Here is a 144,179-nt window from a genome sequence, read left to right as displayed (position 1 = left end):
TGCAAATCTACATTACCATATGGTACCAGAGTATACACATGCAGTTCAACAGTTAGAACTTTATTGCCAGACGATTACGCTTTATTTACATACAAACTAAATGAGACTCTTCGTGCCATATTCTCCAGTGTATGCAGTACGTGCCTTGAACAATAAGGTTTTATACAGGCAATTAATTTACTAATACTTTTAATTTTATTTCCTATGACAGTAACTGCATGAGTATTACTGACCTGCCTTGCATCTCAACCTTGCCAGACGACTGACATGGGCGTCCTGGTTCACAGTCCACTCCATTGCAGCTGTGGGGGACATAAGAGGAATATTTAGCCATACCTATCCATGATATACATGAGCTGGCAAATATTACACACATAGTGGGGTGATACTTATACACAGCTGGGACATCCCCTTCCGCTCTAGACTCTTGGATCCACTGGTCCAAGAGGTCCCCCTTAGGTCACTTCAGGTCGGCATAGTGATGGCTGACATGCTCTCAAGCTCGGTGAATGCCAGTGGCAATGGTGAGGCCACGGGTGAGATGGTCCCAGGTCTCTGCCTTATATTGGGAGCCCTGGTACTGGCCCTGCAGCAGTATCTGATCATGGTCTTTGACAAGGAGTCCTGCCATTACTCGAAAGTGCACACCTTCTCCTCTTCCTGACATAGTGCCTGCAAGGGGAAGCTACAACTAGTTATGAGATGTATTTGCGCCTCTTGGTTTTAAGTAGGGCTGATTTCCCGCACTTTCCCGTAATTGGCCAGTTTTGAAAAGGATAAGCTATGGGCAAACCTACTTACCAAGACATTGTTTAAAGGGGCATACCTCTGGGAACACTGAGTTAGGTAGCCTATACATTGCTTACACCTCCTAAGCTGGCCTGTGCAATGCTTAGTGTTGCTTACATTAGACTTTACATTATATTTCCTTTTTGGCATTGATTTATTATTCATTATATCTTACATGTATGTCTGGTATCCGTGATTCATGTGTACGTACACTGTATGGGGTCCTTGTGTTTGATTGGGGACTTCAACACTCTATTACAATTACACCTGACTTATGGCCTTACTGCTGTTCACATATTTATGTTATGTAGTGGGTTAAGGCACATATGTCTTTATACTGATTCCTTTCACAGGTTCAGTTTGATTTTACTATGGTGAAGACTTGCTTGCTGATACCTCATTCTTCTGTTCTTCTGTGATGGCTTGGTGGTTAACTACTGTGATGATAGTTTATAGGGTCCTGGGTTCAAGACCAGCAACACTGTTTATTTTCTTGAGGGGCAGAACAAGGGCCATTGGATACAGAGTGATTAGGGCACTTTTGAGCATTTGTAAACAGGTTTGCATGGGTTTGCATGAAGTTAAGCAATGCTGACCTCTGGTTACATATGTTTAAAGAGAGATAGCATCATAATTGCTTAACCTGTGTGCGCATTGCTTACCCCCCATGAAAACAGGCTTAAACCCACTTACTAGTGTTTAAATATGCTTACTACTACGTATTGGTGCTTAAACCTGCTTACTAGTGCTTTATTCATTATGACACAGACACCTCACATGTGCATTTACTGCAGTACTCCAGTTCATAACTATATGTTTTTTAGTGGGTTATGCAACATAAATATTAGTCATAACATACTTTGCCATGGAAAATGGAATGTGCTGCAGTGGGACTCGAACCAGGAATGCCTGCTTGTAAGGTGAATGCTCTGCCCACTACACAATTGCTATGCTGCTTCAGTTGCATATATCTTCCTTGTTATCCTCTTCAGCCATTTAAGCTGCATTGACCGTAGCTAAGCGATTGGCACACCCGCGCACCTACGGTTAGGTTTAATCGGATTTAAAAAAAAAAAGGGTTTGTTCATTTTATTTCTGTATATTTGCTATTGTACATGAGGGGGATTGTTGGTGGGGATATGCGGACAACTATGATCAGTCTCGCTCATTTCTTAGCCCTTTCTTCTGTTCTTTATTGCAGGGGCGTATATATTCTGAGAGCTCTGCTCTCAGACACACCCCCTGCACTCTTACATGTTCCGTGTAAGATTAGGAGCTCAGGCAGTGCACCTCATTAATATGCATGGCAGGCTGCCATCCTGTTCCTAAACGGTCACCCCCGTGCAGGACTAAGCTAGTCTTGCACGGAGGAATAGTAAATCCAGGGGTATGCTTTTTAAAAGCTTTCTGTTTTGTAGTAGGCATGCAGCCTTGTTCTCACACAGTGAAATGCTTCTTGATAGAAGTATACCTGCTGAACCACTTTCCACTTTTTTGTTAACCAAGTAGGTGAACTGGATGCCGGGCAGTCCATTTTCAGCCATGATGTAGGCCAAAAGGACAAGAATAACATTCTGTATATATGGACAGCTTAGAGCAGTCAATCAGCCTGTATGTTTTTGGGAGGAAACTCTGGTATCTAGACCAAACCTTCTTAGAAGCAGAGAGAACACAAGATTCCATCACGACAGTGACCAGAACCTAGGATGGAATGCTTAACATTAGAGCTGAGATGTGAAGATTTACTAAAACACCATGTTCATTATCCAAGGTGAGTGTTGTGTGTCAAATAAGCATACCTGTGGGTGACTGTAACATGATGCTGAAGATAAACCAAACCAGATGGAAAATTAATCTTTCCCTAATGTTATCACAGAGCCACAATACCGAAAGTAATTTAAGTGTGATAGAAGCATGCAACCTTCCTCACTTTCCAACATACTTGGAATGCTCAGTGTATGCTAATATTTTACACTTTCAGATTTCATACCTGGTGTCAAACTCATCTGATTTCTAAGTGCTCTCTAAGAGGATACTTTTTAACAGAAAGGCTAATTAACATGTGTTACTTAGCGTTCTGCTAATTGGCCTTTCTGAAATCAGACTTTATTATGAATTCTGAAAGAAAAGAGCAAATCAACAGACAGTCATGTAGGGCTTTGCATCCATTTTATAAAAGCATTTACATTAGATGATTGCCATCATGAACTCTTTATCCAAGCATAAAGCATGCATACTAATAACATTTCTCTCATACAAACATGCATTTACGAGTTATATACCCAGTTCTATGATAATGCTATGGCTCTCATTTATAGAAAGATTAATGAAAATCTTCAAACTTTATTTTAAATAATTAGGTAGGATTCACAAAAAAGTAGTAGTTCTACTAAGTGCAAATGACATGGGATCTAAGTCCTGCTATGCAAATCATAGTGAGTTGTTCAAAAGAAATGACACACACTATTAAACAAAACTGCACCACTGGTTAAGCATTTAAAAAAACTATGGTGAATAGTAAAAAATATGCTCACAGGGAATGTTTCATACAAGAAACTTTAATGAACTCTTAAGCAATTTTGTCTCTTTAAAAAAATTTGCAGTAAGATTTCATCAGAACAAGGCTAGACATTAAATACCAAAAAAATGAAGAATTACAAATAGCCAAATGAATTAACCAAGTGTAATCTGTATAATAAAAGGTGAGAATAGTGCAAAATTCTTACTGGCTGAAAATTATTCGTATGAAAGCTTAACTTTAATTATCTATTTCATCAATTGCTTTTCAGTACTGGTAGTTGTTGTCCTGTGAAGAAATCCAGTACTTCTCTCATTCAAACGATGGCTGTTTCTGCATTTGCAAGCAAGACATTAGTGACATGGTGATTAAGTCATCTAAGACCTGAAGGTACAATTTGTTAGCCCACAGATGGTCCATTCTGAGGCATTTCCATAGTAACAGATATAGTGAGGTTTGGGAAGGCTGATAAATTGGTAGGGTTTCTTATCGCAAATTCATCAGGTAGAATAGCAAAATGTTGGCATTGCTTTCTGATGAACTCACATACAAAGTGGCTTTGAACAGCATAATTCTCAAGTTGTGAGCATTAAAAATCATAACACTGGCCTTTAAAAATCGTTAAAGATATGTCCTCCTGTTTATCTGACACATAACAACCTAAAGCTGACATGCCACAGAGATGGTAGTGGCAGCTGTAGTGTTTACGTGACCATTCAAAATGTGATCATAATGGTAATGCAAATTGGTTCTGTATTATTTGACACATATATTATTTGACACATATATATTTTACTGTATTTCTCTATTCATCTCTTGCTACACATCATAAGGTTGATTCTGTGCTGGCTCTGAACTCCTACAGAAAAACAGAGAACAAAAAGGGACAGAAAAGATCACACAATATACATCCTAGCTATATTCTTACACACATACCGGAATGCCTTAGCATGTTTCTGCTTTAGGTATTGATGACACATAGAACTTGGTGGAACACGTACAATTCATTTCTTCAGGCATGCTTTAACTGACTTTTCCTAAGGGATATCATTGTAGACACATGCAGTTTATGGACAGATTACAGTTATCTGAAAGACTAGACACAATTTAGGATAGGAAAGCTTACTGGCGGTGGGTTACCAGATGTATATTATTGACATTGTTTTATTTTGTAGTGTACTTTTATTATCACATAGGGAAAATACATCTTTACTTGCACACATATGAAGTTTGTGCATTATCATGAAAATTGTCTGACGTATTTCAGGGTTATAGTACAAATAGCACATGTGGCTTGAGCTGTACTTGCTGTTACATACCACTGAGAGTATACTGATGCACTGTTCTGACGTATTTCAGAGTTATAGTACAAATAGTGCATATAGCGTGAGCTGCACCTGCTGCTACATACCACTGAGAGTATACTGATGCACTGTTCTGACCTATTTCAGGGTTATAGTACAAATAGTGCATATAGCGTGAGCTGCACCTGCTGCTACATACCACTGAGAGTATACTGATGCACTGTTCTGACCTATTTCAGGGTTATAGTACAAATAGCGCATGTGGCTTGAGCTGCACCTGCTGCTACATACCACTGAGAACTGAAAGTATACTAATGCACTGTTCTGATGTATTTCAGGGATATAGTACAAACAGTGTATGTAGCTGGAGCTGCAGCTGTTGCTAAATAGCACTGAAAGTATACTGATGCCCTGACTGCTGCCTGCATCCAAATGTTCTGGCCTGTATAAGGACAGAAATGCAGAATCATGAATAATTTCACATAAATCTAACCATGTAATGATGTGAGTAAAGAGACATGTATGAATATGCTACAGGTATGCGGACAGCCCAACACCGAAATTCAGGTATGATGCAGTCAGTGCTTTCACCATCATACTGATGAGGATAACACTCCATCAGTCTTGAGAAAACAAATGTCATGTTTAAAGTAGGACATCAAAACTACACAGATGTGCTGCACTTTGCCCGTGGTGCAGTGGTAGGCTAAAAGTGAAGCCTTTCCATGATTTAGTTACATGTAGTCTATTGTATCTCCGTGGTGTTTTAGTAAATAAATAAATAAAACATATAAAAAACTTAAATTCATGAAAATTTTTTTATGTATAGTTAGATTTATTTTATCTTGGTGTAAGGTGTCACACACCGAACATTTTGACATCTACCCGTAAGCATCACTAATATTCCAACTACATTGCTTCTTGCAGCTGTTAATGTCTGTATGCTGTTCAAGCAATGAGTAAACATCATCAAAAAGGCATTTCAGTTATCCAAACACAGTTTCAAAAAAAGATAGTCCAAAGCCCTGAGGGGTAAAAAACAATGACTTAGATCAACATAGTGCTGTTTCAGGCTTCACTTCTGCATTATTTTATTTGGCTACCATACTACTTTAATATTTACTGAAATCCCAAAAATACAGGTTATGGAAAGCATATGTGTACATGTGTGTGTGATATATACAATTAGGATTGAACAGAGAGTCACTTAATTTAAAAAAAAATCCAGTTTTCAACCACCTTATTATGGGACTGTTAGGATTTTTGAACAACAGGTATTACAAGAGTTACATGTGAACCAGGTACATATTTTAAAGAATTTTCCTCACAATTTAACAACTAGTGAGAAGGTTGCTATGTGAGATCTAAGAACTAATGACAGTTTGGTAATTTCTGGTGCAGACAAGGGAGGTGCCATAGTGGTTTGGGATACACAGGAGTATAGACATGAAATTACTAGGCAATTAATGGATCCTATATTTTATTGGTATTGAAAATTCATAAGTCAGATACTAAACCTCTTGGTCGCCCTATTGTTGCAGGTAAGGATTCACTAATAGCCAATTTTTATTTATCTTGAATCTAAACTTAAACCACTCGGCATTTGTACAAGCCAGAATTAAAGATACCAGCCGATTTGTGTTACTTATGAATGATCTACAGGTTCCATGTAATTTGGGTACCCTTGATGTACAGGTGTTATGTACCAGTATTCCACATCAAGGTGGCATCATAGCAGCAAAACATTGATTACAGTATTCAGATATGTACAATGAAGCTGAAGTGGAATTTTTATTGACACTATTGGGATTGGTGTTGGAACACAATGCCTTTTTGTTTGGTCAGGAATGGTATCTGCAGATTAAAGGTACCGCTATAGGCGCTACATTTGCAACCATTTATGCGGACCTTTTTATGCAGTATTTTGAGTTACAGTATATATATCATAAAGATAACCAGTTTCTATGCCAGTTAACTATGTGGTGCAGATACTTGGATGATTATTGGGCAGTTTGGAATGGCAGTCAAGAAAGTTGGAGTATCTTCGTAGCCTACTTGAACAACAATAAATATGGCCTATATTTCAGTGGGTAAATTGATTTATTCAATGTAGAGTTCTTGGATGTAAATGTAACCAAAATCATAGATGGTACTACAGTCACTAGTCTTTACAATAAATCTTTTCCCAAGAATTCTTTATTACATGCTTGTAGCTGCCATCCCAGACATATAATTGATAATATTCCAAAACCCCAATTTTTGAGAATCAGACATATCTGCCCCACTGACAGGGATTTTATTGCTGAAGCTCAAAACCTCAGTAACAGATTTAAATCTAGGGAATATAGCTATATGCTGATCAATAAGGTTCACCATCAATCCAGTCAGATATCACAGTCTGATTTGTTGCAGAATACAAAAATTAAGCAAGTAGACAAAGGTGGGAAACTTAGGATAATTACTACTTTTGGCACAACCACCTTTAAGATTCAGTCAGTTATAGCTAAACATTGGCATATATTAAAGTCGGATCATTTTTTTAGACCACTGTTGGATGATAGTTGCAAGTTTGGTTATTAGAGGGGTAAAACACTGGGAGAGTATTTTTCGGGCTATAAGAAAGGAAATACTTACGGTTCTGGTTCTGTAGTTAAAACATTAGTAGGAAGCACTTTTTGTGGTCATTGTAACTTTTGCAAGTTACTATCCAGGACTAAATATTTTACCTCAGTAAATACCCCCAAAGTATATAACATAAGGCATTTGATTACATGTATGAGTGAATGGGTTTTATACATGGCTGTATGCCAATGTGGGTCAGTTTATATTGGACAAACATTATGCTCATTCAAACAGCGGATAGCACTTCATGTGAGTGACATTAAATGTAAATGTACATGTAGTGCATTATATAAATATATATTACAGCATAACTCAGCCCATTTTGTATTTTTGGGGATAGATAAAGTGGAGAGGGATTATTTTACGGTTTCTAAAACTTGGGAGCATTATTTAAACCGGGTCTCAATGATTATATAGGCATGATGAGAGGTGTATAAATATATATATATATATATATATATATATATATATATATATATATATATATATGTATATTTATGCATATATTACATTTTTTATATGTATTGAGTTATGTGTTGACAAAATTGTTTTTTATGTGTGATATTGCATGTGATTTCTGGGTATTGATTATTATATCAGGATCTATATTAGAATATCAAATTTTCACAACTTCGAATGTTCTAATATCGACCCCTATTCAGCGAACGCTGACAACATCAAACATGCAGAACAGCAAATTTTTTCCTAGGGAAAATATTTGCTGTTCTGAAACGCATACACACAGCACAAGCACACCAAACAAACAACAATCCACACACAAACACCTAAAATCTTACATCTAACTCTACACTAAACTGTACATACACCACTAACTATCCACTTTCCTTAACCCAAACCCTAACCCTAAGGGCCGTCACTATCGCACACTCACCTTACCTCACCCGCGCCCTAACCCTAACTCACCTATCCCGCCTTAACCCTCACATCCACACAATCGCACACTTACCTGAACCCGACCCGTACCTTTCCACCACAGTGCTGAAAATAGTGAAGTGACAGAAATGGACAACTGACTTCTTTCTCTAGGAGAAAATTCTATTTTCTGCAGCTTTGCTATTTTCAGCATTCACTGAATAGGGGTCGATATTAGAACATTCGAAGTTGTGAAACTTCGATGTTCTAGTATAGACCCTTATATTATATATACTGTGGCTTTAAACACTTTTTTTCTCTGTATACATATATATATATATATATATATATATATATATATATATATATATATATTTGGGATATGCTGCTTCTTATACACACTGATGACGCCATGCAGCGAAACCGGGCTGTGAAGCAGACTATCTCCCATTAAAGTTGAGTATGCACAACTGCTTCATTTGCTTGAGTTATCATTTTTCTAATGCTGGAGTTTTTGTTGCATTTCATATATATATATATATATATATATATATATATATATATAGATATATATGTATGTATCTATATATAGATATATATATATATATATATATATATATATATATATATATATATATATATATATATATATATATATATATATATATATATATATTCACTTCAGAATCTCAAACGTCTGAAATCTCGAAATTCATATGGTCAAGACGTAGCTTATTAGTGGGAGTGGTAAGTACTAGGTCGCCTGTTTACCATAAGAGGAGTGGTTCTTGGCCCAGGAATTGTAGTTTATTGATCATTCGGGAAGTTATCCGTCTCTTTCAACTTTCTGGTTTAAAAGACCACATCTGCACTTTTTTCTCATCTTTCCTGTAACTAACCTGCTGGAAAGCACTAGAAAGCCTTAAACTGATACAAGCCTTCTATCTTAAAAGAGAGACTTTGGAGTGATTGAGTATCAGTTTTCTGCATTTTCTTGCTGTACTTAACTGTTTTCCACCTAAACACTGGTTTTCCAGCACTTATTATGATTTAAATGTTTGTTTTTTTTCACATATTGCACTTATTTGACTGCCTGCACTTTTAAAAAGTTGTTTTTTGTTTAAATAAATTGTTTAACTATTGTAGGCAACACACTAAAGTGTGATAGCCTTTTCTGATCACTTGTAGTTATTTAAAGCTGTTTTAAGTGTACTTTTTACTGTTTTTGTTTTATCTTTTCAAAAAAACAAAAATCAAACAAACAAAAACAATTATTGTTTCCTACCTTTCTAAGCTAGTATAGTCCAGTTTTCAGGCTAGTGCTGAATTCAGGGCAATGTTACAAGTTTCTGAGTTGCCCATACCTTACTTGATAGAGGGAAGTTTCTCTGTTCACCTTTGAGAGAGGGGAACTTTGAGCAGCTATCTGTCCCTGGAGGAGTGGTTCCAGCCCAGAAGTTAGCAGTTTAAAAACTGCATTTGCACGATTTTGTGCACCGAGCAGCACCGGTTAGCTAGGGTTAAATTATTTCCGGCTCCACTAAGTCTCATCTTCAGTTTTTCACTTGAAACTAGTCTAACTCTCAACCTAAGCACTCAAGAAGCATCCTACAGTCTAGCACTTGCTCAGACCTTATAGCAAGCACTACTATACCCCGACACGTGATTGCCCAGCAGGGAAAGGCTCTTTATCCACTCCTCACCAACCAAGCGACTAAGCAGCTCTCCCTACTATTCAGGCATGCCCAAAGAGCAACTTCAGGTGTACTCTCCAGTCCAGCTGGGGAACCTGGGTATCCTGAGGCAATGTTACAACTGCCTCATGTACACAGACAGCCCTCTCCTCCTACCACAAAACACTAACATATGCGAGAGATGCAATTATACAGCCAAACTGGAGGCTAAGGTCTCCCCACCCAAGACTGGAACAGACAGTCATGAGGAGAAGGTCAACACTTGCACCACACCTCCAGCCTCACATAGACATACTAAACCAACAATGGCAAGAAATACATATAAATACGTGAAATCATACTCGGAGGCTCTAAATAAAAACCTGCAAAAGCATCAGAGAACTCCAAAGCAGACACCCAAAAATCCTGCACCTCCCGTCACAAACCAGACAGCACATAAAACACAAAATCAATGTGCCACACAATCACAGCCCTTAAGGCAAAATAACATACCTAACACACTAGTAATAGGTGACTTTATAGTCAGGCACACTGACGCCCCACTCTCTAGGCTGGACAAGGAGAAGGTTACAGTTAGGTGCCTGTCGGGAGCCAGAATCCACCACATAACACAAGCACTCAGGTCACTCCAGAACAGGTACAAATATGATTCTGTCATTGTTCATGTTGATGTAAATGACCTCAGATGTACCTCCCTGGACTACATGAAAAAAGACATGGAAGAACTCTCTGATCATGTAGCCCAGGTGGGTATGACCCTGACCTTGAGTAGCATCCTGCCCTCACCAAGAATGATACCTCAGTATAAAGAAAAAAATATCAATTTTAACAATTGGCTAAGCTTCTGGTGTCATTCAAAGGGGTCCAGTGTCTGTCAGCCTGGGATGACATGCTCGACAAGCCTCGTTGCTTCGCAAGAGACAGCTTGCACCTGTCACCCCTTGGCTTTCAAATACTGGCCAAGGCTCTTGCTGCCCCCCTTAGTGCCTTTTATAGGCAAGGCTCAAAATTCAAACCCACCCCTGTAAACAGCACAAGTAAAAAAATGAGGGTTATGTTACTCAATGCCAGGAGTTTAAATCTCAAAATGCATGCGCTCGAAGCACTGCTAAGTATGGATAAGTGGTTCAAGGCTCCAGAGAGCACTCCAGCACTACTGGGCTACAACTCATAATACCACACATTTCGGCCACAGAACACGGACCAAAATACAAACGGAGGGAGTGTATCCATATTCATCAAGGATACCCATACCTCCAGGTTAGTGGGCAACATGATACCTTACCTCTGAGATCATCCATGTGCAACTAACATCAGACAAATCTGCAATGCAAATTGTGGCCTGCTATAGATCACCCTCCATGACCCAGGACCACCACTCCACGTTTCTGGCGTCACTGGAAAACATGAAGGTCCTACTGAACACCCTGATATTGGGCAATTTCAATTACCCTACCATTAACGGGGAAAACTACTTGAGTACAAATTCCCAGGCTCAGTGCTTCCTGGAATTTATCAACTCAAATGCCCTGGATCAGCTGGTAAACTCCCCTACCAAAGGCCACAACATATTGGACCTGGTCATCACCAACATGGGCGACAGGTGTTCCGTACCTGAGGTCAACCCGTCACTGGTTAGATCAGACCATAACCTAATCACTCTGGATGTCCACACCCCCACCACCCCCAACCAAGGAAACCACAGTGAAAAACTTTTCTAAAGCAAACTTCACCTTACTTAAGGCAGAGGTGGTAAGTTTCACAGCCTCCACGCTAAAGGATAACACTGCCCAAGATGCAGAATCCTTTACAATTGCACTCTATGAGCACCTACAAGGATGCATGGATCATGCCATCCCTAGCAAAACCAAGACTCACTCCCCTAAGAAAAGGAAACCAATCTGGTGGACCCCTACCATAAACAGGTTATACAACAAAAGGAGGAAACTAGTTCAGAAAAAAGCAAATCCCAAGAAGGAAAGACATCCCTGATCAATATTGGTAAGAAACTAAGGTCCTTCATAAAATCATCCAAGGCTAACTTTGAAAGAAAAATAGCCAAGGATTCGAAAGATAACCACAAAGCCTTTTTTAGCTATGTCAAGAATCTAAGTGGCAACTCGCAGGTATGCTCTGAGCTAGTGCAAAATATCTCAAAATATACTGAACCTACTGATATTGCCAACATCCTGGCAGATAGATTCAGTGCAAACTTCACCTCTCTCTCACCTTCAAAAGGGCCCACAACAATAACAGAAAAGTGTAGTGTCCCGGAAATCACAGAAGCACAGCTGAAAACAACCCTTTCAAAAGCCAAAAACACAGCATCAATGGGGCCAGATGGTGTCCCAGGCTGCATCCTGCATGAACTACAGAACAAACTAACCACCCATCTAAGCACACTGTTCAACCTCAGCCTCTCCACAGGCTACGTGCCCATAGAATGGTGCACAGCAATGGTTATTCCACTCCACAAAGGAGGGGCCACAACTGACCCTGGTAACTATCACCCCATAAGCCTGACTAGCCTGGTCTGCAAGGCTATGCAGCGCATCATCATGGAACTCATTAACAAAGACATTGGGAACCTCCAAACACTTGACCTGACCTAGTTCGGCTTTGTTAAGGGCAGATCATGCCTACTAAACCTGGTTTGACTTCTTCAAGACAGTCACCAAAGCCATAGATGAGGGAAAGGTGGTTCACACAGCCTACCTTGATCTCGCCAAGGTGTTCTAAACCATTCCTAACTCGGGTATTATAGAAAAATACACCAGCCTGAACATAAACCCCTACGTCACAAGATGGGTTGCCAACTGGCTTACAGACAGAACTCACATGGTAAGAATAGGCTCCAGGTCTGACTCTAAACCAGTCACAAGTGGTGTCCCACAAGGCTCGGTCCTGGGACCCCTATTGTTCAGCATATACTTCTCAGAAGTACAGGCAAACACAGGAGGACTATGGCTAACCAAGTTTGCCGATGACTGCAAACTGGGAGCCATAATTGACTCTCCAGCTGACATGGACATCCTTCAAAAAGGCCTTACTGAGACAGACACCTGGTGTCAAAGTCATGGCCTCAAGCTAAATCCCAAAAAATGCATAGTCATCTCATTTGGGAAAAACAAAACACCCACAAATCACCACATAGGCGGCAGCCCCCTTAATACAGAAGAGGTAATAAGAGATCTGGGGACCCAGGTACATAGGAATCTCTCCTTTGACAATCATATTGCCAAAGTAGTTAGGAAATCCTTCTATGTGGCCCATCTAATTACTAAGGGATTCGCATCTAGAAATAAAGAGGTTATAGTGCCTCTCTACTCGTCATTCATCAGACCCATCATAGAGTACAATGCCCCATTTGGGATGTATCTCACAAGACACTTCCAACAGCTGGAAAGACCACAAAAGCACCTCACCAAGAGGATTACTATAAAATATTTATATTTATATTTTATTTATTTTTTTATTTTAACATTTGTTTACTGGGAAAGCCCGACTTGGAATGGAGCCAATTTTCAGCGGAGGCCAGGAGAGAAATTCTCCAGACGGTGTGTGTGTGTGTGTGTGTGTGTGTGTGTGTGTGTGTGTGTGTGTGTGTGTGTGTGTGTGTGCGCGTGTGTGTGTGCGTGTGTGTGTGTGTGTGTGTGTGTGTGTGTGTGTGTGTGTGTGTGAGTGTGCGTGTGTGTGTGGTGTGTGTGTGTGTGTGTGTGTGTGTGTGTGTGTGTGTGTGTGTGTGTGTGTGTGTGTGTGTGTGTGTGTGTGTGTGTGTGTGTGTGTGTGTACATATATATATATATATAAATATAATATAAAATGAATGAAAAAGTAAAATATAAAAATAGAAAATATTGTGAGTATATTGAAAAATAAAAAAAAAAAAAAATGTAAAGAAAAATGTAAAAAAAAATTAAAGAAAAAAAAAAAAAAAGTTATAAAAAAAAGAAAAAAAAAAAAATAAATAAAAAAAAAAGGATATAAAAGTTAAAAAAAAGAAATAAAAAATATAGATATATTCATAAATAAATATATAGTTAAATGAATATAGAATAAATATATTGATATAATCATAAAGATATTAATTTATATAATGTATAACAAAAAGAAGCAAAGAATATGAGTTTAAAGGATATGATTATTTTTTTGAATCAGTATAGAGGAAGAACAGGGCGCATGTGGGCGACCCTCCTCCAGGCAAGGAGCTAGCTCTGGCAATATGTCTCCCATTTGCAGTGCGTCCCATGTGCAGATAGGCATACCAGTGCGCAGGAAGCTTGAAACCAGCCATGCAGGACAGGATGCAGCCATGAATCTGAAAAATGAGGGATGCCATTTCCACAGAATCCAGGAACGCCAGTAACGGAATCATGCAGGTAGCTTTCAAGCAATGAAATGATGAGTAATGGAGTATGGAAGCATATCAATAATAAAATATAAAGCAATGAATCAAATAAAAATATAAAAAAAAAACAATTGCAAAATAAAATAATTAAATTTAAATTTGGCAGTGCAAATAAAAAAGCAAAAATAAAAATTCATTGGCAAATTTTAATTGAGAAAATAAATAAGAAAATAGCATAGGCAAAAAAAGAAACAAACTAAATAAAAAAAAGCAAAATAGCCAGTAAATAGTCAGTGGTAAGGGGATGGCTAGTCTGCCATTAGAGTCAGAGGCAGTCAGGTGCAAAAAATTATGAATGTGAGGGGATGGAGTGTGGGGAGGGAATGTGAATGAGAAGCAGTACAGTTGCAGCTAGCAGTAGTGTGGTAGCAGCAGGAATAGCTTGAATTTAGCATGTTAGGAGCATGCAACAGGAGTAGAACAGGAATAGCTGAAACCAAGGGGAGTGAGTCAGGTGAGTTTGCCAGTGCTTTAAGGGAGCGTGTCCAGTCAGGTAGTGTGAAAGCTCATGGAGAGGGTTGTGTCACGTGTTTGAGGCACTGGAGCATCAGCATTGAAAGGTGTGTCCAAAAAAAAGTCCTAGCAGAAATAGCAGCTCAGGATGCAGTGGCTCACAGCACATTAGAGCACTAAAAGAAAAAAAGAGGGAAACACAAAAAGGCAGGAAAGGAAAAGAAAGGCAGTAGAGAGGGAATCCCAGAGAACCAGGTGAATGGCAGGACAAGGCAGGTAATGGGAGACAGCAGACACCAAGAACACTACTACTAATGAAAACAGGTGTAAAACACCTTCAGGCAAACATTTTTCCAAACACCTTCACCACCGTGTTATCATAAACAAAGTTTTAAAAAATTAACAAACAAAGCAACAAAATGTTGAGGCCTGCAATAGCTATCATACAACAACTTGTGGAAGAGGCTAAGGGTGGTGAGGATGTGAATGCTGTCAACCAACCCACAGTAAGGAGATGGAGAAGTGTGTACAGACCCAGGGTAACTTACAGTGAACAAATTTATAAAGGTGAAAAATTAAATAACGAAGAGCTGAAGATAGTGGAGCACTATAGGGTGGACAGGGACCTCCTACAGCAAATTGTTGAGCTGTGCCGGCCACGCCTGACACACAGAACTAACAGAGGGGATCCCATCCCAGTGGATATTAAGGTATGTGTAGGCCTAAGGATATTAGCTACAGGTACCTTCCAAAGGCCAACTGCAGATTTGATGGGGATCTCACAGGTATCAGCATCCAGGGTACTCCACCAATTCCTGGATGCCATGTCAGCATATGCTGATAAGCACGTATATTACCCCAACACCCATGGGGTGTTTGCCAGCAATATGCAACTGTTCCACCAAATAGCAGAATACCCTAAGGTAGTGGGTGCTATAGGCTGCATGCACATATGCATCAAAGCACCACCTGGTGAGCAGGGTAGGGTCTACATCAACTGCAAGTGCTTCGCCTCCATCAACTGTCAGGTTGTGTGTGTGATGCCCAGGACATAATAATGAATGTGTGTGCTGGCTGCCCTGGAAGCTATCACGATTCCTACATCTGGCATCTGATGCAGCTGTACCACAGATTTACCAATGGGGAAACCCCTTACGGTCACCCAGTGGGGGATGCTGGATACACACTAGAGCCGTGGCTGATGACATCCATCAGAAATGCACACACACCCGAACAAGAACTCCATAATGAGGCACACGCACAGACCAGAATTATAATAGAGCATTGCTTGGGATGCTCAAATCTTGGTTCAGGTGCCTGGACACATCTGATGGAGCTTTGCAGTACTCGCCAGCTACATGTACCCAAATTGTCATCGTATGTGTCATGCTACACAATATGATCCTGTGGAAACAGCTGCAGCAGGAACAGCATGGGGCAGGCCCACACAGACCCCCCACCATTGCCAAGGCCTGCACAGGCACAGAGTGACTCAGAGGAGGAATAACCTGATACTGCCCCAGGAGGCAGAAGGAGGCATGCTCAGTATGCCCTGGCCTTGGCAAAGAGGCAATGCATAGTACATACACTGACACAGGTGGGACCTGGGGAATAACACCTCCATCTGACTCTCACACACAGTAAAAGGGATGCCAAACATGATACTACCTGTGGTCAACCATTTGTAGGGAGTGTACTATGTGCATCCGACATAGGCAGACCTGCAGCACCACCCTCAATACTAGGACATCCACAAGGTAAGTCACTCAATGTACCAATTGCCGAATGGAGTAGAATGTGTTGTTACCTGTATCTATGGTGTGGATGTAAGCATGCAAGGGAATCGGGTGGCTGAATGGCATGCCAGCAGATAGTAGACACCTATAGTGGTACCATGTGATCTGTAACACATACTGGTGTCACCATAGTAGCCAGTACTACACAGGGCAACAGAACCCACTGCAGAAAATGTGCTGAGCTACATGTGTGTCCATATGACTCACACAGGCCAGTTAGGGAGGTTCACATACCCAACAACAGTCTCAGCCAGCAGAACAGGTGTAGACAAATACAAATAAAGGCTCTGCTATGGCCTCTGAATGATGCCTATGGGTAACCCCCCCTCCCAAGGCCTACACAGACAGATTACAGCAGGTCAAGCAGTGGGATGTTAATTTTGAAGGTTAGGAAGTCAGAAACTAATATGTAGGGCAATCAAAGCTAAGACCTGTAGTACACTGATATGCCTCCAGTCAGCATGACAGGTTATAATACAGAATGAAATGGAGTACCTGACATACCAGCACAGTCATAGCAAATGCGTTCAAGTGCCAGGTGTGCCCCCCATCCTACATAGAAATATAAAAACAGTCAGGTGTGCCCCTCCCAATCCTGTGTAGAAATGTATTAACAGTCAGGTGTGCCCCCCAAACCTGTGTAGAAATGTAGAAACAGTCAGGTGTGCCCCCAAATCCTGTGAAGAAATGTAGTAACAGTCAGGTGCCCCCCCACTCTTATGTAGATATGTAAGAACAGTCAGGTGTACCCCTTCCCCCAACCCAGCGTAGAAATGTAGTAACAGTCAGGTGTACCCCCAATCCTGTGAAGAAATGTAGTAGCAGTCAGGTGTGCCCCCCAGTCCTATGTAGAAAGATTCAGGAGTGCCCCTTTTCCCAATCCACCATAGAAATGTAGTAACAATCAGGTGTGCCCCCCAATCCTGTGTAGAAAAGTAGAAACAGTCAAGTGTGTCCCCCCAATCCTGTGTAGAAATGTAGTAACAGTCAACTGTGCCCCCCAGTCCTGTGTAGAGATGTAGTAACATGTATGAGAAGGTATAATACCAGTGAAGCACAGATTGCCCATAGGTGGCCAAGGTAGCAGGATAGGTTGTAGCATTTGCACAATATGCAGGTCTGTATGTGTTAGGTTGGTGTGTGTTTCATATTGTGTGAGAATGGTCTGTATGTATGCATGTTGAGGTAAACCCTGGTGGCCATTGCCTACTACTGCTGATGACAGGGACAAGCCCTCACAACTGCAGTGCCAAAGACAATTCCAACCAGTATAACACATGCTAGCAGTAAGCCATTGTAAATGTATGGTGGTAATATGTGTCACCATCTGAAAGACTGACATGGCATGGCTGCTGGGCTAGATATACAAGGTGTACACAGGGGAAAGTACCCCAGGCATACAGTATATATTGTGTCACTGTGAAATGGAGACACCCTTGGAGTTGTACATACAGGTATGCATCAGATTAACTGGTCCTGTAGTAGGGAATACCGGTGATGTCTGCCCGAATACTTGCAGATCAGAGAGAAGGTAGGACTGATGTATTGGGGAACAGCTGATGTACCTGCACATGCCAGCATAACTGGAATGCCCCATGCATATCTGTGTGTCAGATGCAAGTAGTGTCCATAGCACACATGCACCCAGCTCACGCAAACACCACTCACAGGTACCTCTCTGGTCATATCCCTGTTGTGGGGATTGGGTACAATATGATCCCACCTGTATATGGCAATAGTGGAAGAATGCAGCATGCATTGCAGTTGTGTCCCTAGCTGTACGTAGCACCCTGCTAGCATCCACACCACCTGATCAAGACTGATAGAAGGTATTGGCATGAACACCTATCACACTTGCCCTTTCACCCCAGGAGAATATATTGTATGGTGGTCTGAGGCTGTAGGACTGACATAATGCAATGGTCTGCCACATCTGGCCTGCAGCAACACCTAATGGTCCACAGGCCTCTGCCAAAGACACCCAAATAACAACATAGCACACTCCACATAAGCTATATGCAAGGCCATGTGGACAAACCACAGTATCATTTCAATAATGTTACCACTGCATGAACTGTGGACCAAAACTAACACACACCTGTGATGGGGTGATACCCTTAGGGAACATATCAGAGAATGTATGCATAATGTATGGAAGAGGTTAGAATAACAGAGGGGGGTGTGAGCATGGGCAGCATGGAATGTGCAGGGTCCAGCACCAAGCTGTGTGCACACACTATCCCTGGCTGCAAACACATAAATGAGTGGCTACACACCTGCCCGTACACCACAATAGGGGTAATGTCCTGACCAATGGCCCCTACCTCTGGATAACCTGTGCGAATCAGTACAGCTGTGAGGCATTGCTACAGCAAGATAAGGCCATACTGTCATGTCGATGAGTGTACAAGTATGGGATCCTCCTCCAGCACTCTACCAAGGTGCTGAACTGGATACACAGACCCAGCAGCACATGTCTGCATCTCCCCCTCTAGAATGGCATAACTTACCATGAATACGTAGGTGTCTGCCCACAATACCAGACACAGCTGCAGTCACCCTTGTCCCCCAAGACATCACTGTGAGCAATAATGTCCACCTGACAGTACATGAGGACAGTAACATCACATTGTATAACAGTACACATGTCTGAATATCTCTGTTGACAGCAGTACTTTGCAGCTGAAGCAGCACAGACACAATCACCTACAGTACACAACATCCACTGCACACTTTGTCCCCATATTGCCAAATGATCGATGGATACCCTGCAGAAACAGCTTGCTACCTGCAGGTGTACAACACAAAGGTCTACACTGGAGTACAAACTACTTGGAATCGATCCACACATTCAATACAGAAGGGCATACTGGGCATGCTCACACACTTAGAGAAATGAAGGCAATGTCAGACAACAACATACTGAAAGGTCATACTGGGCATGCTCACACACTTAAATAAATGAAGCCCATGTCTGCAAACAACAGTGGACCAGACATATGTCAGTTTCAGATGTTAGTGCAGACACTCCTCAGTATGCATCACTCATGCTTTACACACACAGTGGATAGGAATATATACATATATCCAAGAACAACACACTATAATAAGCCAAATGTAGACGTACATAGATGTGTGGAAGAGAGTGACTGTGACAAGGAGCCATCCATTATGAGGCCTGTCCCACCCAGCACAGAGCCAAATGGTTACAACCACATGAGATACTAGCTACCAGTATCTGTCAGCATTACAGACTATGTGGTGCAAATGCTAGCTGTGCAACATGACTATACAAGGAAGTAGTCATCTCGCAGCTGTTTATTATGTACCTGTGGAATATAACCCTGTGTGTGCCCACATGCGGTGTGTCAACCTCTAGATGAATGGGTTATGGCCCATGCACACACACTGCCCTCCCCATAGCCCTACTATGAAAAGGCTGCTGAGGTCATCCAATTTGAAATACACCTTTCGGAATGCTGCAGCCCAGCAATCTCTGTGGCATGTCCTATAACTGTGTGCTGCTGTAGTGTGATAAACTAGTTAGGTAGGAGTTCTAATCCCAGAGATGGCAACTGTGTGTGTGTGTGTGTGTGTCTGTCTCTGTCTGTGTAGAACACAATGTTTTTTAGGCTAGTCACACTCCCTACAATTCAAATGCCCTACTTTGCAAGGCTGCTGATGTCATCTACTTTGAAATACACCTTTGGGAAAGTTGTAACCCAGTAATCTCCGTGGTCTGTCCTATAACTGTGCGTGTGAGTGTGTGTGTGTGTGTGTGTGTGTGTGTGTGTGTGTGTGTGTGTGTGTGTGTGTGTGTGTGTGTGTGTGTATGTCTGTGACTAGTCACACTCAGTGCAATTCAAATGCCCTGTTTTGGCAAGGCTGCTGATGTCATTCACTGTGAAATACACCTTTCAGAGAGCTGTAGCCCAGTAATCTCTGTGGTGCATCCTATAACTGTGTACTACTGTAGTGTGATAAAATAGTTAGACAAGAGTTCTAATCCCAAGCTTGGTGTGTGTGTGTGTGTGTATGTGTGTGTGTGTGTGTGTGTGTGTGTGTGTGTGTGTGTGTGTGTGTGTGTGTGTGTGTGTGTGTGTGTGTGTGTGTTTCTGTCTGTGTAGAGATCAATGCTTTTTTGGCTAGTCACACTCACAACACTTCAAATGCCCTACTCTGGCAAGGCTGCTGATGTCATTCACTGTGAAATACACCTTTGGGGAAAGCATTCTCCAGTAATCCCCGTGGTGTGTCCTATAACTGCTTCATGCTGTTGTGTGATATAGAACTCTGGTAGGGGTTTCTATTCTTACAAATGGCAGTTGTGAATGTTTTGTGTGTTTTTCTATGTCTGTGTAAGGAGCAATGCATTTTAGGCTAGTCACACTCACTACAATTCAAAGGCCCTACTTTGGCAATCCTGCTGATGTCATTCACTGTGAAATACACCTTTGGGGGAAGAGTACTCCAGTTATCCCTGCGGTTCATCTTATAACTGCTTCATGTTGTAGTGTGATATAGAACTCTGGTAAGGGTTATATTCCCACACATGGCAGTTGTGGATGTTTTTTGTGTGTTTCTATGTCTGTGTAGGGAGCAACGCATTTTAGGCTAGTCACACTCACTACAATTCAAATGCCCAACTTGGCAATGCTGCTGAGGTCATTCACTGTGAAATACACCTTTGGCGAAGGAGTACTCCAATAATCTCCATGGCGTGTCCTATGACTGCAGAGTGCTGTAGTGTAATAAACTAGTTAGGTAGGAGTTATAATCCCAGACATGACAGGTGAGTGTGTGTGTGTGTGTGTGTGTGTGTGTGTGTGTGTGTGTGTGTGTGTGTGTGTGTGTGTGTGTGTGTGTGTGTGTGTGTGTGTGTGTGTGTGTGTGTGTGTGTGTGTGTGTGTGTGTGTGTGTGTGTGTGTGTATGTGTGTGTGTATGTCTGTGTTTGTAATTTGTATCCTGTGTAGAGGTGACTGTGAGTGTGTAACAACTAGACTCAATGTGGAGTGGGTTTTGCTAATTTCTTATACGGTGGCCCTAGTATATATCACAATGTCCACCATACAGGGATAACATATGTGAAATAGTCAAGAGGCTGGGGTGCAAATCCATACCCCTACATGTGACATCAAGGCCAGGCGAACAACGTGAACAACCCTAGTATTGCCCAGAGAACACTCTCAGCCCATGTCTCATACACACACACACACACACACACACACACACACACACTTGCCTAGGCAACAGCCGCTATGTTGGCAGTACCCTGCATACTGCCCACTGATAGTAACCATGGTGTGATTGCAGTGAGCTACAGTGGGCATGGCACCCCATCCATCAGTCCAAAAGGCACATACAAGCCAACAGTGCAATTTCCCCATGTTCCCATACTGGACACCTGCCACACCGGTGGTGTTATCAAATGTGACCCACAAAGGACATACCATGCCTGATAAACATGCCCTGTATGGACAGATGGCACTGATACTAGGGAATACCAATATCATGCTATCAATGTAGGTGCAGGGTAAACCTGCTGTCCATTAACAGTTTCCACCACATGAGGCCAGAACTGGCACATCTGATGATAATCTGTGTACACAACATGGGTCGGACACCACAGGTACAGTTCCACATGTCACTGTACATGCATGTGGGAGGTGTGCACATCCCAGACACCATCCATGTCATAGACTAAGGAACACATACATGGTAAGCAATGCACAGCATTGGCCACATGCAATAGTCACCCAGGTGACTGGATGGTGAATACAATACCCACCTGTGTGGGCAAATCCAGAAACTACACCCCTGAGCCACAATGCAGACCATTGTCATGTGACCTGATGCCAAGGTCTACCCATAACCTAGCCTTGTATAGCCATCTGGCACAGTCAACCACTACACACCCGTGAAACAATACACCCATGCATGTCAGTACTGGCACCCTGTGTATGTATGTGTGTGTTGTATGATGTGTATGATCACATTCACACTCACTACAACCCCCATTGGCATACTAAAGCATGCTGTCTGATGTCAGACACCTCCACATACCCTTGCCCATATAACCTCTGTATGACCCCTTTGGTACATGTGATACCTGCACAGTAATGTGTTGTGGCAATCTCACTAGTGATAAGTTGCATTCCTGGCCCTGATAAGTGTGTCAATGTGTGTGCATCCTTGTGAGAGCATGGCTGTCTTGACGCTGGCACCTATTCATGTGGACAGGCACATGTACTACACCTACCATATAGCTACCATATCTCTGTTGCACATGTCACTCACAATCACATTTACATTTTGAGGGCTCCACAGCATGTAACCTAAGTGCATAGACATGTGTTAGCACTACATAGTCATCAGAGGTTTGATACCCTGTGCTGGCAGGTGTGTGACACAAACATGCTTAGGTATTACTTTTCCACCCCTCCCTGACTTTTCTTTGCCTCTGTCTGCCTTTCTCACTCCCTCTCTGGTGGATGTGGAGACCTATACCTGCTTTGCTTAGGCAGCAGCATGTGTATTTTAAGTGATGCTCATGATCAGCTGATGGCCTCTGCATGAATTGCAGCCCTCCTCTAGCTGATTGCATATGGAACAGGTGTGGTAGCATTCCCATAGCCAGTTGCATGAAAACACACTCCAATATCTAGGAACATCATGTTGGTGTTGGGCCTTTTCATTCACTGTGAGCAGGAACTCGATCTGTTGTTTGGCAAACAGCATCTCAGATGGATTGGGGATTTACCTCTAACAACATACACTGTGGAAACAGGCCAACACACAGGAGGGGGATGTGCCTGACCTGACTACAGACTGTAAGTGCTGCTATACTCCATTTGGAGTAATGTTGGTTTAACAGGGTGTGTGTGGATATGGCTGTCCTACATGTTTTAATACCCGCCATGTCAGTGCTATGTTTACGAGGAAATCCCCATTTGTAGGGTCATCTGCAGGGTGGGCAGTGTGTGGTGCCTTTTGTTTCATGTGTTACCCACAGGGCACCTATCTGTGAACTGCAGAAGGTAGTGTGAGGATTGCAGTCTGTAGATGGTGACAGCCGTGAGAGTTACTGACTTCATATCCCTCCTAGGACATATGTTGCAACAAACCCTGTTACAGCAGTAAATGTATGAGGTTATTACAGCAACATGTCAATATTGGCCATGTGTATGTGCCTCCAGCCCCAACTCTGCCAGCCTTTGTACATATGTTATGCAGTAAGAGGTGCATATGTGATGTATGTCATAATTAGTGACATCATATCTGATAACAAGCCAGTCAGATATCAGACTGCTACATATGTTATGTATAGTAGGGGTTATATTTGATAACATAACCTGGACATTCTGTGGTTGTGTGTACAGTACTGAGGTATGTGTGCTTATGGTGAATGTTGACAGTGTGTGTATTGTTAACATGTACTTTGGCCTGTGTACAGACTGTGGTAGATGTCATTGTTCTTGGTCCCATTCTATCTGATGTCACATGCTGCTCCACTGTATGTTAGCCTATCAGCTTAAATGTTTGTAGGGCCATACACACACATGTCCCATACCACAGACAGGCATCGGACCATACTGTGTAGTGGCCCAGTATATGCAAGGTTAGTGTGTGAGAGTGGCACATATGATGATGGTGTTGAACAGATAGCCCATATACTGTAATATTATGCTAGCTTACCGTATGTGGCTGTGGCTGTGTTCACATTGGTTGTGGTTATGCACTTACACACAGATGTATCATACTCTGTGCTGTGACATGCCTGTAGAGCCTGCTTTATATGCAGGTACATGTGCATTCCCCCATAGGAAATGTAGGCCATTGTTGAGCTAGTCTGCCTGTAGCCTGCACAGTGCTTTGTTACATGCCTAGCAGCTTAGTGTACTTACCCAGTGAGATGTCATGTCCAGATACTTGCCAGATGTACTGCTGCAGGGACTCCCTTAAATGTCATGCATGTCAGACAGAGCAGTGGGATGCTGTACAGATGTATGTCAATATCTAGTGGGTAGTATGTGGCCATGGCACCTCTGTACCAGTGGTTATTATGTGTCAGGACAGACAGAGGTGCTTGAATGCATAACCTATGGTGGCACATGTATACCAGTCATTACATGTTATACCCATCTACATGGCTGTTAACATCCACATTGACAGGCTTGGTCCACATGTCTTGCACTAAGGGGTTCTGTGTATACCTCTGGACTGTCCAGAGTTTGTCAGAATGTCCACATATATTAGCCAATATCTTTGCTGTAGTCCATAGGAGCATTACATGCTAGCAGCGGTACTGTACTATGATGTCCTTAGAATGTCTGTCAGTAGCCAATGGCGCACATGTTAAAAGCAGATGTGACCTCCCACACACACCATGTCTGTGAAGACAATTCCTATTAAAGTAGCAATAATCTACAAATATACCTGCTATACATACCTGACATCCTCTTGCACTACGAAGTTGGGACTATAGGGGCTGAGGTAGGGCTACACCCCATGTTCAAGACATATGGTGAAAATATATTTATATATAATTAAATACAGATATCTATATAGATATATACTTACATACATATCGACATATATAGATGGATATGTATATGTACATAGATACAGATATAAACACCCAGATATATACATATACAGAGCAATATATGTCTACACATATACATATACAGATAGAGATGCATATGCACATATACATATGGATATCTACATATATATTGACAGTAGTAGGTATATCAGAATAGATATGTATGCACATATAGTTATAGATATCTACATATATACCAACATAACTAGGCATATCTGTACACATAGGATGTGTATAGATATATAGCTATATATACATATATCTATATATATACATATACATATATCTATATATACATATGTTTATATATACATATACATATATGTATATACATATATCTACATATGAAGAGATGTACACATGGCCATATATATGTAGCACTATACAGATGTGTATACAGACATATGTATGAGTATACATGTGTATGTACAAGTAGACATATATTGACCTATTACATGTATACAACCATATTCCTGTCATGAGTAAACCTCACGGTTGTGTATACCCTCCCAGATGTATCTCACCATATGTATCTGCGATGTGTACATTATGATAACATATGTGATGCAACAGCCATATTAATCAGTGTCCTCCACTTGGTAACTGCATGCAGCTTGCTGTGTAGTACTTCCAATTGCCACTGTCATGTCAACCACCTACTATAAATCCCTACATGATGTGGGCATGTTCCCTTTACCTTTCCTGTGTGATGGACATCCTTCCTGTGTGTGGGCATCAGTGTTACATACAGCAGATAGCAATGCCTCTTACAGGAGAACCTGCACACTCAGGCCAGCTACATATTTGTAGGAGGTTCCAGAACTACAGACAGAGTGTGAGTAGAGTTGTATGCATTGTATAGCACTGGTGTTGCAGGGTTTGTGTGTACATACTAGTTTACCTTGGAATGCAGTCTGTCTGCATAGCTCTCAACTGTGGGCCTATCCTCTTGATGGCCAGAGGTGTGCCTATTATGTTTTGTCTGTCCACCACAAGGTCTTGTGTCAGATATTTCACTGGCAGTGTGTGTGTTTAGTGCTATCAGTACATGGCTACATCCATTTCTGTTTCTACCTTCAAATTCCTGACTAAGGGTATGTTGCAGACTATCCTGTAACACCAGCGACTTGCTTAGTGTATGACCACAGTTTTCCACGTATGGGCCTGTGTTCCAGCCTCTGAGCTCTACCTACATGCTAGGCTTTGCACATATGACATGCTGTCAGGGGATGTTCTGTAGTGGGCTGTGAGTATGTCATGCTGCCATTCCTGCCATCAGTCCACTGCTGTTGTGTCCCTCACACATATGGTGGGGTTGGGGCCATATATGTGGAGGCTTCACCTACACAATACATGTGTTTCCTTATGCACTCCAGAGGCCAGTGTATGTAACAGTGGTATATTGTCCTGTATTATTGAGTATTGGTGGGGGGGATGCACCATAACTAACCTAGGCTTTTACAACATGTGGGGTATCAGGAGTGAGCTGTCTTAAGGTATCTGGATGTACATTACCATACAATTCACCTTGGGTAAATGCAGGCCTACTGCCACCTGCCATAGAGACTGTTCTGTTTGTCAGTGTGCTTGTGATGGTGTCAGTTATGCCTTGTTATGTAAGAGTTACATCCCATTGTGTCAGCTAAGGTCTTTACCCCCTAGGGATTGTGTACAGAGTATAGATAGAGGCTGCTGAAGTATACATCTACATTACTTACTGTTGATTATTTGGTATCCTGTGGCCCAGTCTGTCTTTACTATTGTACTACTTGAAGGCCTTGACCTGGACAGCAACATTTCTAGGCCTTTCCAGACTACTGCATTAGTATAACTGTTTAACAGTTGCATTACTCAGTTTATATGGATGTCTGTGTCTAAACAGCTATATGACATGGCATATACAACTGTAATAGTACACAAATAAAGCTTTCCCATTTATGCAAACCTGTGTGTGGTGTTATATCCTTTGTCCTTTCTGTGGGTATATGTTGCAGGCAATGATTGTCATTTGTATGGGTGGCTCATACAGTGTCCAGTTGGTAAGGTGGTAACTGTAAGCATAGTGGCTGTTCCATATTGTTTGCACCTTCTACATATGTATCTTACTATACATATCTCTGTGTGTGTATGTGTAGTTACATATATATATATATATATATATATATATATATATATATATATATATATGTATATCTGTATCTGCATATATGTGTCTGTGTATATGAATCCTAGGGATGTTGATTGCTTCCACATTGTACATTCCCAATGGGAGCCAGACTGTACTGCATGATATGTTACTGATAAGAGCCTGACATCATATAGGTGAGGTGTAGTACTGTTAACATCTTGTGTCCATGTCGTGTCAGGTCCTGGGTATGGGATCTGCAACATTTGGTAGTGTATTGCAGATGTGTTTGGATGGGGGAGGGATACTGTTTATTTTTTCCCCATGTTGTTTGGGGCCTCTCAACCCCATTAACGGTAAATGTGGACATATGTGTTTTTGTTATGTTCCCATTGTTTTCTGCAGATGTATGCCCGTATATAACTATATATATATCTATATATATATATATATATATATATATATATATATATATATATACTCATAGATGTAGACATATATATCTATAGATGTATGCATTTGTTTGTGTATATATATGTATATATATATTTATATATATATATATATATATATATATATATATATATGTGTGTGTGTGTGTGTGTGTGTGTGTGTTGATTTCTATATTATATCTATATCTTCCCAGTCTAATTCAATATTACCTTTTGATTATGGCTAATAAAATCCTCTATTATCCAGATAACACACCAGCTCCTAAAAATATTATCACCCCCTACAACAATCCAAGACTGTTCCAATCTTCAAACAGACTACAAATTAAGACAATTAAAATTAACAACGTAGTCGGTGAATCCCTCTTTGCAAACTCTGCAGGCAGAGCATGGAACCTCCTTCCAGCTAACATTACTTTGCTCTCCTCCCTATCACAATTCAAAGCTAAACTCAAACAACATCTGGCACTAAACTGGCTTTGCCACTGTAACAAGCCTGGCTAACTCTCACCATGAATGTTTGTAATCTATAAATCAAATTACTGTTTATTTTTCCCCTGACTGTTACCAGGGGTAACTCAAACTTGTGATATTGTCTATTTCATGTCTGCTTATGTCATTTGTAAATATCTCATCTGTAATATGTCTTATTTGTTATTACTTGTCTGTCTACCTTGGTAATATGTCTTCTTTGTCTATTTAGATATTAATATATATATATATATATATATATATATATATATATATATATATATATATATATATATACATACACCCACACGTACATATACATGTTGAAATATATTTCCTGTACTGTTAAATAACTGGGTGGGATGATATGTTTGTGAAAATATCAAGGTTATGTATATCTGACATGGCTTAGTGGTAAATCACTTTGGCTATGGTGTGCAGGGTCCTGGATTTGATCCTTACAAAGGCTGTTTATTTTGTTGCTGGGCAGAACAAGGGCTGTTGGATACAGAGTGATTAAGGCACTTTTAAGCAGTTGTAAGTGGGTTTGTGTGGGTTTGCACAGAGGTAAGCACTGCTAACTGCCGGTTACCATTTCTTATACCCAGTTAGCTTCTAAATTGCTTAACCTGTGTAGGCATTGCTTACTCCCATGCAAACAGGCTTAAACCCACTTACTGCTGCTTAAAAGTGCTTAATCCTGCTATCCTCCGCACTAATTTTTTTAAAAGAAAAGAAAAAAGGATTGATAGGAAAGTGGTGAAAAAGGGGCATGAAGAGGGGAAGACAGTAGGGAAAATAGCTAGGGATGTGTAGGAGGGAGTAGGAAAGGTCCATAGCTGCCCATTTCTTCTACAGCAACAGCTGTGCATATACATTGAATTTGGAGGTAGATTTGGACACTCAAACCCATGGGTGAGGGGTGAGGACAATAATAAGCTGTAATGCCAATTAGACCAGATTACATGTGTCCAGTGGACATGTGTGCGAAATGGACAGCTATGTATGGGGCGAGAATTTTTTGGGGGAACAGATTGCCCTTTTTTTTTTTTTTTCAGGTGAGAGTGGGATGTTGTGGAGGAATAATAGGTATATTTGGGGAGAGTAGGTTAACAGACAAGACAAACAAGATGCATACAGGGGCGGTATATGACACATGTGGGGGGTAAACACCTTGGTGGGGAGGGTGGTTGGGAAATTGTAAGCCCATGAGCCCCCTAGTAGAAACAATGAGACTGAGGTCCCCATCCATAGGCAGTCACCACTGCACCTTCACAGCCCTGAAGGTGCCTGTGCTGGGGGCTGAGTCACCGAGCCAGGCTGACCCTCTAGTCGAGACACATGGCCCTTGAGCTGGTGTAGCAGATCATCAAACTGCTGTTTGAGCTCACTACACACCATGACCCGGACGTTGTGACAGATGACAGGTTCCTGTCCATGCCCACTCCCAGGGGAGGGCACAGGCCCCATCCTCTGAGGCAGTTCCATCTGAAGGTGGTGCAGGACCAATGGATAGGGTGGTCCCGGTTTGGGTCCCAGACATGCTGATGCCCAGTGCCACGGCCAGCTGAGGTGGGACAGGTGGGTTCGCTGGGACTGGCCTTCCCAAACATGCTATAGTGTTTAGATTTTATCATCATATGTGGGTTAGTAATAGTCAACACATTCCAGGGTTAGGTGTAATAGCATGCATAGATATTCCCATTTACCCAGACACCAGATATGGACAGTTGCATAGCAAACAGAACACATGCATATATGGGACCACAGTGGTAATAAGAACAGCATGCAGGTACATTGATGTCACCATGCCATCACTGTTGGAATAATTCAATATAGCACATGCATGTGAACAAATAAATATATTTATCAACCAATAGGACATAAGCAGAACATTGGAGTAATTACATACTGGTTGAGGTGGGTATGTAGTTTATTGTTGGAGAAATGGTGGGGGGAGAGAAAGATGTCAATTAACAACTAGTATGTTCCTGTAGTCCACATTAATTTCCTAGTCAGTGCTGTTATATGTACCTTACAGGTATTACTACACTACCTTATAGCCTTAGTTTGGACAGTGATATGGCTGTCATCATCATTATACATGAACTGGTTTTCCCTGCAGTATACACCTCTTACCTGGTTTGTTAACTCTCACTAACTGTTTCTACACATACTCCCAGATTCTGGGTTGATGTTGTGCACATAGCTATCAAACTCTTTCTGCACAGACTCTGGCCATATCTTGACCACATGCAGGTGTACCCGGACATATCTTGACTATTGCCCTCTTCAACCTTTAGTGACTTGACACACACATATACATGCTTTCCCACACAGTTATATTATGTAGCACAGTGTGGGTGACAGTGATCAGTGATACTTTATTATTCGGAGAAACTGCAACACTCACAATTCCCTACAATACCAGAGAAAACAGTACCAGTGAAGGCTATCAAGGTTTTTATTTCTCAGCACATTGTTCGTATCCGACGTACCTGTGGGAGCAATGTTTGTTAGCACTACCTGAATGTTGCCAAACAAAGTTTCAGATTACACATTACTATTATGCACATACATCTCCCTCTGTTACTGCACACACTCTAGTCACAGCTTGATAACATGGGGGTGTAGATAGGACATATTTGGCTTATTACTCTCCTAACAGTTTTGGCAGATGCTACAGTGACAGGTTTGTTCTCATAGATGTTTGTCAATCACTTGTGTTCTCTGTTTGGTGGCTAAACATCTGGGATCATCCCACAGACTTCCCAGGTGGACAGGGGTACAGGCAGCATATATGGGTCCATATACTGGACATTCTGGTCTTATCTGTACAGTTGTGGGGTATGATTCTGTATGCGGCCTACTTCCCTTACAAGATTCAAACCATGGCTGTGTATGTTATAACTTAAACACTGTCCATTAGAGTTGTGTGTGGTATATAGATATTGCTGTATATCTCCTATCTGCTTTCTGTCTTATAATTCTCCTGTGCTTTTGCATTCTGACCTTGCATTACAACACTCTTATACAGATTTCCTAGACAGTTATATTTTGTAGGACAGTGTGGGTGACAGTGAGGAGTAATACCTCATTATTCAGAGCAACTGCATCAGTCACATTGTCATACAATACCAATGTAAACAGTACCAGTACAGGGTATCATTCTTGTATTTCTGGACACAGTGTTGGTATCTGACAGACCTGTGGTAGAAATGTTTGTTAGCACTACCTGAATGTTGCCACACACAGTGCCAGATTCCACATTACTAATATGCACATACATCTCACGCTGTTACTGTACACTCTCTGGCCACAGCTTGACAACATGGGGGTGTAAATGGGACATACGTGGCTTCTTACTCTCATAAGGTTTTGGGGAGTTGCTAGTGTGCCAGCTTTGTTCTAATAGATGTGTGTCAATCAGTTGTATTTCCTGTTTGCTGCCTATACATCTGGGATAATCCCACTGATTTCACAGGTGGACAGATTGACAGGCAACAGATATGGGTCACTTTACTGGAGATATGTGTACAGTTGTGGGGTATGAATCTGTATGCAGACTACTACCACTGGCAGGATTCGAACCATGGCTGTGTGTGTGCTAAAAATGCAACAGTTCACATTTCAGTTGCATGTGCTATTCCAGTTTTGTTGTTTGCCTTTTCCCTGTTTTCTGTCTATGGGTCTCTCAGTTGTACTAAATGGCTTCTGGGGATTACACCAGTCATATACAGGCATTCCTACACATTCTATTTATGGTGCACGGTGTGGGTAACAGTGCTTAATACAATAGTATTTATTTATTTATTTATTTATTTAAATTTGTTGACCGGGAGTGTCCGACTGGACGTAGGTCCATTTTCAGCAGAGGCCCGGGGAGAAAAGCTCCACAGTAAAATAAACAGACAGTAGTTACATTGGATTACATAGCGATTAACAATTTAGCATAGCAATTACTTATAACATATTTACAGATGAAGAACATAGTACATCAGTAGACAACTAGAATCTTTATCTGTGAAGTACATAACAGACATTAACAAATGTTACAATGAGAAGTTCCTGCTGTATAATAAGTACTAGGTTTAGAGCATCTGAGCTTGCTATAATCAAGGTAGTTAGTGGAGTGGAAAAAAAGGTAGTGGTTGAATGGGGTGGATGATATTAGAGTGGGAGTTGCAAGGGCATAGATAGCATGTTTTAGGTGCGCTTTTAGTAAAGTTTTGAAGTGGGTGCATGATGGTACAGAGGTAATTTTGGGTGGGAGTGAGTTCCATAATTTGGCTATGGCGCAAGAGAATAGTGCTTCACCTGCAGAGTTATTGGCTTTAGTGATCTGCAAGTGATTTTTGTTGCTGGATCTTAGTGGTCTGGTGGTGCAATAGGGTTGGAGTAGATTCTGGAGGGATGGGACATTTAGTGGATGGTTTACTAGTTTGTGGGCAAGTGAGAGTTGATACTACTGAAGGAGGTGAGGGAGTTCAAGCCATCCCAGTTCAGCAAGTGAGAGGCAGTGGTGACTACGGTAGGATGCCCCTGTGGCGAATTTGGCGATTTTGTTGTAGCAGGTCTCTAGCTTGTTTAGATCACATTAACTTAGGTTGGCATATATTGGAGAGGCATAAAGTAGGGTGGAGATAAGGTGGGAATTTGCTATTGAAATCTTTGCTGCTTTGGTGAGAAATTGCTTATTTCTGTATAACGCTCCTAGTTTTTTGTGGACTTTTTTATGGTCATGGATATGTGAATGTCAAATTTTAGTTTATTGTCTATTTCCACTCCTAGCAATTTGGTGTGTTCAGTTGGGTATATAGCGTTGTTGTCTTTTGCTGTGATGTTAAAGTGAGAGTTGTTTTGAGCATGTTTGGTGGGTTGGAAGATGAGTAGTTTAGTTTTGTTTGGGTTGAGTATTAATTGGGCATTGGATAACCATGTTTCAACAGAGGAAAAGGCTTCCTGTGTGACTTTTTGCAGTTTTGGTAGGGACTGGGCTGAGCAGATGATGGTCGAGTCATCTGTGTATTGTATGAGTGTGCCATGTTTGGTGGCAGATGCTAGAGTATTGGTGTAAACAGAGAAGAGTAGGGGTCCAAGGATGGATCCTTGGGGAACCCCTATGGAGACAGGTAGTTGGGGAGATATGTCATTCTGCCATACAATGGATTGTTGGCGGTCAGACAAGTAACTCTGAAACCAGTTGGTGACTGATTGTGAGAAGGATAGGTTATTGAGGACAGAGATAAGTTGTTTGTGTGGGACCATATCAAATGCTTTAGATAGGTCTAGGAAAGTAGCAGAGGAGAGATAGCCATTGTTTTTATGCTGAAGGATAGTGTTAGTAAAGGAGAGTAAGGCAGTGGTGGTGCTATGGTTTGGTCGGAAACCATGCTGAGTACTGGAAAGGAGGTTGTTAGTAAGGAGGTAGTCTGAGACCTGAGAGTGTATGCATCTCTCTAGTATTTTGGAGAGTGGAGAGAGAATAGCTATGGGGTGGTAATTGGTTAGTTCTGCGGAGGGTCTGCCTTTGTGGAGGGGAGTTATATGTGATACTTTCCACAGTGTGAGAACGTAACTTTCTGACAGAGATTGGTTAATCAAGATGGATACTGGGTAGGCCAGAGTATCAGCTGTGATTTGTAGGTATTCACTTGGGAGGTTGTCTGCTGCTAATTTGGTGGGTTTAAGTTTAGTTAAGAGTTTTTTTTATGTTGGAGGTAGGTACAGGAGAAAAAGAGACGGCAGTGAGGAGATTACTAGTTGAAGGTGTGGGTTGGACGGGAGGGGGGTTGTGTTGTTTAGCTAGTGATAGTATGGTTTGGGTGAAGTGTGTGTTGAATGAGGTAGCAATATTTTCTGAGGAGTGAGGGATGTTAGGAGGAGGGGTACTGACTTTACCTGGGTGGAGGATGCAGTTTATGGAGGATCAGAACTGTTTGGGGCTGTGTTGTGAGGAGTCTAGGGCAGACTGGTAGTATTGGAATTTGTCCTGTTTTATTAGCTTTTTGACTCTATTGCATAGTTCTAGGAATTTCTGTCTAGCTGAGGGGATTTTGGTTTTGTGCCAGTGCTCCCAGGCTTTATCCCTGTTTTTCATTTCTGACTTAGTGGTTTTCTGTAGCCATGGGGAGGGTTGTGCTTTGGTTCTGGAAAATCTTATGGGGGCATGGTAATTAAGGATGTTCAGGAAGGTAGTATTAAATAATTCAACTGCGTCATCTAGACTGAGGTACTTTAGAGGATGCCAGTTACATTCTTTGAGGGATGAGATGAATGTGAGTGGGTTAAAGTTTAGTTTTTTACGTATTTGACGGCAGATGACAGGTTTAGCTTAGTATAGTTATTTTTTGAGTAGGAATGTTGGGGAGTGATCACTGAGGCTATCTGATAAGCAGCCTGTTATATATGACTGGGGGCTCTTACTTACTAGTATCCAGTCCAGGGTAGTGTACTTGCTGGAGTTTTTATTTATCCTGGTTGGTGACTGGACTAGTTGGGTGAAGCCATGAAGGTGTACATGATGGGTTGGATTGTTGCCAGAACAGGATTGCCAGTCAATATTGAAATCACCTAAGATGATAGTTTCTTGGGGGAGATGGTGGGTAGACCAGCTGAGGAGGTTTTCTAGTGGAGGGATGTTTTGGCCAGGTGGGAAGTAGCATCTAATTATGTTGATGGTCTTGTTTTGGTTAATTTTGAGGTTGGTATATGTTATTTCTTCATTGCCTATTTGTGGAGCTGATGATTTTAAGATCTGGATGTTTAGATGCTGTTTAAATATTATAGCTACACCACCTCCTTTTTTGTTTAGCCGGTCTACTCTTAGTATGCTGTAACCTGTAGGGACTATTTGCTCATTGGTAATGTGAGGTTTTAGCCAGGTTTCTGTCAGGATGACTATATCTGGGGAGTACAAGTCTATGGTGGCATGGAGTTCATGGACTTTGTTGGATATACTTCTAATATTTAGGCTTAGTAGAAGGAAGTCACTTGGCTTTCTATTGGCTGTAATATGGGAGAAGTTGTGGTTTCTAGTCTGATTATGAGGATTGGGTTTGGAGATGGTAGGGCCAGGGTTGAGGTGGATGTCTCTACTTAGGGCTAGTTTTGATATGCATGAGATTATTGGTTTTCTCAGTTTTTGAATGTGTTTGTTTATAAGGGAAACTGTATGATTGTGCTCTGTGGGTAATAGGTATGGTGGGAGGGTTACTATGTTAAGTTGTAGGGATGCTTTATGTTTGAGTAATATAGTTGGTAGAATATGTGGGGGGGGTGCATAGGGATGGTTCTTGAGCTGGTGGGAGGGGAGCTGAGTGTGAGTGAGACATGAGTGGTGGTGTGAGTAGTAATACAGTGGTAGTGGTTGAGTGGGGGAATGATGGAGCTTTGGTAGGATGTAAGATATGCAAGGAGAGTGCATGCAGTGAGCATAGGAAAGGTATGCTTGTACATGTTAGTTGAGGAGGTGTGATAGTAGTGGGAAGATGGAGGAGGTAGTGTTGGGTTAGTGCTGTGGTTGGCTATTGGAAAGATGGGAGGGGTTTGAGTGCAATAAAGGTGGGACCACTGGGGGCGGGAGAGAATAGGGATAGGAATAGCAATGTTAGTTGCTCATATGAGGGGGCTGGAAACAATCGCAAAGCAAAGACAAGTATGTGTTAAGAAACAATCACAATTGACCAAGGACTGCTCAGAAACTGTAAGTCATTTCTTAATTTCTCAGGTGGAAAAACAGGATAACCTTGTATCAGTAGGCTACTGTGGTCATAGTTTAAATTAACAAACACACAGTATTGATCAGTTATGGATACTATTTGCTAACAGAAGGGAATAAGAGAAAGTGGAAGATGTGTGTGTGTGTGTGTGTGTGTGTGTGTGTGTGTGTGTGTGTGTGTGTGTGTGTGTGTGTGTGTGTGTGTGTGTGTGTGTGTGTGTGTGTGTGTGGTGGAGGGGGGGGCTGCTTACAAGCCAAAGCAGAGTGCTCTCCAGGGGAAATGAATATTGGCTCAAACAGGTAGACACATACTCAAAGTTAGCTGTAGCTGTTTGCAGACAGTTCAGACCCAGAATGCACTTTTCTTACAAGAATGTTAAAGGTGGTACTGCAGTTCAATACTTAAGAGTGGTGTTAGGTCTAGAAAAGAAGAGTACAGAGAGGAGTAAGCACTTTTGAGATGGTAAATATATATTATAAAGATTATAAAAAACACACTAAGCAAATAGCTACCGCATGCAGGACAATGTCTTGAACCAACTACTTAGTATATGCAGATACTGAGCCAATTGGAAGAACATTAGAAAAAAAACCCCAGACAGTTATGCAGTCACAGATAAAAATATAGCAAGCAGCAATCTGTCATGGTTCTCTAATGTGATTCTATCCACCAGTAACAGCACAATTATATAGAAATAATTAGACACTAGTATGAGCTGTCTACACACAACACAATTACATGAATAACATTAGTGAACAAGGTGCAGCTATGCAAATAGACCATACATACTATTATACTAAAAACAACTTGGTGCATACAATGCTAGCATGCCATAGTAACATCCAATAATAAAGCATAAATCATATTAGATGTCTAACACAATTCAACATAAACATATACAGTTGTAAAATGTCTAATACAATTCAACATAACTAGGCATTTACAGTACTACTAATTTACAATAGTACTATTATGTGATTGCAATTCTATATTACCACATGATACCAAAGTATACACATGCAGTCCAGCAGTTAGACCTTTATTGTCAGACTATTACTCTTTTATTTACATACATACTATAAGAGACTCTTCCTGCCAAATTCTCTGGTATATGCAGTAATTGCCTAAAACAATACAGGTTATATACAGGCAATTAATTTACTAATACTTTTAGATTTAATTCCTATGACAGTACATGCAATAGTATTACTGACCTGCCTCACATCACAACCTCTCCAGGCAACTTCCATGGGCCTCCTGGTTCGCAGTCTGCTCCATTGCAGCTGCGGAGGACATAAGAGGAATATTTTGCCATACCTATCCATGATATACATGAGCTGGCAATTACATCCATAGTGGGGTGATACTTTTACACAGCTGGGACATCCCCTGCCGTTCTAGCCTCTTGGATCCACTGCTCCAAGAGGTCCCACTTACACCACTTCAGGTCGGCATAGTGTTGCCTGACCTGCTCACTAGTTTCGGGTATGCCAGTGGCAATGGTGAGGTCACGGGCGAGATGGTCCCAGGCTTTGTCCTTATACTGGGAACCCTGGTACTGGCCCTGCAGCAGTCTTTGCTCATGGTCTTTGACAAGGAGTCCTGCCATGACACTTGACTCCTGGATGCACCAGCACTGCACCTGAAAGTGCACTCCCTCTCCCCTTCCTGACATGGTGCCTGCAAGGGGAAGCTACAATCAGTTATGAGATGTATTCCCACCTGTTGGGTTTAAGTAGGGCCAATTTCCTGCACTTTTCCATGATTGGCCAGTTTTGAAAAGGCTAAGCTATGGGCAAACCTGCTTACTTAAGGTTGGCATTGTTTAAAGGGGTATGCCACTGAGCACAATGAGTTAACTGGCCTACACATTGCTTCCATCTCCTACGCTGGCCTGTGCAATGCGTAATGTTGCTTACATTAGACTTTGCATTATATTTTCTTTTTGTTATTGATTTCTTATTCATTACATCTTATATATCTGCCTGGTATCCATGATTAATGTGTACGTACACTCTATGTGGTCCTTGTGTTTTATTGGAGACTTCAACACTCAATCACAATTACACCTCACGTCTGGGCTTACTGCTGTACTCCACTTCACATGTTTATGTTATGTAGTGGCTATGGAACATATGACTGTATACTGATTCCTTTCACAGGTTCAATTTGATTTCACTATAGTGAGGACTTGTTTGGTGATACCTCATTCTTCTTTACTGCTGTGATGGCTTGGTGGTTAACTGCTGTGACTATAGTGTATAGGGTCCTGGGTTCAAGACCTGCAAGGCTGTTTATTTTGTTGATGGGCAGAACAAGGGCCATTGGATACAGAGTGATTAAGACACTCTTGAGCATTTGCAAATGGGTGTGTGTGGGTTTGCGTGGGTTTGCACGAGGGTAAGCACTGCTAACCTCCAGTTACATATGCTTACAGAGAGTTAGCTTCAAAATTGCTTAACCTGTGTGCGCATTGGTTACCCCCATGCAAACGGGCGTAAACTCCCTTACTAGTGCTTAAATATGCTTACTACTGCTTATTGGTATTTAAACTTGATTACTATTGCTTTATTCATTATGACACTGACACCTTACATGTGCATTTATTACAGTATTCCAGTTCACATATATATGTTATTTAGTGGGTTATGCAGCAAAAATATTTGTCATAATGTGCTTTGCCATGGAAAATGGAATGTGCTGCAGTGGGACTCGAACCACAAATGCCTGCTCGTAAGGCAAATGCTTTGCCCACTACACTATTCCTATGCTGCTTCATTTGCATATATCTTCTATGTTATCCTCTTCAGCCATTTAATCTGCAGTAAGCGTAGCTAAGCAATGGGCACACCCGCGTACCTACGGTTAGCTTTAATCGGATTTTAAAAAAAAAAGGGTTTGTTCATTTTATTTGTATTTACTTGCTGTTGTACATGAGAGGGAATGTTGTTAGGGATATGTGGACACCTATGAGCAGTCTCTCTCATTTCTTAGGCCTTTCTGTTGTTCTTCATTTCAGGGGCATGTATATTTTGAGAGCTCTGCTCTCAGACATGCCCCTGCACTCATACATGCTCCATGTAAGATTAGGAGCTCTGGCAGCGCACCTCATTAATATGCATGGCGCGCTGCCATCCTGCTCTTAAAAGGCCACTTCCATGCAGGACTAAGCTAGTCCTGCACAGAAGATTAGTAAATCCGTGGGATAGGTTTTCATATAGAAGAAAAGCACACTTAAGCACCATGTTAAGAGGAAAAAAATGCTTATGCTGCTAACATCTATATGATTTCTATTAAGTATGAAAATGAACTAATGATGATCATATTTAGACTAGACTAAATGGAATCTTTTTTTTCTGCAAAATGTTAAACGAATGTAACCAAGTGTAAATTGTTTTTCTCTCTAAAATGTGCACTGAATGTAACTAGATTTATGTTGTATTCTCTAACTGGAGCCTTTCTCCTTGGGTCTCCACTGAAAATGGGTTTCTAACCCAGCTAGACTAATCCGGTTAACAAATGTCAATGACTAAATAAATAAATAAATAAATATATTTTCTTTTATACAGAGCTCTTGACTGAATCCAGTCAAAATTCTATATAAGAAAGAAGAGCAAGGAGGCTTGGGTTTAATAAACCCAATAGTCCATGCAGCATCTTTAATTTTATATAAGGTATTAAAAGGAATTATGAATGAAAATAAAAACTTGATAGAAATGATACTATATTATAAATAAAAAAAATGTGGGAAGGAATGGAGGTTAAAAAAGTAAAAGCACTGTGAATGAAGAAATGAAAGAGTACCAAAACAAAATTGTGTGATGGAAAATAAAAAAAAAAGAATGTGGAGGGAATTTAATAAATCCTACATGGTCTTTTTTACCATGTAGGCATCATGCTGTGCTGCTTACATTAAACTAAGCAGGTTTTTGATATAGTAAGAGCTGCTGAGTGACCCACATGAGTGGGCCAGCATGAAAACTTCCGTGCCATGTGAATCACCTCATAAGCAGGTGAATCTCATGCAAATGAGGCAGGTAGAAAGATCCAGCAAGCACAGAGACAGCTCTGCAGACACCTTGTTAGTGTCCATAGTGTAGATGGAAAAATTCTGTGCACAGGAATATAGACAGACAAAAAGGGTTGTAAAAATGTAGATAGATGGGCAGAAATGGCATGCCATGTACAGATATGAATGAAACTATCCTCTGTGTGTCTGACAAATTAAATGAAATAAGTTAAATTAAATGTATTTTTTTAATAATCTGAGCATGTTGGTGTGATGCTCCACAGTGCACAAACGTGCTTTATAAAAAAAAAAAAAAAATGGAAAAAACAAAATTAATATTATGTGATAGAAATGTATTACAAGACCTTGTGTGCAGTATCGGCAATGGTGCATTGGTGCTGTTGCTAATGTGGTAGAACTTTGAAGTGTATAGTTTCCAGGCTGTGAGCATGGATCCCTATGCAAATAAGGTGGAGTTACTGAATAGCAAAAAGGGGTAATCATGTCCACATATCCCCTTCATGTAGGCAGAGAACCATGTTGCTGTTTACAGATGAGGTAGCTGACATCAGGGGAGGGTGTGTCCAATGACTTCTAAGCTTATTTCAGTCTGTTTGTATGGTGCGCTGCAGTGCTGAGCATATCCTTGCAGGGGTATGTGTGTGTACTCACTTCTAAGCTTTGTTTAGCTCAGGGGAGCAAGTTTCAACATGTTTTGTGTGGTGTGCTGTGGGGGTGTGTGCACTGACTGCTAAGCTTTGTTTACCTATGGGGTGAGCATTTGCATGGCATACTGCAGTGCTGATTGTATCTAAAACCCAGTGTTGATTGTATCTAAAACCCAGTGACATATTAATTAGTTTTGACCTCTGTTTAACTTAAAGTAGGGCAATTAAATGATGATACACTAGGTAGGTGGAATGCATCATAGGTAGCCAATCACATAGTCATCACCTACAACAGAGCACTATAAAGTTATATATACACCATACAATCTGATTTTCCCCCCATACACTGCACCATTGGACTACAGACTTGGGATTTTTTAACTGAGAGAATGATAGGGGATGCTGCAGTTCTGCTACATCTGTATGTGCTAGATGCTGAAGTCAGTGCTACTTCTGCTGCTGACAATAGACCAAGTCAGAGAAGGAGAAGAGTGTTCAGGCCCAGGATAACCTTCCAGGAGCTACATGAGCTGGAGATTGTAGAGTGCTGCAGCATGGATAGGAACATACTAAAATAACTCACTGTGGTCTGCATCCCTCAGCACAGAACCATAGAGAACAGAGGGAACCCATCCCAATGGAAACAAACGTATGAGTAGCCCTTAGCATAATAGCCACAGGTACCTTCCGAAGACCAACTGGGGACATGATGGGGGTCTCACAAGCATCCACATCCAGGGTACTGCACCAGTTCCTGGATGCCATGCTACCACATGCCAGTGAGCACATATATTTGTGACTCATCCCTGAGGTGAGGGCCAGCAATTTGCAATACTTCTACCATGTAGTGCACTATCCTGAGATACTGGGTGCTATAGATTGCACTTATGTACACATCAAGTCACCATCTGGTGAGGAGGATATAATCTATGTCAACTGCAAGGGGTACCACTACATCAACTGCCAGATCATGTGCAATGCCCAGGGCATTATCATGAATTTGTATGCTGCCAGACATGGCAATTATCATGACTCCCATATCTGGCACTCATCACAGCTGTACCAGATGTTTGCTAGGGGAGACACCCCACACAGCCATTTACTGGGGTATGCTGGATATGCACTGGACCAGTGGATGATGACACTGATCAGAAATACACACACACCCATTGAAGAATGCCAAAATGAGGCACATGCACAAATAGGAACATCATAGAGCATGTGTTTGGGCTTCTGAAGTCACGGATTTAGTGCCTCAATATATCTGGTGGAGCCCTGCAGTACTCACCAGCCACATGTGCCCATATGTTTACTGTATGTGCCATGCTACACAATATGATCCTGCAGAAACAGGTGCAACAGGGTCAGCAAAGGGAAGGGATACACAACACCCCACCAGTGCCTATATCACCACAGCTACAGTCACAGGAGGACTTGGAGGTGGAACTCCCTGATGATATCCTTGTAGGCAGATGTAGGTGTGGCCTGTACACCCTGGCATTGGCTAAGAGACAATGCTCATAGCATATTCACTGACAACATAGGTCCCTTGGGACTGACACCTTACTCCTACTCACATACATATAGTAAAATTGTTGATGCCAGACAACCCACACAACCTGTAACTTCCATGTATTAACTGTGTACTGCTTGCATCACACAGAGTAAACACTGAACTACAGTCCTGTCAACTGCTGCATTTGCAAGGTAAGTCACTAACCTACACAGTACTTGTAAGGATTACTATAATATGGTAATTGCAAGGAAATATAGTGGGGTATATGGACAGAAGTAACATCCACATTGGATTACAGGTACCCAGTCCAAGAGTATGAGTTCTGTAATAATCACTAGGCCTCATGGTTTGAATATGCACTACATCAGTCAAGGAAGATGTTAAACATTGGGGGTCACATGATATTTGGACTACTGCCTATCCCAGCAGATCATGTGCTGTTGTTTCCCCACCCCCAGCACAGCAGTGTTCCCATATAACTGCTTTAACAGTAAGTCAACAATGACTCAGCAGACCAGGCAATCTCAAAGCTGTAACATAGAACTCAATCACACACTGCATGTCACACGTAAAGCAGGAATAACAATTTACATATTTATGCTGTTGATTGTGTGATGAATGACTACACTGTGTCTGGCAGCCTGTGTGGCTCGGTGGACTAGGGAAGTTAGCATGGCTGATGGTGTTGATGCTTCTAATGTGGAAGTAGGCACATCTTTTGCATGTGAGCTATTATTATGTTGGTGTTTTCACAGACTGTCAGTCTGTGTGTGGTATGACATTATGAACCTCAGTCACATATAAAGTACAGCAGACAACTGGGGAATGCCATGGATGTTTTGAGTGACATGCAGTACTGCAGAAACAGGGACAGATGTCAATGTCTGTAACATACCTCTTAACATCTCAGTGCAAGAAATTTGTTCAAAGCCCAACAAAATGGAGGGACAAAGGCCCATAAATGGGGGTATATGTTAAATACTGCTCTCATAAATGTAAACAGTTGCTAAAATAACAGGGCCTCTTTCAACAGACAATTTTCTGAAGGATTTGAAGTCAGGCACTCAAATGTATGTTACTATTTAGTGACTTCACTTCTAAATTCATCCAAGTTATTTGCCGGAAAACCACAAATTTTATGAGGAAAAGACCAAAATTATGAGTCACAACTGTGAACATTCTGTGAAACTTTGGATAGTTGAGAGGTATAGTCTGTAACAGACAAAATCCTGGACTGGAGTACAGATAGGTGTGGCCTGGAGTCACTTTATAAGTACTGACAGTCACACTGGGCATGCCCAAACACTTAGTTAAAAACAGCATAATTCTGTTGCCCCGTCATCAGACTGACCTGTTATGTATATGTATGTCTATACATACAGACATATATATGTATACGTATCCATCTGTCATTATCTCTCTCTCTCACATACCTAGTATATCTATTGCTATTTAGTGTTAAATAGATATATACCAATATATATAGCTATAAATATCACATTGATACATAGACTCTCCCCATATCTACATAACACATATACATATCATACACACAAAGCTACATTTATATATACACCCCTGTTAATTACATAAATATGTGTATGGATGTCTGTATTGTTCTACATACCCTAATAATGGTGAGTAAATCTGCACTATCACACATCCATACTGTTGCTCAAAGGATCCAAACTAAGGGAGCAACAGTACATAATCCAATTACCTACAGACCCCTTCTGCCTGCTGGTTGGACAGGGCACATTGTTCCTCCCACAAGTTTGCTCATCTAACTGCAAGCAGCCACATATGGCCTTACTGCTAAATGTACACACATAGCTAGGATAATAACAATTATCCCACTCCTAGGTTACTAGATGCAGATAACAGTATGAAGCAATATCACTCTGCAGACCACAGATGCTGTTCAACACAAGTCTAATTTGTGTAATGCACAAATACTGTGCCTGCAGTCACATATACAACAGACTCAACCTGTGGTTTGTGCAATAAGTACTGTGATCTATAGTGAATAAGACTAGATAGGTAGTGGTTCTAATCTTACTCCAGCCTACTTGGTGTGTGTGTGTGTGTGTGTGTGTGTGTGTGTGTGTGTGTGTGTGTGTGTGTGTGTGTGTGTGTGTGTGTGTGTGTGTGTGTGTGTGCATGTGTGCGTGTGTCTGTGTGTGTCTGTGTGTGTGTGTGTGTGTGTGTGTGTGTGTGTGTGTGTGTGTACTCCTGCAAAACAACTGCCATGCCATCATGGGCTATCCACCTGCAATGGATACACTGCCCTCTTCTACAAGGTCTGATGATGTCATCTCCCTTAAGACTACCAGTTGACAGTGAGTATTAAGACTTAAGCCGTGGTGCATATGATAAATACTGTGATCTACAATGAAAAAAATTAGATAGGTAGAGGTTATAATCTCAATCCAGGTTACTTGTTGTGCATGTGTATGGGTACATGTGTATCTATATCCTTGCTAAAAAGTGCCATGCCCTCATGGGCTATCCACTTGCAATGGTTATGCACATTTTGCCCCTGTAACAAGCTGCTGGCTTTCACACTGCCATCTTCTACAAGGCCTGATGATGTTATCCACCTTAAGACTACCAGCTGACAGTGTAATATCAAGACTTAATCCATGGCATGTGCGATAAATACTGTGATCAACAGTGAATGAGACTAGGTAGGGGTTCTAATCTCACTCCAGGCTACTTGGTGTACATGTGTGTACAGATGGCATAAATATGATCATCTTGGCAACGTAGAAATAGGTAGGATTTTGCAGTATTTTATTTGTATCATGTGATGTGGTCCCTCAAAGGACTGACCACAACAAGGCCTGCTGATTTCATCAAGCATATGTCCTGAACTGATAGTACTAGCAGACATGAAGTGTGTTGAATGCATCACGTACTGTGATCTGTAATGTGTACCAATGCATAGGTAAATGTTCTCATCTAAATACATACAACTTGCACTACGTGTGTGCCTCGGCATGTCTTGTGTGCAGTGATTGCAAGTGGTGCTAGCCTCAATGGCATAAATATGATCATCTTGGTAACATAGAAATAGGTAGGATTTTGCAGTATTTTATTTGTATCATTTAATGTGCCCCCCCCAAAGGACTGCCCACAACAAGGCCTGCTGATTTCATCAAGCATATGTCCTGAACTTATAGTACTAGCAGACATGAAGTGTGTTGAATGCATCATGTACTGTGCTCTGTAATGTGTACCATTACATAGGTAAGTGTTCTAATCTAAATACAGACAACTTGCACTATGTGTGTGCCTCGACATGTCTTGTGTGCAGTGATTGGAAATGGTGCTAGCCTCAATGTAACCATGGTTGTGTGTGAGCCTGTTAGAGAATTTTACATCATGAGATGTTTGAACGTCAGTGGCATAATGGCCATACAGCCCTCATAATCATAGACATCGTTATACCCATAGTTACAGTATAAGCACATATTCTCCAGTCCACAAGGGGCACAGGCAGATGCCCTGTGTTGAGATAATCATCACCCAGCCATTCACACAAATGGCATGTGGTGAGGTGCATTGAGGTGCTCTGTGTGCCATTAGGCAGGGTTCTGTTTCAAGAGTATGTTTAAATCTGCTAGATAAATCTCTCCCACAAGCATGTAGTACCAAGGTCACATACAGAGTTAATGTCCTTACAGTGGGTTATCCATCTGCTATGCCTCCTACATATAGGCAGCATATGCAATAAAGTAGGGTCACACATTGCCCTGTATGCAAGGCACAAATCACCTTTGTGTAGTGTATATGCCACAGGTGACAATGACACTCATTGCAGAATAACCCAATTCAGCACATACTGGAGATGTGAAGTGACCTTCTGAGGGACCATACTGTTGTGTGCCATTGCCAGTACTACTTGGAAAGGTACATCACCAAATGGCCATTGCACTCAGATATTGGCATGCTGAGGGACGAGTACTTGGAGGTTATGAACATGTCACTTACAGGTGACTGTGGCCTCAGGTATGCCATATGATTCCCACCATACCATTATAGAGGCAAGGTGACTTGAGGCACATTAGGTGCAAACCTGTGTGGCCAAGTCTATGTGCCCAGTTTGTTCACCCCTGAGTATGTACATCACATGTTGCGACTGATGTGCTACTTAACAGGTAAATAAGTCTAAATGATGGAACTGATACTATATATATATTTGCATGGAGTTTATGGCCATTACTATGTCAACAGGCATCTGTTCACAATACCCTCTTGCAGGATAGTGACATACCACAGAGACTCTATGAGTGCTCACAATTTGCAGGCATCAGCCAACATTGTTAACCACAGTCAGTCAGTAGTCACGTGTATTGTAGAGGACCCCATACTGCACCTTGTTGAGCACTGCTGCTGACAGATCAGCTATTGGAGGTGGATGTCCCTATGTTGTGTAAGTGTGCCAGCAATGGGCCAATTAGTGACCCCTACAATGATAGTATTGTGGATGCCTAAGTGGGTGCTTTGTAAATGTTGCCTGAGTGGTGGATATAGTCAGGTGGATTGTTTGAGTCCAGGGGGTTGTATGCCCTGGTGTACCCTCACCCAGGTCCATGATCACTGTCTCATAAATATTCACCATGTGTAACAGTCATGATCCCCCTGTCACACATACTAACACTGTACAGTCAACTGTGTGTAAAACACATATATGTGCGCTGATCAGCTCCATGATGATCACCCCTTATGTCAGTCAGTGGATTCACCACCTCTGTGCAAGGTTATAACAGATGCCATTGTCCACACAGCTGGTGTGCAGACAGTAGTGTCGGTATGATTGCAAGGGTGTCCCAATAGTGTTAGCAATAATTGTCAGATCACATGTGGGATGCATCCTGGAATGTTACCATGTGCAATAGCTGCTGTGTATCTTCCACTGAGAGGCCAGTTATGAACTGCTCTGTAAATATGGAAGTTATGGGACAGGCTGTAGGAATGTTATATGTCACATGTGGTGGGGACAAGGGAGTGTAGTTGACACAGACAGTGTGCGTGTACAAGTTAGGTCTGAGTCCAGACCCAACATATGTGGCATCATGATGTATAAGGTTACCAACGATCTGGGCCTGACCTTTGAGGTCACACATGTAACTACACTGTGAGATGTGGTTCTGTTTTGCATGGGTGGATACGTTTGTCACTTAAAATGTCTACTCAACATCACAACAACAATATGTGCTTCTTTTAGCTGAGGAGGTAGTACCTCCATGTAAGGGGGTGGCACCCTCATCCCAAATGTCACACAGCACTGTACACCTGTCATTGTACAGCCTGCTAATGGCAGTTGCCCACCAGTCAGGTTTGCTGAGCCATGATGAGATGATGAGCCTGTGTCCCTCCTGTCATGTACAGCCAAGTTCATGCCATTGTAATGCTGGTGACATAGTGCATGGGTGTAGAACTCTGGATACTTACCTGTCACATCTGAAGGGGGGACGTGTAGTCATGTTATGTCAACCATCCCACAGGAGGTAATAAATGGCTGTCTTGACATATATGTCTGGATTGTCTGCAAGGGGGGTACATACTGGTAGTTCTAAGGAGACTGATCTATGGCCAGATCCCATTAGGGAGGACCTCATATTGGGGAGGGGCTGAACTGGTCACCCATATTTGTAAACACATGATGCAATACATTGGTCCCCCATGTGGGTATACCATGGTACTACTCCAGGGCATTGTAAGTATGGACCTGGGCCATCCTTTCAGCAGGTGAGCTGCAGCATAACTAAGCAACACAGTGTGTACTTATTACACTTCCCTAATGTGTTTGTCTGTGCTCTGTACAGACACTTTGCATGACTCTATTTCTGCAACATCGGAAGTAACCGCAACACTTACTTGCACGGAGGATAACTATCAGGTAGTGCCAAGCGGTATCCCCAGATCTCTGAGTCATGCCACCTAAAATGCCATGATAGGACTTAGCGTGGATACGAGCACTGACACTATAATACACCTAGTGACACTGGACCAAACACTGTTACTTTTGCTCAAGACCAGATCATGTCTACGAACTGTAACTGGTAGAGCCCATTGACTGTTACACTATGCAATGGTTGTTGGACATATGTCTCACTCCAACAACCATGGCCTGACAAGGTGTATGACAATATTAGGCCAGCAGGCCTTGCTGGAAACTTCATACGTCATGTACAGGTTGTTGTGTCAGCTGGTGGATAGGCAAGTATCTGACAGTCATACTCTGGGAAGATAGCAGTAGAAGACCTACACTGCAATGACGCAAGTCATCAACAGTGTTCACCATCCTCCATAATTGGAGTATCCCATCTGCATATTCCATCTCTGCAGTCACAGCCACTGTCAGTGACCTCTGACTGAGTACATTAGCAGGTGATTGCATATTGGGAGCTGTCACAGACTCCCACACAGAACCAACAGTTATCCAGGATGGCCTAAGACACAGTATGTTGTACTCTGAGCCACAGACAAAGTCTAACTGCAAACTACTGCACAATACTATCCTGTGGGACATCATCCACCCCTGCAAAATACTGTAGTATCTGCACACCACACACAGTTAATCCATTACACATAGAGTTATGGACACAGAGTAATGCAGCCTTTGACTCTCATTGGTCGGTAAGATGTGGAGATGCATTCGCTGTTGTACACCCTACACCAACAGGTTTAGGATGTAGATTCCAGACTATCACAGCTATACTGAATGTGGCAGTCATCACAGCTATCATTGTGTGCAATGGAACCCTTGCTATGTCACTACACAGGCATATTATACAATTATAACAGCCACAGAGGTTTCATGGGTACACCGATACACAGCATAGATAACATGTCCAATGGAGTCTGTGTCATGACCGTACATGTGTAGTCTGTCCCCCTAAATGCTTTGGAGGGGATGTGTCTGGCTTCATACAGGGAGGTGTTGGATCCCACTGTGTACCTACCATGTATCCATGACAGGACTAACACATGTCTCACCTGGTCTACATGCCTACACCATCACTGTTGTATACATAGTACATGCTGGAGAGACAGGTATGTAACACAAACAGTATGCCCTACATGAAGGAGGCCCTCCATGCATATGAAGCATACATCTGCTGTGACACACATCATGTGCAGGTTACACAATGGGATGCAGAGAATGACAATCTTAACTGGTGTTGGGAAACTGTTTGTACTGGACACAGGATATTTGTAGATGGGTCATCTCCATCACCATAGCTTGTAGATGTGTGAGTTCCCAAAACCTTGGTGACACTTATCAAGGATAGTAGACCTGTTCACAGATTAGGGATGCATGAGTAAGTTGAATGCCGCCATTGTCCTTGTTAGCCTGTTATACACATATGGACCTATGGAGCCATGCACTTATAGTGCTGTACCTTGTTGAAGACATATTTCTGCTGTGCTGACATGCTATCCTGTACTGCTTCATTGCCACAGTTTATCCATAGATTATCCCAAAAGAACCCTGAAACAGAAACAGAAACAGGTCTGTGTCACACCTGTCATCATGTAAGTATACAGCCATTACAACATCATACAGTATAAGGTACAGAAAAGTATGTGCTGTACACATGACAAATGCCAGCATACAGAATCTGTCATTAACCAATACAAGTGATATGGCAAAACAACACTGCATTACATAAGTACATGTTAACTAATTTAGTCACCCTGTGCATCAGACACATAGCTTCATTTCCCTGCATCGATGGTGAGGATGACAGGGATGTAGCACAGGTATCATCACTTGAACAGTGTGTTGTGTGGGGGTGCAGGAGGCCTAGATTTACCCAAATGGTTGAAAGCATGTGTGTGAGTCAGGAAGGGAAGCAAGTAACTTGCACCATGGAAAGATGCCATGCGTGTCTGTAGGTGACCTGAATTTAACAGTGGTGTGTGAGTGTTTGCGTGTACACAGTCAAGCTCAGTGCTAGCCCTACATGTGTGTATGTTGGACAGCTTTGGACTGTACATGGTAGAGTTGACAGTTCACCATTTTCAGCCCCTAACATGGGAACTGGCTCTGCCTGGAGTTGCACTGGCATCACCATGCCCAAGGTCAGAAGCGGTGCTAGTACCTGACAGTGACTGCTATCTGCTAGGACCATGTCCCCCACAGGAACACCGAGCACCACAAATCCATGGCTGCCACATCATGGTGTGGACAGAACACTCTCCTCTGTAGAGTTGGATGTATTGCCACTACAGAAGTGTGACTGTGCATGGTCACATGGACTCTCAGCAGATGAGGTTGCTGACCTATGTCCAAGAGTCCAATGCTCAACTCCAACTACATGTTCCAGCACAGACAATGCACGGTCCAGGACAGACACTATCTCAGTCCACCTTCTGTACACTGCATCAGTCATCCGATCCAGGGTGTCCTCAATGTGGTGGAGGCAGTCATGGATGTCAGACTGTGCTGCATCCATAACCCTAAGCATACATCTGGTGTTCTCTTCAGAATGTGCTTGTGCATCTACGATGGCCTAAAACATGCACTGAATGGTGGATGGAAAACAGGCTTCCTACAAGCATCCCGGTCAGTCCGCCTGTGTGGGAAGTTACCAGCTGTCTGGCTATGTACAGTGTCTACACTCACTGGATCCACAGTTGCCACACTTTCCTGTTCAATCTCCCCACCCTATGACTGTCCAGTATGTGTAGCTTCCAGGAAAAGGGTATGTGTGGGCATACTGACTATGTATGGTGACAATGGAAGCAGAAGAGAGATGTCTATCTCTGGGACAGACTCAGTCCCTGACACCCCCACCTGTGCCTCACTGTGGCCACCATCATCATCAGAGTCCAAAGAGACACTGACATTAGGCTGTGTAGGGGACAAAGACCAACCTGCCTGGTCACCTGTGATAAGAAAGAAAAAAGCAGTGCATGAATACCTACACTATTGTGTATGAGAAATTCACCAATAGTCATAATAACAAAGACCCACAACTGGATTAGTGGTCAAATTATTCCTCTCCGCTTTCATCCACAATAGACTTCCTCAGAACAAAATACACATTCAGCTCATGACCTTTATAACAATCACTTCAAGTATATCAAGTAAAACATGACCAGTATAATTTACATTTTAATTAAGCAATATGATACTATATTTGATAAAACAACACATAAAAACTCAGTACACCTATCTTAACAAATATTGAAATACATGTTTACACTGCCTAATTTAATGTCCTGTCAACCTTTTTTTGTTTTAAAATGCATTTTAGAGTAAATGCCTCATTTAAACCAGGAGGCTTATCTTTTCTTAACTGTCACTGCCAAAGTATTTCTATTTGTTCAACTACACTCCTGTGATTATCCCCTCTAAGATCCTGATGTACCTGTTCCAGAATGGAAAATAAAAACATTCTACCCTGTTTACATATGACATTATGTTCAAATAGGGCTTTATTCTGGCCCTTAACTTTAATAAAATATAAATGTTCTTTAACAAAACAGTGTCATGCTTAACAGGAGCAGGATTGCGGCCTTGGCCAATACCTGATGGACCTATGAAAAGTTGAGGGTGAGGTAATGTCAGTACCAATGCATGTTGCAGCAAAACAAGGCAATGCATCCATATAGCTCACATTTACAGTACCTAATGAGCTAGGAAAGATGTGCAGCATGTAAAGGTGATAAAGCATAGTGAGGGGAAATGTACTCACAAGAGAGGAGAGTGTGTTGAGCAGATGGAAGGAGTACTTTGAGGGGCTGATGAATGAAGAGAATGAGAGAGAGAGAAGGTTGTATGATGTGGGGATAGTGAATCAGGAAGTGAAACAGATTAACAAGGAGGAAGTAAGGACAGCTATGAATAGGATGAAGAATGGAAAGGCTGTTGGTCCATATGACATACCAGCAGAAGCATGGAGGTGCTTAGGAGAAATGGCAGTGGAGTTTTTAACCAGATTGTTTAATGAAACATTGGAAAGTCAGAAGATGCCTGAGGAGTGGAGAAAGTGTTTTGGTACCTATTTTTAAGAATAAGGGTGATGTGCAGAGCTGTAGTAACTACAGAGGGATAAAACTGATCAGTCACAGCTTGAAGTTATGGGAAAGAGTAGTGGAATCTAGATTAAGAAGGGAGGTGATGATTAGTGATCAGCAGTATGATTTCATGCTGGGAAAGAGCACTACAGATGCGATGTTTGCTCTGAGAGTGTTGATGGAGAAATATGGATAAAGTCAAAAGGAGTTGAATTGTGTCTTTGTGGACTTGGAGAAAGCATATGATAGAGTGCCTAGAGAGGAGCTGTGGTATTGTATGAGGAAGTCAGGAGTGGCAGAGAAGTATGTAAGAGTGGTACAGGATATGTGCGAGGGTAGTGTGACAATGGTGAAGTCTGCAGTGGGAGTGACAGATGTGTTTAAGGTGGAGGTGGGATTATATCAAGGATCAGCTCTGAGCCCTTTCTTATTTGCAATGGTGATAGACAGGTTGACAGATGAGATCAGACAGGAGGCCCCATGGACTATGATGCTTGTAGATGACATTGTGATATGCAGTGAGAATAGGGACCAGGTTGAGGAGACTCTGGAGAGGTGGAGATATGCACTAGAGAGGAGTGGAATGAAGGTCAACAGGACTAAGACAGAATATCTGTGTGTGAATGAGAAGGAGGATAGAGGAATGGTGAGGATGCAGGGAGTAGAGTTGGCAAAGGTGGATGAGTTCAAGTACTTGGGATCAACAGTTTAGAGTAATGGTGAGTGTGGAGAGAGGTGAAGAAGAGAGTGCAGGCAGGGTGGAAAGGGTGGAGAAGAGTGTCAGGAGTTATTTGTGACAGACAGGTTCCATTAAGAGTGAAAGGGGAAGGTCTACAAGAGGGTAATGAGACCATCTATGTTGTATGGGTTGGAGACAGTAGCACTGATAAAAAGGCAGGAGTCAGAGCTGGAAGTGGCAGAGTTAAAGATGCTAAGATTTGCACTGGGTGTGACAAGAATGGACAGGATTAGGAATCAGTACATTAGAGGTCAGCTCAGGTTGGACGGTTTGGAGACAAAGTCAGAGAGGTGAGATTGTGTTGGTTTGGACATGTGCTGAGGAGGGATGCTGGGTATATTGGGAAAAGAATGCTAAGGATGGAGCTGCCAGGTAAGAGGAAAAGTGGAAGGCTTAAGATAAAGTTTATGGATGTGGTGAGAGAGGACATCCAGGTGTTTGGTGTGGCAGAGCAAGATGCTGAGGATAGGAAGAAATAGAAACAGATGATCCGCTGTGGTGACCCCTAATGGGAACAGCCAAAAGAGAAGAAGACAACTCACATTTGCAGTACCTAATGTGTTACTTGCTGTATTGGTCACATTCTGAGTATGAGAGTACAACTGAGGTAAAACCCTCCCCACAAAGAACTAAGACATGACACCCATATAAAAAACTATGTACAGCCTGACACACTAACTGCTACTGTATTACAATGCTGATCACAGTAAGCCTACAGTACCTGCATGCTCCTCTGCTGTGGAAACTGTGGCACCCACCTCCATGATGTATGGTGTGATGGATGCCTGGGAGCAGTCATGTGTGCCTAAGTTTGCCAGGAATTTCTCATTAGCTGGGAGTGTGTGTTTTGTTGCAGGCCCTCCACCAGTGACAGCACGATCCTTGGCTACATCTGCTGCCATTCATCGTGCAATATTGATAATGTCCATTGCACGGTGTTGAACTTGCTCATATGTCCTGCCCTGATGGCCCATGCCATTCACATCATGGACATGGTCTGCTCATAATGCAGCCTGCTGTTCCCTGTTTTGCCTCCCCCTGGACAGTAGGATGTGATGATGTTGCCTTAGTCCTTCCGGTATAATTTCATTTTCTGCATCAGAAAAGGGTGCATGGTGTCTGTGATACATGATTCCTGAAAGATACAACAAGGGGAACAGATTACAGGATCACATATGTGGAAGTACACTATGTAGAAATACAGCAAGGACAACATGGTTGGCACTATCCACTGCTTGCTCACACATGTCATACTCTACAGTGTTCAAACATAGTAAGTGTGTGAATACAATTGAAATAGTAGCAATACTCAGGTTTTCCTGTGTGTCATGACAGATATTGCTATATGATCATATACCTAACACTCGGGTCTACTGTGGTGTGTCCACTATGGGCAACAACCCTATAATACATCATAGGAACAATGCCACATGATTAGCAGTATGCTATTACAGCTACTATAAAAGGACAGTCCAATGAGACCAGTGTACCACAATGACAACAACCAATGCACCCTTGATGTACAATACATCCTGTGTAGGTGTAAGACAGCAGGAGATCAATGACAAGTCATTATCACAGGTCTACAACAGGATCAATGCTGCATTCTCTATTCCCCGTACATCTATTGATCCATCTGCATCCTGTTGTACACAAAATCAGTTACATACCTGATGGAGTGCAGTACTCCTCTGATGATATGTGGTGATAGTAAAGTTTTCATAAAGGCATGCTCTGTGTGAGATAAGTCTCATATAGACTGGTTTCCCATACCCAGCTGCTTGCCTTTTAAACATGTTTCTTATCAGCAAGTGATTGCCTCTAAAACAATCTGTGTGTCGAAAATGCTAATTTCAGCTAACACAGCTGATTTTCACTATCATCAGCCAATGACATGCAACCACTATACAATATATAAGGCCTTCATGTAGATTTGGGCCCCTTTCTGATATGTTGTGCTGGACATTACTGGAGTGGGGAGACTACATTGTCACAAAGGGTAGGTCTGTAGCAGAAACCTTACCATAGAGATGTGTGTGCTACAGGCTGCAGCTGCTGTGGCTGGTAATAGACATAAGCAGAGATTGTGAACACTTCGGAAAACAACAACCTGTAGGAGTAACTGTGGGAGCTGTGTCAGCCTTGTTGTAAAGGCAGAGCCAGAGTGAGGCTACCCTTTCCACTCCAAATAAGGCATGTGTTTAAGTTAAGTATGTTAGGCAATAGTATCACTAACAGAGTACTAGGCAGCATGTTTGGTGTGTCCTTGGGTAAGATGGGGTTATAGATATAAGAAAATGTCCACCATTTGGACAACTGTCAAGCCATGTGTTACAGTCTGGTAGTAATTTGCAATGTGTATGAGGGCAGGTCTTCTTAAAAGCAAGGACTTCCAATGTGTATGTTAGCTGTGCAGCTGTGATAATCTGCACAGTGACTTTGGAAGAATTGTGTGGTACACTCTCATATTAGTGGCCCTCATTTGCAGTACTTGCGTTGACATTCTGTGTAAATGCATATTAATGTATGACGTGACACTTTATGTGCATATAGTTTTGTTATAGGGATATGTGAAGTGTGTTCCTACCTGCAGGCCTGTGACCTCCATCAGTGAAAAGCAGACATGTCATTTGAAATGCATTGTGTGGATAAAGAGTGCATGGCTCAAGTCATTAATTGCTGCCTTCACAATACTGTAAATTCACTTCTACACACCACTATGTGTGGCAAAATGTACCATTTGCAAGGCAATTAACAGACTGAACTACTGAGTCACTGCTGTAGCAGGTGTATTTGCAAGATATATGTGCACACATACAGCCTGTGACATACATTTTCTGTATCCATCAATATGTACATTGCTTTATATGGATGTATGTGTGCACCAGGGTCCCAGATGAGCACGTATTTTGCCATTGATGCATTAGCAGGTGTCTTTCTATATGTTGCTGCTGAAGGGCACATTTACCTGCTATCACAGGCCTCACTTACATTTATTTTATTTATTTATTTTATTTTACATTTATTGACTGGGCTAGTCTAGCTGGATACATGTCCATTTTCAGTAGAGGCCCAGGGAGATAAGCTCCAAGCAGGTAAAAAGAGAAAATACAATACTTAAACAATACTATACAAATTTCAATGTTTGGACTTTTAAAAATTCAAATTAAGTCTAGAGGTATAGACTCAAAACATAGTTTAAGATACAGCAATTTTAGATACACACACGGTCAGAAGATAATAATATTTAGGCCTAAGAAAGAGAGATGGAGGCATAAGAAGTTTATGGAAGAAAAGAATAGGAAAAAATAATACACTGGCTAGTATATGTTTGGTTTGCATAGAAAAATTGATGTAGAGGGCACATGGAACAGGAATAAGGGTTGAAAGCAAGATGAGAGAAATAAGGAGAGGAAGTAGGATTCAGTCTGGTTTAGAGCAGGGACAAAGCCAGAGAATTTTCAGATGTTTTTTAAGGTTTTTTTTGAAGAGAGATGTAGATGAAAGAGATGTGAGTGTTTTAGGGAGCTGGTTCCAGATTTTGCCTACCACATTAGTAAAGAGTGAGTCGCCTGCTTTGTTGTTAGATTTAACATTGGAAATGAGTAACTTATTAGCTGAGCAAAGTGTTTCCAGATTTTTATAAGAGGAGGAGATCAGGTTAGTAAGGATAGGGGTATTATTTGGGTGGTAGAGAATTTTTTGTATGATCTTTAGTTGATTATACAGAAGATAGTTTTGAAGTTCGGACCATCCAGGTTGTTTGAGATTAAGACAGTGATGGGTTCTGAAAGGAGTGCCTGTGGCAAATCTGGCTATGTTGTTATAACCGGTTTCAAGCTTGCTTAAATTGTGCCTTGATAAATTGGTGTATATAGCGGAAGCATAGAATAGGCTGCAAGCGAGGTGAGTCTGGGCAATGGAGGTTCTAGCATGTGGAGTGAGGAAGGGTTTGACTCTATACAGGGAGCCTAGTTTTTTATTAACAGATTGAATAGTATTGTTGATATGGTCATCAAAGTTGAGTTTGTTATCTATGGTAATGCCCAGGAGACGTGTAGTAGTATCAGGGGAAATAGTAGTTCCATTATTAGAGGTAATTATGAAGTCGATCTCTGGTGACTTTAGGGTAGGAGCAAAAAGCAGAAGTTTTGTTTTTTTGGGATTTAGGAGAATGCAATGATGGGTAAACCAATTTTCAACAGTGGTAAATACTGTTTGATTGAGGGTTTGAAGAGAGGTTGCTGATTTAGCAGTACATATCAAGGTTGAGTCATCGGCATATTGTATACAGGTGGCTTTAGGAAATACAGTGTTGAGATCATTAATAAAAATTGAGAAAAGAAGAGGGTCTAGGATAGATCCTTGAGGGACTCCAATGTTGATGGGTAGAGGTGTAGAGAGAGTATTGTCCCAGAGCACTGCTTGTTGTCTATTTTCAAGATAGGATGTAAACCAGTGTATTGCTTGTGGGTCAAGAGATTGGGCTTTTAGTACACTGATCAGTAATTTGTGGTTCACCATATCAAAGGCTTTGGATAAGTCAATGAATAGTGCAGAAGAAAGATAGTTATTATTTTGATTTCTGTTGATACAGTCTGTGAAAGTTAGTAGGGCGGTAGTTGTACTATGAAAGGGTCTGAAGCCATGCTGGCTATTGGCTAGTAAATTATTATGGAGCAGATGTTGAAGTAGTTGATAGTGAATACATTTTTCCATTATTTTGGCCAGAGGAGAAGGTAAAGCAATAGGTCTAAAATTAGAGATATCAGTGGAATTACCACCTGTATGTAAGGGGATGATATGGGAGATTTTCCAAATGGATGGGATGTTTTCTTCTATGATTGTTCAGTTTATAAGGATGGATATAGGATATGCAATGACTTTGGCTGCTATTTGAAGGTATTCAGCCGGGAGGCGGTTGGCAGAAGGGGTACAGGGTTTGAGTTTTTGTAAGAGTTTACAGATAAAGGATGTTGGTACAGGTTGTATATGTAAGAAGGGCACTGAGCTATTTGTGTTTTGGAAAGGGGTGGGGGAAGTAGGGGATAGTGTGTTAGCAAGAGTTTGGATAGTTTCAGTGAAGTAATTGTTAAAGGCATCTGCTATTTGTAAAGGATTATTATGTGGAACTGATGATGGGGCTGGAGGTTTGGTATGTCCTGGTTTGAGTAGCTTGTTGATGCCTGACCAGAACTTTTGAGGATTTTTTGGGTGTGTTTGTTGAAGGAGGAAATAATAGTTTTGTTTATTTAATAAAATGTCTTTTTTGGTTGAATTTCTCAGCTGTTTATAGAGTAGGTGGTCAGCAGAGCTCTTAGTGGCTCTCCATTGGTCCATATTTTGTTTCTAAGGAATATTTTTTCTCTGGTTTATTTTGTGAGCCAAGGGGGCTGCTTTGTTTCTAATTTGCGAAGAGCGAGTAGGGGCATGATGATCTAGGATTTATAAGAATTTAGTATTAAAATAGGAAACAGCTTCATCTAGTCTAAGTTCTTTCAGAGGAGACCAGTTGCAGGCCTTTAGTTCTCTTTGAAAGCTCTCAGCTTGAAAGTGTTTTTTGAGCAAAGGGCTGTAAAATTGTTGTTATTAGGACTATGAGATTTTTGCTTTGCTATATAGGTTAGTACATGGTCACTAATGTCATCAGGAAGTGTTCCTGGTATGTAGGTTTCAGGATGACTATTTATAAGGATCCAGTCAAGGATGGTTTCTTTATTACTAGGTTTGTGAATTCTTGTGGGGATTTTTATTATTTGTCTGAAGCCATAAAGATTAATAAGGGTGTTAGGTTTGGAGGAGCTACAGGTAGTCCAGTCAATGTTAAAATCACCTAGTACAATTGTTTCTTGAGGTAGATGGGTGGAAAGGGTATTAAGAATGTTTTCTAAAGTGTTAATATTGTTTCCTGGAAGAATATAGGTACAAATGATGTAAATAGATTTTGATTTGTTAAGGTGGGGGTTGATGGAGAAGGTTTCTGCATTATTATCAGAGGGCAATACCACATTATAGGATGAGACTAGGAGTTCTGATTTATATAAGATGGCTACACCGCCACCCTTTTTGGAAGTTTGGTCATTTCTGAGGATGTTGTAACCAGGTGGGGTTATTTCTAGGTCATGAGTAGAGGGTTTCAGCCAAGTTTCTGTAAGGCAAAGGATATCAAATGCATGCACTTGTAAAAGAGCATGCAGTTGACTAAGATTTTGATTTGTTAAGGTGGGGTTTGATGGAGAAGGTTTCTGCATTATTATCAGAGGGCAATACCACATTATAGGATGAGACTAGGAGTTCTGATTTATATAAGATGGCTACACCGCCACCCTTTTTGGAAGTTCGGTCATTTCTGAGGATGTTGTAACCAGGTGGGGTTATTTCTAGGTCATGAGTAGAGGGTTTCAGCCAAGTTTCTGTAAGGCAAAGGATATCAAATGCATGCACTTGTAAAAGAGCATGCAGTTGACTAAGATTTTGATTTGTTAAGGTGGGGTTTGATGGAGAAGGTTTCTGCATTATTATCAGAGGGCAATACCACATTATAGGATGAGACTAGGAGTTCTGATTTATATAAGATGGCTACACCGCCACCCTTTTTGGAAGTTCGGTCATTTCTGAGGATGTTGTAACCAGGTGGGGTTATTTCTAGGTCATGAGTAGAGGGTTTCAGCCAAGTTTCTGTAAGGCAAAGGATATCAAATGCATGCACTTGTAAAAGAGCATGCAGTTGACTAAGTTTGTTATTAATGCTACGGATGTTAAGCTGAGCAATTCTTAGTGAGTTTGCTACTTGTTTAGAGGTAGAAATATTTTTGTATATATGTTGTTGTGGGTTTATGTAGAATTGTTGATTTGGGCCCGGATTAGGATGAATATCACCATCTAATAGGAGCAGAGTGACATGTTTTGGTAAGGTTTTTATGCTTTTAAAGTACTTGGGTAAGTTTATCTTATTGGAAAAGTAACGAATATGGGGAGATCTATGAAATCTTGGGAGTAGGTATGCTGAGGTAGAAGTTATGTTGCTATGGGAGACAGAGCTAAGGTGTATGTTAGGTAGTGTTTGTTGGTGTGGAGGTACATAATTAACTAGAGAGAAATGTTCATAGATGGTTAAAGTGTAAGGAACAGCTAGAAAAAATAATGAAGAAGTAATAAGAAGATAGTTTTTATAGTTAGTGTTAGGTCATTTGAGGTAATAGGGTAGTAGGGTAATATAAAATGTTAGATATAGTTAGATTATGAGATATAGTGTGGTAGAATAGATAAGTGGTGACTAGAAGGGGAAGTAGCAGTAAAGAGAGAGTTCGTAGGGCTGATAAAATTGTCCTCTAAAAGCAGAGAGGAAAGGGTTCAGAAGAGAGTTAACAGTGTGAGCAGATGTTAAGTAGTAGGGGGCAGTAGCAGTGAGGAGAGAGGTAGTGTGGTGGTTAATTCTTGTTTAGAAGTAGGGAGGAGAGGAGTAAGGAGAAAATTAGCAGAGGGAGTGGTTGTTAAGTAGTAGTGAGAGATGATTGGGGGAATAAAAATAGTGGGTGTGGCTGAGTATGTTGAAGTGTAACAGCACTGGGGGTGGGAATTGGGGGTAGGGTAGGGGAGCGGAGTGAGCCCGCAGGGTGAACGGAGTGGGCTACAGCAAGTAGTGGAAGATTCAGCAGAGACAATCAGTGAGCACCATTTAGCTAGAGAAAGACAGTGGAGGAGGTAAGTAGCTGCTAGAAGAGCAGGTAAGGTATAAAAGAGAGGATAGTGTAGGGGGAAATTAAGAAGCAATAAATTCTAAAGTTAGCAGTGAGAGTGAAGGGTGCTGACTATGAGCAGAGAAGGAGTAGAAAGGGGAAAGAGGGCAACTGTGAATGTCCGAGAGATAAAAGAGGAGGAATACAGTGAAATAGGACTAGTAGACTATGGGGAGTGGGATACAGAGAACAAAGACTAGTAAATTGTGGGGAGTGAGTAAGGGCACGAGGCAAAAGTACACTGCCACCTAGTGGGCAAAAACGGATACTACAGCAGATAGCCAGGAAAAGATAAATAAGTGGGGAAGAATAAGGTAAGTAGCGAGGGAAAAATCTAACAAAGAGGCTTTTAGTCAAAGGAGAGGAGTCTGGCTGCTGGTTACCCTGACTCAGTGGCTAAAAATTAGTTTACAAGCTAAAATACGGGACAAAAATTTTAAATTAGCTTACAATATGGGTCAATAGAGAAACATACTTAGTAAGTTCTGTAAAAACAGGTGAGAGCACTGGGCAGCAAAAGGATGGTCCTCTTTGGCAAGGCTTGAGGTGGATCAGGGGGTTCTTAGAAGCCAGGCAGGTCTCTTCTTGCAATGTAGTGGTTAGCTTTCTGGGTGGGTGAAGAGGTAAGAAGAAGGGTATTACATTATTATAAAGCAACAAAGACAGCCTCAAGTGTACAGATAGAAAAGAGGTAGGACAATAGTTAAACAAATATGAGTAAAAACTAATTGTACATTCTTACAGACTTTCAATGAGAAATAGTCTAGGTCTAAACATGCAATCAAGTATCAATTTAAAAACACTCTACACTAAGCTAGGTATGAAAATGCAGTAAAGTATCAATGTAAAAACACTCTAGACTATGCATGAATAACAGTGAAGATAGTGCTACTACAGTCAGGTATCAATGTAAAACCACTCCAGTCTTATTTTAGGTTTGAATATGCAGTCAGCATCAATTTAACAAACACTCAAGACTATGCAGGAATAGCAGTAAAAATAGCACTAGTTCATAGTAGCAAATAATAACAGCTATTTCCAGCAGGAGGTTAAAGATACATATTTAAATAAGAAGGCAGACAAGTTATCAAAGTAAGGCACAGGTAACAGCCACTTGGTAGGAAGATAGTTACTCCCACGGACGATTGGCATACATCGACACTGAAATGAATGCTAGTTAGTTAATTCTTACACTGAGATAAGGTACTGGTGAAGACTTTTGGGCTGCTAATAATGGTACAGAGCATCCCCACATTAGCTAATAATGGTACCGAACTTTACAACATTAGCGAACCTTACCACCTGTTAAAAAGAGCAAATAATCCAGAACAGTATAAATGGGGTGAGATACTGTCATAAAACAGATGGTATTCAATGGTAAATACTTAACATTAATACATTTAAAAAGAGTGGTAAAGCAGTCAACTATAAGCACCAGGATAGAGCAGGAATGGTCTTAAACAAGGTGGGCAACACAATCCATAATGGAGGAACCACAGGCCAAGTAGCTGCTAGCGTTATAACAATACAACATTGAGAGGACATCAATTAATAATGAAATCGCCTAACTGAACATACTAATGTAAAACAGTAAGTCAAACACATTAAATAAGAAAAACAAATAGTAGGCTACTGTGAAACACTTAGCACTAGCTGCTAGCATTTCACATCCATTATTATGTCTTTGGCTTTCTAGTGGTGCACTATTGCACCAGAGTCCAAGGTACCAATTTTAATCTTTTTAATTTAATTACATTTTAATCAAGTTTGCACAATGCGGCATGGCGTGCAGCACCACTTAAACATGTTTAATGACTGTAACTGGCAATTACTATGTCTTCTTTAAACCACCTGTTTTAAGTAAGAGTTGTGTGGCATGGCAGGTTAATGCAGTGGTCTGCAGGTACAATGGTCTTGGGTCCAAAATATGGGACAGGTGTTTATTTTGTAAGTGTATTTTACAAGTTTAAAACACTAGTCAATATAGCTCTATATAGCTGAGCTGAGCAAAGCTGCTCAAAGTGGCGCGCCGCACAGCAACTCGCTAAAAAAAATATAAAGAAAAGAAAAACTGGGAGATAGGAAAGTGATGAGATGAGGTGCAAGCAGGGGGAAAACATAGTGAAAGGCAGGTAGGGATGTGTAGGAAGGGTGTAGGAAATAACCATAGCTATCTATTTCTTATACAGCAACAGCTGTGCAATTTGACAGAATTTTTACATGATTTTGAACTCTCAAACCCAAGAGAGGGGTGAAGACAACATAACTGCATTGTCAAGCCAATTGAACCAAATTACATATGTCCAGTGGACACGTGTGAAATGGAGAGCTATGTATGGGACAATATTGTTTTGGGGAGACAGATGCCCATTTTTTTAAGGTGAGAGTGGAATGTTGGGGAAGGGACAGAAGTATGTGTGGGAGAGGTAAGTTGGATAGGTGAGAATGCATTTTCATTCAGACAAGACACACAAGACAGCAGGCAGGGGCGGTGTGTTACACATGATGGGGTGAACACCTTGGATAGGGAAGGTGTTCTGGAATACAAGCCCCGTGTGCCTCCAGATGGCAGCAGCATGACTCACATCCCCACCCATGGGACTGTCAGCACTGTTCCTTTACTGGCCCAAGGGTGGCAGTGCTGGAGGCTGGACACTGGTACAAAGCTGCCCCACCAGGTTGGCCAGCATGCCCTCAATCTTGTGCAGGCAGCAGTAAAACCCATGGTAGACTATCCTGTGCACCAAGACCAGCAGCTCATCCCAAGTGATAACACCCCCTCCACCACTGCTCCCAGTGGGGGCTGGGCCCTGTCCCATGGTGTGGTACTACCCAATGCCACAGGTAGTGCAGAGGCAGCAGAGGCAGCACAATCAGTTTGGGTCCCAGACATGCTGGGACCAAGTCCCACTGTCAGTTGGGGCAAGGTAAGGGGATCATCTGGAACTGTCCTACCTTGACGTGCTGTATGAGGTATAGCAATATGTTAAGGTTACTAACAACCAAACCATTGTTAATATTATCAGAATGGAACGTCATTTTAATTCATACAAACGCATATTAATGTATAGTATGTGTAACACAACAGTAAATAACATAAGAGTCAGTATGTTAACAGCATGCCAGTATGAAGTAAACCATAAGGCAACAAAATAGTTTAACAAAGTATGTTAATAATAAATCATAATAGCACATAATAATATTGCATCACATTTTGTAAAAAATATAGTTAGTTTAACAACATATGTTAATATTAAATCATAATAATGAATAGCAATAATAAATTAAATGAAGGTAAGTGGTGGGGAGAGAGAGAAACAATCCATTAATGACAATGCATAATATATCCCTGAAAACACTGATAATAAATACTCTACAGGTGTGTAATGTCAGTTCTGAGTACAGTGATTACAATTCTCCTATAGCTGATGTAGCACATACATACCTCTCAAGCTGTTAGCATGGGTCAGTATGGGCCAAGCATTAACAATTGCAGGTACACAGCTACACAAAACACTTTCACATAATGTGGACTTCTATAACTACCAAGGTGTTCTGTAATCAGGTCTGATAATGCATTGCATTCCAGGTAGTCATCTTTCTGGTAATCCTGTGACAGACAGATTAGGCAGTTTTAATTACATTACATGAAATCATGACACTTGAGAAGCATGTTTGTGTACAGTCATAATCTAAAAATCTGTCATGCCTTAGTTCGCAGGCATGGGAATAAAACTCAATAGCTGTGATGGTAGGGGACATCTGCAAAAAAAAAATGTACTTTATTGGTATTACTGATAACTGTCTGTGAAATGTTAGCACAATCATATCTGCTCATATTATGGGCTTCCTCAACTATATACCATGTACCATTTGTTCCTGTAGTGGGGGAAAAAAGAGAGCCTTATGTGACTAAATTTTTTTGCATTCTAGAACTATTGCAGTGTTGTACTTGACTGCAGTGACAGTAGAACACACATACATGGCAAATAGCCGTACTGCATTTGTTGAAACAAATGTTTTTAGGAATCAACTACGCTGCATAAAACTTTATCGGTATTGCTGATAAGTGTCTGTGAAATGTTACCATAATCATATCTGTTCATAACATGGGCTATCTCATCCATATACGTTTTGTTCCTGGAGTGGGAGAAAATGACAGTGTTATGTGACTGAATTTCTTTTCCATTCCAGAACTATTACAGTGCTGTACTTGACTGCAGTGACAGTAGAACACACATGCATGGAATATGATCATAATGCATTTATTAAAACAGATTTATGTTGGAATTAACAGTGTTGCTTAACACTTTATTAGTATTGCTGATAAATGGCTGTGAAGTCCACACAATATCTGCCCATGGACTAGGCTACCTCAACCATATACCTTTATTACCTAAAGTAGGAGGAAGAGAGAACATTATCTGACCAATATTGGCATAGAGACAGCCTTGGACTGTACTATGAGTTAAACAATACAGTTTGCAGGCCATTAGATTTGCATTCTACAGCTATTACAGTGTGACACTTGACTGCAGCAACCTTACCATAGACAAGTAACAGCTCTACTACAAGGGTTATGACAACACAATCCTGTGTACACCATTTTGCTTACTGTTATTGGTATTATTTATTGTGATACAGTTGTTATTGTCCATTTATTGCACTGCAGTTTTTATAGTGTATACTTTATTGCAGTAAATGCTTTACTCTTTCTTTGCTTATTGCACTACAGTTAGCATAATAAATCCGTGCATACCACACTCGTTGCACAACCTAGCCAGGCAACAGGCATGGGACTCAACATTGCGAGCCCTCTTTGCTGCAGCTGTTGGGAGAGAAGTACACCATTATGCATACCAGTCTTGCAGACATTCAGCTTGCATATTGGTAAAACAGAGGAAAACATACTTACATATTTGCATGGCATTCCCAGCTCTAGCTTCTTGGAACCAGGTGTCCAAGGTTCCCCACTTTCCCCTCTTCAGGTCATCATAATAGTGATGACACTGCTCACCTGTGTGGGTAATACCAGTAACACTGGTGAGCTCCCTGGCCAACTAGTCCCAGGCCTCTCCCTTACACCCTGAGCCCTGGAAACCATCCTGCAGCAGCCTGGGTTCATGATTTTTTTACTAGGAGCCCAACAAAGACCCTGGACTCCTGAACACCCCATCTCTGTGCCCAAAAGCATGCACCTTCACCAGCACCACCTGCCATATCTACAGTCGATTAGACTCCAAGGAATGATACATAATGCCTGCCTATTGTGCTTAATATAGACTGTTTTTCTGCACTTACATGTCATTGAGCAACATTTAAAAAAGCACCACATTGCTTAGCATCATGCAAACCAGCTAAGTGCAGCTAAGAAGTGCAAAAGCTCGCACAACCAGGGGTTTAGCTCAGCTTATCACCATGCAAACAAAAGTAGCTATTAGCATGTCTAAGCACTTCTCAGCACAATGCAGCAGTGCCATATTTCACAAATTTATTTATAAAATTAAACATATATAATAAATTAAATTATACACATCTTATCATTGCTATGGACTTGAACCCAGGACCTACTAAATATTAGGCTGTATCTCTACCCATTTCGCTACTTGGATATTGTGAAAACTAGTATACCTTCACATGTACTACTGGGCTACCTGTTAATGTTACTAAGCACAGTGGCCCACAGTGCAAAAGTGCTTAAATAGACCCAGACAAAAATAATTAATTACATCCAGTGTCTATTTTTAGATGTCTAGCAACATTGGCTATGTAAGTATGAGCACCACTCGGCTCTGTGGCACTCTGAGCTACGCCACGCAAACAGCAATTAAAACAATAAAACAGTAAACATACAAAACTATTTCAAATTACAAAAATACATAATTGTAATTATAGACAACTGGTTTCTATTGTTAAATGTCTGGCAGGTGTCAGCTGTCTATATGTGAGCACAGCTTGGCATTGCTGCACTCCACGCTGTGCCATACAAACATGCAAAAAACAGAAGAAAAAATAAATTAAATTATTACACATTTGACCCAATTCACAGCATTTCAACAGTAGTGGGGAGAAGTACAGGCCAAACACAACTACGGGTAGCTTCTACACTTCTCCCTACACCAATTCAATAGCCCTGTCTCCATGTTCTCCCTCACCAGTGTGTCACCATTAATATGCATGGTGCACTGCCAAGGGGTAACCGTGGCCATGTACATGGATACATTCCATGTAGGCTCTACATGGAGCCTACACTGATTTTATTAAATCCTGGGGTTTATGTGAGAAAAATAGAAAGGAATGGTGCTTAAATATTATAAAAGCATTTTATTGCATTGATCCATGGAAAGATTTAGAGCTAGATAAGAAAAAGCCATAATGATGATATATAATAACTATAAAAAAATTAAAGAATGGAATGATTATTTTATGGACATTGCCTATTAGAAAATTGCCGGTTAAGGCAAAAATGCCATACAAGAAAAATCAAGATAGAATATGTAATAAATGTGGAAAGTTTGAGACTACTGAGCATGTGTTTTTGAAATGTGAAAGAGTTAATAATTTGTAGAAGGAAATATGTAAACATAATAGGGTGAAACGTTTATTAAAATTTGAGCAAATAAAGATAGACATAATAACATTTGGTTATTATGGTGCACAAAAACATGAAGAAATGAAGACAATGGACAGAGTAATATTTTTATGGTTCATGGACTATATGGAATAAGAGACTAAATAAAATAAAATACATTGGAAATGGACTTTGACAAAGATTCTGGAGAAAATAATGTTTTGGTTGTGGATAAAAGAGTGGGGGAGATGCTTAAATTGAAGTTTGTAATGTATAGAGCTTTGCAAATAGATGTAAATAATTTAAATATGTAAATTTGTAAATAATATGTAATGCATATATCAGTAAAAAAAAACCTACACTTTGAAGCATTTGGATGGTGCAGAAGGGATCCTTCACCAGCAAGGAAGAAGCCTAAGTGAAGCAGCAGCATGGAGGAGAAGAGAAAAGCTATGGAAAGTTTGGAAGTGGAAAATGAGAATTTGGAGAAAGGTTTGTTCAATGTAGAGCTTTGTAATGACCCTTCAAATTATCTGTGATATGGTCACAGTTATTTTCATTGGGAGTAATAGGTAATTATTGACCATGAGATGGGTAAGGCCAATCTCTGACCAATGGGATAGGTTATTTTGAGCACAAAATGGGAAACTGGCTAGGATAAAAAATGGTCTACGAGTGCAGCAAGCAAAGTACTTACCTATGACCCCAAGTGTAACAACTCTAAGTTAAGGCACAAAGTAAACCTTGTATTTTTTACGTACTTTAGGATGTAACAACTTTAAGTTAGGGTACAGAGCAAACCTTGTGTTTTTATGTTCTTTAGGGGGACTGACTCCTTGTGACTTGTGATAGAAGCTAGAAAGTGATCCTTCCATTTAAGATAACTTGGAATATTAGTTTAAGTTTCCTATGAGAAAGGTGACAGGACAGACTACAATGTAAGTGCACTTTATTATTTATTTTTTTGCTAGGATACTTGCATTTTCTTTTTTTTAACTCTTACTTTATTGCAGTGTTTTATTTAAATATTTTTGAGCATTAACATTAACATTTCTGTAAGTGCAGAAAACAAACGTTGTGTTTCTGTTTATTTAGGTCCATAAGTAAATACAAGGTGATCAGTCTGCAGGCTATTGCAAGTCTAGCCAATAACCAAAGGTCAGAATCAAACCCTGTACTATGTATCTGGAAGATAAAAGAACATGGATTCTGGTCTGGACACAGCACTATAACAGATCTCTACTTCCTCAAGATGACATCCTATCCAAATATGGACAAAGGCAACCTGTCTTTATTGACCAACCAAAGGCCTTTCATCTAAATGACCATAACTTACTATGTGACAAATTAACTGAAATATGCATTATTGACAATGCCAAATCTTGGTTTGCAGACTTCTTTACCAATAGATCCTTCAAGGTGAAAGTAGGCACGAGCACCACAGAAACAACTGTCCTTATGAAAGGATGTCCCTCAGGGTTCCACTTTAGCCCTTCTGCTATTTTTTATATTCATCAACAAATTCCCATCTGATCATCCATAGATACCTGTAAGTTTTATGCAGATGACATGGCCATCTACAGGTCAAACAAATCCCCCTCTGTTATAGAAATTCAGCTTCAAGATGCCCTCCAAACCCTCAACAAGGCCAGAAACCTCTACTCAGTCCCTCAAAGCAAAAGCAATGCTATTTGGAAGCAACCAAAAAATAGCCAAAGCATCCAGCTTCCTCAATATTAAGGATCCTAGCAGTACCACCACTGGAATTATCGCATCATTTAAATACCTCAGAATTTGGCTAGACCAATCTCTTAACTTTCAAGTACACATTTAAAACTCACACAAAAAATACAAAACACACCACTTTTCAGGCAAAGCATGTTATCACTTATTCTGTCAAAGCTGCCATAGGCAAAGGAATACTCTTAGCTCATCTTGAACATGGACTACCAATTATAGCAGCAGCAGCCTCAAAGAAAAAATCGTACCACCATACAAACCATTTCCAGTAAAATCTGCTGGTTCATTACTAACTCCTCTGATAATGAACATCACTGCCTAACTCTTGCCAAAGCTAAAGAGCTGATAGTACAGTTCAGATCCAACCTCCTACTAGAATCACTAATTCACAGAGTTCTGTCTTCTGAGTCATTGATCCCTCTCACTCATAAATGTTTCTCCAGAACCCCAACCTATAATCTCAGGGGTATCTCTCAATCTCAACCTACCCTACCAACTCCAAAAATGAACCTGTATTGCACTACCATACATTCCCCATCCTGGAACCTAAACTATGAGACTCCACTCCTCTGTCAATCTGAGACATCCAAAAGTACTTGGACTTCAAATAACAGCTTAAGGAGCACCCCTTTAACCAAACAAAGTGTGTCTGCACTCACTCAGTTCACGTTACAGGACCCTGCTGCTCTTTCACACAGTTTTATCCCTGTTTCATCCTTTCTTATCTCATCTTGTTACCCCCTTACTGTCTCTCGTTCATCCTACTTCCTTATTCTCTTTGCATCTCTCTCAAACTTCTCCTTTCTACTCCTCTTACCTCTGCATACCATACCTCTCAACCTCTTAGAACACAAAATCTGGGCAAAGTCATAAATGATGGGGGAATAAAGGCCCAAAAATAAGGACAATTTTTAAATATTGCTTTTACAAACAGATACAATTGATAGAATAACAGGTTTTGCATTAGCATGCATTTTCTGAAGGGAATGACGTCTGAAATTCAAACACCTGTCATTTTCTGACTTCAGTTCTCAATGCTTTGCCAGTGATTTACCTGAAAACCAAAATTTTATGAGGACCATACTAAAATTATGAAGCAAAAATCTGGACATTCTGCAAAAATCTGTACCTGTCTCACCTTTTCTCTGTCTTCTTCTCATTCTTTCCTGGAGCTATTCTTACTTGCCTCTTCTAATATCTTCGTCCCTCACTATATATAATGGTATATGCTGCTTTCCCTGTTGCAAAAAACACCTCAGTCATTATGGCTATGTCTTATCCGTAAAGCTCTGCTCAGCATAATTCCATTTTTCTATGTTTGACATTGTAAACTGCTTATTGAATTAAATGTTGTAGCATATCCTTGTTATCTGTAAATGCATTTTCTTTACTTCTTTTGCGATCCTCTTTACTCAGATTGTGCCTGCAAATGTTCCATTAAGACCAGTGCACTAGCCCTGTAAACAAATATAAATAAAAAATAAATACATAAATGACCTTAACCATTATGCCAAAGCCTCCACCTTGATAGGATCCTGAAGCATGATATGCTTGTGAATTCTGGGATGACTAAGAAGCTAATATGTAGATATGTAGAAAGACAGATAGATAGCTTGATATAAATATTTAAGGTAAAAAGGAACAACAAACTTCCAGGTATACAATGGGAAGTAAAAGGCTGATTTCCCATGTCACAATAGTAATCAATGCAAAGTTAGTAATAACATTTGGGTGAATTAAGTGCAGGGATCTATCTTACTGTACATCAGGCTATAAAGTGATAAGCAAACTAAGCATCTATATACTAGTGGAAAAGAAAATTAATTATTTTATTTATCTCCCTCAGCAAACTACTGAAGGCATGTTTGGGCAGGGTGGTTAACATAGCACACTGTTAGCTGTACTAATGGTGACTTCACCTTTCTTGATCTCAGAGATCTTAGCAAATTATGAAACATTGCACAGTTGTGGGAGCGGTTAGCGATATTAAAATGTCCAAATGCTTCTTCCAATTTAGTGATCAAAGAGAATTTCTGGAGCTAAAAGTGATGAGTTAGAGTGATTGAGTTAAAGATCATAAATACAGATGAAGCAAGAAATTAACTTTTATTACAATAGAAAAAACACCTGCTTTTACATATTAATACAGCTACGATGAGGAGGATTTCATAAGGACCAACAACAGAATTTTTGGCCTGCATGAAAAAAAGTTGAGGGATAAAGTATCATAAGTACTTTGACGAAATATTTGACAAAAAATAAACTTGGGCAGATCTCTTAACACTACACACCAAAAGAATATATAGGGCATTTCAACCAAAAGAGACGTGATAATAAAGTTCTAGGGGGTAGGTGACAGCAAGATTCAACAGTTCCAGAATTAGGAAGTTAATGATTTCAAGATATGTGATGGGGTGCTTTTGATAGTCTGATTCTTCTCCTCATTTTTACATTTCTCCAGAAATATCTCAGTGATTTTTCTGGTAGAAATTCTTGAGACTGTACCTTATTACATTCTGCAATTACATTTTCAGCTTTCTTACTTCTCCATGTGGATTTATAGCTATTACATTTCATTTTAGTATTTTATTAAATTTCATTAAACCTATTAGCAAAACTGGAATGGAGATGGAATCTCAAGTAAGAAAGACAAATTATTATTTAGTTTCTACACCAGAGAAATATTCTAAACCTGAAAAACATAACATTTCAGAAAAAGAAGAGAGAAAAATTTCAGCATAGGAATTACAGTAATCTGTCACTGAACTGAAAGAAGCATTATAGCCATTACAGGTAGCTGTAAGCAAAACATTTGTACAATACTGTAGTATCAATATTATTTTCACTGAATTAGTTTTTAGGATTGTGGAAACAATAACAAGGATTTCAGCCTCTGAGGGCACTATACCTAGTGCTGGATCTAGGACTGATTTTCATTGCAAAGAATCTACATCTGTGAAAGAAACAATGACTGGCTGACTTGAGTATATGACATAGCCTCTCTCCTCAGAGACTGGTTGGAAAATATGACTCTGCCAGTTTAATAAATATTATTTATGTTATTATCTTGCATTACATTAAGTAACCAAGACAAAAGAATGTTTCATAATAGAAAAATCATATAGAACACTTCCCACAAAGTCTGATACTGATTCTTCAAGACTAATTTAAAAAAATTAAGAAACAGTAGAATCTTTAATAATGCCCCCCCCCAAAAAAAAAAAAAACAGAGACTTTACCTGCTAAAAACTGTTAGCTAAAGCTGTCTGTAGATATTTATATGTTCTACAAATTAGTAATAAGACAACTTTTCTCCCTTATATCAATTCTTGATTAATAAGCATATTTCCTTCAGATTCTCTTTTCAGCTAAACTGAGAGCCTTTTTTTCCTGGAGCAGGTAGAGTTAGTTTCCAATCACAGATTATTTTTTCAAGATTTGTACATTATCAGTGACTGAAAATGCAAGTATTACCATTTTTCTGTTCAGTTAGTAAAACCTTCCAGGTCTCAGCTACTTGCTGGATTCATTTTGATACTACTTACTATATTTCTAGTCAAGTAGCTAAAATTTCTACAGTTGTGGTTTCCATCATTGGGTGCTGTGAGTACTCTAACAGTTTTCATTATTATTATTTTTTTGTTACTGAATATACTATACCATATATAGAAGTATTTCTTTTATATCTTTATCCTGTGTCCAGGTCATGTTACAGAATCTTAAGAAGTATCAATTTTCATTTGTTAAACTATCCTTTAGCATGTACACAGTGCTCAATATTGCTACTTTCATAAATACTTTCATTTTTACTTATGTTTTTCAATGCTTTTTCCTTTGTTGCCTGTCCTTAGCAATGGTGCAGTCAAGTGTAGGAAAACTATTTTGCAAAAGCTTTTTTTAATTGACTACTTTGCTTCAAATTCATTTTAGTTTAGTCTGTATTCTTGCCTAAAATATATCTTTTTCTCAGCCTGCTAGGTGTCCATGATTTGCCACAGTGGTGTCTGTGGTTGTTTCATGTCCACAAGACAGTGGATGCCCTCAGCATGCACCAAATCCACTTCTACTGAACTTTTTTATTGAGCAAATAAAATCCTAGTAACATTTCTGTCATGCACATGTGTCTTCCTGCTATAGGTCTCTGTCCCACTAAAGTTTTGGTGGTCAAAAACTTGAAAGTGTGCTACCCATGCTACTAACTTGATAACTTGATCACAATGAGCACTTCATTTGTAAACTAGAGAGATACTCCCTGGTAACTATGTTTTATCTCAGTAACTGAATTCAAATATACTTACTGCCATTGCCAACCATCTCTCTATTCCTTTCCTGCTCTACACCTCTGGAATAAATTAACCCTTCCTAATCTGATCAAGTTTGATGTTAATAATTTCCAGTGGTATCCACTGTGGCATCACAGTAACCTTCTGTTAAGAATGTCCTCTGTTCTTTTCCTTGAAGTATCTCACAGGAATTTGAATTTGCAAAGCATGTTGTAAGGATGTTCTTATTAGTCACAAACCAGTATATATCCACCTCAGTTATTTTAATTTTTAGATGTATTTATTTATTTATTTATTTAGTTATTTCCTAACTCAAAAAATGAACTTATGTGACCTTTGTCTTGTCAAACATAACTCAGATCATAAGGTCAAGGTTAAATGTAATAAATTTTAATGATCTGTAAAACAAAATGAATGATGATAATTCAGTGAAGTTGGACAAACAAAAAGGAGTATGCTGAGAAGATATTTTTAAACAGTTTTATTAAAGTTTTTAACAATACAAGATCAATTGCAGGAATACAATTCATTGCTTATTAAAATAAAGATTATAAACATAAAATTAACAACAAATAAAGTATTTACATCAGTGTCTATTAAATACATTTAACAAAACACTATAAACATATAACATTATCATTAAGCAACATATGAATTCTTATCTAATAAATTTTTAAGTCGGTCCACATATGGTATGAAAAGGGTGTTCTAACAGTTCTTGACTTAATAGTTATCATTTCCAATTCACATACTTCAGAAATAATATTCTTGAATTCTGTAAATAGAGGAGGGTGTTCAGATTTCCAATTTATAGTTATTATTTTACTGGTGACTGTCAAAACAGACCATAATAGTGGATATTTGATTTTTCTGACACAATTAGGAACCGGGGTATTTGAACAAAATCAAAGATTTAGATAGATTAACTCTATCTGTAAAAAAGGCTTGAAGAAAATTATTACAATTTTCCCAATATAGTTTTAAAATTATGCAATCATAAAATATGTGTGACCAGTCTGCTTTGGTTTCTGTTTTGCATCTCTAGCCTAATAGCTTTTCTTTGCTGATCAATTCCAATTTATGCGGTGTATAAAAAGCTCTATTCATAAATTTCCATGATTATAATCTCCATCTAAGAGAGGATGCAGTTCACTTGGATGATTCCAATGTTATTTTTATGATCATCAGAAGGTGACATTATTAATTGATATGAAATAGTTCCAATTATTATCTAATATAGTTTTTGTTTCATTGTTAATTATTTTATATATAGTTGAACATTTAAATTTGGTAGAAGTATCTTGGAGAATATACATAGTTAAAAATGTTATTAGTTTAGGTATTAATGTTTTTGAACTTGAAGGGATTGCATTAATTCTGTCAATCGTGAATTGTCTATAGGATTTGAATTGTAACCATAAGTTTCTATCTAAATCATAATTCATTATTAAGTGGTCTAATGAGATTAACTTGTCACCTTCTAAGAACTGAAACTAGAAGATAAGATTATTTTCCTTTAACAATATATTATCATAAAAATTTGAAGTAGATATAACATCCTTTGTGTAGGCAATATGGAACGAAGTAAATATCCAATGTTTATAGATCATATTTTTATATATAAAATTTCTGAAATCTTTTAATGCAATTTCATATAGCAGGGAAAATTATTTGGCAGTTTATTCAGGAGAAAATATTTTTTTAAGATCCAAATAAATGGATTATCCAATATTTGCAGTTTATTAGAATTTGATATCTCTTTAATATAAAAAAAAAGCATTTCTTGAAAATGTTTCCATCTTACTGAATATTTTTCATTAGTTAGTAGAGAGAAAGTTTTAATTACTGATGATATGGAGTATAACTCTATGTTAGGTAAACCTATCCCACCAAAGACCAATCCCTCATATGTTGAGTAAGAGCTACTCTGGGCTTATTTAGGTACTGCAGGAACTTCAAAAGCATTATGTTAAATTCTTTTACCAGTAATTTTGGTGGCATTAGTAATGTGGATTGTATAATATAAAGTATTTTTGGGTAAAATGATCATTTTAATTATTGAAAGTTTCTCATCCATTGTAAATAAGAGTTGTTTCCACTTGGAGATAAAGCTACTTATAGAAGACATACTATTATAATAATTTAATCTTATTATTTCATTTAAATAATTGGCTAATGCAACTCCAAGATATATTAAACAATCTGATTTAGCCAAATATTTAATACATTTCTGTTCCCAAAGGTTAGTATCTGAATTAATGGAAAGTATTTTTGTTTTGTTATCATTGGAAATCAAGCCAGATGTTTTTTGAAAATATTCCATTAGATCAAATATAGCTTGTAATGTTGCATTTGTTCCTATAAAGTGAGAAGAATATCGTTGGCAAATAATTGCACTTTGGAGGTTGTTTCATGGTTTAGATTTAATCCTTCAATGTCAGAACTCATCCTTATATAATTAGCTAGAGGTTCCATTATGAGGGTAAATAGCAAAGGGGAGAGAGGACAATTTTGTTTGGTTCCTTTATATATCGGAATGTTATGTGAAAGATGCATGCCAGTCTTTATGTATGCTTTAGATTCATTATTAAGATGTGAAATAAGTTGCTTGAATTTATTAGAAAAGTTTAATGTTTCTAATATAAGGAAAAGATAATCCCAGTTAACTAAGTCAAAGGCACAGTTTATATCCAAACTTATTAATGTTAAGTTATTCTCAGATTTAACAGTATGCTCAATTACAGTTAATACTCTTTGCGTCTTCTGTGTGGAGACATGCGTGAATGGGCGTACCTTCGTTGAAGGTTGTGCATCAGAGCTGGCAACTCGGTATGTAAAAATCTACTGCCAATTATTAGTGGACCAGAGTTCCGCTGTGGCGACCCCTAACCAGGAAAAGCCGAAAGATACAACAGCAACAACAATAATTCTTTTAATACTGTTGTATGCATTTCTATTTAAAATAAAACCTATTTGGGCTTCATTAATCAACATTGCAAGAATTTTCTTCAGTCTATTAGCATAAATGGACATTAGTATTTGATAGTCTACATTCAAGAGTGAGATTGGTCTATATGAGGAACTTCTGAAGGAATCTTTATCTGTCTTCAGTATGGGCGATATGAGCGTGTATTTCCAAGATGGGGGCACATTGAACAACTCTTGACACTTAGAGAAAACTTGATGTAATAAATTTAATGCTTCGTTGGGTAATATTTTATAAATTTCAGGAATAATTCCATAATTACCTGGAGCCTTGTTTTGTTTTAAAGAGTTAATTTGATATTTGATTTCTGACATTGAGATTGTGTTATCTAAAGCAGTAATCTGTTGTTGTATTAATCTGCTTTTAGTGTATTTTTAATAAAAGATCTTACAGATTCTTTAGAGTCTAGAGTAATTGATCTTTGATTAATATTATTAAAATAATCTCTAAATTCCATTAATATATCCCCTAATTCAGTTACCATCTTGTTTTTATTACCTGAATAGATTTCTTTAATATGGTGAAGCTAGCTAAGTAAGTATGCTGAGAAAATTAACATCAAGACAATGGGGCTATGCAGGAACAGTCACCAGAGGTCAGGTTTGAATAGTATACACTAGGTCTGTATATATCTCTCCGCTACTATGATTTAGGTATATTGTTGTAATTTTTGCTGTTGCATTTTTGCCTTACTTCTCCTAGATTAATTGATTTTCTTCTTAAAGTTAGACATTTCTAAGGAGGGGGGGGTAAGGCTATATAATACATTATAATTAAAGTAAGCCTGTACAATGTTCCTTATTACTACTTATATGTGCCATATTACTTAGTTTCTGTTTTGAAAAATAAGAAATCGTTCCTCTTTCAGACCCTGTACTATGTTTTTTTTTTTTAAATTCCAAAGCATGGGAGTTATGGATCTGTAAGTTATGATGTTTATGTTTTTTTAAATGGCAGAGCATGGGAATTAATGGTCTGTAAGGTATGACATTTATGTTTTATTAAATGGCAGAACATGAGAGTTATGGGTCTGAAAGGTATGACATTTATATTTTTTAAGTGGCAGAGCGTGGGAGTTATGGGTCTTTAAGGTATGACATTTAAACATTAAACCATCATTCTTCTCAGTGAATGAGCATGCCTGATGAGGTGAGCAGTTACTGTCTAATGAAGTAGTATGCCTGACGAGCTCAGCAGCTACTGTCCTCCTGACTTCAGGCATCCTTGACTTCTGCACTCCTTTATTATTATCCCACTTACCCCAATTCATGCTGTTTTCCCTAGGGATTTCACATGTGCTTTCTAATACTCTTGTTCCAGGGCACCCCAGTGGGATAACTTCACTTGTCCTCCAGTCTCAGATAACATACCTTCTTCTTCTTCTGGATTTTTCCCAGTTAGGGGTCGCCACAGCAGATCACCTGTCTGCTCATGACTGGCAGTGGAGTTTTATGGTGTCGAGTTGCCAGCCTGACACCCAACCTTCCACAGAAGGCACACACATGCACGCACTCACTCACACCTAAGGCCAATTTAGAGTGTCCAATCCACCTACTGCATGTCTTTGGGATGTGGGAGGAAACCAGAGCCCCAAAGGAAATCCACACGACCAGAGGGAGGACATGCAGACTCCGCACAGAAGGCACCCCAGCCAAGGATCAACCTATAGAACCTCTTGCTGTGAGGTGGCAACGCTAACCGCTGCACCACCACGGCCACTCATTCTCAAATAACATACCTGCGACTGCTTATTTCTCTGTTCTTTTTTTTGGAATTAGTTGCCAAAAGGAGCAAATCCACAAACCAAGAAAAAAAGTATTTTTATATTATGTCTACTTGAGACACCCAGTGGTAAAATTCAAAATGTCATCAATGCTTGTATCACAAGTACTCAAGTACTCAGTAACTCACATAATAAAACACTCTAGCTTGTAGAAAATATGAGAATATGAGCAATTGTAACATTTCTGTAAAATGAATTTTTTTTTTGCAAGGGGAAACTCCTCCTGCACTTCCATGCCCCAAGCTTTATTTATTGTTATTATGAGATCATTGCACCTCAGAGAAGCAGCAATCATTAATAAGTAGGGTAAAGCATATCTCTCTTCTTCCAGGAAATTAAAATATCAAAGCCCCCATAAAATAGGCGTATGTGAGTAATAACACTGTATATACGTCTATTAAGACAAGTACAGCCATCTGATGTCATATGCTGCTACGCTCAAACAACTATGATCCAGACTTGGGTGCATACCTCTCATGTGTCATAAAGTTTCCATAATGGCACTGATTTTGTGACATAGTTTTTCCCTGTCCCACATAACATTTTTGATTTTCTGGAAAATCACTGAGGAGCACAGTCATTAATTCCTGACATTAGAGTTTTATACTTTTTATTGTTCAGAAAATGCATGCTGATGCAACACCTGCTGTTTAACTTCACCAGTGAATCAGAGAAATATTTAAAAGTAGTCCCTGATATTGTGTCTTGTCCTTCCATTATGTTTTGCTTTGTTCCTGATTCCTGAGCAAAGAAGTTGAGATCAATGTTTGGGTAATTTGCACAACTAAATGTAAGCCCAAGGCATTAGTTAAACAACTTGTCCACTCTAGAAGGTACTATTTTCATCATGTAGTATTAAATTTCACTCATATTACCCATGCATTCTTCATTACTAAACATACCCTGCTTGAATGGCTAGCTCTTTTATTCATGATGCTCATTACATCTTGATGCTGTGACAAGCATCTTTTCTTTTCCAAAGTAACATTGCAATCCATATGAACAGAAACTCTGTTAAATGTGTTGTCTTTGCACATCACTTATGTAGCCTGTCCTTCACTCTATTCTGCTGCAGGCCTGCATAATCTAAGGTACCCTGCATCCTTACTGTCCCAGCACCAGAACTAAAGGTCATTACTGAAAAAGCAGTCATCTTGCCATATGGATATTCAATTATAGGTCAATATGAACTCTTCCCATGACTCCAAATATTGTTACATGTCCATGTAATTATCTAGTCAGTGATGCCTATTTTTTTTCCTTTTCTAAGGACATCATTTATTTACCAGATTTCTATTCTCCTTGTTAAACAACATTACATGCAACATTAAATATGTGAAAATGTATATTATTTGCATGATTATGACCTTCCTGTGTCTTCTGATTGTCTTCCTCGTGCACCTGGAACTCACTTACCTTGTCTACATGGAAGCAGCAGTGCTCCTTGAGCAGATCTAACTTAATCCCAAGGAAGTGCACCATGATGGCCAGCCTTTTTTTTCTATCAAATTGTATTTGCTTTTCAAAACTGTAGAACAGTGAAATAGACAACATTCCAATAGATAAGACTGAACTTTTGCAGTCAAAACTTAACCAAATAATTTATAATTAATAAAGGATTAAAGAATGCAAGAAAAAAACACAAAAAACAGAAATGCAAACTAAAAACATATTTACAATATTTACAATGGTAAAGTAAAGAGACAATTGGGGGGTATACATGAAGATGCATTCACTCATTTAAAGGTATGCAAAATGTTATGCAAATGTTGTCTCAAGATTATCAAAACAATCTAATAGAAGTAGGGATGTAACTTTCCAGTTTTGCTCACACAATTTTACTATATTAGCTAACATACAGACAATTTGGAAGGAGGAAGTTCTTACCTTTGCAGCAATAGACCCAAGATGCAAAAATGTCAATCCAACATATCAGACAGCCTGTATATTCTCTTTAATTTAAGGACAAGGAAATCCCAATAAATTCTGATTTGGGGGCAACTCCAAAACATATGCAAGTTATTAGTCTTGATCTGGTGGTAGTTCCAGCAGCTATTGTTCTGTTTTTGGGTTTGGTACCACAGAAAGAGAATTCTCAACTGCTGATCATAACATCAAAGCCATCATTTAAGGTGGTTAGATGACACCCAAATGTGTTCCCAATTTGCCCTAGAAAGATATACCCTAGGATTCAATAAAATCTGTATAGGCTCCCTGTAGAGCCTACATGGAATGTACCCATGTATATGGCCATGTTTCCCATTGGCAGCATGCCTGCATGTTAGTCATGGTGCACTGCCGAGGGAGATCACAGTAACATAAATATTGAATCCATGCAAGCAGTAGTGTAGAGGGTGTCCCACAGTAGTGGACTATCCTGAAAATTCCTGGACAGATGTTATGCACAGGATAAGAATCCTTGTAATGCACTCTGCTATTGTATAATTATATTTGAATTAGATTTTTTTTTTATGTTGTTAATGCCCGTTTTGTGTGTCATGGCACTTAGCAATGCCAAGCTGCGCTTACACATACACAGCTGACACCTGCCAGACATCTAAAAATAGAAACCAGATGTAGTTAATTAATTAATTAATTAATTAATTAATTAATTTTAATTTTTATTTTTTTAATGCCCATTTGTGTGGCGTGGCACGGTGCATAGCGGTGCCAAACTGTGCTTACACATACACAGCTGACACCCGCCAGACATCTAAAAATAGAAACTGGATGCAATTATTCATTTATTTTTTATTTTTTATTTTTTAATGCTCATTTGTGTGGCACAGTGCTTAGTGGTGCTGAGCTGCTATTGCACATATACAGGTGACACCTGCCAGACATCTAAAAATAGAACCCAGATGTAATTAATTTGTTTAAAGTTTTTTTTTGAATGGCCATTTACGCAGAGCAATGCTTAGCAATGCTAACAGGTACCTTAATAGTATATGTGAAGGCATAATGGCTCTCTCACTATCCAAGTAGCTGAATAGGTTGAATCATGGCCTAAAGTGTAGTAGGTCCCAGGTTCAAGTCCCGAGTAGTTATACCTTTTTAAATTTCATGCCTTGAAAATGTGTGAGGTGACCTAAGGGGTGGCTTAATACAAAATCAAAATTGTTACATTTGAAAAGCTGTGAGATGCTAAGCTCTGCTTAAAATGGTCAATGGCTATTCTTGTTTGTGCATTGCTAAACCTTGCTGAAACATGGTTATGCGAATCTGCACTATGCTTAGCTTCACTAAAATGGTTTGCACAATGCTCAGCAATGTGACACTTTTTTGAAAGTTACATTATGACGTGTAAGGGCAGGAATGTAGCCTATATTAAGACTGATAGGCAGGAATTTTACACCATTCATTGGAGTCCTTAGCAACCTGTTGATATGCCTGGCGGTGTTGGTGAGGGAGTGCAATTTTGAGCTTACAGGTAGGGTGTGTAGGAGTCCAGAGTATTTGTTGGACTCCTGGTGACCAACTATGAACCCTGGCTGCTGCAGGGTGATTACCAGGGCTCAGAATGTAAAGCTGAAGCCTAGGACAGTTGGCCAGGGATCTTACCAGTGCTACTGGTATCCCCCACACTGGTGAGCAGTGTCGTCACCACTATGATGACCTGATATGGAGGAAGATGGGAACCTTAAACAGCTGGGTCCAAAAAGCTCAGGCTTGACAGACCCCACAGATACGTAAGTATGTTTGCTACAACTTTACTAATATACAAACTGAATCCATACAAAACTGGTATACATAATGGTTTGCTTCTTTTCCAACAGCTGCAGCTGAATGGGCTCACAACGTCCAGTCTCATGTAGGGGTACCTGGCCAGGATGAGCCGTGAGTGTGGTAATTAGGGAAAAATGTCATATAAATGTACAGCATTACTCACAGTGAGGTTCAGGGTTGTCTACTGGCCAGTTTGAGTCAAATAACACACTCCATTCCTCCCACTTCAGGAAAAAATTATATGGGCAATGTAGCTCACATTCTTTGCAGATATCATGTGTATAAGTGACAGATTTTAAGGAACAATAACAATAAAGTTTAAAGCAGGATTGTGTTTTGATAAGTAATGTGTTCAAATAACTGCAGTAGGGCTGTATTCACTGCATGTGTGTTCTAATCTGACTCCAGTCAATTGTTAAATTAAGTACACATGTCCTCTGGAGTCACACCTTGTGGGTTCTACACCCATGCCAGCCAACTAAGACATGACTAGTTGTCTAGTCTACTTAATGCACTTGAACATACCTCTCAATTGTCATGATTATTCATGATGTAATGGCAACTTCCCAATCTGTCTGGTCCTTGGTTAGCAGATAAATGATTACCTGGAATGCAATTAATTTGCAAATTCATTTACGGAACACATTGGTAGTAATGCAATGAGCACAGTAGATGATACAGTTTCCTGTAGTTGTGTACCTGCATTTGTTAGTGCTTGGACTATACTGTCCCATGCTAACAGGTTGAGAGGTATATACATGCAACATCATGTATACATGAATCAGAGTCACTGTACTCACAACTGAAACTGCACACTTGTAGAAGTATGTATTAGTCTGTGTAGTAATATAATCTGCGAGTTCACTAGGTATGTTTCTCTCTCTTTCTCTCTCTCCCCACCCCATATATTTTTTAATTTATTAATGCTATTTATTATTATGATTTGATATTGATATATTCTGTTTAACTAAGTGTTATGTTGGCCTTCTGGGTTATTTCATACTGGTTTGCTGTTAACATACTTACCTTTATGTTATTTATTGTTGCGTTCCACATAATATACCTTAATATGTACTTTGACTAATCAATATTATCATCCATTATGTTAATACTAACATTTGTTTAGTTATTACTAATCTTGCATTATGTTTACATTTAATTTACTACAGTATGACAAGATAGGCTGGTTCCAGGTGATCCACCTACCTTGACTCCTCTAGCCGTAGCACTGGGGTACAGTACATCTGGGCCACAGCCTGGTGGTGCCCCCTCTGCTGCTGCTGCACTACCTGCGGCATCAGGTAGTTCCACCCTATGGGCTGTGGCTGGACGTCCCTCTGGTAGCACTGATGGAGGGGGTGATTTTGTCACGCATGATGAAAAACAAGTATGGTGTGCAGGTTGCTCAGTCAAACTGTCAGTGGTCACCTGCGCCAGATGGAGAACATGCTCGTCACCCTGGTGGGGCAGCCTTGCTCTGGACCCCAGCCTCCACCACTGCCAACACAGCGGCAGTAAAGGAGCAGTGCCAATAGTCTCATGGGTGAGGACAAGAGCTGCACTGCTACCTTGTGGATGCTCCTGAGACTGGGATTCTACAACTCTCTCCCCATCTAAGGTGTTCACCCCCATCTTGTGTCACACACCAACCCTGTCTGCTGTCTTATCTGTCTTGTCTGTCTGCAAAAGCTTGCTCACCTTCCCAACTTACCTTCCCCACATGTACCTATGTCCCTTCCCCAACATGCCACTCTCACCTTAAAAAAAAATTGGGCACCTGCTCCCTCCAAAAAATATCATCCCATCCATAGTTCTCCATTTCACAAGTGTCCACTGGACGCACGTAATTTGGACCAATTGACTTGGTCCAAATTCAGCTAAAAGATCTGTTAAAGTGCACACTTGTTACTGATGAAGAAATAGATAGCTATGGTTCTTTCCTACACCCGTCCTGCTTATCCCTACCTACCTTTCACTACATTTTTCCCCCTGCTTGAACCCCTTTTCACCACTATCCTATCTCCCCATTTTTCTTTTCTTTAAAGATTTTTTTGTGCCACGTGGCTCGGTGCACCACATCGCTTAAATATGTTAAATGGCACTGTACTGATATATGCTTTTGTAACAATATTAAGCACAGTCAGAATATACACCTGCATCCTATTTTAAACCCATGACCCTCATACCTACAGTATAGTGGATCATCCTGCCAAGCCACACAGCTGCTAATAGAAGCAGTTGTTTTAAGCAAAACATAGTAATGCTGTAGTTCCCCCATTAAGCATGTTTAAATGGTGCAGTGCATTGCACCACACCTGACAAACCAGCTGAGAGAGTCATACAAAAATAGTGCTGCAATTAGCACTCTAGTACACAAATATATCATTATAAAATCACACACATTAGCTTAGACATGATTGAGGTGTCTGATAGCTGGTAACCCAGCAGTTATGTCTACAACATGTAAGAACTCACTTGATAAAACATTAATGGAAAAGAGGATGTTAGCTGGGACTCTGTTATACAAATACAGCACTCTAAAGCCATACACATACTAATACATGTAAAAGCGGTATTTAGCAGCAGATAATCATGGAATGATAACAACATGTAGGAATTCACCTGCCATAACAGTGACTCTGTAGCTCAGTCTGTAGAATGCATTAAAAAAATAACTTTTAGGTACACATGGTCCTGGGTTCAAGTACAACTGTGTGTCTACCAACAAAAATACATGTATGTGGTCATTAAGATTATAAAGTGTGATATGTATATCTGCCTCATCACCTATTTATCACCCAAAGCAGTACAGTTGGAATGTCTGCATCTATGTTACAGAGGGCAAAGGCCTACAGATAGGATCACTCTCATCCTATTCATAGTGCAACAGGTAATGCAGTCAACTGCATTCCCACAGGATGTTGAAGTGTGTACTGAAATTGTGCCCCAGTAATATTACACTGCAGCCAACAATGTTTTGCTGGTGATATCACAGACAACCACAGATGCTCAAGTAACATACATATATGGTGGTTGAGCTAGATGCAAGAGTTGCCAGCACACACTCAACAAGGGAACACCATGGGATAACGTGATATGGCAGTTGTCCACCTGCCTGACATCATGGTTAATGTACACCTACCTGTTTTGTAGGACACATCAAGCATTTTGGCTTGCATTGTCTTACTGATACCATTGGCTGACACACTTACCTGACACACATACCTTACTTCCCAGTGGGGTGGCTACACTCAGTTTGGCTCTGCCTATAAAACAAGGCTGCCACAGGTCCCACACTTACTCTTACAGCTTGTTGTCCTGCAAAGTGTTCACCCTTTCTGCTTATGCCTATTGTCTGCAGCATTACTATCAACTACAGCCTGTAACACACACATTTGTATGTAAATAGTTGCTGCTACAGACATCATCTCTGCCATGATATAGGATCTGTCCCCCACTATTTCCAAACCCACCATAGAGAAAGGGGTTGTAATGTACATTGAGGCCTTATATCTTGTTCAATGGTTGCATATGATTGGCTGATTATAATGCAAAGCATATGTGCGGGCTGCAATTTGCAGTTCAGAAGCACACACTGGTTCTGAGGCAATCACTCCCTAATACAGAACCATGTTAAAAAGGCAAACAGCTAGCTAGGGAACACATTGTGTGTGAGAGCTACATTTTATGGTTAACTTGTTGCTACAACATCTATATATCAGTATCTTTCAACAGAGGAGTATTGTACTCCATCAGGTATGTAACCATTTTGTTTCCAATATGATGCATATTTGTCCAAGTACTTAGGGGGAGTGGTGATTACAGCAGTAAGTCTTAAATAAAATTGTACTTCTGACATATCATTGATCTGCAGATGGGTTACACCTACAAAAGAACTAGTGTACGGTATGGATAGAATGTTCTCTGTTAAATAGGCATAGCACATTCATGGGAATTTCATGTTGATAGAGGTGGAAATACCACACTGCTATTTGTGTGGCATTGCTTGTTTTACATATTACAAGGGGGGGTTTACACATATGGGCCACAGCTTGATGGGACTTTTGTGTTGGTTGTGTGACCATACAACATTATCTGTCATGGCACAAGCAGGGATAGAAGAGTACTGTCACTAGCCTACTCATATCCACACCCTCACTATGTTTGCATGGTGTCGAATGTGAGATGTGTAACCAGTGATTACTCATAGCCATCTGTTATTGCTGTATCTCTACATACTATACTGCCACGTATGTGATCCTGACATATGTTCCCATTTTGTTGTCTTTCAGGAGATATGTATCTGAGATGCCAGGGCCCTTTTACAGATGCCAAAGAAGAAACTATTCTGGACACCCTCCAAAAGGATCACCAACTCTTGCTGTCCAGAGGGGGGACAAACAGGGAAGAGTGGGCAGCATTGTGGGCTGACCTAGTTCACAATGTGAATGCTGTTGGACAACAGAGCAAGGCATATGAGCAGGTGCAAGACTGTGCCACAGATATGATAAATTCCACCGACAGAAGAGCAGCAGATGAGGCCAGGGATTGTAGTGTCAGTAGTGGAGAGCCTGCAGTGGAACAACCACTGTCAGCCACAGAGGAATTCCTGGTAAACCTAGAAACACAGGACAGCTTCCAGACATCCATCACATGATACTTAATGGATGTGGGTGCCACTGTTTCCACACAAGAGGAATGTCCAGGTATGCTTAGTTGGACAAGCACTGATATACTGTAGCATTCATTGTTTCATGCTGTACATAATTTTATATGGGTGGCAGCTGTTTTTTTTTGGGCGGGGTTAGTTGCAGTGTGAATCTCATGCCCAGATTGTAACCTACATACCAAGTAACATAGTATGTACCATAAATGTGAGAGCTGTGGACATATTAACCTGTCATAGTGCAACATGGGTTGCTGTTTACATTACCTCACCCTCAAATTTTTCACAGGACTGTCAGGAATCATACAAGGCCATAATCTTTCTCCTGGTAAGCATAACACTGTAGTGATACATCTGTAGACTGAGTGCATTGTACTTGCTAAAGTGTCATCCCAGGCCTGCCAGATGGAGTGATGTACTGTCTGCATGATTGCCAACCTCACAGAGTTTTATCAATGCAACATGGTTTACAGTCATATCTATGTCTTGTAGTTGTGACTACACTAATAGAGCTGCAGTGTTTGTAGGACAGTTCAGATTGCCTTATGTCTCAACTGTGCAGAGTGTTGACAAATGTCAGCAGTGTATATCACTGTTGCTCATGAGATTCTTGAATAAGGAGCTTATTATTTACCAGCAACAGAAATATTTCTAAAGTAATGTCCTCAGGTCCTGGTATATGTGGGTGGGGGTTAGACAAGTCTGTAATACTAACAGCACTCTATACAGCTTGACATATATTGCAAGATAATACTGTTGAGCATAGTAGCTCATGTACTAATATACCACTTTTCCCTTTTTATCACAGATGACCAGGGGAGTTGGTCTCTGTCCCCCTCACAACCTGATTTCAGTGTATCTTTAGACTCTGATGATGATGGTTGCCAAAGGGGGGGCATGGAGGGTTGCAAGGGCTGAAACTGTCACAGAAGTTGACAACCCTCTTCTGCCCTCATTATCACCTAGCACAGTCATTATGCCTACACATACTCAGTCCCCTGAGGCCACAGTTATTGGACAGTCAGAGGGTGGGGACATCGACCAGGAAAATGTGGGTGCTATGCTGTCCTTCCACCACCTGTTGCAGGTGTCCCTTCACGTGTCACTCAGTGTATGTCTAGGGGCATCATGATGGCACAGGCGCATTCTGAAATAACCTCCAGATGAATGCTCAGGGTTATGGATGCAGCACAGTCAGACATGTCTCCACCATGTTGCTGATACCCTGGATTGGCTGACTGATGCAGTGGAAAGACAGTGGTCTGAGAGAGATCGCAGATTATCTGTCTTGGAATGGTCATTGTTTGTGATGCAACATCTGGTTGGATTTGAGAGTCGGACCAGTGGAAGTAGTTCAGCAACTACATCAGCTGAGAGTCCACATGGCAGTGCTCACTCATGCTCCCATAGTGGCAGTACATCTGGCACCTCAGAGGTGAGTGTGCTGTCCACAACAAGATGTGGCAGGCCATGGGCTTGTGGTCCTGGGAATTCCCGTGGAGGACACTGTCCCAGCAGACAGAAGTCACACTCAGGTAGTAGTACCGCTTCTGACCTTGGGCACGGGAGGTGCCAGTGCAACTCCTAGCAGAGGCATCTCCCGTGTTCAGAGTCAGAGACTGTGAACTGTCAGCTCTGCCATGAACAGTTCACAGCTGTCCAATATACACTCACATAGGGCTAGCACTGAGCCCATCACTGTCACCTGCAGACACACACACAGCACATTCTATGCTCCCTCTTACCTGATTCCCTTCCTGACTCACAAACACTTGCCAACATACTGGATCAGCCTTGGCCTCCTGCACCACCACACAACACCCTGTGCAAGTGATGATACCTTTGACACATTCCTGTCTTCCTTGTCATTGATGCAGGGAAATTAAGCTGTGTGTCTGCTGCACAGGGTGACTACCTAAATTGCTAAAATTGCTATGTAGTCCTTTAATCCACTGTTGTCTTTCACATGCTAATTGTACTGGTCACTGACAGACATTGTCTGCTGGTGGTTGTACTGAGTACACCACATTATTTTGTGTAGATTAAGTTGGATGATGTTGTCATGGCTGTATACTTACAAAACGAATGGTGTCTCACATAACTGTTTATATTTCAGATTCTGGACTTTTGGGGGCACACCTATGGCTACAGTTATTTCAATAAACCAGTAACTGTCAGAGCACAGGAAGGAATATCAGTACAGAATCAAAACGTCTTCACAAAAGTAAATAAGCATAGGCGTATGGCTCCATAGCTTCATATGTGTATCACAGGCTAACAGGGACAATATCAGCATGCAGCCTACTCATGCATCCATAATCTCTGACATGGTGTGGTTTCTTTGATAAGTGTAAGCAGGGTTCTGGAAGGTGACGCATCTACAAGCTGTGGTGCAGGAAATGGACCATCTACAACCCTGTTTCCATTACAGACATTTGTCCTCATTCAGTTATGATTGCCTTGTTCTGCATCCTATTGTGTTACTTACACATGATGTGCGTTACAGCAGAAGTGTGGTTCACATGGATGGGGAGCCTGTTACATGTAGTGTGTATTGTCATGGTTACATACCTGTCTCCCCAGCATGGCCTATTTATACCACAGTAAAGGTGCAACTGTGTACAACAGGTATATCCTGTAGTAGCTTTTTCTTGGATGTGCAGGTGGCACACAGTGGGAGCTGACAGCTGCCTGTATGGCAGCCATACACCTCCCCTCCAAAGCATGTTGGAGACAGAATACACAATTTCAGCCTTGACACATTCTGCATCGGACATGTTATGTACACCATGTATTGGGTTACTGTGGGATCTCTCTGGCTGTTACAGGTGTCAGATATGCCGCTGAATGTGTGTGTCAACCTGTCCTGAGTAACTGTTGGTTCTGTGTGCGAAACAATAACAGTCCCTTATTTGCAATCATCTGCAAATGTAGTCAGTCTGAGGTCAATGATAGTGGCTGTGACTGCAGAGAAGGGAATGACTAGGAGGGGTAGTCTCAGGAATGATGTGTGTGGGTAGTTCACTGCTGACTGGGTTCATTTTAGCACCGGCCTACAAAAAAATATCTTCCCAGATAATGACTGTCAGACACTTGGCTATCCAATGGCTGGCATGCAAGTTTATAAAACACATCCACAGTGTTTCCACAATGCCTGATTGCCTAATTGTGATGGATGCATTGTCGGGCCATGGTAGGTGGAGTAAGTCATTTTCCCCTCATACATCACAGTCTGTAACAATGAATTCAGTACAAAGATTAGGGTAGGCATGATCTGTCCTTGAACAACACAAACTGCATTTGGGCCTGTGTCTGCAGGTGCACTACTTTGTTAGTGATTGTTTCCATGATAAGTGCTTTCATGGCTGTAAATGTGACACTACTGAGACATCTGGGGACACCAGTTGTCACTGCAAGTTATTTGCCCTGTGTGCAACTATTTATTGACTTGAATTCCAGCATGGTTTCCAGAAAGGTAGTTTTCCAACAGGTCTGTGTCTGTACAGACCATAGGGAAACAGTGTGTGTGTGTGTGTGTGTGTGTGTGTGTGTGTGTGTGTGTGTGTGTGTGTGTGTTTGTGTGTGTGTGCGTGTGTGTGCGTGTGTGTGCATGTGTTTGCGTGTGTGTGTGTGTGTGTGTGGGGGGGGTTCATACGTACAACCTGGGAAAGGTAAGGAGGGACTGTTCACATAGGTATCCAGCAGCTGCACACCACTCAAGCAGTGTGCACTGCGCTGACACAATTACCTAGTGAGGAATACTGACAAAAGTAACAACAATATTCCTGGTAAGTAGCACATCATTAGTCACACCTGATATACATACTCAGGGGTGATACATGGGCACACAAGCCTGGTCACACAGGTTTACAGCTATTTTACCACAGATCACTATGTCTCCACAGGGGTAAAATGGGTAGTATATCATGGTCATGTCATTAGTGAGGGCACTTGATAATGCTGTGTTTATAAACTCTGTGTGCTCTTTCCTCAGCATGCCAATATTTCACTGCAATAGACATTTTCTTATGCACCTTTGCAAGCACCAATGGCAAACGGACATAACACAAACTTTCCTCACAAGGGAAGTTCAAGTCACCAGTATTTGACCTATGGGAATAGTGTGCAATTACTGTCATTGTACCTTGTTTCATACAGACCACTCAGAATTGATCTCTGCCTTGCATACAGGGCATTGCGTGACCCTGCTGTATTGGACATGTTGCAACTCTGTGAATGGAATGGTATATGAATTACCCACTGTAAGGAAATAGGATCATAGTATCATAGAAAGTAACTAAGCTATTGGCCAGAGGCCCTTACAAACCTGCTCAAGAACTTAGCCTGAGTTCCAACGCGTTAGCACCCAATGCCCCTGTCCACCAGGGACACAGGTGAAATTCCAGGGGTGTATTTTCTGTTACTCATCCAGCTATCCAGATTGCACTTACAATGGGTTAATGAGGTATTTGGATTTACATTGAGAGGCGAGTTGATTCCACAGAAGGAGGAGTCTCTGAGGCACAAATCTGTCCCACCAATAAGTCCTATTGATGCCACAGACCAGCTTGAGGTTACATGAGTGGGTTACTCAAGTGGAGCTTGACTTGCATATATGCAGCAGTCCCATCAAGACAGGGTTTCAGATTGCTGTGTATAACAGACAGAGGCCACCTCTGAGGAGACTATATGAGACTGAGCAGAGGGACAGGGCTTTTAGCCTATCTGTATTGGTTAGATGTTTGAGGCCCTGGATTATCCTGGTGAGAACCTGTGTGATCTCTCCAGCTGCTGCATGTGCTTTGTGAGGTACATGCTGTAAGGGACATTGTACTCAACAATGGGTCTTATAAGGGAAGACTACAGGGATGTTATGACCTCTTTGTCCCTGGATGAGATACCCTTCCTAATGAGGTGGTCCATGTAGAAAGCTTTCTGTACAATGGTGGCAATATGATAGTCAAAAGTCAGTTTGTTATCAACCTAGGTGTCCAAGTTCCTCATGACTGATTGGGTGCTTAGATCCTTATTATTGTGATAACTTATGGGGACATCACTCTCCCCAAAGGGGATGATGAGGCATTTTTTAGCATTTAGTTTTAGGCCATGTTTCTGGAACCAGGCATTTGCGTGAGCCAGTCTTGCAGGATATCCACATCACTAGGGTAATTGATGAGAGTGGCCAGCTTGCAGTTATCTGCAAACTTAGTCAGCCATAGCCCACTGGTTGTGGTCTGCATCTCAGAAACTATATCCCAAAAAACATGGGCCCAAGGACCAATCCATGGAGTCCACCACTTTTTATGAGTCTACTGCTTGATGTGACTTCCCTTATTTTGAGTAGGTGGGTTCTATCAGTGAGCCAGTCTGCTACCCATCTGGTAACATGCAGAGTGATGCCTAGTTGAGAGAGCTGATCAATTATACCCGAGTGGGGAATAGTATTGAAGGCTTTGCCAAGTCAAAGTAGGCAGCATGCACCATCTTCCTTGTCCATGGCTTTGGAGACTGTCACAAAGAAGTCAACCAAATTTAACAGGCATGACCTCCACTGACAAAACCAAACTGTGCAGGATTCAGTGTTAGGAGGTTGCCAATGTCCTTGTTAATGAGTTCCATGATACTCCATGGCCTTGCAGATCAGGCTAGTTAGGCTGATGGGTCTATAATTTTCTGGATTGGTGGACACTTCACCTTTGTGCAAAGGGATGACAGTTATTGTCCTCCACTTGGCAGGGACCAAGCTGGTACTCAGGCTTTGGTTGAACAGAGTGCCTAAAGGTGTTGCATGTCCCTGCCTGTGTTCATGTAGGTTGCAGCCTGGGATGTTATCAGGTCCTGTTACCTGGTATGTGACATTAAGAATACATGCTGGTGGGGGAGATATGTGTACCACACTGTCACAAACTGTTGAAACAGCACCCCACCTAATGGCAAACAGTGCACCTCATTGGTCCACCACAGATGCAATCTGTATGACTGCATGGATGACTGTCATGTCACCCCAGGACTTCTGCATGTGTCCCTTGTGGGCATGGGCAATATGTGCTAATTGTGTAAATAAGGGTTATAATGTAACTAGAACTTTATGCCACCTACATACATTAGGCTACTACTGTCCAGTGGTCCTATGATCTTGTACACTGAAGAAAATCAAATGCTGTAACATCTGAATCCACATACCTGGCTACAGTTAGAATAGTACCACTTTCAATTCATATATACAGAACAGTGCACAGCATACACAGTTCAGGTTGGCTGCAATTAGATTAGAACACCTGGCTATCTAATGGTGCACACTAGAGATCACAGTACTTGACGTACGCAACATACCTCAAGTGTACTATTAATATTTCTTTAGGCAATGTTATGATAGATGACATCAGCAAGACTTTATAGGCGCATTTCACCTACCACAGCCAAAATACTGCAAAACCCCACTTATGTCTAAGTCAGTGTGGTGACCACATTAATTTTGCAGAGGGATGCACACACAAACACAGCATGCAGACTGAAGTGAGATTAGATCCCCTACCTATCTAGTGTCACACACTATAGATGACATAGGTTCATAGGTTCATAGGTAGATACTAGGCTATCAGCCCTAGGGCCTATACAAGCCCAGCCAAAACGGTACCCTGACTTTTGCCACCCAAGAAAATTATTTTCCTGTGCTACTGTTGAGCAGCGCCACAGAAGTGATCCCCGGGGTGAATTTCCTATTTCCCATCCAATCAAGATTTTTCTTGAAGAGTACTAATGAGGAGCTTTGTTTGATATAGATAGGTAGTTTATTCGAGAGTATGGGAAGTCTCTGGGACAGGAATCAATCCCTCCGTCATGTTCTGTTTATTGTGCTGACAAGGTTTAGGTCCCTAGAGCATGCAGCTCAGAGGGATTGGGACTTCTTTAAGTGGAGCATGTCCAACAGCTCTGGGTTTGACATAGCTTTGTATGTTAGGCAGAGATCACCTCTGAGTAGGCGATATGCAACGGAGTAAAGCTGGAGTTTTTTGAAACGGTCTGCATAGGGCATCTGTTTGAGGCCAGTAATCCTCTTTGTGAGGTATTTCTGTGGCCTTTCCAGTTGCTGTAGCTGTCTTGTGAGATACATACCAAAAAGGGGCGTTGTACTCTATAATGGGTCTAATGAGTGATGAGTAGAGGGGAACGATGACCTCTTTTTTTCTGGATGAGAAACTTTTTGTGATGAGGTGTGCCACGTAGTAGGATTTCCTGACTACTGTGGTGATGTCATTATCAAAGGAGAGACTACTGTCCACCTGTGTCCCAAGGTCTCTTATCACACTTTCGGGGTTACGTATACTACCGCCTAGGTTGTAGTTCATAGGTACAGAGTTTTTGCCAAAGGGGATGACAATGCACTTTTTGGCATTGAGCTTGAGGCCATGGCTTTGACACCAGGCATCTGTCTCAGTGAGGGCCATTTGTAGGATATCCACAGCATTAGGAGTTTTGATTATGACTTCTAATTTGCAGTCATCTGCGAACTTCATTAGCCAAAGACTTCCTGTGTTAGCCTGTACTTCAGAGAAGTAGATACCAAACAAGAGAGGACCCAGGACTGAACCCTGTGGTACTTCACTTGTCACTGGACTGAAGTCGGATTTGGAGTCTGCTACTTTCACAGTGTGGGTTCTGTCAGTGAGCCAGTTGGCAACCCATCTTGTGACATAAGGATTTATACCTAGTTTAATGAGTTTATCTATAATTCCAGAGTGGTGTCAAAAGCCTTGGCAAGATATAGATAGGCCGTGTGAACCACCTTACCCTCGTCTACGGCTTTGGAGACTGCTTCAAAGAAGTCTATCAGGTTTAGGAGACATGGTTTACCTTTTACAAACTAAAAACTGGGTGGGGTCTAGAGTTTAGAAATTACCAATGTCTTTGTTTATAAGCTCCATGATGATACATTCCATGGCCTTGCAGACCAGGCTAATCAGGCTAATGGGGTGGTAGTTCCTGAGGTCCGTGATGGCTCCCCCCTTGTGGAATGGGATAACCGTCACTCTGTGCCATTCAGCGGGCACAAAGCCTGAGGTGAGGCTATGATTGAACATGGTACTTAGGTAGGGTGCCAGTTCATTTTGTAGTTCGTGTAGAACGCAGCCTGGGATGCTGTCTGGTCCCATGGATGCTGTGTTCTTCACTTTGGAGAGTGTGTTTTTTACCTGTGCAGCCATGATTACTGGAACTTTGCATTCTTCTGGTGTAAAGATGGGCTCTTTAGGGGGTGAGAGGGGGGTAAAGTTAACACTGAACCTATCTGCCAGGATGTTGGCAATATCAGTTGGGTCTGTATATTTAGTGCCATTGTGCTGTAACTCAGAGCAGATCTGAGTGTTGTCATTGAGATTCTTGACATAGCTATAGAATGCTTTGTGGTTGTCTTTAGAATCAGTGGCGATTTTGTTTTTGTAACTAGCTTTGGAGGATTTTATCAGGGATTGCAGCTTCTTACTGAGGCTAACCAGGGAGCTCCTCCACTCATGGGATTTTACTCCCTTTTGCAACAGTTTCTTCCTTCTTTTGTACAGTTTGTTTATGGCAGTGGACCACCAGATTGGCTTCTTTTTTTTGGAGGATAGCGTCTTGGTTCTGTTTGGGATAGCACGATCCATGCACTCATGTAAGTGCTTATAAAGTGCAATTGTGTAGGGTTCAGTAGTCGTAACTGTATTGTCCATCTGCATGGGTGTCATGAAGTTCACCACTTCTGTCTTAAGAAGCATGAAGTTGGCTTTGGAGAATTTTTTTACAGTGGTTTCCTTAATGGGGGATGGGGGCAGGATGTGGATATCTAGGGTAATTAGCTTATGGTCGATCGGACCAATGAGGTGTTGACTTCAGGTGTGGAACACCGGTCACTCATGTTGGTAATGACTAGATCTAGGATATTGTTGCCCCTGGTGGGGGTGTGGATAAGTTGATCCATGGCACTGGAGTTTATGAATTCCAGAAAGCGTTGAGTGATGGAGTTGGTACATGAGTAGTTTTCACAGTTATTGGTGGGGTAGTTGAAATCTCCCATTATTAGGGTGTTTGGTTGAATGCTAATATTTTCCAGTACATCAATAAAAGAAGAGTGGGAATCCTGGGGCATGGTGGGGGATCTGTAGAAAGCTACAATTTGGATTGCAGTTTTGCCCAGACTTAGTTGCACTTGGATTACCTCGGCTACATTCTGCTGAACAACTAGTCTGGAGGTGTGGATATCCTTAATGAATATTGACACACCTCCACCTTTGGTGTTCTGGTCCAGGTTACATGGCTGAAAAGTGTGGTTTGAGTTATAGCCTGGCAGTGCAGGAGTTCTCTCTGGGGCCTTGAACCAGGTTTCAGTCACTGCACAGATATCGATGTTCTCCATTTTAAGGAGTGCCTCGAGTGAGTGCATTTTGAGATTTAGACTTCTAGCATTGCGTTGCATCACCCTCAGTTTTTGCTTGTCTATTCCTGTTATAGTGGTGAATTTGTCATTTCAACCTTGCCTAAAAAAGGCAGTATAGGGGCGGTAAGAACCTTAGCCAATATCCGGAATCCCAGGAGTGACGGGTGCAAGCCATCTCTGGCAAAGCGTCATGGTCTGTCACCCATGTCTTCCCAGGCAGACAGATACTGGATCCCTTTAGAATGACACCAGAAGCTTAGCCAATTGTTGATGTCAATCATTTTGTTCTTGTACAGCAGTAACATTCTGGGTGATGGCAGAATGCTATTCAGGGCTAGGGTCATACCTGCCTGGGCTACAAGATCGGACAGCTCTTCCATGTCTCTTTTAATGTAGTCCAGGGAGATACATCTTAGGTCGTTCACACCAACACAGACAATGAGTCATATTTGTACTTGTTGTGGAGTGACCCGAGTGCGTGAGTTATGTGTTGGATCCTGGCAGCCGACAGGCAGCTGACAGTAACCTTCTCCTTGTTTAGCCTGGTGAGTGGGGCATCAGTGTGCCTCACTATACAGTCACCTATGACTAGTGTGTTGTGTATGCTGTTTTGCCTTATTGGCTGTGGTTGAGTATTTAGAGTATGCACCACAGCTAATGTCTGATGTTGCTATGGCAATTGGTAGTATTAAGGTACACGACATCAGCAGGCCTTGTGGAAGAGGGGGATTTAGAGGCTGGCAGCACCTGTGAGGGCCAAAAAGTGAAGAACCATAGCAATTTGGTGGGATTCCCATTTGTTATGCAGGGAGATACACACACACACACACACACACACACACACACACACACACACACACACACACACACACACACACATGCACACACACACAAAATGGGTTGGAGTGAGATTAGAACCCCTACCAATTTAATCTCATACACAACAGATCATAGTATTTACAGCACATGCCACAGCCAACATCTGTTTTGTATATGACTGCAGGAAAATACTAGTGGGGTATATAAACTAGGCTTGTGTTGAACAGCATGTGTGGGCTGCAGAGTAACATTGCTTCTCAACTGTTCTCTGCATCTAGTTGCCTTGCAGTCAGATAACTGTTGCTTATCCTAGCTATGTGTCTACAGTGGCCATTTTGTCCATATGTGGCTGTTTGCATTTGGATGGGCAAGCATGTTAGCAAAAACAATGTGCCCTGTCAATATGTGCATACACAATATGGTACATACCAACTGTTCACCTGTGGGTGTATGTGTTGTGACATACAGCAGGCACAGGGGGCTGTAGGGAAGTGCATTTTATATATCTATATATATATATATATATATATATATATATATATATATATATATATATATATATATATATATCTACTTCAGAACAACGAAACCACACAACACTGAAGACCAAATCACCGAGACCAAAACAATGAAACCCCACAACACCGAAAACCATGTAAGTATAACACACACAAAAAACATACACAAATACATACACAACTACCCCAAACTATCACCCATACCACTCTACACTACAAATAGGCAGGGAGCAAGCCCCCCTGCACCCCCACATGTGGGGGGCTGCACCCACTACACCCCCTACTTTAATATTCTAACTCCGAGATCGCACAGACACACAAGGCAAACACACCCACACACTACAGTCCCTCACACACACACACACACACACACACACACACACACACACACACACACACACTTACACACAGCACTGCCCCTCACAAATACTTACACATGCATATTCACCCACAGCAGAGCACCAGAAGCGCTAAACCAAAATCCCGTAACACCGGGGTTTTTAATTTTGCGGTTTTCGGTGTTCTGCATTTTTATTGTTCTGGTTTCCTTCAAAACACTTTTGATGTTCTAGTCTTTTGGTGTTTTGAAGGAGACCCATATATATATATATATATATATATATATATATATATATATATATATATATCCCGGTAAAAAATGTTAAATAAAAATAACTAAATAAATAAATTATCTAATGTTGAACCCTTACATTTGATCCTTTGAGCAACATTATATATGTGTCATACTGCAGCTTTAATCACCAGTATAAGGGCATATAGGACAATACAGACATACACAGACATATAAAGATATATCAGCAGATAACAGGGACGTAACTATACATGGATGTGTGTGTGTGTGTGTGTGTGTGTGTGTGTGTGTGTGTGTGTGTGTGTGTGTGTGTGTGTGTGTGTGTGTGTGTGTGTGTGCTTGTGTGTGTGTGTGTATGATATGTGTATATTTGTTATGTAGATGTATGGGTGGAGACAGAGATGTCTGTGTTTATATATGTGTATATATATATATATATATATATATATATATATATATATATATATAGGGAGAGTGAGACACTGATCACTGATAGAATATGTATACATATATATCTGTATCTGTAGACATATCTATATAAAACAAGTCATTTTGAGTGGGGAGCAACAGACATTTGCTCTGCTTAACTAAGTGTATAAGCATGCCCAGTGGGGGTTTTGCTAGTTATAACCTGACTCCAGCCTACACCTACCTGTACTCCAGTCCAGGATTTGTGTGTTGCACATAAAACATGACATATGTCCCTGATGCTGCACTGCTGCTTGTTACTGAACTTTCCTACAACTTTCTTTAGTTGTGTGATGTAACTAATATGTCACAAAGTTTAATAATATTGCTCCACACCCATGACTGATGGTCTGTAAAACAAAAAGTAATACTACCTGGCATCCAAAGTAAGTGGTTGTGTGTAGATTAGAACTGTAAATACCACAATACAAGCTAATTGCCCTAGTCCTTGGAGCCACACCGGCTGCTTAATAGATCACAAGCATTCATCACACATTCAGCTGCAGATATACGTATATATTTATTCCTGCGCTAAGTAAGGTATAGAGAATGTATGCTCAATTTCTTTTTTACTGTCCTGAGACTGGCTGGCATGCTGCTATACCATTACTGAGTTTGTGTTACAGCAGTTTCAAGGGAACACTGCTGTGCTGGGGGTGGTGGAACACCACCACTTGTTCTGCTGGGATACACAGTAGTCTGACTATCATGTCACCCCACTGTCTAACATCTCCCTTGACAGATGTGCCAGTATTCTGCTGCAGAAGGTCTGCATGAGTATTCCATACATGAGGCTTAGTGAATAATCCTGGAAACAAGGTAGTAGAATGGGTATCTGTAGTCCCATGTGGATGGAATTTCTATGCAAGTAGTCCACTATATTTACTTGCATAATGTACCAGATCCATACATACAATGCCATATAATAATAATCCTTATGAGTACTGTGGAGGATATGGACTTACCTTGAAAATTCAGCATACCGTAGATCAGGGCTGACTCTGTCTAAGGCAAGCAATGCACAGCCAATACACGAGTATGTACAGGATGTTGGATTGCTTGCCATAATTTTTATATGTGAGTAGGAGTAAAGTGTCAGTCCCTAGGGCCCTAGGTTGTTAAGATGTCAGTCCCTAGGGCCCTAGGTTGTTAAGATGTCAGTCCCTAGGGCCCTAGGTTGCCAGTGAATGTGCTATGCATTGTCGTAGCCAATCTCAAAGTGTACTAGGCATGCCTACATCTGTCTACAGGGCCATCGACAGCGGGCTCCTCCTCTGAGTCTTCTTGTGATTGTGGCTGTGGTGACCTAGGCACTGCTGGGGGGCTGCATATCCCTTCCCTTTGCTGCTTCTGCTGCAGTTGTTTCTAGAGTATCATACTGTGTAGCATAGCACATACTGTGTATATATGTGTACATGTGGCTGAAGAATACTGCAGGGCTCCCCAGATATATTTAGGCACTGGAATGGTGACTTTATCAGCCCAAACACACACTCTATGATGTTCCTAGTTTGTGTATGTGCCTCATTATGGTGTTCTTTTGTGGGTGTGTGAGCGTTTCTGATGGTTGTCATCATCCATGGTTCCAGGGTGTAGCCAGCATCCCCTAGTTAATGCTGTGTGGGATGTTCCCCCTAGCAAACATGTGGTAAAGCTGTGATGTTTACCAGATATGGGAGTTGTGATAACGTTCAGGGCTGCCAGCACACACATTCAGGATACTCCCCAAGGCACTGCACATGACCTGGAAGTTGATGGATTAGTACCCCTTGCAGTTAACATAGATTCTACCCTGGCCTATACCTCAGACACTAGACCACTATCTCATATGAACATGGGTACTGACTACCCTAATAGAATCTTAAGTGTTGACAGGAACCCCCGTTTGATGCTGTATTTTCTTCTCAAACAGTACTCAATACAGCTGAAGGTGAAACTTTTCCTTTATTTCTGCAACAATTCAGAGAACTGGAGAATAACTTATATAAATATAAACACCAACAGTTGCAGCGTCTTCATTTAGAAGCCTGCCTTAAACATAAATTGATTCCTAGGGGCCTTCGAGTGTTAAATATGCCCAGCTATGGCCATACCTTTCTGGAGTTATTAACTAGATGGCAACAACTCAACCTTAAATTTAGTACTGAGTATATACAGCTCCTTATTGACTTTTTCTTCCCTAGAGAGAAAGAGTGGTATGCTGAAATCCTCAGGCAGCAGAATGACATTGTGCTGAGTTTTTCCAGTGATATGATTAATGAAAAGCTGGATAATTTGCATGCTAGTATTTCTAAGGTTACCATACGTCCGGGTTTCCCCAGTTCTCTTTTTTGGGCTCCTGTCCGGGCGTTTTTTGAAAATTCTGCGATTTAGCCCAGACAAATCACAGAATTTTCAAAAAACAGACATCTCTATTTCAGAGTCTTTCCTCCGCTTTGTTTTTTTTTTGATTGGCTCGTATACCGGTATACAAGCCAATCAAAAAACAGAGCTCTGTTCAATGAGGAACTGCTTGATGTTCCACATTGAACAGAAGAGGGTCCACTGTTCGAGGTTTTGATTGGTTCGTATACCGGCATACGGGCCAATCAAAAATCCTCAAACACGGACCTTTTTTTTTTTTTTTGCTCTTTAACCCTAACAGGATGATATGTGCTGTTAGCAGCACATATTTTTTCATCCTCTTTTACATACAAATAATTATGGTAACCCTAAGTATTTCACCTTATGAGAAATGTCTGCAATTCTCTAAGATGAAGAAATAATACAGGGACTTAGAAGATTTTCATAATGGAGCAGTGTTTTCCTGGTCAATGGATAGGATTACTACAACCACAAGTTCAGAATTTACCTCCGATAGGTGAGAACATGACAATAACTGCCACTACACCATGGGGCACTATGCAATCTGTTATATTGGAAAACCAGGAAATTGTGAGTGTAACTAATCAGGCCTCTGGAACTTCACTAAAAGTCAGAAATGCTGCTCTGGTGCCTACCACAAATACAGGATCTTTTAAGGTAGATAACAATAGCATTAACACCAGCACAAGCACCAGAATAGCTCCCACTGTGCAGGATACCCAATCACAGCATTTTTTAGCACAAAATTTGAAGGCTGTTCCTTTTTCCTTAATGAATCCCCTCCCTATCAAAGAAAGGAGCAGGATCCTAGTGAGGAAAGAGAGACTGCAATGCCAGCAAAGTATGGAGGCTCAGCACCCCACATTGAAATGGCGCAGGCACTGAACACTGACTTAGTTTTTAATATTTCATCTATAGAACTAACTACAGCTCAGCTATCTCTGTTGAATAAAGGTCTTTCCTTTGTTCCAGCTAGGAAAGCTGAACTTGCTGAACTTCTTAAAGACTTTAGGTTGTTTGGTCGATCTTTAACATTAAAAACAGTTTTTTAAGGTAACTCTACTGTAAATGAAAATGTTTTTAAAAAAACTCAGTACTTTTGTTTCAATATCTCACCCAACAATAGAGGCCTTTATTACCTTGTGTGAAAAGCAGTTTGGAGAGATGCTTGGTAAGGACACTAAACCATCTTTTTGTAACATGACTTCAGAAGACTATGATGCTCTTTTTGAATTGAAAAGCATGCATTCAATAGAAATTAGACCAGCTAATAAAGGTGTCAGTATTGTAGCGCTAGATAAAGATTTATATATAGCACAAAGAAGGAAGCTACTGTATGATGAGAATACCTATTCTTGTATTCCTAGAACTTATATCACTGGTATTCTAGAGGTCTATTTTTTGATTTTTGACTTATTAATGATGGGCTTCATTACTGAAAGTTTATTTAATTATTTCAGTGTGGAGCACCCCCTCATTCTCATGATTTATGGCCTTCCCAAGATTCGTAAGAACTTACACTGCCCCCCAATGAGGCCAATTGTATCAGGCAAAGGCTGGAGTATGGAACCACCCCCTATCTTTATTAAGAAAAATTTACACCCATTATTAGTTGAATGTGTAACAGTGTTAAAGGATGCTAAATTGTTTCTATCTAGATTGGCTGATAAGGTTTATACTGTATCTACTAACTATATGTTTGTTACTCTGGATATAGCATCGCTATTCCTAATGAATGAAGTGTTGAGAATGTTAGAGAATTTCTGAACCACAGGAAATGTTTCACCAATGATAAGATCAATCTGTTATGTATGCTTCTTGAAATTGCATTAGAGAACAATGTTTTTATCTTTGAAAATGAATATTTTCTGCAGAAGGTTGGCATGGTCATGGGCACTGCCTGTGCCAATGCCTACTCCAATCTGGCACTGGTTCAATGGGAGAAAACATTTTTGTTGCATAATAATGCCTTTTCAGACTATATTTTGTGGTACATGCGTTTTGTGGATGATAAGTTTCTGCTTTGGAAAGGCACTCAGTCAGAACTGGAAGAGTTTGTGACCTACATGCATAGTACCACCAGCTTCCTTAGCTTTACCTATAATTATTACCCTGTAGAGATAGATTTGTTAGATGTAAAGGTCAGAAAAACATAACTTGATACTTTATGCACTAGTGTATTTAGGAAACTAACTAGGAAGAATACATTTTTGTATAAAAATAGTATGCACCCTAGGCATGTTACATGCAATGTGCTGAAAGGCCAGATCTATCAAATAATGAGGTTGCATAATGACGGTTCTAAACTATGCTTAGCGCTTGACTCTCTTAAGAATGATTTCTTACACAGAGGTTATAAGGGGAAAGAAATTGATGCCTGCATCACCAATGCTTGGCAAGAAAGGGAAAGGAGATTATAGTCATTCAGAAACACCTCATAGTTCACAGGCGTTATCTGTTATGACTGATACCTTGAGGGTACCCTTACCCTATTTCAGTGACATTAATAATTATTGCAACATTATAAAAAAGAACTGAAATATTTTACATATGATAGAAGAACAGAAGGGCATTCTAGATATTACACCACATTTTACTTTTAAAAACAATAAGTCACTCAAGAAGCATTCATGTTATAGAACACAGCATCACAATGGAATTGTTCGATCTAACAGGAAGGGCACTTTTGCCTGTAGGTCTTGTGCCTTTTATATAGGCATGACCAATAGGTCTTTGAAAGATAGAATTTTGGAACATTATAGGGACATTAGAAACAAAAAAAAGACCAATGCTTTAGCACAGCATATCATTCAGCATTGCGCCGGACATCATTTTAAGTTCTTGGTTCTGCAGGTATTAGATGTGGGAATTAGAGAGGGTGATGTTGTGAATCATGCAGGAGTAGCAGAACAGAAATGGATTATACTGTTTAATGCAGAGAAACCACCTGGTTTAAATGGGGTATCCGGCCTCAAACCATTTCTGAAAGCTCGTCCACTCAAACATTAGGTTTTCTTTCTGTATAATATCATATATATGCATATAATGTATTATACTTTCTTGTTATGTAATATTCAGTATTTTACTTTTTGTGTTTCATAATTTGAACTTGTTTTCAGTTTTTTTTTTGTGACTGTACCTTTTATTCTATATGTCTTAATTGATTCTAAGAATTCATTGGTCAGTCTCATTTTAAATTGAGTGCTGTTTCATTTAGTTTTTAATCTGATGAAGCAATGTTATAATCGCAAAAGCACTTACTTTTATCATTTTATTTTATTCTGAATAAATCATTTTCAGTACTCAGCCATGTCAGTGCAGTATTTGTTATTATTTCATAGATTCTACCCTGTTCACCAGGTTGAGCTTTGATGTGTACATGGGTGCAATCTATGGCACTCAGTACCTCAGGGTAGTGTGCTACATAGTAGAACTGCTGCATATTTTTGACCTTCTCCTCAGGGAAGAGAGGAAAAGATATGTGCTCACTGGTATGTGGTAGCATAGCATCCAGGAACTGGTGGAGTGTCCTGGATGCAGATGCCTGTGAGACCCCCATCATGTCCCCAGTTGGTCTTTGAAATGTACCTATATCTAGTATTCTAAGGGCTACACATACCTTTGTTTCCACTGGGATAGGCTCCCCACTATTGGCCCTGACTCTGAGTTGAGCGTGGCAGAGCTCAATGAGCTCTTGTAATATATTCCTGTCCACCCTGTAGTGCTCTACAATCTCCAGCTCATGTAGCTCCTGGAAGGTTACCCTGGGCCTGAACACTCTTCTCCTTCTCAGCCTAGGCCTATTGTCAGCAGCACCAGCAGCACTGACTTCAATGTCTAGTACATGCAGATGTAGTATAGCTGCAGCAGTTCCTAGTATTATCTCATCAGTTAAAATGTAAAAAGTCAATACTCCAATGCTTCAGAGTACCGAGGGAAAAACAGATTTTAGGGTGTATGCACACTTTATACAGGTCTGCTGTAGGTCCACCATGTGTGATTGTCAATGGCCCTACTTTGGTGCGCAGTGCACTGCTGTGCACCAGGCCATTCAGCATAGTTTATTCACTCCTAAAGAATTGTCACTGTCATGTGACTAATCTGCCACAAGTACATGCTAAGCTTCACATGAACACACTCAGCTATGTGGCGCTCAGCGCAAATATGTGCACTGGTTATTATGGTATCCACATCCAGTGGTAATATCAACATGGTATAGCAGCCTACATGGAAGGGATCTGTGGACACAGTTGCTCCTTTTAGCTATTTAACAAATTCACCTCATTTGCATACATATCTGTGCTGACAGTATGGTAACTACACGGTTCATAGCCATGTGATCTAGGCAACAGCACCAATGCACCAGTGTACAGACCTGAGGCAAAGTCCTATAATACAGTTCTGACAAGTATTATAAAGTACTTTTTTTTCCTTTTTTTAATTTTTCAATTAGGCATGTTTGCACATTGGGGTGCACATCACAAACATGTCGAAATCATTAAAAAAAGTTTATTTTTACATATTCCCTTGCATTTTCAGACATCAGCAATACATTCTTCACACATCACTGTATGTTATTGAACTATTTCAGGGGTATTATGTTCATATTTGTGGACTTTTATATCCCCTTCTTTCTGTGGACACTTCTGTATGTGGAAAATTTCCAAGTACACTATGGGCAAGGACACAGGCTCTTCATGGATGCCTTTATGCTTGTTGGAGCACTCCACCTGGGTCATTTGCATAAAAGTCACCTGCTTATGAGGTAATTTGCATTACATGGAACTTTCCTTGTTTGCGCATGCTTGCGCACTGCTAAGCGGGTGCTTACTGAATCTAAAACCTTTTGCTCTCATGTATGCATTGAGCTGCAATGGGTGCACAAAAAAATATTGTGTAGGGCTTACTAAATTCCCCCATCGTCTTTCTTTGGTCCTCCATCTATTTTCAAGTAGACATTGAAATGCCTCAGTCTTTCTTTCCCATAGGTCCTTATACATGGAGACCTGTCTTAGCATCTAAAGCTTAGACCATTCCTTCTAAGCCAAAAACCTTATGCATCACCTGAGATGTCTGCAACTGCTTTATCTGTTTGTATATAAACCAGACCTTTCTCCAAGATTATAGTCACTTTTCAGGTCATAAGATTATTTCATAGTGGGGACAGGCTCTCACATCATAACTTGTGACCAATAAATGAGTCCTTTCCCATACCACTGCCAAATTGTGTCTCTTACCAGCAACTTTAATTTTTTTTTCTGATATCAGATGGCATCATTTGGGCAACTGCCCATTTCATGGTCCCCAATCATACGACTTCTTTGTGCAAGACCAATAATCCATTCATGAGGCACCCCTAAAATACATCTATTCTTCATATCTTGGACAACTCCCTCCTTTGTGACCATGGCCCTTCCTTTCCTAGTCAGTTGACTCAACTTAAATGCAATGGAATAGCTCGCCAAATGGGGAAGACCAAATCCCTCATAATATTTTGGAAGATAGACTACAGTAGCTGAAATTATTCTGATGATGTTGACCAAGATCACCTCATCCAAGGTCTTTTGCAGCCAAGTCAAACTAGGGTGGTCATAGGGGGACTGAAAGACTGTGGAGGAGACAGCAAATATGGGGTTATATCATGACACTAATGGTTTTAATCTTACCTGCTACCATTTAGAAGTTGGAAAGGTTTGGAAGATAATTATGGACTTTCACACTTAGCTCACTGAGGCTAGCATCTAGCATAGCCTGAAGAGTTAATCTTAACTCTTGTCCTAAATATGAGGCACTCTGTAAAGATTTTAATACCAAAGTCCCTTATACAACATGTTCTCTCACCTATTAATATGGCCATTTTATGCAGATTACATTGTAAGCCTAAAGCTTTACCAAACTTTGGAAATTATGTAAAATGTTATTCAAGACATTATGGAGGACATACTCATTAGAATGTAATTATATGAGATTTAAACTGTGTTATGAATACAACCAAGGTCAGAATGACTATCTAAGGTGGTTCTTACCCTTGCAGACAGCTCCCCCCAGTAGCAAAAAAAAAAATAAAAATAAACTGGGAGAAAGAGAGCATCCCTATCTAGTGCCTCTAGAAATAAATTGTCACTTAGACAAACCTTCATTGGCATAAACTTAAAAGAGGGGGAATATACTCATTCAAACCACTTCTGAAGTTCTGCCCTACAATTTTGTTATTAAACAAGAAATAAAATTCCAACTACAGTACTTATGCATTGGACCTTTTGCACCCACTTCTCTTATAACATTATTTCTCAAACACTGCAGGGGCAGAATGTAGGTGTGGATTATAGCAAATGCTCTGCACAAGTACTTTGCTTCAGTTAATACCGGAGTAACAGGATCAGGTGAAGTATGTGTAATAAAGACAAAAGTGCTAACCCTAATACTATTATAATGTTTATTTTGTTTTATTACTTTTTGGTATATCAGCATTGTTTGCATCTCACTGTATTTTGTATTATTTTGAGTCATTTTGTATATGCAGAGTGATCAGCTGTTTTGTTTTAAACTCTAGTATGGCAAAGGCACTGGGTGGGTGCTATATTTTGTCTGGGCTTAGCAGAAGGTTCCCTGTTAAGGCATGCTAGAATGTACTCTTGAGTATAGCTATTAGCTATTATTATTATTATTTTTTTTTGCTATTAGTTATTATTTATTTATTTATTTTGCATATTATTGAATCTATGTCACATTGCTATACTTTTCACAGAGTTATTTTGCAGCTTAATATGTGTGTGCAGACATGCATACACACACACACACTCACACATATATGCACACACGAACACACACATACTCTCACACACACACACACACACACACACACACACACACACACACACACACACACACACACACACACACACACTCACACTTACTTTACAATTAACAGGACATTATGCATCTGCGAATGTATTATGCATCAGTAGCTTATGAAAATAACAGGGTATGTGATGTATTTTTTTGGAACATAGAGCCCTAGGGTTTTATAGATAATCAGCATGAAACCAGAAAACAAAAGAACAACCAAGCCAACTTCATTATTATGTCTGGGTGGAGCCATAGAACCTGGGTGACAGTCTAGCTAGGCATATTTTTGTAAAGGAGAAATACCCTCCCAGTAAACAAAATAATACACAGTTGTTAAATAAAATCAATTTTGTTAAGAGACATTCCCATTTTCTCATAATATGTGCAGCTTTATTCATTTTCATACATTCTTTAAAAATTTGCATCTTTTTGAATTAATGATCCTGCACATAAGACCTGCAGCTTTGCCTTACCTGCTGTGGGCAGTTTGGCATTTGACTGCCTTTTTTGTGCCTTTCGTACAAGTTATTTAGTAGGTCCTGTATATCGCTGTCAAGTTTTTGTTGATTTCACTGATACATGACTGTAATAAAATTCCAGACTTTTTTTACATGAATGTCATGGGACCAGTGTGCAGGTACATTAATTGCTATTACTCTGCCTGGATGATTAACTAAAGTGCTTTAGGGACTGTTTTGAATGCTGAAAGCACAAATACATTTTTTAGAAAGTATAATTAAGAAATAAGGTATAACTAAATGCTATGCTATTGTTCTGTTTAATCAAGACCTGGGGCTGAAATATGGCAGCAGGTACAGCTGACTGCCATCTTGCCCGGAAGGGTTGACAAACTTGAACATTAACATAACCACTGGGAGCATGGCATTGTAATTATTGTAACTGCCTTCACTTTAGATTTGTTTCATTTTCCTAATGGGATTCTGTGTTTTTAGTTAATCTTAGCATCTGAGGAAATATATATTCCCTGCAGCAATTGCTTATATTAGCATTTTAATAAGAAATAAACATGGACAAAATTATAAGTTATTAGCTCTCACTTCCATAATTTAAATTCTGTATTGTGATGGCTTACTGAATAGCATTTTCATGGTAATTAGCCATTGTCTGTCTGCAGTAATGTTGGTTTATTAGATACATGTTTCAGCTACTTGAGACCACTATTAATGTAAGAATTTCACAATATGAATATTGCATTGCAGATAAGCTTATATTACTGTTAATGCTATATTGGCATATAAGGAATCGTTCATTCAGACCATCTTATTTGCTGACGGCTATTCTGTTTTACTATATCCAGTGGATATTCATAATAGTTACTGAAAAAACATTGACTGAAATGATTTTTGCCAGAAAACCATACACTGTGGTGTGATTATAAGGTTACCCTGCTGAAGATAAGGAACAAAACTTAAGAAAACTGACAGTGTTGTGGGCCTGCATTCTGACTGGTGAACATAACCCACATGTCAAGCAGTGTTTACTTATCTGACATGAACTTCACAAAGTAGCTGCTTCTTCGGGTAACCTTATGAATGGATCATAGCATTGTAACCTGCACATAAAAGTGTCAGTGCTTGCATTCATTAGGTTACTTGCTGTATCAGTGAAAAAGGTGAAGTGCTTGTGGTGAGACCCAATTGCTCTGCCATAAAGAAATCCCATTATACTCTGACAAAAATAAATGTTATATACGCAGGTCTTCCTTCAACCTGAATGTAACTTTCACACTGGAATGCTTCTGCTGACCACATTTTAACAGGATAACAAGGACCCTCATAGATATTCTCCACTCTGCAACCATCCTAGAGGCAAAATTTAAGAGGCTTTTGATTTCCATGACCTCCCTTACTGTAACTATCCTGCCAGCTATGAATTTGCCTTCTTTCAAGTGATTGCATTTGATTGGTGGAAGCAAAGGTTGAGTGTGTTACATCAGTTTCAAACCCTTACAATACTAAAGCCTTGACTGGGATTTCCATTTTATCTTTTACTAGTAAAAACCCACAATAGAGCTTGATAAAATAATTAATGCCCTGTTTGGTACCTTTTGCCCCATTTCTAATGTTAAAACATCATCCAGATAATGGACAGCTGCCTATCATGGAGCTCTGTACTGCCATCTCCATTGGAGTGTTGCATTAGATTTCTCAAAAGTAGCACACACTGATGCACAGACCATGGGCATGGACATGTCAATGTAAAACTGGTCATCACAGCAAATGCCAGTAGTTACCAATCCTCTTTACAATTTGTAATCAAGAAGAAAGCAGCTACAGCACACTATAGGGCTTCACTAACCAGGGATCATGGAACTCTTGATGATCCAGATGGCATCATCTAAAGACAAATACTGAATCTTAATGTGTTTTTTCTTAATGCAATCATTGACTGGCGACCTTGTGGAAAGGATAAGTGATGTACTTGCCGTCTTTCTTCTAAGGTACTAAACCCAATCGTAAAATTCTAAAGTAACAGAACAAAGATCTATCAAGCAACCCACTACTCAGCCTACAGTAATCTCTTTGCTAAGCACTTTTCTTACAGTCTCATCTTTGCTTACAGCTGAGACTAAGTTTCAGCACAATTTTACACTTGGAGTGGCATCCAAGTTTATGAAAAAACCTAAAGTAAAGCCTTCCAAAATGCCTTGCTTTGACTGAAAAGTAATATACAAGTATTTTAAGCTAATATATATTTCTGTATCTGAATCAGAAGGACTTCTATAACTACTTCCATTGTAGACAGGAATTAAAATAGGTAAGTAAAGATTTAGACTGTACTTTAAATAAGAAGAACATATTTCAATAGCTAAAATAAATTTTGGGGATACTGTTATGGGCTAGTGAAAGCAATTATTGATGTCAATTGCAACAACTGTGAAAAGTAGTATGATACATCTTGTCCTAAGGGAAGAAACTTAAAGAAGTAGCATGACCTTAAATGAATACATAATTGGTTCACTATAAAAATGAAATAAGCAGAATCAGTGAACAACTTTGGTAGGTACCATGCTTAATTAAGTTTTGACAAAAACTGCTGCTGTTAATATAAAGGCTAGGATTCAAAGACAGCACTTTGTACAGACAAAATTACCGTGAGTATTGTTACTGTGCAAAGTTGTGCCCATTCCAAGACACATCCAGAACCTACAGTAGTCAAAACAGTGCAATATGCAGTGCATGCTAATGATTTCTTAAAGACATTTAAATGAGGGTGCCCATGCACACAGAATACGCAAACAAGGGAGCCTAAAAGGGTGTTTCAATTCAAAAGTATATAAAAAGAAGGTGTGTGCAACAGTGCTTGTGTAATTGAATGTCAAGATACCAGGTGTACATGACAGGAGGTCTGCTCATAATAGTAGCAGCAGCATTTGTGAGAAGCAAGAGGCTACAGGCTTTTACCCTCTGACCATCTGTACCAGTAATGGAGGTACAGGCAGTGCCTGACATACACCTAACTTGCCAAATTAAGAGATTGGGCCTCATTTCTATGTGGAAAGGGCTACTGTAATGGACCAAGTCAAACAGTATCAGCCATGAACAGAACTGGGAAATGTATATGAAATGCCTATTCTTGTGGACACACAGGTACATGAAACATTAACCATCTTAGATACAGGGATCTTCCGAAGACCAGACCTTGATGAGACACATTATGGTTGTTACAGGTGTTAGCCTCACAAATCTTTTTTTTACCCCTCCCTGCTTCATACATTCTGGCCATCCTAGTACTCCTGTCCATCACCAGATCTGCCTGCTCGTCCTTCCTCCTTCAAACTTCTCCAAGTGAGCTACAGCCAGTGTGGACATTAAGAGCATCCTGGGGTGCTGCTGGCAACTGGTTCTGCTGCTGAGGGAGTATATATTATGACCTAAACTTGTTTTACAGACCTTATCTTTGGATTTGTCAACAGCCTCCAAGGGATCCACCCTTCTGTCAACCACACCTTTCTTCAGGGAGCATCTTTAAAGAATCTCTACCCCATGAATGGGCACATGCATTACTGCCTGACAGCACATCAGACTCCCAAACTGCTAATTGAACCTGGGTCACCTGGCTATAGTTAGGACTTTATCCCTCAATATCACAGCAGTGGCTTCAGCTTTTCAAATCATAAACCATGTCCTCAAGATTATGTTACAACACGTACAGAACTATAGCTGGTTTGCCATGATTGTAGAGTAGATAACCAACACCTTGAATGTCATCTATGACATCGCTGATTTTTGAGATCCATGGTGGTGTAGATTGCACCTATGTTGCTATGAGGGCCCTCCTGTTCCAAAGGATGTGATACATATTGCATTATTTATACTGCATCCATGTGCCAAGTAGAAAATTCATATGGTTTGCATATTAGGCATAAATCAGACCTATACAAGTGTTTCCTGTGCTGTGAGGAGAATTCCAATAAGGTCACCTAATTGATAGGTGTACATGCACATCCGATAGATAGGCCTATACAGAAGTTATTATGCAAGCAGGTTGCAGGCTGCATATAATATGTCACAGGCAATACCAGATATGACCTAGTACTCTGATTTATGACCCAGATATGCAACCCTCATACCATTCTGGCAATGGCCTATAACATAGCCCATGCAGAAACATGAAACATAGTTGAGTGGGTAATTAGACTACTGAAAAGGATGTATTTTCTGGCCAGATATCTCAGAAAGGGTACTTTAGTGTAGTCTGTACAAACGTGGCAGTTGTCTGTGCCATGCTTCACAAGATGATACTGTGCAAACAGATAATGCAGCAGATGAACATTTTGGCAGGATCTTCCAAGCTAATTGTTGCAAGTGCATAAACACAAGGTAAATAGTCAGGTGAAAACACACAACAACAGCATTGCAATAGAGGTAAAAGAGGGTGCAATACATTGTAACACTTACAAATAGGAGATATCTGGTCCACACCTATAGTCCACAACACAGATAACATAGAATAAAATATAGATTATGCAGGTAGTGCATGGACTAGCAAACTATGGCTCAGACTCATACTTACTCAGGTTAGAAGATGGCCTAGGCACAGCCCTCATCACTTCCACAGCTCAATCATCACAAAAGAGTCTCATCCAGGAAAAAAGAGGTAATTGTTCCCCTCTACTCAACACTTATTAGACCCATTATAGAGTACAACACCCCTTTTGGAATGTAACTCACACGACATCTGCAGCAGCTGGAAAGACCACAGAAGTACCTCACAAAGAGGATTACTGGCCTCAAACAGATGCCCTACACTGACCTTCTCATAAAAAACCCAGCCTTACTCCATAGCATATCACCTACTCCGAGGTGATCTCTGCCTAACATATAAAGCTATGTCAAACCCAGAGCTGTTGGACATGCTGCACCTAAAGAAATCTCAATCCCTCTGAGCTACATGCTCTAGGGATCTAAACCTTGTCACCACAATAAACAGGACATGCTGGAGGGATAGATTCCTGTCCCAGAGACTTCCCATACTCTGGAACAAGCTACCCATCTATGTCAAGCAAAGTTCCTCATTAGCAGTCTTCAAGAAAAATCTTGATGAGTGGATGGGAAATAGGAAATACACTCCACGGATTACTTCTGCGGCTCTGCTCAACAAGGGAACAGGAAATTAACTTTCTTGGGTGGTGTAAGCCAGGGAACCTTGTTGGCTATGCTTGCTTAGGTCCTTGGGCCGATAGCCTAGTACCTACCTATTAACCCATGAACTGAAACTCTATGATGCAGGATATTCTAGAAGGTTGTAGAGATCTGGGGATCACTGCCTCAGTAGTCAGATATTGATGCCACAATGTTGCCAGTCTTCACCGAGTTTGCCTGTGGTTCCAGGGCTGTAGCTCATGCATCAAAAGGAAGGCCTGCAATTACAGAAAAATGAACTTGCAACTTGACAAGTGTCCCAAATGTTGAGCTCAGTATGTGGCACTGCTCATATTCCAGATGATACCTGTGAGCAGAGGTGGCAGGCCACGTTCCTGCAGATAACACTGAAGCCATCACAAAACAGTTTGTGTAGTCTAATACTGGACATCCTGTGCTTGACCACCTCAAACTGGTAGGCCCCCACAACCATGTCTTGCATGCTATAGAGAGGGAGACTGGAAGTTTATTTGGAAATGCCATCACAAGGGTTATGTTTTGATTTGCCATTCATTTTACTGAAAATAAAAGCAGACTCATTGGCGCATCCACACATAAGGGAATAGAACTCATAGGAGTATGCAATACCACTTTGTACTGGGGTATTTAGAAAACTGCACCATATGTTTTTGTCAGTAAAGGCAATTAGGAGGAGGAGGTCTGCTTTGGAGTAATCATGAAGTACTGTTGAAATATTTTGGGTTTCAAAGTGCATTTTTACAGAAAAAGGTTACTGTTAGGATGCCAGATTCTGCTAAGACAGTAGCAACATTAAGGGGTAGTATGAAAAAGGAAGAACCCTTAAGAACAATTATCACTTTTGTTGAGAAAGGTACAAGTTGATCAAGGGCATTAGCATTAGTAAGATAACGTCAACGAAACATTGAGTTCATTTATTGTTAGTTGTACAAACATGTCAGCTTACAGTGGGAAAATTTCACCCATTAGATCTGTATTCAGTTGGATAGACTAATTTTTTTATCTGAGACTGATAACCAGTGTGCTCAGAGTGGGATATTGAAGGGGACCTGTGGTTTCAAAAATAAGGCAGCTGGTTTTAACAGTTGCCTTAAACCCTACATGTTTCAGCATGGTATCATGACTTACACATACATGCCTTGGTAGATAAAATGTTCAGATTCTTTTATCAGCCTAATTGAAATGTATTTCAGGCATAAAATGTTATCAGGTTTCTAAGAATGAAAGCATAATAAGAGAAATTCTACAGCCGTCATATAAACATAGCCAAATAAGTCTTTTGAGAATCATTCTTATTCCACTGTAAGCATTACTTTAAGTCACATCATGCTAATATTTCATTGACTTAGCACCTACACAGGTGCATGTAATTACTTTAATTGTTACTGATAAAGTATAAGTACACATATTTTATCCAGCTTAAACCTGTTAAGAGAGTAAAAGTTAATCACTGTCAAAATTGCTTGTAAGTGACTGGGTACCTTTTCCTTTCACATATTTTCATATGGCTAAATTGCTATTTCTAAAATAAGATAGCACTTAAATGTTTTGAGAGGGTTAGTGATGTCTTAATATGCTAATACACTCAGACATGTTAATAAATGTAATTACACTATGCCTAAGACACTTTTTTATATTCAGCATTCAGCAGTTTGTAGCTGTCACATTCTGGAAAATAAGAGATATGTTTTTATTGTACATATATACTCATTTTCTCAATCAAATAATTATTAAATTACCCAGAATTTTGCATTTAGATTACTCTTTATACAGATAGTTTCTGTGCAGTAAAAACACATGAGCTAAATGTGTACTGCTTTGGAATCTTCACAAAGATACGACTATTACAAAGACATTTTATGAACTCTAGATATAGTTGCCCTGTTTTCAAGGTACATTCCTATTATTTCAGAGTTCTGTTTACTTGACAGCATGATATCATGTCTGTAGGAGGCAATGCTTTATTAAGAACTTCTGTTGCAAAGGAAATAGACTAATGAGGCAATTATGACAACCATGCCTGAAAAACTGTGTAATTCCTCACTGCTACCTACTGACAATAGATAGCCCAGCCAACAAATTACATTGCACGTTCAGAGTCATACAGAGAGAAACATATTCAAGAAAATCCTTATTAAAATGACCTAGATATGAAAAATAATCCATAATATGCACTAATGAAAAATATTCAATGTGAAATTTAAATTTCACACCTTACTGACATTCAAAATACTTAAGGTAATTCTGTCTTCATTTGCTGCAAATTTATCAAACAGTTGCACTCAGTGTACCCTGCTGTCTGGAAATATCCTATAACATTAACTGCATAGACAGAAGGTGATGAGGAAAGGGGAGAGGCAGCTGCCTTGTGATGTTACACATGAGCAGATGAGAAAGGCCTTCAGACTGCTTCTGCCAACATTACTATTAAATAATGGTATATGACAGATTACAGCTTAGCATATTATCCAGTATGATATAATATTACGGTAACCTGAAGTTATTTTCTGAAATGACGCATTGGCACATAACATTCTTTAATGAATCTTATTGCCTGTGTTTAATTTTAAAACATTATTTAATGAATTAAGCAAGTTCTCAGCTTACCCTTGGGTCTTTTGTTCTGTGAGGAATTGCCTGTGTGTTTGTCGGGAAAAGAGTCTTTTTTATAACCCTAAGTAATTAGAGCAACTTGTTATTTTTTAGGGTGACTGAAAATATTTAAGTTGAGCAAGCTTTTGTGATACTATATAGTACATCATTCTGTTTAATGCTATTATTTATTATCCAAGAAAGACGGCATGGCATATATGTCATGGCAAACAACATCATGGCATAACATAATACCTTTCAAAGCAACTGTTTAGCCTCAGACATTCCAATGTTCCTATCTTTAAAATGTTGAAATGCTTTTCTTTATTTAGGAGTGGTTCCATATTTCCTTCTCTAAATCAAAAAGAAAAAAAAAAAAACAAGTGTACTCACTGATGACAGTAAAACTCCTCATAGATACTTCTCTCGAATAACTGCTTTTCAAAACGTGTATTTATTTATTTTTTTTAATCAGGTGAGGTAGTCTGGTCCAGAGGTTCTTTTCTGTGCAGGCCCAAGACTCAAAAACAGCAATAAAGTGAGAAGAGTAGCACAATTTTCAGGAACAAAAAAAGGCTAACGGATATAGAAATACTGTTTGCGTAATCAAACAAAAAAAAAAAAAAACAGTAAATGCATAGATCCAACTAAATATGGAACAAATCCATTACTCGATAACTACAGGTTCCCCACTATGAACCAGGAAACACATACATCATACCTGAGGTTAATAGAATCACTCACCATCCTGCCCAATACCATACTCATGGGTGATTTTAACTACCCTTCCATTAATTGGGTGGCATATATGACCACTAACATGCAGACCCAAAGATTTCTTGAATTTGTAAATTCAAATGCTCTGGAGCAGCTAATCTGCACTCACACTAGGGAAAATAATATCCTAGATCTGGTAATCACAAATATGAGAGATTGCTGTACCCTCCCTAATATTATGTCCTCACTAGTAAGATCAGATCACAAAGCAGTTTTCCTTGAAATATAGGTAAAACTGGTCTCCCCACCTAACCCCAAAAAGTTTAAGAACTTCTCTAAAGTAAATTAAAGTAAAGTTAAACTAAAGTAAATGACCCCCATTAAGGGATGGCAGAGCTATTTTTTAACTTTCTCCAAATCCAGAAAATGCAGAAATCTATGCAGAGGCATACACAAAAGTCCTGTATGACCATAAAAACTGCATAAAAACAGCAGTACCAGAACAGAATAAACCCAGGTCAAACTACAATAACAAGGATCCTGGTGGACACCTAGTATTAATAGGTTGTACAAAAAAAGAAAAAAAACCCTGTTGAAAAGTAAGAGGGAATGTGCAAAACAGAGTAATAAGTACCTCATTAGTCTAAACAAGTGAATCAGGATACTAGTCAGGTCTCTAAATGTAGACTTTGAAGTAAAAATAGCCTCCAAAGCTAAGGATATCCATACATTATTTTGGTTATGTCCTTGATCTTAAGGGCAAAACCCAGCAATGTGCAGAATTAATTTTAGATGGCATCACATATTCTCAGATGGAAAACATAGCAAATCTGCTGGTCAACATATTCAGCTCAGATTTCACTGACCCATCACCCCCAGTTCTCCCCACTAAAATATCCTCCACCACTTCACCGCCAATTATCACTAAAGAACAGGTTGCCACTGCACTATCTAAAGCTAAAAACATTGTTCAATGGGGACTGACAATATACCAGATTGCTCCTTAAACAGCTTAAATTAGGACTTATCAGATCCATTAGGATCTCTCTTTAGCCACTGCCTTTGGACTGACTTTGTCCCGATAGAGTGGAGAGCATCCCTCTGAATAAAGGGGGACCATCTGCTGACCTGGGAAATTACAGACCCATAAGTTTGACTAGTCTTACATGCAAGGCCATGAAAAGGAAAATCATAACCAGATAAATAATGACATAGAAGACCTCCAAACACTGGACCTGACCGAATTTGGCTTTGCCAAGGGCAGGTTATGCCTACTGAATCTGGTGGATGTCTTTGAGAAAGTTACTAAGGCCATGGATGAGGATAAAACAGTGTGTACTGCTTACCTCAACCTGGCCAAGACATTTGACACAATTCACCACTCAGATATTATAAATAAACTCACAAAGCTGGGCATAAATCCCTATGTCACCAGATGAATAACCAGCTGGCTCACAGACAAGACACATGTGGTTAAAATGGGTGAATCCAGATCCAGCAAGAGGCCAGTTACTAGAGGTGTGCCACAGGGCTCAGTATTGGGACCACTCCTTTTTGAAATATACTTCTCTGACGTCAATGCAATGAGGAAGACCTCTGGATGACAAAGTTTGCTGATGAGTGCAAGCTTGGGGCAACTGAATCACCCAACAATGCAGATATCCTCGAGGGAGGTCTAGATCAGACAAATGACTAGTGCCAGAAACATGGCCTAAAACTAAATGCAAAAACGAATGCATTATCATAGCATTATCATACCCTTTGGGAAGTCAAATGCCTCTTGTAACCAAGAAATCTGGCTCATGCACTGTTTATGACACTAAGAAACAATAAAAACCAGTGCAAAAAACATCAGCATTTGGAAGCTGGTGCAAAATAAATGTATTAATAAAACCACATACATAAATAAAAAAAGTATAAAAATATCCTGTTTAAGTGCTTTAGACTTAATCCTGTTAGTCTTATTATTTAAAGGTACAGCATTCTTCAAATAAAAAAATACAACAGGTTCATAGATTTGTTTACAAACCAAAAATACATTTGTCAACCCATTAAAATGAAAAACTATAAGACTGCATATGTATTGAGCTGAAATCGCCTCAAAAGAAAAATGGATTCAAAATTTGGATTGAGGCCAATCCAATAATTATTTAAGATTTATAAATTAGTTGCCCTTTATTTTAAGGCTATATTGATATTGTTTTGTTAAGCCCAGGGATTCTACCAGCTTTGAGCCTCAGTTGCCAAAGCAACTCTCCGTATTTGATAAGTTGCTCACACATGCCTCCCTTTAGACTTTTCTCCACTATATCAATAATACCAAATGAAAATTTGGTGAAGTTAGCACAATTATCAATGTGTATGGCTAAGGAATTGCTCAAATTTTCTTAAGAAACCTCATATGTGTGCTCATAACTCCACTTTCTCAGTGACCTCTCAGTCTTTCCTATGTAAAAGCCATCACATCTCACACATTTAGCCAGGTACACTAGCCCTACAGTTCCACTGTTACCTGGCTTAAAAATAACTTAGAACTTAGTCCACTATTCAAAATAACAAATCTATCCTCATTTATAAAGGAATATTGTTTACAGAAACCACATTTGATCGTCCTACCATTTTTCATAATCTTCTCCCTGTTCCTTACTAACAAATGTTTGAAGGTCCCCATAGTTTTGTTAATAAATAATGGTTCCCTACCAGCAGCATCCATACAATCATTGCTACCATCTAGAAACTTCCAGTTGTTTCTAATAACTTTTTTGAAATTTTTAGACCTTTCACAATAGGTGACTAAACAAGCTGTATCATAGCTTATTTCATCTCTACCACCATTTTGTGTTTTATCATTCTTTCTCCCCAACAGAGGTTCACATCTCCTATCTCATTCATTAAACATCTCTCTTATGATTTCAAGAACCATTTTATCTGGATAGCCCCTATCCATGAACATCTGCCTTAGAGTTTTCATATCCCCTTCTAGGTCATGTAGGTCAGAGGTCTCACAACCTTTATGAATCACCCTTTAACAAGTTTGTGTTTAAGTAAATAAGGATGTGCACTATTGAAATGTCAGTAGGAATTACTGAAAGCAGGTTTCCTGTATATCTGTGTTCTAAAACTAACCTTAGTTGTGTCAGCCTGAACACAGAAATAATTAATTGCTTTTAAGTTGTAATTATAAGTAAATCTAAAAAAAAAAAAAAAAAAAAACAATAGATTTGTGGGAAATTTATAGAAAATCTGTGACCACACTTTCTGGTCCAGTCCATAAAATAAAAATATCTTCTAAACATTGTCAGTAAATCTTAGTGTATTTGAAGAATTAGCAGGTGAAAATAATGTTTTTTTCTAGGGCTAATAGCAACATGTTTGCATAGATAGGCACACAAGCTGCACACATTGCCAGTCCTTTAACCTGCTGGTATATTTCTCCCTCAAAAAATATATTTTCTAAAACTATTCTAGTAAGTTCAAGTAACAATCTAATAGTTTCCCCATCTAAAAATTTCCATTTAATTAACATATCTAAAAATAAGTGCATCCCTCCTTCTTTGGGGATGAATTTAAAAGGTCCACTGCATTAGTTGTCAGAACACCAACAGTACTGTCACATATTTCCAGGATCAGTCTTTCTAAAAAGTCCCAGGAGACTTTTAGTTAGTGTTTTTCAAATGTATAAATAGGTTTCAAATTCCTGTCCCCACAAATTCCAAAAGGGACAGTTTTAGAACCCGCAGCTGCTACAGTAGGTCTGTAAGGAGGATTGATGATATCTCTGTGCACTGTATGAATCCCCAAAAAATAGCTGGTGTAACTGGTTTCTGGACATTCAGAAACTGAAATAGTTCCAGGGAAATCCTTCCATCGAATATTAATTCCTCCAAATATAAGCCGATCCCTCTATAAGCTACATAATCAATGGTGTCACAAATAATGATCCCTCCTGCTTTATTGGGTTTCATTATTCTTATGAGCTTATTGTTTACTAATGCTTTTAATAACTCGTTTTCATGTTTGGATACATTGTAATTAATATATTGGTTGTTATCAGTAGAAGTATTCTATATCTCACCTATGCAATACTCTTTCAAAAGAAGCTAGAACAGGATGCAGTGAGGGGTTAAACATACTTCTTCTCCTAAGGGAGTCTGTAGTCAATTCTGTTCCTCCAGTTTCCTGTTTTTTTTTTTTAAAGTAAAGCTAAATTTAACTTTCTAACATATAGTTTAAAATTAATAAGAATCCCCCCAATATCTTTGTGTGTGGTACAAATTGTAATCCCTTTTCAAACAATGAGAAAAAGTTGTTGTCAATCAACAAAGTACGATAATAAAAATGTTAAAACCATGTTTTTATTAATAAAATTCCCCCATATCCACTTTCACTGTTCTTAAACATCAGTCTCTGTTTTGGAACTTCTATCCCCTTTTCCAACTGGATGTTTTGATCTTGGGACTGTAAAAATCTTCCTTGACAAAATTGGTTGGCTCATGTCTTTATAATTCCTTCCCCAATTTGTTATCCTTTCAGAATTTTGAAAGGGGGAAATCCTCTTCTCTGTAACTGTAACTCACATGTTCCCCTTTCATCATCTCATAAAAATCACCTGTTCTGAATTAGAATTGGTATTTTGTTGTGCACTATTAATAACCTCAAAATGCATGTCTGTATCCAGTTGGGTTCTACAGTTGGCAATTTGGCAATTTGTTTATTCATTCTTAACCCAGGGTATACATATTGATCAACATTTCTCAGCATTTTTTTGTTTCCTTTTAACATTAATTTCATATGTTTATCAACCCTAGAAAAAACATTAAAAAAAATGTCTTATAATTTTCAAATAATAAATCCTTGTGCATATTTTCATTTAAAACATCAATATCATTTAACAACCCATTCATTTGTTTGCTGTTCCAGGAAATAATCATTTCCATCAACTCTAAATCATACTTGTTAAATAAAGCCAGAAAATCAGGATACATTGAATTCTTTCCATCTAGCCCATTAGGAAATGTATGCATTCTAAGACCTAAAGGTAACATTTTTTTGTGAATACATTCTTTCAGATAACCATTCTGAATATGCAAACTTTTTGCCTTTGAAAGTTTTCTTTCAAACTCCTGAATATTGTCTCTAAGACAAGGAAAGTAAGTCATAGGCCCTTGTTCAACATCAAACCTTCCATCTCTAGAAACATTGGTGCCAGAAAGGTTGTAACTCTGATTAATCCAACTTCTAAAATCAAAATCAGTGTTGTTATTGAAAGGCGCATGACCATGACTGGCGTTGCCATTGATTGTATTGCTCTGTTGTTCAGTATTGCATAACTCATCCTTATCAGCAACTACCAAAAAGTTGTCAACTGTATCGCATGTACCTTTGGACACACAGTTGCTAGGACTTCTGTTCACAAAGTGCCCTGTGTGGCAGACTGTTAAAGTATCAGCACATATTTTCTTATTGTTGTAAGTCACAATAGCAGTTTTCTTTTTGGTGCTCTTGCCAGCAAGTCTACAGCATGCAGCATTGCTATTGCACTTCTTCATTCCTTTACTGAAATTACTAGTTGAATGCTGTGTCTCTTTGCAGAAGTGTTAAATGGTAATTTTGTTGGTTGTCACATCCGTATCATTGTTACGTAAGCACACAGTCCTCTAGAAACCTCACCAACTGACCCATTAGGTGTAATCTCCTGAAGGGGTGTGCTATTGGATCCTCTAGAGAATTGTTCACAAACTGGGACAACAAGTCAATTAATCTGGTTAAATCTCCTCTCATGGTAGTCTATTCTGATATTGCAAACATGTTACTCTGCGATGGAAATAAGTCATGTGAGCCTTCCATTGAATAAAAATACCACCAAAAATCCAAGTGTTAGAGCGGCCCTCTGTAGTGACTTTTAAGCAAGCAATCTGATGCACACACTGTTTAAAACTCTAAGAACCACTTAAAACTAGTGAAAAACTGCCAAACACTTGGAAGCTGGTGCAAAATAAATTTATTAATAAAACCACAGACATAAATAAAAAAGTATAAAAAATATTCTGTTTAAGTACTTTCATCTCTCTCAGGAGATTTCTTCAGAAACCATAAGCTATTCCTCACTTGCTTTTATTACATCCTGCATTAATTAATCCTGTTAGTCTTATTATTTAAAGGTATGGTGTTCTTCAAATAAAAAAAACAAAAAAAAAAAAACAAAAAAAAACAGGCTCATAGATTTGTTTACAACCCAAAAAATACATTTGTCGACATATTAAAATGAAAAACTACAAAAAATTGTATTAAGCTAAAATCACATCAAAAGAAAATTATATTCAAAATTTGGATCGAAGACTATCTAATAATTTATTTTAATTTTTAATTTAGTTGCCCTGTATTTTAAGGCTGGTTGTAATGATATTGTTTCATTAAGCCCAGAGGGTCTATCAGCTTTGAGTCTCAGTTGCCAAAGCAATTCTCTGTATTCAGTCAGTTGCTCCCACATGCCTCCCCTTGGACTTTTTTCCACTATATCAGTAGTACCAAATGAAAATGTGGTGAACTTAGCACAATTATCAGCATGCTTGGCTAAGGAATTTATTAAAATTTTTCTTACCCATTTTGTATGTGTGCTCATAAATCTGCTTTCTCTTGTAAGAAACATTTTTTATTTTCAAATACACTAAGCTCTGTACTGTGTCCTGCTTCACTCTTCCCTTGGTCTTATCTCCAACCACTGAAGGGTCTATATTTGCACTTATCATGCTTATCTCCGTAACTCTACTTAATGATAAACTTGACACCTATTTCATTAACACAACACCTATAATCAGGATACATCTCATATAATGATACACAATCCATAATAAGTACAGTAACTTTACCATTGACCTAAATAACATATATCAAGAAACCATATACCCAAGACGAAAAAATAACTCAATGACAGCATGCAGTGATTATAGAACCATTGCTAAATGATTTTATATAAACATTCCTTCACGCTTCTTTTTTTTTTTGTATAAATAGCCCACCAAACATTGTCACAACCATTAATATCAAAATAGAAATTTTTGTACTTTCCCACTGCACACATCTCTAGATTTAAGGAAACTTAGAACAATGTTAGAATTAATTTATTTAAAAGGACTGGATTAGTGCTATGGTCTGATTGCTTTGAAAAAGGAAAAGCTAAATCACCAGAATATTTAATGAAAGATTATAAGTTGAACAAATCTGTTAACTGGTTAATATTATCCATCAGTAAGAAATTAAATTAATTTACAGATAATATGAGTGAAGAGGAACAGAACGTCATTCACCCATTATATGAATATATTAATGCTATCACTGAAGGTAAATTGATGTACAAATGAAGCTTGTTGTATTTATATACAGTGGATATAAAAAGTTTACATACACCTCTTAACATGCCAGGTTTTTGTGATATAAAAAAATGAGACCACAATAAATCATTTCAAAACTTTTCTTACCTTTAATGTGACCTACAACATGTACAATTCAATTGAAAAACAAACAAATCTGTTAGGGGAAACAATATAAAATAAAAAATGTACAATATGCTGGTTGCATAAGTGTGCACACCCTTAAACTAATACTTGGTTGTGTGTGCACACCCTTAAACTAATACTTTATTGAAGCACCTTTTGATTTAATTACAGCATTCAGTCTTCTTGGGTACACACCTGCCATCAATTAGAGACTCTGATTAACTCCAAATAATGTTCAGCTGTCCTAGTAGGATTTTCTTGACTCAGTTGCCTGCTACAGCAAAAGACATGGTTCACAGGTAGCTTACAAAGCATCAAAAGGATATCGTTGAAATATATCAATCAGGAGAAGGATTCTCCATTCTTAGTGTCCAACCTTTCATATAACTCTTCATACGCATTATCCTTAGCCTTCGCCACCTCTCTCTTTTCCATACACTTCATCTCCTTATACACCTGTCTACTTTCTGCATCTCTCTGACAATCCCATTTTTTTCTTCACCAACCTATTTCTCTGTATACTCTCCTGTACTTTCTTGTTCTACCATCAGGTCTGCTTGTCCTCCTTCCTCTGTCCAGATGTCACACCAAGCACCTTTCTAGCTGTCTCTCTTACCAGCTCTGCTGTAGTTACCCAGATATTCAGTATCTTTACTGCCACCCAGTGCCTGTCTTAACTTTTCCCTGAACTCCGCCCTACAATCACCCTTTTTCAACTTCCACCATTTGATCCTTGGCACTGCCCTCACATTCCTCCTTCTCTTCTTGATCACCAATGTCATCCTACAGACTACCATCCTATGCTGCCTAACTACATTTTCTCCTGTCACCACTTTACAGTCTCTAATCTCCTTCAGACAGGCCTCCTGCTTAGGATATAATCCACCTGTGTGCATCTTCCTCCAGTCTTGTATGTCACCCTGTGCTCCTCCATCTTCTTAAAATATGTATTCATCACAGCCATGTCCATCCTTTTCATAAAATCCACTACCATCTGCCCTTTTGCATTCCTCTCCATAACACCATACCTACCCATCCCTTCCTCATCCCCTCGTTTCCTTTCACCAACATGCCAATTGAAATCCACTCCAATCACCACTGTCTCACCCCTGGGTAGACTCATCACCACTACATCCAACTCACTCCAACATTTTTTTTCTCATCCATTGCACATCCAACTTGCAGAGCACTAACAACATTCATCATCACACCATCAATTTCCAGCTTCATAGACATCACTCTGTCTGACACTCATTTCACCTCCAAAATACTCTTGGCATACTGTTCATTCAGGATAACCCCTTTCCCATTTCTCCTCCCATCCATCCATCACAGAACAAATTGAACCCACCTCTGATACACCTGGCCTTACTCCCCTTCCATCTGGTCTCTTGCACTCACAATATTTCAACCTTCCTTCTTTCCATCATATCAGCTAGCTCTCTCCTAATAGATGTGCATCAGTGATATCTGCATATTTCTACATCTGACAACCCACTCATATATTTAGTGAGCTATTTCCAACATAATGAATTTCTGAGACACAAATTTAATTGTGTAAGCACTATTCATGCTATAGTGACTTTTTATCAATATACTAACACAGATTGCTTTTACTTATGAGATGTCACAGTTCACTGCCTACCTAACTTGCTAACTCTCAGCTTCAACTTAAACAACAAAAAATTGTTGCATTGTTGATCACTTATTAAAGATTCCATTATATACTTTGTGCAGTGCAAACTGGAAGGCATAAACCTACATTGCAAGTGTTCATAATATGTATACCATGTGCATGAATGTACTATATAAACTTCCATGTGTTTGCAGTATGTAAGCAATGTATATAAAATATTATTTTATTTTACTTTAATTATTCAATGCTACCCAAGCATTACTTTCTTTTGCCACAGGCTGCTGATAAGGTTTTTGGAACAACACTTCAATGCAATTAAATTAAAGATAAATAAAGAACAAAAAAGATACCCCCAGATTCTGTATGCCTTGCACTGTGTGCAGGATCAGTGCAGGAGCTCTAGCAAGCAATATGTCTGCTGTGCGATCCAGGAACAGCCTGCAGGGGCATGCATGAGCGCTCCTGCACTAGTCCTGCACAGACTAAGCCCCTGTATGCAAAACACCCCATTTGCAGAAAAAATCCATGCAAATTAGGTGAATTTATGATCCAGGAAGCTTGCAACCAGCTGTGCAGGACTAGAGCAATCTGCAGAAATGTACCAGGTTAGTAATCGAGTACATTTCTGAAAAATCCAAAACAGAGCCGTGACAGCTCCAAATAAAGGCTGTATATCAGTCAGGAAGTATGCCAATGGGCAAGTATAAGGCCATTGGCATTGCAAACAACCTAAAAAATAAAAAAATCAACTTTTATTTTTTTTAGCCAATCTTGGCTGTTTAAGCATAGGACAGCGGCGCACAAACAAGATGGGGGGAATAACAAAATAAACTGAAAATAAGCATTCTAACTAAAATTACTATTCTGCCATGCAAGTCAATGGCAGGCAGAAGACAACATGGCCACTGAGTAGTGGTTGTTAAGGGGAGAGGCTCAGTGTGAGACATGTAACTATGCATTAGCAGGCAATCCTATGCAAATGAGGGGAATGATAGTGAATCCCAGTTTTCCCCAGCATGATAGTAAGGTCCCAACAGTGTAAGAGTATGAATAGTTTGGTGCAAGTCTAGGAGTTAGCTGACATCATGGAGATATGTGTCAGGCATACTGTAAGCAGATTGGAGCTCTGTGGCTCGGGTTTGCTCCTAGCTTAGCACAACTAAGCTAGGGGGTGTGTCTGAATCTGCCTAGCCCTCGTTACATTGCCTAAGTGGGTGCACATGCTGTGCACTAGGTTTTAAAGGAAGAAAAAAAAAACTTAAACCAGGAAATAGCAGCACTGTGCACATTTGAGCACTCTGTTTGTGCGGTGCGCCCCCCCCCCGCCCCCGGGCTTAAGCAGGGAAGGCAATGGGAAGGGAAAACAGCAGGAGGAAGGTAGTCTAGGAGAACTAGCATAGCTTGCAGGTGAAATGTATCAGAATCAACCAATTACACAGGGAACAGACCAGCCCAGCCCAGAACACTACTATAAACTATGCAAACACCTTCTCCTCTGGATTTTCCCACACTCTACACCACCGGTGTAAACAAGGGGGGAACTATTAACACTCACAGCAGCAAAATGATAGAAGCTGCAATAGCTATCATACAACAACTTGTGGAAGAGGCTGAGGGTAGTGAGGATGTGAATGCTGCCAACCAACCCACATTGAGGAGACTGAGAAGAGTTTACAGACCTATGGTAACCTACCAGGGGCTACATGAGCTGTAGATAGTGAAGCACTGTAGGGTGGACAGGGACCTCCTACAGCAACTTCAGCTGTGCCAGCCACACCTGTCACACAGAACTAACAGAGGGGAACCCATCCCAGTGGATACTAAGGTATGTGTAGGCCTAAGAATACTAGCTACAGGTACCTTCCAAATGCCAACTGTGGATATGATGGGGATCTCACAGGCATCAACATCCGGGGTACTCCACCAGTTCTTGGATGCCATGTCAGCACGTCGGTGAGCATGTATATTTCCCCAACACCCTTGAGGTGTTGATCAGCGATATAAAACTGTTCCACCAAATAGCAGAATACCCTGAGGTAGTGGGTGCTATAGACTGCACGCACATATGCATCAAGGCACCACGTGGTGAGTAGGGTAGGGTCTATGGCAACCGCAAAGACTTCCCCTCCATCAACTGACAGGTCATGTGTGATGCCCAGGGCATAATACTGAAAGTGTGTGCTGACTGCCCTGGAAGCTACCACGATTCCTACATCTGGCATCTGACACAGCTGTACCAGAGATTTGCCGGTGGGAACATCCCTCATGATCACCTAGTGGGGGATGCTGGATAAGCACTGGAGCCGTGGCTGATGATACCCATCAGAAATGCACACATACCCGAACAAGAACTCCATAATGAGGCACACGCACAGACCAGAATTATAGTAGAGCATGTGTTTGGGATGCTCAAGTCATGGTTCCAGTGACTGGGCACATCTGGTGGAGCCTTGCAGTACTCACCAGCTACATGTACCCAAACTGTCATCATATGTGCCATGCTACACAATATGATCCTGCAGAAACAGCTGCCGCAGGAACAGCATGGGGCAGGGCCAGACAACCCCCCACCATTGCCAAGGCCTGCACAGGCACAGAGTGACTTGGAGGAAGAGCAACCTGAGCATGCCACACTAGAAAGAAGCAAAGAGGCAACGCATAGCACATGCACTGACACAGGAGGGACCCAGGGAATAACACCTCTCTCTGACTCTCACATACAGTAAAAGGGATGCCAAACATGACACTACCTGTGCTCAACGATGTGTAGGGAGTGTACCATGTGCATCCAACATAGGCAACCCTGCAGCACCACCCTCAATACTGGGACACCCACAAGGTAAGTGACTCACACATGCCAGTTAGGGGGGGTTCACATAGCCAACAACAGCCACAGCCACTAGACAAACACAAACAAAGGCTGTGCTATGGCCTCTGAATGATGCCTATGGGTAACCTTCCCCCAGGCCTGCACAGACAGACCACAGAAGGTCAGGCAGTGGGACGTTAGTTCTGAAGGGTAGGACATCAGAATCTAATATGTAGGTAAATCAAAGCTACAATCTGTAGTACACTGGTATGCCTCTAGTCAGCATGATAGGTTAGAATACAGAATGGAATGGAGTACCTGACATACCAATACAGTCATAGCAAATGTGTACAGGTGTCAGGTGTGCCCCCCATCCATTGTAGTAATGTAATAACAGTCACGTGTGCCCTCCCAGTCCTGTGTAAAAATGTAGAAATAGGTGTGCCCCCCCATCCTATGTAGTAATGTAACAACAGTCAGGTGTGCCCCTCAAATCCTGTGTAGAAATGTAGAAATAGTCAGGTGTGCCCCCCATCCTATGTAGAAATATAACAACAGTCAGGTGTGCTCCCCAATCCTGTGTGGATATGTAGAAATAGTCAGGTGTGCCCCCAAACCTGTGTAGAAATGCAGAAATAGTCAGGTGTGCCTTCCCATCCTACGTAGTAATGTAACAACAGTCAGATGTGCCCCCCCCAATCCTATGTAGAAATGTAGAAATATTCAGGTGTGCCCCCCCCCATCCTATGTATAAATGTAACAACAGTCAGGTGTGCCCCCCAATCCTGTGTAGATATGTAGAAATAATCACGTGTGCCCCCACAATCTTGTGTAGGAATGCAGAAACAGTCAGGTGTGCTCCCCCAACCCTACTTTATTATGTAGTAATGGTCTGCTGTGCCCACTCACATGTGATGTACACACATTATAACAGTCAGGTGTGCCCCCCCCCCCACAACCCTATGTAGAAATGTATGTGTAGGACTAATACCAGTGGAGTAGAGATGCACAGAGGTGGCCAAGGTAGCAGGATAGGTTGTAGCTTCTGCACAATATACAGGTGTGTGTGTGTGTTAGGTTGGTGTGTGTCCCATAACGTGTGGGAGTGGTCAGTATGTATGCATGTTGAGGTAAGCCTGGTGGCCATTGCCCACTACCACTGATGACAGGGACAAGTCCTCACAACTGCTGTGCCATACACAATACCCATCAGTATAACACAAGGTAGCAGGCTTACCTCAACATGCATACATACTGACCACTCCCACACGTTATGGGACACACACCAACCTAACACACACACACACACACCTGTATATTGTGCAGAAGCTACAACCTATCCTGCCATTGCAAATGTATGGTGGTAATATGTGTTACCATCTGAAAGACTGACATGGCATGGCTGTTGGTAAACATATACAAGCAGTACACAGGGGAAACCACCCCAGACATACAGTATATATTTTGTCACTGCGAAATGGACACACCCTTGGAAAAGTACATACAGGTATGCATCACATTATTCGGTCCTATAGTGGGGGATACTGGTGTTGTCTGCCCAAACACTCGCAGATCACAAAGGAGGTAGGACTGATGTATTGAAAAACAGCTGATGTACCTGCACATGCAAGCATAACTGGAATGCCCAATGCATATCTGTGTGTCAGATGCAAGTAGTGTCCATAGCACACATGCACCCAGCTCATGCAAACACCACCCACAGGTACCTTTCAGGTCATATCCCTGCTATGGAGAATGGGTACAGTAAGACCCCACCTGTATATGACAATAGTGGAAGACTGCAGCATGCAGTGCATGTGTCCCATGCAGGTGTGCCCTTAGCTGTGGGTAGCACCCTGCCAGCACCCACACCACTTGAGCAAGACTTTTAGGAGATATTGTCATGAACACCTATCACACCTACCCTGTCACCCCAGGTCTGGGACTGTAGGACTGACAGAATGCAATGAATTGCCACACTTGGCATGCAGCAACACCTAATGCCCCACAGGCATCTGCCAAAGGCCTGTGTCTCACATGTACTGCCAATGCATGTTATGTCACGGACACCTAAATAACAACACAACACACCCCACATAAGCCATATGCAAGGCCATGTTGACAAACATCAGTAACATGTCCACCATTTCCCACTGCATGACCTGTGGACAAACAGTAACACACACATCTGTGATGGGGCGATACCCTTAGGGAAAGTTTCAGAGAATGTATGCATAATGTATGGAAGAGGTTAGAATAACAGGGGGGGGGGGGCATGTGCAGCATGGAATGTGCAGGGTCCAACACCAAGCAGTGTGCACACACTATCCCTGGCTGCAAACAAATACATGGGTGGCTATACACCTGCCTGTACACCACAACAGGGTATATGTCCTGACCCATGGCACCTGCCCCTGGCTGACCTGTGCAAATCTGTACAGCTGTGAGGTATTGTTACAACAAGATAAACCCATACTGTCATGATGATGCGTGTACAAGTACGGGATCCTCTGCCAGTACTGTACAAAGGTGCTGAACTGGATACACAAACCCAGCAGCAAGTGTCTGCAGCTCCCCCTCCCGAATGGCATAAGTTACCATGAATATGTAGGTGTCTGCCCACAATACCAGACACAGCCACTGTCACCCTTGCCCCCCAAGACATCACTGTGAGCAAGAATGTCTACCTGACAGTACATGAGGGCAGAAAACATCACTGTGTATAACAGTACATGTCTGATTATCGTTACTATAAGGAGTACCATGCAGCTGAAGCAGCACAGACACAATCACCTACAGTATACACTATCCCCTGCACAGTTTGCCCACATATTGCCAAATGATCGACGGATACCCTGCAGAAACAGTACACTACCTGTAGGTGTACACCACAAAGGTCTGCGCTGCAGTACAAACTACCTGGACTCGATCCACACATTCAATACAGATGGGCATACTGGGCGTGCTCACACACTTAGGGAAATGTAGGCAATGTCAGTCAACAACATTCTGAAAGGTCATACTGGGTATGCTCACACACTCTTAAACAAATGAAGGCCATGTCTGCAAACACCAGTGGACCAGACATATCTGGCAGTCACAGATGTTACTGCAGACACTCCTCAGTATGCACCACTCATGCTTTGCACACACAGTGGATAGGAATACAGAGATATATCTAAGGACAACACACTATAATAAGCCAAAGGTAGACATATATAGATGTGTGGAAGAGGATGACTGTGACAAGGAGCCATTCAGGCCTGTCCCACCCAGCACACAGCCAAAGGGCCACAACCATATGAGGTTCAAATGTCACTCACTGTAGATACTAGCCACCAGTATCTGCCAGCATTGCAGACTATATGGTGCAACATGACTGTACAAGGAAGAAGTCATCTAGCAGGTGTATACACATACCTGTGAATTATGACCCTGTGTGTGCCCGCATGTGGGGTGTCAACCTCTAGATGAATGGGTTATGGCCCATGCACACATGCTGCCTTCCCCATAGCCCTACTATGACAAGCCTGCTGAGGTCATCCACTGTGAAATACACCTTTTGGGGAGTGGGAGCCCCGTAATCTCCATGGCGCAACCTATAACTGGGTACTGCTGTAGAGTGATTAGATAGTTAGGTAGGAGTTCTAATCCCAGACTTGGCAAATGTGTGTGTGTGTGTGTGTGTGTGTGTGTGTCTGTGTGTGTGTGTGTGTGTGTGTGTCTGTCTGTCTGTCTGATTTTTAGGGTAGTCACACTGAATGCAATTCAAATGCTCCACTTTGGCAAGGCTGCTGATGTCATCCACTTAGAAATACACTTCTGGGAAAGTTGTAGCCCAGTAATCTCCATAGTGCATCCCATAATGGCGTACTGATGTAGTGTGATAAAATAATTAGGTAGGAGTTCTAATCCCAGACTTGGCAATTGTGTGTGTGTCTGTGTGTGTGTAGAGAGCAATGCATTTTAGGCTAGTCACACTCACTACAATTCAAATGCCCTACTTTGGCAATCCTGCTGATGTCATTCACTGTGAAATACACATTTGGGAAAGAGGGACTCTAGCAATCCCTGTGGTGTGTCCTATAACAGCATCATGTTGTAGGGCAATATTGAACTCTGGTAGGGGTTCTATTCCCACACATGCTGGTTGTGGATGTTTTGTGTGTGATTCTATGTCTGTGTAGTGAGCAATGCATTTTAGGCTAGTCACACTCATTACAAGTCAAATGCCCTACTTTGGAACTCCTGTTGATGTCATTCATTGTGAAATACACCTTTTGAGAAGGGGCACTCCAGCAATCCCCATGATGCATCCTATAACAGCATCATGCTGTAGTGTGATATAGAACTCTGGTAGGGGTTCTATTCCCACACATGGCAGTTGTGGATGCTTTGGGTGTATTTCTATGTCGGTGTAGGGAGTAATGCATTTTAGACTAGTCACACTCACTACAATTCAAATGCCTTACTTTGGCAATCCTGCTGATGTCAGTCACTGTGACATACACCTTTTGGGAATGAGTACTCCAATAATCTCTGTGGCACATCTTATAACGGTGTAGTGCTGTAGTCTAATACACTAGTTAGGTAGGAGTTCTTATCCCAGACATGATAGGTGTGTGTGTGTGTGGGTGTGTGTGTGTGTGTGTGTGTGTGTGTGTGTGTGTGTGTGTGTGTGTGTGTCTGTGTTTGTCATTCGTATCCTGTATGGCGGTGGTTGTGAGTGTGTAACAACTGGACTCAATGTGGAGCGGGTTTTGCAAAATTCTTATATGGTAGGCCAATTATATATCACAATGTCCACCGTACATGGATAACAGATGTGAAATAGCTGAGAGGCTGGGGTGCAAATCCATACCCCTAAATGTGACATCAATGCCAGCTGAACAATGTTAGCAACCCTTGTATTACCCAGGGTACACTCTCAGCCCATGTCTCATACACACACACACACACACACACTTGCCTAGGCAACAGCCGCTATGTTGGTAGTACCCTGCATATTGCACACTGATAGTAACCATGGTGTGATTGCAGTGAGCTACAGAGGGCATGGCACCCTGTCCATCAGTCCAATAGGCATGTACATGCTGACAGTACACCTCCCCCATGTTCCCCACTAGACACCTGCAACACTTGTGGTGCCATCAAATATGACCCACAAAGAACATACCATTTCTGAAATACAAGCAATGTATGGACAGATGCCACTAACACCAGGGAATACCAGTAACATGCTAATACTGCAGGTGCAAGGTCAACCTGCAGTCCATTAACAGTTCCCGTCACATGAAGCCAGGACTGCCACATCTGATGATAACTATCTGTGTACACAACATTGGCCAGACACCCCAGGTACAGTTCTACATGTCACTGTACATGCATGTGGGAGGTCTGCACATCCCAGACACTGTCCATATCATGGACTAAGGAACACATATATGGCAAGCAATGCACAGCGTTGGCCACACACAATAGTCACCCAGGTGACTGGATGGTGAATACAATACCCACCTGTGTGGGCAACGTGAGACACTACACCCCTGAGCCACAATGTAGACCATTCCCATGTGGCCTGATGCCAAGGTATACCCATCACCTAGCCTTGTATCGCCATCTGGCACCATCAACCACAACACACCCGTGAAGCAGTGCACACATGCATGTCAGTACTGGCACCCATGTCTGTGTGTGTGGTGTATGATGCGTATCACCACATTCACACTCACTACACCCCCATTGGCATACTGAAGCATACTGAAGCATGCTGTCTAGACACCTCCACATACCCCTGCACATATAACCTCCATATGACACTGTGGTGCATGTGATACCTGCACAGTACTGTGTTGTGCCAATCCCACTAGTGATGAGTTGTATTCCTGGCCCTGTCAAGTCTGTCATTGTGTGTGAGTCCCTCTGAGAGTGTGGCTGTGTCGATGCTGACACCTGTTCATGTGGACAGGCACATGTACTACACCTACCACATAGCTAACATAGCCCTGTTGCAGATGTCACTCACTATCACATATACGTTCTGAGGACTCCCCAACATGTAACCTATGTGGCACATCCAATAACTGCATGGACATTTGATACCACTACATAGTCATCAAGGGTTTCATACCCTGTACTGGTAGGTGTGACACACAACATGCTTAAGTTTTAGTCTCCCACCCCTCCCTGGCTTTTCTGTGCCTCTGTCTGCCTCTCTCACTCCCTCTTTGGTGGATGTGGAGACTACACCTGCTTTGCTTAGGCAGCAGCATGTGTATTTAAGTGATGCTCAGGATCAGCTGATGGCCTCTGCACAAATTGCAGCCCTCCTCTAGCTGATTGCATGTGGAACAGCTGTTGTACCATTCCAATAGCCAATTGCATGGAAGCACTCACCAATATCTAGGAACATGATGTTGGTATTGGGCCTTCCATTCACTGTGAGCAGGAACTCGATCTGTTGTTTGTCAAACAGCATCTCAGATGGATTGGGGTTTACCTCTAACAACATACACTGTGGAAACAGGCCAACACACAGGAGGGGGATGTGCCTGATCTGACTACAGACTGTAAGTGGTGCTATACTGCATTTGGAGTAATGTTGGTTTAACAGGGTGTGTGTGGATATGGCTGTCCTACATGTTTTCATACCTGCCATGTCAGTGCTATGTTTATGAAGGAACACCCATCTGTAGGGACATCTGCAGACTGGCCAGTGTGTGGTGCCTTTTGTTTCAGATGTTACCCACAGAGCACCTATCTGTGAACTGCAAAAGGTAGTGTGAGGATTGCAGTCTGTAGATGGTGACAGCAGTGAGAGTTACTGACTTCATATCCTTCATAGGACATATGGTGCAACAAACCCTTTTACAACAGTAAATGTATGATGTTATCACAGCAGCATGTCAATACTGGCCCTGTGTATGTGCCTCCAGCCACAACTCTGTCAACCTTTGTACATATGTCATGCAGTAAGGGGTGCATATGTACTGTACACCACAATTAGTGACAGCATATCTGATAAGCCAGTGAGATATGAGACTGCTACACATATAATGTATAATACGTGTTATATTTGATGACATAACCTGGACATTCTGTGGTTGTGTGTACAGTACTGAGGTCTGTGTACCTATGGTGATTGTTGGCAGTGTGTGTATTGTTAATATGTACCTTGGCCTGTGTACAGACTGTGGTAGATATCATTGTCCTTGGTCCTGTTCTATCTGATGTTACATACTGCTCCACTGTATGTTAACCTATTGGCTTACATGTTTTTAGGGCCATACACGCACATGTCTCATACCACAGGCAGGCAGCGGACCACACTGTGTAGTGGCCCAGTATATGTAGGGTTAGTGTGCGAGTGGCACATATGAAGTTGGTATTGAACAAATCATCCATATACTGTAATAATACACTAGCATGCCATATGTAGCTGTGGCTGTGTTCACATTGGTTGTGGTTATGCACTTTCACACAGGTGTATGTTACTCTGTGCTGTGGCATGCCTGTGGAGCCTGCTATATATGCAGGTACATGTGCATTACCCCATAGGAAATGTAGGCCACTGTTGAGCCGGTCTGCCTGTAGTCTGCACAGTGCTTAGTTACATGCCTAGCAGCTTAGTGTACTTACCCAGTGAGATGTAATGTCCAGACACTTGCCAGATGTACTGCTGCCGGGCCACCATAACAGTCATGTATGTCAGACAGAGTAGTGGGATGCTGTACAGATGTATGTCAATATCTAGTGGGTGGTATGTGGCCATGGCACCTCCGTACCAGCGGTTATTATGTGGCAGGACAGACTGGGATGTGTGAATGCATAACCTATGGGGGCATAGCGCAGCGCCAGTTAAACAAGGTTAAACTTTTTCTGGCTCCGCCAAGTCTGCTCTTAAAATTTTCCCTTAAGAAAGCTCTACTCTTATAATAATCAGTCTACTCGCTTTATTATAAGCCTAGCACTTGTTTGCAAAACCTCTCTTCCAAGTAAGCACTCTCAAACTAAAGTAAGCACTACATCCACCTACCACCCCTGTGAGTACCCACTTACCTTAAAGGCACAGCACTCCCTTATAATATTCTACCATGTTGAGTGGTAGATTACTAGCATCCTCTCCGGTTCAGCTGGTTAATCTGGGAATCTTGAGACAATGCTACAATTGTCTCATGTACACTGACAACCCTCTCCTCCTCCCAACAAACACAAATACATGTGAGAGATGCAACTATATAGCCAAACTGTAGGCTGAACTCTCTCAACTCAGGACTGGTAAGACCAGACAGGAGAAGAAGGTAACCACACACACAGCAAACCCAGTCCCACACAGACCTACCACAACTGCAAACCAAACACATAATAACACAAAGACATACTCGGAGGCTCTAACAAAAAACTTACCAAAACAACAGAGGCTCCCAAAGCAGACACCCAAAAATCTACCACCTCAAAACATAACACATGCAACACATACTTCAATAAATCAGTGTGTCAAACAGTCACAGCCCTTAAGGCCAAACACCATGACTGATACACTAGTAATAGGTGACTCTATAGTTAGACACACTGACGTTCCGCTTACCAGGCTGAACAAGGAGAGGGTAACGGTGAGCTGCCTATCGGGAGCTAGGATCCGCCACATAACACATGCACTCAGGTCACTCCAAAGCAAGTACAAATATGACTCCGTCATTGTCCATGCCGGCATGAATGACCTGAGACGTACCTCCCTGGACTACATGAAAAGAGACAAAGAGGAGCTCTCTGATTATGTAGCCCAGGCTGGCATGACCCTGATCCTGAGCAGCATCTTGCCCTCACCAAGAATGATGCCACAATACAAAGACAAGATGATCAGCTTTAATAATTGGCTCAATTACTGGGTCATTCTAGGGGGATCCAATGTCTGTCTGCTTGGGATGACATGCTGGACAAGCCATGCTGCTTCTCAAGGGATGGCTTGCACCTGTCACCACTGGGCCCCCGGATATTGGCTAAGGCTCTTGCCACCCCCATAGTGCCTTTTTTAGGCAAGGCTCAAAAGACAAACCCACCTCCTTAGAAAACAAAAATGGAAAAAAATTAAGGGTAATGCTGCTCAATGCCAGAAGTCTAAATCTCAAGATGCAGGCTCTCGAAGCACTCCTCAGTATGGAGAACATCGATGTCTGTGCAGTAACTGAAACCTGGTTCAAGGCTCCTGAGAGCACCCCAGCGCTACCAGGCTATACCTCGTATCATGCTTTTTGGCCCCAAAACTGAGGCCAAACCAAAAAGGGAGGGGGAGTGTCCATATTCATCAAGAACACCCACACCTCCAGGTTAGTGGCAACAGAGACCATCCAGGTGCAACTAACCGTAGGCAAAACTGCTATACAACTGGTAGCATGTTACAGACCACCCTCACAATCTCAGGAACCTCATTCAGCCTTCCTGAAGACATTGGAGGATATGAATGTCTCACCAAACACCATCATATTGGGAGATTTCAACTACCCTAACATAGACTGGGTGCATTATTCTAGCCCTAACACCCTAGCCCAAAGGTTCCTGGAATTCAAAAATTCAAATGCAGTGGAACAGCTAGTCACCTCTCCCACAAAGGGAGATAATATACTAGACCTGATCATCACAAACATGGGGACAAAGTGCTGCACACTGGAAGTATACCCCTCACTAGTGAGATCTGACCACAAACTAATCACCCTGGATATCCATATCCCACCTCCACCCCCAACACAAAAGACTACAGTGAAAACCTTCTCAAAAGCCAACTTTGCACTTCTTAAGACTGAGATGGTATCCTTTAAGCCCACTGGGCCAGTGGAAACCACATCCCACAATGCTGAATCCTTCACAAATGCTTTCTACGGACATCTCCAAGAATGCATGGATCATGCAATCCCAAATAAAACCAAGACCCTCTCCACCAAGGGCAGGCATCCTGTCTGGTGGACCCCAGCCATAAACAAATTGTATAACAAAAGAAGGAAGCTACTGCAAAACAGAGCAAAATCCCATAAAGAGAAGGCATCTCTGATCAGCACTAGTAGAAAGCTACGTTCTCTCATAAAAACATCCAAGGCCAACTCTGAGAGAAAAATCGCTATGGACACTAAAGATAACCACAAGGCCTTCTTCTGCTATGTTAGAAACCTGGGCGGAAACCCTCAGATATGCTCAGAGTTAGTTCACAATGATAAAAAATACACTGAACCCACAGATATTGCCAACATTCTGGCAGACAGGTTCAGTTTAAATTTCTCCCCTCCCTCACCCCCAAAAGAAGAAATACTTATCCCAGCTGAATGTAACCTCCCTGTCATCTCAGATGTCCAGGTGAGAACCGCCATCAGCAAAGCTAAAAACACAGCATCAATGGGACCTGACGGTATCCCGGGTTATGTGCTACGTGAACTCCAAGAGGAGCTAAACCCGCACATAAAAATGCTATTTAACCTTAGCCTTACTACAGGATATGTACCTGAACACTGGCGTACAGCAACAGTGGTCCCACTCCACAAAGGAGGCACCTCTACAGACCCTGGTAACTACCGCCCCATAAGCTTAAGCAGCCTGGTCTGCAAAGCTATGGAAAGAATCATTATGTAACTCATAAACAGAGACATTGGAGACCTACAGACACTTGATCCCATCCAGTTCGGCTTTGCAAAGGGCAGATCCTGCCTTTTGAACCTGGTTGACTTTTTCAATACAGTCACTAGAGCCATTGACGAGGGCAAAGCAGTCCATACAGCCTACCTGGACATGGCTAAAGCCTTCGACACAATACCCCACTCAGGCATCATAGACAAGCTCAACAGCTTAAATGAAAATCCATATGTCACAAGATGGGTTGTAAACTGGCTAAAAGATAGAACCCATAAAGTCAAAATCACTGGAGCCATGTCAGACTCAAAGCCAGTCACAAGTGGTGTCCCACAGGGCTCTGTCCTGGGACCCCTCTTGTTCAGCATTTATTTCTCAGATGTGAAAGCACACATGGGAGGGTTGTGGCTGACAAAGTTCGCAGATGACTGCAAACTAGGCACCATAGTCGATACACCAGCTGACACATACATCCTACAGAAAGGCCTCACTGAAACGAACAACTGGTGCCGGAGTCATGGCCTTAAACTAAATGCCAAAAAATATATAGTCATCCCCTTTGGGAAAAACAAAGTACCCACAAATTATCACATAGACAGTAACCCACTGAGTACGGAAAAAGTAATCAGAGACCTGGGGACCCAAGTCGATAGTGACCTCTCATTTGACACCCACGTTGCCAAAGTAGTTAGAAAGACGTTCTACTTTGCCCACCTTATCATGAAGGGATTCACATCCAGATCAAAGGAGGTCATTGTACCCCTATACTCCTCCCTTATCAGGCCCATGATTGAGTACAATGCCCCATTTGGTATGTACCTCACCCAGCACTTGCAACAGCTGGAGAGACCCCAAAAGTACCTCACCAAGAGGATCAAGGGTCTCCAACATATGTCATATGCTGCCAGACTAAAGAAACTCCAGCTCTATTCAGTAGCATACCGCCTACTCAGAGGTGATCTGTGCCTGACTTACAAGGCCATGTCCAATCAGGAATTGATGGACATGCTCCACCTCAAAAAATCCAAATCCATCAGAACCATGAGAACTAAAGATTTCAACCTCAGCACAAATATGAATAGGACATGCTGGAGGGACAGATTCATAACTCAGAGGCTTCCCATACTCTGGAACAGAATCCCAGTTCATGTTAGGCAGAGCCCCTCACTGACTCTCTTCAAGAGAAATCTTGACGAGTGGATGGGAGATCGCAGGTTTACCCCGGGGGTCATCTCTGTGTCACTGCTAGACAGAGGCACAGTAAACTAATTATATTATGTAAGGGGGTCTTCACTTTGTCACTACTAGACAGAGGCACAGTATTCTAAATCTATTCTGTACACTTTTGTACCATTACATGGGGTGGCGAAAGCCGCATCACTATGGCTAGGCTTATAAATGCCCCAGGGCAGATAGCTTAGTACTAAACTATGAAACTATGAAACTATACGTATAACAGTGGTTACGTGTTATACCCATCTACATGGCTGTTAACATCCACATTGTCAGGATTGGTCCACATGTCTTGCACTAAGGGGTTATGTGTATACCTTGGGACTGTCCAGAGAGTGTCAGACTGTCCACATATATTGGTCATTATCTCTGCTGTAGTCCACAGAAGCAGTATGTGTTAGCAGTGATACTGTACTATGATGTCCTTAGGATGTCTGTCAGTAGCCACTGGCACACATGTTAAAAGCAGATGTGACCTCCCACACACACACCATGTCTGTGAAGACAATCACTATTACAGTAGCAATACTCTATAAATATACCTGCTATACATACCTGACATACCCTTGCACTACGAAGTTGGGACTACAGGGGCTGAGGTAGGGCTACACTCCATGTTCAGGACATATGGTGATGATATACGTACATATACTTATCCAGATATCTATATAGACATACACATATACATATCGATATACATAGATGGTTATGTATATGTACATAGATATACAAATGAACACCCAGATATATACATATACAGAGCAATATACATCTACACATATACAGATGAGCTACATATGCACTTATACATATGGATATCTACATCTATATTGACAGTAGTAGGTATATCAGAATAGATATGTATGCACGTATAGTTATTGATATCTACATATATACCAAAATAACTAGGCATATGTATACACATAGGATGTGCATACATATATAGCTATATAGACATATATATATATATATATATATATATATATATATATATATATATATATATATATATATATATATACGTATGTCTGTATATACATATATCTATATATGCATATATGTATATGGGAGCACTACAGAATCCTGAAAGCCCAAAGTCCTGAAGACCATCAGGGGTGAGCTGCCTTAAGGTATATGGTTGTACATTACCATACAATCCACCTTGGTTAAATGCAGGCCTACTGCCACCTGCCATACAGACTGTTCTATTTGTCAGTGTGCTTGTGATGGTGTCAGTTGTGCCTTGTTATGTAACAGTTACATCACGTTGTGTCAACTGAGGTCTTTACCCCTAGGGATTGTGTACAGAGTGTAGATAGAGGCTGCTGAACTATAAAGCTGCATTACTTAGCGTTGAGGGTTTGGTATCCTGTGGGCCAGTCTGTCTTTACTATTGTACTTCTTGATGGTTTTGGCCTAGACAGCAACATTTGTTAACTTTTCCAGACTACTGTATTAGTATAACTGTTTCACAATTACATTACTCAGTTTATATGGATGTCTGTATCTAAACAGCTATACGACATGGCATATACAACTGCAATAGTACACAAATAAAGCTTTCCCATTTATGCAAAGCTGTGTGTGGTGTTATATCCTTTGATTTCTCTGTGGGTATATGTTGCAGGCAATGCTTGTCATTTGCATGGGTGGCTCATACAGTCTCCAGTTGGTCAGGTGGTAACTGTAGGAATAGTGGCTGTTGTAACTTACTATACATATCTGTTCATGTGTATGTGTAGTTACATACATATCTATATATATGTATGTATATATATATATATATATATATATATATATATATATATATATATATATGCATATATCTATGTATAGCTACATATGCATATATGTGTCTGTGTATATGCATCCTAGGGATGCCCATGTCATGTCAGGTCCTGGTTATGGGACGTGCAACACTTGGTAGTGTATTGCAGGGGAGACGTGGTTGTCTGTGCATGGAGACAGAATACCTATTCGTACATGACACATATTGTTTGGGGCCTCTCAACCCCATTAACGGTGCACGTGGACATGTATGCTTTTGTTATTTCCCCATTATCTACAGATGTATGTCCATATATATATATATATATATATATATATATATATATATATATATATATATATATATATATATATATATTTATATATATATATATATATATATATGTATCTGCTGACATATATATAACTTGCTGTATATAGTTAGACATATAGATGTAGACATATATATCTATAGATGTAGGTATTTGTATGTATATATGTTCATATATATTTATATATATGCATATATTTATTACTATATATATATATATATATATATATATATATATATATATATATATATAGAGAGAGAGAGAGATATGTTGTATCGGTTTAGATATTAATATATTTACACACACACACACATACATCTACATGTTGGAAAACATTCTCTGTACTGTTGAATGACTTGACTGATATGTTTATGAATACACCAGGGTTATGTATATCTGGCATGGTTTAGTGCTATATCACTTTGTCTATGGTGTGTGGTGCACTGGATAATCAAAATTGTCGACCAAAATGTCCAAGTAAAGGCAATGAGACACAAACCAAAGCCCGATGGTGATGAGAAAAAAAAAAACACACAGCAGCAGGTAACTGGATAAAATTTATTCCACCCACCACAAAGAACACTACTACGACTAAAGCACCAGTTAAGTAAACTTCTTCTTCATTAGTGTCATAAACAAACAAACACACATATATATATAAAAAAAAAATCCCAAAAAAAAAAATCATCTAATTATAATCAATCAATCAATAAAAAAAGCTTTTAAACTTAAAGCCAAAAAAACAAACCAACACAATAACAAAATATTATAATAAAAAAAAAATATAAATAATACATTACATTTAAATGTTCACCATAATTAACCTAAAAACTTGAAAAACATAAAAATGTGTATATATATCAAATAAATTACAACATAATGCACTGGGCTCAAGCCTTGCAGATGCTATTTATTTTGTTGCTGGGCAGAACAAGGGCCGTTGGATACAGAGTGACTAAGGCACTTTTGATACGTTGTAAGCGGGTTTGCGTGGGTTTGCACGGAGGTAAGCACTGCTAAGTTCCGGTTACAGTTAACTTTTGAATTGCTTAACCTGTGTCGGCATTGCTTAACCCCATGCAAACAGGCTTAAACCCGCCTACTGCTGCTTAAAATTACTTACTCCCGCTTACCCCCATGCTAATTTCTTTAAAAGAAAAGAAAAAGGTGTTGATAGGAAAATGGTGAGAAAAGGGGCACAAAGAGGGAAAGACAGTTGGGAAAATAGCTAGGGATGTGCAGGCTGGATGTAGGGAGGGTCCATAGCTGTCCATTTCTTCTACAGCAACAGCTGTGCATATACACTGAATTTGGAGGTAGATTTGGACACTCAAACCCTTGGGAGGGGGTGAGGACAACAATGATAAGTTGTAATGCCAATTAGACCAGATTACATGTGTCCAGTGGACGCATGTGCAAAATGGACAGCTATGTATGGGGCAAGATTTTTTTGTGGGAACAGATTGCCCTTTTTTTTTCAGGTGAGAGTGGGACGTTGGGGAGAGATAATAGGTATATTTGGGGAGGTAGATTGGGTAGGTTAACAGACAAGACAAACAAGATGCATACAGGGACAGTATATGACACAATTGGGGGGTAAATACCTTGATGGGGAGGGGTGTTGGGAAATCGGAAGCCCATGAGCCCCTAGTGGAAACAGTGGGACTGAGGTCACCACCCATGGGCAGTCACCAATGCATCTTCTCAGCCCCAAAGGTGTCTGTGCTAGGGGCTGAGTCGCAAAGCCAGGCTTGCCCTCTAGTCACAACATGTGGCTCTCAAGCTGGCGTAGCAGATCACTAAAGTGCTGGTTGATCTCTCTACACTCCACGACTTCGACCTGGCAACGGGTGACAGATGTCTGTCCATGCCCACTCCCGGGGGTTGAGCCACTTCCCCTGGGCAGTTCCATCTGAAGGTGGTGCAGGACCAATGGACAAGGTGGTCCTGGGTTGGGCCTCAGACATGCTGGTATCCGGTGCCATGGCCAACTGATGTGGGACAGGTGGGGCCATTGGGACTG

The sequence above is a fragment of the Protopterus annectens genome, chromosome 12.part0, assembly GCF_019279795.1.
Source record: "Protopterus annectens isolate FY-2018-M chromosome 12.part0, PAN1.0, whole genome shotgun sequence".
NCBI classification, from domain to species: domain Eukaryota; kingdom Metazoa; phylum Chordata; order Ceratodontiformes; family Protopteridae; genus Protopterus; species Protopterus annectens.
Note: the sequence above shows the minus strand (reverse complement) of the source record.